At 40.1% G+C, this 144,179-nt stretch overlaps 5 protein-coding genes across 6 annotated transcripts in view; 3 read left to right on the top strand and 2 right to left on the bottom strand.

Annotated features, from left to right (window-relative positions):
- Positions 1-7,316, bottom strand: part of stc1 (stanniocalcin 1) — a 7,532-nt gene extending 216 nt beyond the window's left edge. The window contains exons 1-4 of the mRNA XM_034691269.1: positions 7,025-7,316; positions 5,125-5,267; positions 4,794-5,005; positions 1-4,159 (exon numbers count right to left, since the gene is read on the bottom strand). The exon at positions 1-4,159 is cut by the window's left edge and continues 216 nt beyond it. Of these exons, the coding sequence (XP_034547160.1) occupies positions 3,859-4,159; positions 4,794-5,005; positions 5,125-5,267; positions 7,025-7,205 (837 nt within the window). The 5' untranslated portion in view covers positions 7,206-7,316 and the 3' untranslated portion in view covers positions 1-3,858. The remainder of the gene's footprint in view (positions 4,160-4,793; positions 5,006-5,124; positions 5,268-7,024) is intronic.
- Positions 7,317-59,409: 52,093 nt separating this feature from the next.
- ido1 (indoleamine 2,3-dioxygenase 1) lies at positions 59,410-62,216 on the bottom strand. Its single transcript, XM_034693101.1, has 10 exons — positions 62,030-62,216; positions 61,408-61,503; positions 61,209-61,328; positions 60,956-61,074; positions 60,845-60,859; positions 60,650-60,749; positions 60,396-60,513; positions 60,264-60,315; positions 60,013-60,161; positions 59,410-59,922 (listed from the first exon to the last, which is right to left on the bottom strand). Exons 1-10 carry the CDS (start codon positions 62,138-62,140, stop codon positions 59,525-59,527), a joined length of 1,278 nt encoding a protein of 425 aa, XP_034548992.1. The 5' UTR covers positions 62,141-62,216; the 3' UTR covers positions 59,410-59,524.
- A 2,581-nt stretch (positions 62,217-64,797) lies between these two features.
- On the top strand, positions 64,798-73,314 carry LOC117819635 (rho-related BTB domain-containing protein 2-like). Its single transcript, XM_034693100.1, has 10 exons — positions 64,798-65,493; positions 67,354-67,555; positions 67,742-67,845; positions 67,934-68,119; positions 68,232-69,172; positions 69,266-69,384; positions 70,072-70,222; positions 70,336-70,424; positions 70,895-71,000; positions 71,360-73,314. Exons 1-10 carry the CDS (start codon positions 65,432-65,434, stop codon positions 71,563-71,565), a joined length of 2,166 nt encoding a protein of 721 aa, XP_034548991.1. The 5' UTR covers positions 64,798-65,431; the 3' UTR covers positions 71,566-73,314.
- A 2,670-nt stretch (positions 73,315-75,984) lies between these two features.
- LOC117818392 (phosphatidylethanolamine-binding protein 4) lies at positions 75,985-131,820 on the top strand. Its single transcript, XM_034691253.1, has 7 exons — positions 75,985-76,096; positions 78,135-78,238; positions 78,502-78,628; positions 98,292-98,390; positions 124,949-124,994; positions 125,576-125,692; positions 131,619-131,820. The coding sequence occupies exons 1-7, from the start codon at positions 76,094-76,096 to the stop codon at positions 131,708-131,710; spliced, it is 588 nt and encodes a 195-aa protein (XP_034547144.1). The 5' UTR covers positions 75,985-76,093; the 3' UTR covers positions 131,711-131,820.
- Positions 131,821-136,749: 4,929 nt separating this feature from the next.
- egr3 (early growth response 3) lies at positions 136,750-142,437 on the top strand. Of its 2 annotated transcripts, none has more exons than XM_034691065.1 (2): positions 136,750-137,246; positions 139,929-142,437. In XM_034691065.1, the coding sequence occupies exons 1-2, from the start codon at positions 137,093-137,095 to the stop codon at positions 141,005-141,007; spliced, it is 1,233 nt and encodes a 410-aa protein (XP_034546956.1). In that variant the 5' UTR covers positions 136,750-137,092; the 3' UTR covers positions 141,008-142,437. The 2 variants fall into 2 exon arrangements, with proteins under 2 accessions (XP_034546956.1, XP_034546957.1); XM_034691066.1 differs by lacking the exon at positions 136,750-137,246 and adding an exon at positions 139,683-139,788.
- Positions 142,438-144,179: the final 1,742 nt, after the last annotated feature.

Here is a 144,179-nt window from a genome sequence, read left to right as displayed (position 1 = left end):
TATATTTGACACAAGGAATGTTCATAGAAAATAAATACGACGACATGGAAAGACATTAAAATGTAAAATATGGACTGATGCTGAGCTCTCTGTATGCTGACTGATCAGAGCGGCCACAGCAGAGAGGCATCTGGACCAGCATCACACAGGGAAGTAACAGTTTAGCAGCAGCTGTTGGGTTTTGGATTTACCCATGGACAACAAAGATACAGACATATGTATCAATAGTACATGAAGAAGCCCTGACCCTTCAGGATGCAAAGTATTTCAGGCTGATTTCCATTCACCGGGTAAATTAAACGTGTCATGATTGCACATGTGCTGAATGTTTCAATGCCCTTTATAGTGGTTAAGATGCAAAGTGCATATTGAACATAAAATAGTAAGCTAGGATATTTTACAGTGTGACTATAGCTCTTAACCTCCCGAGTGATTCCTTAAGAACTGCTGCCCTTTTGCACCAAATGACACTAAATAAAAGATCATCTTCACAGAGCAAAATGAAACACCAGTTTACAAAAAACAAAAGAGATGAGCGTCGCCTTCACACTGTGAGTGCAGTGTGAAAGCAAACATGCTGCTGCTTTATTAACACAGCATTAGCTGGCACTGAATGAAAGAAAGGTCAATTTCTGTGAGTTGCTGTGAATCCTTTGTATGTGAGATTATTGCATAGTTTGGAATTCTTAGCTTTTAAATTGACACTGACATCTCTTTCTCTGGTCTCTGCTTCGCTCTCATCAGTACAGGACAATTCATATTTCGTCAAACAGGACTGGGTTCAATGCCTTTCAAAAACTGTAAGTAGAAACTGCAAGGCTAATCAAAATAAGGTCAGCATAACCTTTTTTGATTTGTCATAATATCCTCAGAGGATAACAAAAAACAAGGTTTCTGTTCTAGAGAAATGGTGTTATCTGTCATACTGTTGAATAGTTAACTGAACCCAGCCTCGTTTCCAAGTTAATCTCTGTATTGCATTTAAAATGCGCACAAATATTTGCATATTGCACCCAAACAGAAACTTACTTAACCCGCTGATTATCTAGCTGAGCACCAGCATCTATCCAACAGGTATGTATAAATCAAACACCAGCATGAAGCCCCACCTCAGTGAATGCTGCTCTCCACTAACATACTGATTACAAATGATTGTCTTAATCTTCAAAGACCATGTTGCAAAAATGTTCAGATTTCATGCGTTTTAGTTTCTAGAGAGCAGCACACAAGTCTACTTAGATGTATTTGTGACATTGATGTACAGCTGCAATTCAGGGTGCATCTATTCATCCAAAACGGACCCAAACATGCATTATGTCAAGAAGTCTGACCATGGCCTGATCTATACAATTCAGCTGAGTACAAAGTCATGTGTCAGCAGTATGCCAGGCTGCCATTTTGCTCAGCAGAAAGAGGGGGGAGCTTTTATATCAGCTGTTCGGAGGTATTACAGGATCTCTCCACCTCTAAGTTTTACAGTTACTTGCAATATCTGCTCAGATAATGTTACAATAAGTGGCAGTAGCGTTGTGAAATGAGACATCACCAACTGTAAATTAAACACGGTTGGTTTGGTACTATAAGGGGGAAATATGACCAATAAGTTGTTTTGATGTCCCTCAATATATACAGAGTAACATGAGCTTTTACCTACTGAGAAATCCTGAGTGTCACTGTCAAAGAACTCTCCCAATGTATCAACGAAATGCGAAATAACTGAAATCCCTGATGTTACATTAAGAGTCTGGTCAATCACAGCTGTCTGTAGATAACTTCACACACATTCAACACTTTTTCACTCTGGTTTGTGCTGTTTGTCTGTAGCTAAATAACAGTGCAAAAATCTGGACCTGAGATACTGGGTTCTATAGTGAAAATATATATAAAGATATTCTCCACATTTTATGTGTTTGTATCCTTCTGACTGCCTCCTAATGGAGCAATACATGGGTGGGGCTTGCAAAGGTTGACACACTTTCAGACACCTATCAGCTTGAGTAACAGTTGAATGTGAAGCCATTATCAGTTACATCTTAAAAACGTATAGTTATGATTAGGCAGACAGATGTGGAGTAAAATACAACTATGGTTGTGTATGTGATGTTATCTAGGTTTAATGTCACAATATGTAGAAAGCCAAGTTTTAAAAGGGCCAAAGTCGATATAGATACCATATCATGGGGTGTCTTTATGCAATCAGGGCAATCAGGACTGACGGAAAAAAAGCAAAGACATAAAAAGGATGAAGATAACTGGCTTTAAAGGTGCTTAATGCTGGTGTTTGTTTACCTGTGGTGATACCTGGTAAATCTTCAATAATGTGCACAACCCCGCCCAGCACCAAATAAGCTAGCAGCTGCAATGAAGACCTTTATCAACCAGAAATTGTGTCAAAATGAAGCTATTGTTTTGTTGTGGTCCCTTGTAACACCCAGAAAGTAGATCACCTGACTTGAATGACCAACCTTGTTCCCCTATGGCCAGCACAGAGTCATGACATGGGTCCCATTCAGTCACCAGAGTGTCAGCTCACTTTTTTTGGCATAGAGCTCATGTTCAAATAGGAGCCATGTCTGGACTTGTTTTTAAACCTGTAAACTAATTAAAACTACAATAATGCATTAAAATAAAAAAAACATTAAATAATATAGTAGGAAAATAAATATCATTCCAACAAGGCTTTTTTTTTTAAATAGTCAGTCTCAATCTCGACACTGGAAGCCAGTGTGTATGTCACGTTATTCACCTCAGAGAGCAGTGATCATCAGTCCAAGAAGACAGCTGCTCTCAGTCTCATCGGTGAACGTGCTAATCAGCTACTGCACATACACTACTGCTTCACGCTCAGTTCAAAACTCGGATACAGATTCCACTAAACATGGTCCCACATACACTCCAGAGCTCAACAGTCATATGCTTTTACAAGTAGCTGGATACAAGATATGTAAAATGGGCTTTTTCTGATAGTTAGACTTGGCCATGACCTGGACGATCCTTATGTGCTGGACAATGCTTTGAATCACGCAACCATGGCTACATCTGCCATCAGAAAACAAAACAAAAACAACTATAAGTGCTATAGCTATACACTATTTTGGTTTTCATGAATAGCATTCAGGGCAGTTTGTAGTTTTTTTGGTCAGTTTTAAGGTAACCTCTCAAAGGTTATCATGAAACCTCTACAGACCTCCCTCCGTTTGAGCTGTCTCTCTTTTAGAGGGCTAGCTATGGCTGTCTCAGATAACTTAGTATACAGTACATTTAACTGTTATGTTAGTGTTAGAAAATAGAAAATTATTTCCACATCTCATGCTCACAATTTCACAGGTCTCATTGCGGAAATATTAGACACATCTACCAATAAATTCTCATTCCTATCAGTGAACTAATAATAATAATCCAACTACTAATTTCTAGTCATGAAGAAATGTCAAGAATATGAGTTTTTGTCTTTTAACGTACATACTTGTGCTCGAGAGGCACTAACCACTATGGCTGTTTTTTTCTTTTCTTTTTTTTTTCTTGGCATCAAAAGACTTGTTAAGGATTCAGCTCTGTCGGAGGAGGTGAAGAGGAGTTAACAGGACCATGTTGCAACGTTGCAACAGCCACATGTTCAACACTAACTGTGAGCAGACACGTTTGAAAACAGTCGATGGAAGGGCCTAAGTGTGGGATATACAATGAAACAACAATCAAATTCTGATATCGACTCTATGGGCGTTCCGGCATTCCCTAGAGGTGCATGTTTCTGTAACTTCCAGTCTCGCAGAGGAATGCATTCTGTCACCCCTAGGGAATAGAGGAACTTTCATGATGTTTTGAGGAGTGTGTGGAGTTTCTGAATCTGAATGGAAGTTAGGAGCTGTCAGTGGCCGAGCGTTTTTTGCCAAAATGACTGGCGGAGTCTCTGTTTCGCAGATTAGGCTGGATCTTATACATATGGGGACCCATGGACCAGCGCCAGCTCCCACGGCCCTCCACTCCAGTTGGGATGGCGGCAGCTGCAGCCACAGCAGTGGATGGGCAGGGCTTGCTCTGCAGCAGCTGAATAAGCATGGTCATCTCTGGGCCCAGCCGCGACACCATGCTGGCCCGAACGCGATCCACCGTGTCTTCGTCGCAGTCCATCAGGCTCTGTAGCAGCTTACCATAAAACCTGGGAGGATGAAACAAAGCATCACAAACTGTCTTTTTTTAAGAGGACGAACATTTACAATGATATACTCTCATATCTTATACAAGACTTCATAGGTGTTTTTGTGTATTTGCACACTAATCAGTAGTCTGATGTCATCCATATGGGAGTAACCGTCCCTTCTCCAGTCACTACTAAGCCATGTGCTCCACCCTCCCGGCCCCCTTTTGTATCCACTCCCAAACTGCAATCCTACATGTCTTACAAGAACAATAGGAACAAAAACATGCAAACTTGATATTCCTGTTTCATTTTCTCTCATTGTAGGGAAGAATGTATGAAGCAGATGGTAACTAAAACATGGAAATCAATACAAATTCAGCCATCTGCTATGCTGCATAAGTTGGAGAGGGGTTTATTCAACATTCAAGCCATGTTTATTTGTAATTTTGGGCATGCTTTAAACACATTGCCAAGTGTTGTCTGCACTTGTAATGAGCCAATGTTATAAACCCTTATTTAATGGTTCAAATGGCCTGTCAAACATCTCAAGCTTTAAACTCTTATATTAAAGTTATTTGTACAATGTGAACTACAGCTTATAACTTTGATCAGTCCGTCTTTGTAAAGTAAACACAGAAAAGGAACAACTCACCTATTTGGGAAGTGACTTGGAAGCTGTGCCACTTCACCAATAGCATCTGGATTCGATCGAGCCACGGTGCAGATATCCAGCTTGCTGTAACACTCCTCTTGGACCTCGGATATCATTCTTTGAAAGGTGGAGCAGCGGCGGATGCTGGGGAATGCCTTCGAGGTGATGCCATTGGCAATACACTTAAGGCTCTCCTTCACAAATGCTTTACCCTATAAAAAAAAAGGAAAAAAAGTGCTTCACACATTCATGCCCTGACAGTTACACCCATTTAATGTGCATGTTGAAACAGAGAGAATACAGTCTTTGTGGAGTGAATTGAAGTGTGTACCTGAGTGTCAAATTTAGCAGCACTGTATAGGAAGGACTTGCAGATGTCATGCATGCCATCTGTGTCACAAGTTGAGTTTTCCAGGCAGGCGAAGGCTCCACAGCCAACTTGGAGGGCACTGTTGAGACAGCGTGCCACATCTGCTGTGGGCACAGAGAATGGACCATCAGCGGGGGAGCCAACAGTGGCTTCACTGGGAATCACTGCACACTCACTGAGCTCATTACACAAGATGTTGCCAGGGTTTCGGCTCAAAAAATGCAGCGAACAAAAGAGAATTTTCATACTTTGGTGATTCACAAAAGACATACAGTCACTTGGGGCAAACTTGACTGAAGATTGGACACCTTACAACTGGGAGAGTCTCAGACACTATTTGGCACAAGTGCTCTTTTCTCTTGGCAGGGACCTGTAGTCCACTGTTTGATTCTTTTCAGCAGAGTTTGGATGAGGAGCACCAGAAATACCAAAGAGTTCCTGAAAATTGTTGGCATGCCTCTCGACACACACTACAATACACTTGTACTGCTGACACACAAACACACACACATAGAAACGCATGTTGCAACTGGAGTCTGTCTTCAATTCTTTTACAAGCTGGTGCAGAAAAGCTAAACTGAGAACATCCAAACCACTTAAATATTCATAAGTAATAACTCATGTACATGTCGCACATGTCAGAGTCAAGTTCAATATCCAGAATTGATCCCACAAAGATCTAGATGATGAAATACACATTCAGAAAATACTGCCATGTTTGTTAAAATATCACATAACTAGAATAGTTATCAGGCTTTAGACCCACATAACCCTCATCTGAATTTTTGCAAAATCTTTGATACATGCACCCTGCAACACAAGTTATCTCTTCAGTCTGTTTTTCAAAAACTGGCCATGACCAGGAGGAGCTTAAAGAACATGCAATGCTCTTAAAGGGTTACAAGACATAGCTATAAAACATAATCTGTAAATCAGTTCATCCAGATAGTTGTCCCTTTTTTATTTGTCATCCAAGCATCCACTGAGATGGCAAGCAGCCTGACTTCAAATCCTTTGTAATAACCATTAAGAAATGTCACCACATAGCCTAAGCCTACTTGGCAGACTCCTGAATCTGGGGCCCCACGTTGACCTGCACAGTCAGATAAAGTCTGCCTGCCATCAGGGACCAGAGATTGTTCCCAAAATACAGAGAGTGAGCTGCAATTCTTATGATGATGAAGCAATTCCTGCAGAAAGGAATCAGCAACCCTGTTACCCCCTGCCTTTGCCGCTGCACTGTACCTTTGTATTGAAAAAAACATTTGAATAAGGCCATGCAGATTAGTGGTTTGCTGTTTCATTCATTGCAGATGATACTTAGGGATTATGACTGTCATTTCTTCTTTCAAGCATGATAAACTATAAGGGTTGCATTAAGCAGCCCAGGTGACAAACTGTATCTTTATCTGTGGCATACTGGGAGAAAATAGTGATGTATCCTACTTTTTTTCTGACTTGAAGGCAACACAGGAAGGCTGTTTTATGCACTAAAACCCCCGCTCCAAGTCCACTATAATTCCGAACAGAGGGACCTATGCAGCAGGCAAAGCCATGAGAGAGAGACTATCAGCATGACACAGCCTGCGCTCTCAGGTGTCAGCACCAAGCTCCATGCTCATCTGTTGCCGGCAGGACACCGGCAGAACCACAGCGTTAATCCTGCAGCCTTCTCTGTGAATCAACGCGCTCGTTTACACACAAAAGGCTGCATAGGCCAAGAAAATAAACATACACGAGGGAAAAAAAATGCACACACATTAAGCGAGCAAAGGTAATTAAATACATTGTTGAAATGGTCTGTATGGGAGCAAGCAGTGCACTCTGTGAAATCTGCAAATGGAAGCAGCATGTTACTTACAAGGGCTATTGGCGGAAAAGCGTGTTCTTCTAGGCGAATAAGACTCGTTCTGATCCAGTTCATATGCAGATGCGTTCAGCACCATCAGGAGAAAAAGTCCGGTCCTCAAAGGCATCGTCCTCTCAACACAGATAATACAACTAAATGCAAAGAGACGGCTCCTGCTCTGTGTGTAATTCATAAGAATAACGCTCCAAAAGCTTCTGCAGCTCCGGACACAGAATAAATGTAGGATATTACAAGTACGCTGCCAGCTATTTCTTTACACCGGACTCCTCACTATCCTTTTGACTTGCATGACAGATAGAACCGATGTTAAGTCTGCATGGGTTTATATGGGAGCGCTGAACATTACGAGTTCTGCGTTTGGACCAATCAGAGCGCAGGATTCAAGCCCGTGGTCCCCGTCTTTCCACTACTAATTGATAAAATGATTCAACAGCGGCCAACACTGAAACAGTTACTGCTCAACATGAAGAATGTTGACATTATGGTCTTATAATGTTCAAACGGAGGAGAACAAATATATTTATTTTTATCACTGATATGTATATATGTATATGTTTTACCCTGCCACTTTGCAACAGCCTCACTTTCCTGCATTTCTCAAGTAAGCCTGAGTCATTTCACCAATTACAGCTATGATCACTCAATATAAAGTGTCTTCTGACTTACAGGCACATAACATCACACCAGTTATATATGTAACTATACTGGTATATGTGCTCAAAAGAATATGCATAGAATGGAAGTTGTTTTTGTTTTATTCTCTGTCAAGCCCTTCTATCTTTTATAATCATTCTACATCCTATGTGCAGAAGATAATAAAATCACATTCAACTGGTTGCTAGAGGGGTGGATAAGTCATGAAAAGAATGTGTGTGGATCTATGCAGTCCATTATTTAAAGCTTGGTATGAAAACATGACTAACATGTTTTTTTCCCCCTTTTTTTGCAAGAACTGTTGCATGATCAGTTTGGAGCTCATGGTTTGGACTGGTATGACTGAGTATTATTTTTTTTCACTCCAAACGCATGCATGCTATTTTATGTCCATCCAGTAACTTTTTAATTACTTGTCATTTCTGTGACAAACTGCAACCCTTTCACAGCTAAACGTAGTAATGAAAATTTTTTGTGGAGTTAAAGTGATCTCCAACTCATTGATATATGCAAAACTATAATCCCTTTTTTCCTACACACGATGACACCCCATGATGCCAGAAACTTGACAGATGAAAAACAATTAAATCTGAGTAGTTTTAGTGCTAGCAGTTACTATAAGAATTCAACAATTTGTTGAAATGCAATATATAAGTTATTTAGTAAGTAGCCTACAGCTTAATCATGGAAGCTAATTATGGACCAAAATACATTTTTCATCACCAAGACTCATGTAAAATGTGGATTAAACTGGTGGTCACTTCACAGCCTTTAGGATATCTTAATACTACACTCTAGTGTTTAGCCGCTAATTTAGGGGGTGAAAGGTATTACCAGCAGTTGGCATTAAAGCTGCGGTTGGTAGGAATGGTGTAAAAACTATTACTTTTTTTTGCTGGGTTTGGAGAAAAGTCAAGTCAAGTCAAGTCAAGTCAAGTCAAGTCAAGTCAAGTCAAGTCAAGTCAAGTCAAGTCAAACTTTATTTATATAGCACATTTTAAAACAACCGCAGTTAACCAAAGTGCTGTACAAGCTTAGAAACACAATCAATAAAAGCAAATAGTTAAAATAATTTAAAAGAGTAAAAGGTCATAATACCCAAAGGTACTCATCGGTACGTGGAGTAATTTGAGACTATTGCGAAATCTCTGCGTTTTCCAATGCCTTTGTATCAAGCAATGTTACTATTCCCCTCGTTCCCGTTATGAGGGACCAATCATAGCTAATCTCCAATCCTCCGTCCTCCGATTATGAGTCCGGCAAGAAATATCATCAAGGATGGGCAGGGTCTTGCTTTGTTATAATTTACTTCTTCTCCAAACCCTCAATAATTTTTTTTCGTCTTTAATGTCAACAAATGAAAAGCCTGTGCTAACAAAGCAAAGTGTTCATTTAACCAGCCTGTATTTATTCAAATGTGGTGTCCAAATATCAACCCTGAATATTCAAATGACATGTCTTTTTTATCACTCTGGCATTTTCCCTGAACCAAGCGTAAAGATGACACTTTTGTTCCTTTAACTTAAGCGAATCCTCTTAACATGGAAATAAAATACCTGTATTGTTGACATAAGAGTGGGTAATTATTGCTGTTGACCTAATTCTCCATAGTCCACCAACTTGCAGCTGCTTGTGGTGGCATAGAGAGGATGATGTGTGGGACTCTAAGCTATCATTAATCAAGAATGCCTCACGCCTCTTCAACCAGTGCTGATGCCACTGGTATGGACCGAATCAAACCCCAGGAAGTCGAGCTGTCCTAATGATAAGAATTTGAGTCACACATACTGTAAGTTTATTAACTGACTCAAAAAAAAAAATACACCACTAATATCAATATGTGTGAAGCCTTTATCCCCTATGAAAAGAATTTTAAATGTTTACCTTGCAGGATGGGCAGAAAAGGTCCTTTGTCGTCCTTATGATTTCTATCTGTTCATTGTGCATTTACCCAAATTACTACAAGGACCTCGTCTTGTTGGCATGATGTCATGCTGTTAGCACCTTATCTTTTCCTTGGAGCCAGCCTTTGTAATTTAATAAATGTATGAATGGTACATCCTGATTAAGAAGCAAAAATCTCCTGTCATAATCATTCATTTTCAACGTCCTCGTTCTTGGCGGACATAATCAGCCAATGGAAAAAGGGACGTTTTTAGTATCATGACATGTCAAACTCAAACTCTAATTCAATTTTATTAGGGTTTGTACTTTGGCGGCACTATTGTATTTTTTTTTCATCTTTGAAAAAGATGTGTCAATAGTTTTAATATTAAGATCAACTGTCAAACACAATTATTACTTTTAGCATAACTTTCTGTTGCAGTGAAAGAGCTTCCCGAATGATGACTGACTGGCTCTCCATCCTGTAAATTATGTGTGGAAAGCAATATGTCAAAGACCAGCCTGCTTGCTTATTGGTTATGTCAGCACTCTTAAAAAAACAAGACAAAAATAGTTTAAGCATTCTAAGATTTGAGTCAGATGTTGAGCAGATAGTCATGCTTGCCATGAATACGTTTCTGCTCTTGCATTTATTGCTTCCCTTTGCTTTTTCCCTCAAGTGGACAGGGGTTTCAGGGTGTCTCAGCTGAAACTGAAGACATGAATCGAGAGTTTATTCATGAGTTTTTGAAGTCGATCTCGTCCTTGTTAGACTCTTCCTTTTTGGAGCATTGCCATACCACAGACACATTTGAGAAGACCATTTGTGCGTCCTTTAGGGGTAAGGATAATGAATTCCTTTGTCAGGTAGAAGAAGGTGCTTCACCTTGTTTTCAGAAATATAACAGACAACACTCGCATGGTGCTGGAGATAGAGGGTAGAGTTCACTTAAAGGACAGATGGGTTACAGAGAGTGAACACACAGTAGACACATCCGGCTGCAGCGTGAGAGTTTTGAATGTATTTACATTTGGGTGGACGGACTGATGCACTGATTAAAGGTCACTTTGCATCTAAGTTTAACGTTACCCCAAGCTCATTGCTGACAGCAACTTCCTCATTAGTTACAGGATTAGGAGATTGCTCATTATGAGCAAGAAATTAAAAGATACCTTAATAAATTGCAGATTCAACTTGCTTCAAGCATGATATATAAATTGTAAATATTGCTAATGTCTGCATAACAGCTTATTAAGTTTACATAATAATGTATATAAAAGCACTTACAAGATGTAATTAGAATTGACAGTGCTGGTCTACTTGTTTCCACTAGAGGGACTTCTGTTTTCCACATAATACTGTCTCACGTGAGCGATTACTGTAAAGCAGCCCTTTCAAACACTGCTGTTTCTAGTGTAGCAGTGGACTGGTGGTGGTGGTGGGGCCCCTGTGATTTGTCAGATTTGAGAGGAGGACGCAATACACCCTGCCTGAATATAATTACAGCCAAGTTACCTCGCAAAACTAGTCTATGGTGAATGTTCTTCGTGTTTTGATGTGTGATGTTGGGTCAGGAGGGTAATGCATTTTGCTTGTGGTGTCCTCTTGAGAATAACACTTAATTTCCTGTTGTGGGCAGCAGCTCTGCCCAGGAAAATAAATGACAGACAGAACAAGCATGTATCCATTTTACTCAGCACCCAGTGGTGCCACCAGCCATCAGAAAGTTGTGAGACCCCCAACCGTTGAAACAGAGATAATGTCACTTTTAACGATGAAGGAAAGATTGTATATAAATATGAACAACCTCACCGTATAGGGAGAAATATGATTGATTTCGAAAATAATTTCAAAAACCCTTTTTAAAATTGAATCCATAAATCAAACACATTTGTATATGTAGTTAAAACCACAGTTATAATCTGTATTGCTAGAATAAAATCTATGAACACCAGAAGTGGAGCAACCAAAGAAAGATTTGGTTTCTGTGGTCACAGTGACTGAACAGCACCACTGTGAGAGGCATTCGACACTCAGAAAAGGCTGAAATTAGCCAACACCGCTGTGTGTAGAGCTTATTTTATTGTGGCCCTGCGGAATTCACAATTCTTAGAAAAAGTATGATTCTAACTGACAATATACTCATTGTCACTTCCCCAGAACGGAGGGTAGTGTTTCAGTTTATTTTCCTAACAGCATTAAACTGGTTTCTTGCACTGTAGTATCTGAATACATGGTGTTTTTCCTCAAACAGATGTCTGCATGACTTGAACATAACGCAAAATCTCGGGGGACCTGCATTCCTGAAAGGGTATCCAATACGAGTAGCAAAGCTGGCTATACATCTGGAGGCTGGAATGAAAACACTGCTGCTCTGCTGCATGAAACCTTATAGCACCAAAACATTACACTCAAACTGTTAATTGCTACAACTGTTTTCACATTTTCCAAGAGCTGGTATAAGACACATGACAAATTGTACTCAAGTCACTGTCGTTCAAATGGAGTAATACCCCAAAAATGCTTATTGATAATGATTTTAAAATGTAGGAATTTTCTTTTTAATATTTCAGTAAGAAACAACTGTAGACCCATTATTGCCGTTTTTTTAATCACAGTTTCTTAACATCTTTCTGAACCACCATATTTAACCTTTTCAGTACTATCTACACCAACCTTAATGAAAGTTATTCCCCATCAATATTACATAAAAAGGAAAGATTTCAATACTTAAAATACAAACAAAAACTATTCTATACAGGCCTGCTTTGGTTAAATGATGGACAAAAATGTATATGTTTTTACCAAAGTACAAAATACAACATTCATACAAACATGTTTTAAGTATTAAATACCATCAATTCTTATGTTTGAGTTTGAACCAAGCAGCAACCTCCAGAGTCCAATGCGGAAGTGCTAAAAACTGCAGTTCATCGAGGATCCGCTTGAGGCTCGCTCCGGAAGTACCAGAAGTCATATACACATGAATGGGAAAAAGACGATCTTTACAGCAGAAATAAACATGTCAATCAGTCAATCAATCAATCTTTATTTGTATAGCGCCAAATCACAACAAACGTTATCTCAAGACACTTGAGTCAAATTATGAACAGAGACCCAACTTCAAGACAGGGTAAGACTCAGTCTGACCCCACCTTTATCCGTCATGAGCATTGCACATCGCAATATTTAGCTAGTTACAGTGGCAAGGAAAAACTTCCTTTTAACAGGCAGAAACCTCAGGCAGAACCAGACTCATGTTAGACAGCCATCATGCCTCGACTGAGTTGGGTCTGGAAAGACAGATAGAGGGGAGTAAGAGAGAGAAGTGATAGTGATGAGACGAATAGTAGAAGCTGTTGCCACTGGAGTCCAGATCGTCCGTAGCAGGAGGAGTCCAGATCGTCCACAGCAGGAGGACGTCTATGGCAGCTCAGAGGAATCTACGAGACATTGGAGCTGAGGGACTCCAGAAAGGTCTATGGTTAGTAACTTTAATGGGACAGGCAGAGTTAAAGTAAGTGATGAAGGGGTAGGGGGGAAGGGGGTGAGCTAGGATCCCAGTGTGTCAGTGCGCCAGTTCCCCCAGCAGTCTAGGCCTATAGCAGCATGACAAAAGCTGGTCCAAGCCTGAGCCAGCTCTAACTATAAGCTTTATCAAAAAGGAAAGTTTTAAGCCTACTCTTAAAAGTGGAGAGGGTGTCTGCCTCCCGGACCCTGACTGGTAGATGATTCCAAAGGAGAGGGACCTGATAACTGAAGGTTCTACCTCCCATACTACTTTTAGAGATTTTAGGTACAACTAGCAAGCCTGCATGTTGGGAGCGTAGAGTTCTAGAGGGGTAATAGGGCACTATGAGCTCTTTAAGACACGAGGGTGCCTGATTTTTAAGGGCTTTATAGGTTAAAAGAAGGATTTTAAATTCTATTCTACATTTTATTGGGAGCCAGTGTAGAGAAGCTAACACTGGAGAAATGTGCTCCCTCTTCCTAGTTCTAGTCAATACTCGATCTGCGGCATTTTGAACTAGCTGAAGAATCTTTATAGACTTATTGGGGCAGCCTGATAAGAGGGAGTTACGGTAATCTAACCTGGAGGTAACAAATGCATGGACATGTTCACATCTGTGTAATGTTAATGCAACCTGGAAAAAAGTAGGCACAGCTGCCTGCGGGAACGCTACAGCTGTTGGCTAGGAGGCTCAAACTCTGCCTCTTTACGTCACACTGGCTCAACAGAAGCAATATGGCTGCAGCCGATGATTGATCTCAAAACAGCTCTTCAGAAACAGATGGGGGACGTCACGGATACTACGTCCATATTTCATACAGTCTATGGTTTGAACCAAGCAGGAACCTCCAGCAGCGAGAATTGAAGCCAATGCGGAAGCGTTAAAAACTGCAGTTTCTTGATCGTCCGCTTGAGGATGGCTCTGGAAGTTCCAGACACCACGTACACGGCAATTAAAAAAAGACGATATTTACAGGAGAAATAAACACGTTTACAGCCTGGTACAAAAAATTAGCTTAGTCTGGATATTGCAGGGAATTTTTTTCATAATGTGGCAGTTTCAAAGATATTAATATTACGTGTTTTCCATTATGAGAGGCACAACTGACTTGATTGATAGGTGGGAACACTGTAGCTGTTGGCTAGGAGGCTCAAAGCCCGCCTCTTTACCTCAAACTAGCTCGACAGACGTTAGTTTGAGTTCAGCATTTCCAATATGGCTCCCGCCGACAATTGCCTTCAAAACAGCGCTTCAGAAACAGATGGGTGACGTCACAGATACTACGTCCATTATTTATACAGTCTATGGTTTGAACATGAGTTTTCTTCACCTACCTCACCTTAACCAACTTCGGTAATAAAAAAGTTTGAAATGGGCAGCTGAAGAAAACCATGTGATACTTTGATCATAAACAGAAACATACAGATGAATCAACCCAAAACTACACACAGGTAAATAAATAAAAGTTAACAATAACATGTTCTTGTCTCATCTCTCACGAGTGATTACAAAAACTTGTTTAAGTGAATATATAAAACTATTTAACCTACACATGTCTTACAACATCATGGAGTACTTTGTGATTCTTTAAAACTCCTGAGTTGTGCTTGAATAGGTTTTTGGTCCTCTTGGGTTTCCTTCTCCAGAGCTCTTGGTTGGTTTCATTGTGTCTGCTTCACCACATAGTTTTGGCAGCAGCGGATATTTTGGACCTCACTCAGCTTGACAACCAGCGGAGAAAGTTCTTCAGTAGTGGTGAGTTTGACATTTCATTAAACTGTGTATATGAGATTGAACCATGGACTGTATATTAAAACGGACATTGTCAGTTTGGATCGGGTTGAATCCAAGAGATTTACAACACCCCCTGCCTCCTCCATTATTCCAGAGGGAACATTTAAAATTAAAGTACAAGTCAAATACATATCAGTCATGATAGTTAGTTCTTATCATTTTGATTTATGATCAAGGGCTCAGTTTACTTTTAATTAGTTATTAGATTTTAAAAAGGAGAGATTGTGACAACATGATTGACAGCCTTGTAGTGCAGGCGTTCTGTACCAAATTGGCAGAGTAGAGTAGAAACAGCGAGAGAAAATGTAGCAAACACAAACACGAGAGTCATTGAACTTTCCAAAGCGTTGAATTTCTTCTTCCTTGGACTGTACCCACCGAAGGGGTCTTCAATGTTTGATCTGTGAGTTTAATGTGTGTTTTGATTATTGTTAGCGGGTGTGACGTCAGTTCTGCAATGCATCCAGCCAATTCACTTGTGCGCATACTTTGGCCCCAGCAGTAGGAATGTCCATGCCCGTGGAGGTGATCTCTTGGCTTCAAAGCTCACAATGGGCGGAAATGAAGTGACGCTGTCCATTCTATATACAGTCAATGGATTTAATTGGGGGGGACTTGGGGGGCTTATGTGACGCAAGCTAAGTTAACCAGCTAGCTACCTGCTGCTGTCAACAGGAACAGCACTATGTGATGCAAGGGTGTGAATAGCTGTTGACGCAAACAGGAAATCCTCTGTAGACCAGACCAACTACTTTCAGTTCAGCCTGAGCACTATGCAGGCTACAAAGGCTGGATCCTTCAAGGTCTTGGTCCTTCAAAAGAGCCTGCCTTTAAATTAGTGTTTTGCGGTCACATACATTCAAGAACTAGTCCTCCTGCAGTAGTCTTTTGCAAGATGCTAACCCTTAACTCCAAGCTTGTTCTGTAACATTTCCTGCACTTTTACCTCTATGTAAGACAACTGAGATGACACATTTCTCCACAGGGAGTTAAAAGTATGTTGCTCACCCAGATCAGGAGCCTAGAGACCCTGTACAAGGACAAAAAAGTGAAGTTTTGGTATTGTGCATTTGTGTTGTGTGTGCCTTTGCTCCAGTTTTCTCGTGCAAGCAGTTAATTTTGATTGGAAACATTTTTTTAATAGGAATGCTTTTGAAGTATGATGGTGGAAAAAATAATTGTGTACTTGCGTGACCCATGCTGTTAAAGATACATTTGACATGTGTTAATATATCAGAGCCACACTATCACCCAGAGGGCAGTCATTCACAGAACTCCGGGAATGTCAGACTGCTCAATATCATTCCCAGAGATCCATCGCTCCTGATCATTCAGTGTTGCTTTTGCATTCCCTGTGTGACACCTGCCTTTTGGGTTTTTAGGGTAAAGGTCTGTGGTGCACAGGTGTGTTTTTAGTAGCTGCTCCCACTATGCCATAAGTGATGACTGGCTGCACTTGCTTCTTCCACTTCATCATCAGAAAATCAAAAGAAACTTTAAGTACAATCAAAATGAAAGACATATGTGACAAGCAAGTGACCCTGAAAAGCTGTCCTACAAGAACTCAACGTAATATAAAAAGCTAATTTTGAGATGTTCAACTTTTTTAATGATTCATTTCAAATCCCATGTCATGGCCCCTCAACTCAACACAAAATACTCAGATCAGTCCAAATGCCAGAGTGTTGCAGCCAAAAGGATCTGGCTAAGAACCGTTTAGTATGATATTCATGCATCAGACTTGCATGATCAGCTATATTGCTTTTACTTGGCATCATACATCTTTCTAAGAAAGTCACACTAGAACTTAGTCACTTCACTTGTTCTTTCAGCACTAGGACAAGCTGAGTAATGCCATAGATGTCTTGTCAAATTAAACTTTCCCCCACACGCATTTTAAAGATTTCTGCAATTTCTCTTCTCCCACCCATGCATCCTCTTGCATTTGTGCATTAAAGCTCCAAACATGTATTTTTATGCACACACACACACACACACACACACACACACACACACACACACACACACACACACACACACACACACACACACACAAGGCAAACTCTCAGCGCCTGTGCTTTAGAAAGAGTTTGTCTGTATGTATCACGCAGTAGTACCTAGGCTGTGTTCCCTTCACCCAGCCATCTGGTTTCAGTTCAGACCCATCTGGATCTGTCTCCAGCCCAGGCATCTCAGGAATACATTTTGGAGGGGTGCCCACATCCGTTCACACAGACAAGTGTTTTCAATTACTCAATTTTAGATGTCTCAAAAACTCAAATGATCAAGATTTTTTCTGTAAGGATGTAGTGGTGGTGAACACTACTAAAAAAAGGGCCACTTCACAGGGGTGTGGCTGACCAGTACATAAGTCTTAGATTAAATTACACCTTGATACACACACCATTACTTGCAGGAGCAAGCTGAAGCATCACCACAGCTCACAGACTCCATGATCACAACACATACTTGTTGCTGATTTTGGAGCTACCGCAAACATCCTTTCTGCAAACATGAAGCAACCAGAGAAGCAAGAAGTGATGAGAGTCATGCAGAGAGCTCATCTTGTATTGTAACTGACAGGACAATTCCACAAGCTCCCACAACATGAGGACTGAATTAGCTTTATGTGTAGCTGAGGTTTGTATCATGAAAAACAGACGATATGTTAAGTTTCAAACCATTTATCAAACTTATATTGTCACATTAATTGGTATTGAATTTCTGATGTCTGATGATAATTTATGTACTTTGCTTATTTCAATCTGCTGCATTAATACAAATCAGAAATTTGGATTCTTCTCGTTGTTCAAGTTTGTTGCACAATTTTTCTGATGTAGGCTCCAATATTGTCTGACACTTTTGTTTCGGCAATGTACAAAAAACATGCATCAAATGCAAAAGTCTGATTGTGTGCATACTTGTCAGCTGTATTTTTCTGTCACTGACAAAGCTTCAAACTTCTGTATGAGATGTGTGTGTGGCTAAGTGTGTGTGTGCTGAACATCCTCACACAGGAATCAATCCTGATAAATTCTGCTGTGTCAGAGTGACGCTTGTACCTGAATCTATTTTAAATTGTGACCAACAGCACTTTTTAATGACTTCTATGACTAAACCAGTGAGGACCTTGCTCAAGTTGCCCGTGGGCATGTACTCATGCAGCTAGTGTTTCACAGGGCTGTATGATAAGGTCTACAATGTAGCACTTATACATTGTCACAGGCAGTGACAGTTAATCCAGAGGAAATACTGCCCCTTTTTTCAATTTGCATGCTAATACCATTGCAGATTTAATCTGATATGAGCTGCACAGTGGTAGTCCTCATATAAGTTCCCCACCAGGCATCCAGCCCCTGTCGTTCACATCTATCTTGTCTTAGTCCAGCAGCAGCGCCCTGCGTCCTTTTCTTTGTCAGATGTTTTAAGGCCTCCTTCAGACTGACAATTACACTGCATTAAGAAGTGTGGTCTTTTCATTAGTTTCCATTAGATTACTATCTTGTATAAAAGAGAGCCTGCTTAAAAAGACTTGAAGAGAAGGGAATCAAAAAAGTTGATTATCCTCCCAATTTTAGAGCACAGTGCAACTTAGCATGTTATTCCTGACTGCTTGTGTCTGGTCCAAGCGGCAACCTCCGGTCTAAAATATGAGTCCGATGCGGAAGTGCTGAAAAGCTGCAGATCATCAAGAATCCGCTTGAGGCTGGCTCCGGAAGTACCAGAATTCACGTACACATGAATGGGAAAAATACGATCTTTACAGTAGAAATAAACATATTTACAGCCTGGTACAAAAGACGAGTGTTGTCTGGATAGATCATTTCTCGATCGGCTCACTCTGTACGGGGTTGAATTTTTTTCTAACAATTTCGAAGATATTGAGATTACAGATCTTCCAATGAGAGGCACAGCTGACTGCGGTAACACTGTAGCTGTTGGCCAGGAGGCTCAAACTCCGCCTCTTTACGTCAGACTGGCTCCACAGCAGCAATTTGGCTGTTGCCGACGATTGGCCTCAAAACAGCTCTTCAGAAACAGATGGGTGACGTCACGGATACTACTTCCATATTTTATACAGTCTATGGTCTGGTCACATTGTTTGGTTTATCATCAAACACTCATGAGCAAAGGTGAGTGCTGGAACAAAGATCTTTGAAATCTTCATTTTAAATGCAGCTTCCGTTACATCACAACAATTATATATTTATATACAAAGTAGGCCTTTAAACAGTATATATATACTCCTTCAACTACAACAACTATACAAATATCATCGACCTGCATTATCATAGTTATTACTAAGCATACTAACCATCATGAGGGTGCCAAACAAGGTTGTATCAAGTGGCATGTCAGTAGTTGTGAAGACTTGTCATTTGGAATTTGCAAATGTCAACCTCCTGCTAGCTCTGGAGGAAAAGCCAGAGGATCACTGTCATTCCTATTTATCATGTGGGCAAAATGAATGTCTTTGCAAACTTTCATAGCAATGAATTTAATTAGTTCAGAGTAGACAAAAAAGTATACGCTCTCTAGTATCGCAACAAAGATACAGGATGCCAAGCAGACAAATCCCTCCCACTTTTCATGTCGAATACAGTTAAGGCTTTGGAAACAGGTTAAAAATGTTCTATATTCTTCATCACATTTTCATCCAGATGGTTAGAGAAGTATTTAAGGCTTTTGGAAAACCTTCAGAACAGTGGCGAGGGCTGTTTAACCGGGTGTTTGGTGTTTCAGCTTACAGTCTCTGTTGTGTGGTTACACAATTTCCATTAAGAACCAGTGGTTAAGTGTGTAAAAAGATAAGATAAAGTTAATTCAGTGGTTTAAAAGCCAAATAAATCCGCTGTGGAGCTCTGGTGTGGGCTAGAGTTTGATTATTTGTGTGTGTAAAAGTAAATTGAATCTTAGAAATCCCCACATACACCAACAAGCCATAATTCTCACCATCACACTAATTCCCATGTTGTTAAATGTCTTTTACAAACGGCTCTGACTCTAATGACCAGAGCTGAACTGAGCTTGAAATCTGAAGGATGGTTGCGGTGTTGATTTACTATGCTGGAGTGTTTCTCAATGGTCTTGTGGTATTCATCTCATCTATGCATAATCCCTAATCAGGGTTATGTACATAGCTCTCCATCAAGAGCCCTTCAACATCTCTCAGAGAATGTTGACATGGTAATTGAATTTGACCAGAGCTTATGACGAGAACACAAGCCAGATGCCAGGATGTTTATGGCACTGTTGCTTTGTGGGCAGCAGTGTACACAACTCCCGTCTCTCCCTGAAGCCAGTGGATCATTATTTTCAGATACAATCTCAAGAAATGTATAGTATGCAGTTTGGTTTTAGCAGGGATATGCATCATGTACATTAATTACTGCACTTTGTCTAGTTGACTTATTGTTCTAGCTCAAAGTATGCAACAAATAAAGAATCTGAATAAATGAATTGGTGCAGATGACTGAATACAGGGCATGAGTCTTACTGACTGACTGTCACCAGGTCTCAATCAAATGTGTATTGGCCAATAGGGTCTGATAAGCTTTTGTTTGTGCAGGCAAACAGTCTATTTGAAGAGCTAAAGAAGGGGACCATCTGGCCATGTTTCTATCAAGCGGCAACCTCTGGTCTCAAAATATGAAGTCCATGCAGAAGTGTTATACACTGCAGTTAATTGAGTGTCCACTTGAGGCTGGCTGCAGAAACACCGGAAACACACGCAACAATACAGAAGATATTAAGATTAGGAGTTTGGCCAAAATAAGGAAATAATGACTGACTTGACTGACAGACGGGAACACAGTAGCTGTCGGCTAGGAGGCTCAAAGCCCGCCCCTTTACCTCACACTAGCTCGACAGCAGTTTGGTTGCGTTCAGCATTTCCAAAATGGCTCCCTCCAACAATTGGCTTCAAAACAGCGCTTCAGAACAGATGGGTGACGGATACTATGTCCATTATTTATACAGTCTATGTTTTCAATACATATGTAAATGCAGATAGAAATAGAAACATCTCTTAACTCCAAATCCATTCTTGGTTCTGCAGTTGCAATTGGACTTTAAACAATGACAAGTTAAAAGGGAAGTCTTAGCCTGCTGTGTCATCAAGTATCGGAATATCTACTGGCTACACTGGAAGCCTCTCAATACTGGCTGTTGTCCCTTCAAGCAAATTGACATTAGATGGTAGCTGATATGATCAGAGATTGTTTAACAACTTTTGTCGAGCCCATTACTCATACGTACATCTTGTCTAGGGTTGGGCAATGATTTTCAAATATTCTAATATTTGTTCCCTCTGTAAAGATCAGAGGTGTGGACTCGAGTCACAATTTGATGACTTTGGACTCGACGTGACAATATCATCATAGACTTGGAACTCGACTTGGACTTTGGCATCAATGACTTGGGACTTGACTTGGACTTCTCGGACTAGTCTGACGACTTGAAAATACTTGAGATTTTGAGCATTAGATGAGTTAGAATGACTGTAGAACGTCTTCAGAAGTTCCTTTTTTGTTGCACCACTTAGCACTGATCATATCCTGAATGCTATGTCAGCACTCTTTTTCTGTGCGGTTAAGTTCTGTTCTTCAAAATGCATTCATTGCATTTTGTAGAATTTAATCGGTTGTTACATTGTTAAAATGGCATTTAATTTGGTAAAACAGTGCTTATGACTTGTAAGGACTCGAAAATTTCAAGCCTATGACTTTGGAATTGACTCAACTTGTCTTGTCTTCACTTGAGACTTGACTCGAGACTTGGGATTAAAGACTTAAGACTTACAAAACAATGACTTTCTCCCACCTCTGGTCAAAATCAAAGAGTTGCTTTGAATATTTTCTCATTTTAAAAGTAAAATTTTTCATCGAGGGTTGATTATTCAAATAATAATGATTGAGTTTTCCTGAATCCAACCCATGCTGTGGTTGCCTTGTGCAAATTTTGTAGAAAGGAAGTACTGTAAAAATGTTACCCGTGAACTAAAGTTTAAATTTTTTTCTGGACATCTGGACATTCATATTCACATTAGTTACCTCGATAGCTTTGTTATTGAAGTATCGACTAAGATGAAAGATGGAAAGTTGTGACTTATTAAGCAATGAAACAGAGAAAATACAGCGTATGAGGATGCAATTCCAAGAAATAAAGTATATGGAGTTGTTCCAGTACCTTTAAAAGTAAAGGGTTTAGACCCCAACACAACGGGTATGGAAATGAACACCGGTCAGTGCACAATCTGAGACCATAATCATAATCCCTCATAAAATTACCTTCTGAGGCTAAGTTTATTGCAGCTTTATCAAACACAGACAATGTAGTGCTAACAGAGAGTGCAATAGTTTGATGAAAATAAGCATCCCGAAGGTTGGGACTCTGCCCCAAGAGATGTAAATTCTTCACAATCACATATCAAGCCCAGATATTACAGTCAAATTAGAAAACCCTGAAGGAAGTTAGACTGTAACTAATGCACAATACAGCTCAATCTTTTTAGCATAATCAAATAAGTAAATAGAATTGTCACTACCAAACTTGTATGATGGGTACAAATGACCCAGATAAGGAATACATTGAATACAGTATATATGCATCTGCGTCTAGTTTTTGGCATTGACTTAAGTCTTGATCTGTTCCTCTCCATATATCTCTGTTTATTTGGCTTACTGTGTGGCTTTCCTTTCCCAAAGTTCAATTAGGACTGATTACATAATCTTTTTGACATAACAACAAGCTTTCAACAGTTTTAAAGTAATGCTGGTTTATGACAAAGGGACAATTATTTACTCAGTGGTAATATAAACAGTGTTAAGAAACTGCTGCTGGGCCCAAACACCAAAGCCTTGGCCTGCCTTTGCAAAGTTGAGCTAAAAAAAAAAACAAGAAGCATTTTACTTAGCCACAGCCTACTTGATTCATGGCAGTCCCCCCAACCACACAACCATTGCTGTGGATAATGGAGGAAAGCAATGGGATTTGTAGTAAAAGCACTGTGCATCCTCTCTGAAATACAGCATCCATGTCTTCCAGAGCAGCTTGGCCAATCTCTTTGAGTGAACGCAGATGGGAGAGATGCCCAGCAGTGGAAAACAGGGAATAAACTAGCTTAATGAAAGCATCATGGCACAGTGAAAAGCTAGTCTAAGCCGTCAGTGAGAATGTCCTGCGGGTAGGAAGATGGGCTGGTGTGCGTGCTGGGGGCTGGAAGCTTGCCTAGATCCAGGAGCTCTGTTGGCCCTCTGTGGGCTCATGGCAGGCCACTCCCTCACTACACATTACCTCCTGGGACCAGCCAGAAAGCTGGTATGCCATGTTTACAGGTAAGGCCACGATGTACTTAGTACCATATCAGAAAAATTAGATGCTTCGTCTGGAATGGCCGGGGCCCAAGTTTGTCTTTTGTGTATAGAGTTACATCTGTATTCAATGTCCTTGACAGTGTCAAGAGGGAAAAAGCTCCAAAGATTCATGTTCTAGTTATTTTACAGAAAGACATAAGAGTTGTGTATTTCCATGATTGAATGTCTTATGATCTGCATAAGCTGGGATGAGGAAATATTTTAGACATTGTAGCTATTTAAGGTTTTCAATTGTTTGCTGATGTATAATTTTTATGTATCTCAAAAATGAGACCTCCGGGCATTCACTGTTATTCATACTTAAGTGATGGATTTGTAGCACACTTTTGCTATGTTTGTTAGCCTCATTTCAAAAGCAACATGAAAGCTCCAACTTCTGATTTGTCTTATTTTTATGTTTGTAGCTGTAGTTATAAATATTTGCATAATAACAACGGGTGAAACGGCTTCATGTGAAATAGACTGGTCACAGTAATAAATCCATCGTTGCCATCTCTGAAGTTCCCTCTTAAAACTGAGGTGCTGTTTGGAATTTTTAGCTCTCTGTTTTGGTTCTACGACCTGAAGCGTAACTGTTTTTGTTTAGTGTCAGCACTCTCACCAACCTTGTTTAAATGTTTTCCGTGGAAAAAGCTCTAAAATCAACTTCATCAACAGCAGACAAACCAGCAACTGGCAGGTGAACCATGTCAAGCGCTTAGCTGCTAAAAATCAAGATGAAGTTGGTGGAAAACAACTGAGTTGAAAGGAAAGTGATCACTGGGCCCATGTTTGTTAGAAACACAGCTGAGATGGATGCTCACATTTCTACCCTGTCAGCTGGATTTATCTCCCTCATATTTCCTTTTTACATGTTGTGACTTCTATGCAGCATTAAAATTGTGTTGATTTAAAACTTAAAACTTGCTTACGGACCAGGAAACACTCATTCTAGTCTTTCCAAGTAATGATGAATCTTATTTTTCCTACAATCATTCAGGTGATTAAAAAACTGCAATTTCTATAAATGTAATAGAACTTCATGATTTTTTAAACATAGGCTTACACTTGCAGGAGTACAGCTTTGTCTTGTCCAAACAGTCAACCACTATCTCCCTCATGTACTTGTTTAAAGGCCCATATAAAGGTAATTGTTTATAACATGTCCTAATTTGACACGTTTGTATTCAATTGGAAAAAAACATCACAAATTAACCCTCCTGTTATGTTGCGGGTCAATTTGACCCATTTTAAAGTTCAAAAATCTTAAGAAAAATGTTAAAAGAAACTTATTCTGCTTGGCTTTATAAGCGTAATCAACATATAGAATAATTTATCAACATCACTTCAGAAAAAAAAATAAAATAAAAAATGCTAAATAAATCAACAAAATTGAAGTCATGTAAAACTATTGTATTTAATATTTAGGTCTTTCCAATGTACATTAAAACAAGTTTTAACATGAATTTTCATTTAAAAAAGTGAATTATCCTCATTGAATCATGATCTGTGAAAAGTAAAGAACACCATTGCACTAAATATTGATTTAAATGGTTAGTAATATGCCCCGAGTCAAATTGACCCAGGAACATTATTGCTGTCCCTAAGAAACGAACATAACAGGAGGGTTAAGCTGCTGTTGAGTTTCTGCAGCCTCTCAGTTTCTACCCTCATTATCCATGCAGTAATCTGAGCGCATGGGGATGCAATGATAATTGGGCACTGGACTGATTGAGCAGGGATTGTGCAGACAGATGCAGAGGCAGAAAAACACTGTCCCAAAAAAACATGGGGAAAACTCATGCCAGTGCCAAACCAAGTATTTCTAAACTATACATTTGATCACAATGTGGCTTCACTTATGAATGACAAGGCTGCTGTTGTTGTGTCACAAACTGTTGGTAAAGATCCTTTTATGAGGGTCAGCAAACCGAGCTTTGTCCTGACCCTTGTTACTGAAGCAGTCCGAAGTGAAGTGGTTGGAACAAACAAACAAATTAGCACAAACTGTAGCTGGCACATAGTTGTTGAAAATAAAAAGCAACCACTGTTTCCTTTGGTCCGCTGGTGCGAGGACAGAATAGACATTTGTGTTGTTTTTCTCAACCAACACCAGAGCAGTTGGTGTGATGGCTCTCACCTTTGACATCTTGTCTGCGCAACACTGAAGCAACCACAGTAGCTTGGAGGGAGCAGAATCGCCCGAGGAGTGGGCGTAGGAGTGGTTTTGCATGCATGCCTTTACAAATTACTCCTGTTATTTCATCACTACAGGAGCCAATTTAAACTGCCTTGTTGAAGCCATTTTTTCCGGGTTGCTAGGCTGGAGGATGACTAAAGTTTATATGTATAGCATTGATTCTGCGTAAAATTCGTCCTGCGTCTCTGAGGCATTAAAATAGAAAGGGACACAGTATACTCACTATCATTGCATCCAGGGGACACCTCATTATACGAGAAAATATTGTACAAATTGACTTTATCAAAATGTTCCCATAGTGTCACACAGTCAACTTATGGTTCTGTACAGGACAGATGGCCGGAGTAGCTGCATCAGGACAGATCACTTGCCGTCCAGCTTGTTCTCTCTTCCTCTGCCCAACACACATTTGGGCAGGCGTGCAATGAACAGGGTAAGCTACTGTCTGGCAACACAACACTGTACCTAACTTTAGAGCAGATTAGCTTTCATTAACATAAAGTATGTTAGGTCAAAACAACAGAAAGACTACTCATGTCTAATTGAGGGTTCTGGTGCACTGGGTGCAGTATTTCAATAAATGTGAGAATACCAGTGTCCGCTCGTTATTGAGACGACAGTAATGCAAGCTTACGTAACCATACTTTTGCTAGCATAACTCAATGCTCAAGTACAGCAACAAAGCATCTAGTTAGCCTGAAACTTGGCGATAGGAGAGCGCTTTTAACCCCCCTGTTATGTTCGTATCTCTGGAACAGCAATCATGTTCCTGGGTCAATGTGACCCGGGGCATATTGAATTATCCAAAAGTGTCAAAACCCCCAAAAAATCCCGATACACCTTTTTTTTTTATCTCATTATTAACTCCATTAATAACCATTTAAATTCATATTTAATTTATCGGTGTTCTTTAATCCTCACAGATCATGGTTCAATGAGGATAACGCACTAATTTTTCATTAAAATTAATGTTAAAACTTGTATTAAAGCACATTGGAAAGCCTGAGATATAAATACAATAGTTTTACATGACATAGATTTTAGTTTATTTTATTTTACATTTTGAATTTAATTTTTTTCATGGAGTGGTGTTGATAAATTAATACGACACTTCTTCTGTCAAATGCAGATTTTTATGCTGCATTTAGCTGGTTTGGAAGGCATATATTGCCTAAAATAGACTTTAAAAAGGGTCAATTTGACCCGCAGCATAACAGGAGGATTAACTGAAGCACAAGCTTTAGTGGAATTTGTTCTCCACCTATGTAGATGAATAACGTACGGTAGCCATTTCATCTGATAGTTGCAAAACTGGAAGTCCCCATCATAAAATATAAAGAATGAATTACATTTTCTCCTCTTGGTTGAAGGTTTTTTTTAAAAGAAAAACAGGGGACAAGTGATCACAGAGCAGGTTTATATGTGATAGCTAAAGTTGCTCTTTAATTTCAGATAGTTGAGGTTAATATAATTTTCATTCATAGTCTTTGATAAAGGTCATGTTCAATGGAAATTGACTAACACCTGCAAGTCCCAGCCACCAGTCATTGACTTTAGTGTGCTTGAGTTTTGAGTTGGTTTTAACCTCCAGTCATCGCCTTTATTCCTGTGACTAAAAATAAGTCTTTCATTGGAAGCTGTTTTTCTCTGTGCACAGGGTGACGGCCACCTTCATGATGGAGTTATCTTCTGTAAGGCTCCAGTGCACAATAACACCTATTCACTGCTTACGGCTGTCTCTCTTTCACAAGTTTCTAGCTCCCCAACTTGCGTCATTGCCCATATATATTTAGTTTTCCACAAAGCACACTTGTTGTTTTATTTCCTAAGCTGTAAATAGTATGTTCTTAGAGCTGTGAACAGTCTTTAAAATGTCTTAGCCTCCACATCACCAACAAATTCAAAACATTAACAATCACTTTGTTTTATACTACAAATCCACCCTTTTTCTGTCATCTGGGCATATCAGCCATTTTGTGGGGCAGATTTATAATCTGTTTCTGCACTTGAGGCTTAAAGTTGAGGCAATGTTGGCAATATTCATGAACTAACGTCTGTTGATTGTTTAAGTCAGATGGAGGAATGTGCATTTGGAATATTTCCCCCCTTTATATGGTTGAAGTTGAGAGGCTAAATCCAAAAATGTGCAGGTTTAATCCCCAAAGCCAACATTGTGTCTATCAACAGCCATATGTCCGCAATGTTCAGCTAAGTCAGCTATAAGCCCTTAAATATAATGGCTGCTGTCTGTGGACAGTGTGGGGAGTTTCTTCAGTCTATTCAGTGTCATGTCAACTCTTTTAAACTTCCTAATACCCTCCTGCGTCTCTGTACAACTGGCAAAGACAGTGAGGTTGCCACGCATTTTCCACTGATCCATCAAGAACTGAATCAAACTGTGAGAGCTATGGAAGTGCAAACAAGCCAAGGCTGGGTCAGTGTCTGTCTTCTGTCTCTATTTACAGGAGGGCGGATATTAACCCTCAAACAGAAGATAAATCTGATAAATTAAAAGGTGACACATAGAAAGGAAGATCTACTCAGGAAAGTCACGCTCAGTTTTTTCCTCTTATCACTCATCTCTGCCAAATCATTTACTCTTGGATGAGATTAATAACCATTGTTGAAGCAGTGTAATATTTTCCAGGCTGTCAAAATGACTCATCCTCTTCTCATTCTTTTCCACGATGCTGAAGTTGTTTAAGCACAGTTTTATCTTTGGAGTTGTTTTAGAGTTGAGTGTGCAGCACTGATAGATTATTTGGACGCTTTTTACAACGGGACAGCTGGGATACTGTCATAAGTTCATGTAGAAATCATATTGCACACTGAGGCCTTTTAGGAGGAGCATTTGCATCAATTTGGTCTCATTTCATGTTGACTTAAGAACTTAACTACCAGATTAACTTTTCTTTAGCTTTGTTTGGTCCTCAACTAACTTTAGAAGATTATTTTGAACTTCAGTAGCTAATTGCTTATTTCGGTTCTCCTACAGTGGCTTACTTTGTCTGATGTGTTGGGCAGATAAAGAATAGTGGTTATTTTGCTGCATCTGAAAACATGGTATAGAAGATTCTTGAGGCTGAACCATCAAGTTAAAATTATGGGAATCTGTAGAACTCAACACATTTGGTGTCTTTCAGATAAAGAGGGATTTCAACTTATTCAAATGCAAACACATTTACAGCAGTTTTAGGTGCTTGTAGCAGCTTCTTTGTCTGAACAGCACATGAGAAGCCAAAAGTCAATGTTGACCAAAACCGTGCTTTTATTGAGACCGCAACAAAGTTATTTTCTTTCACAAGTTCACCCTGTGTTGCTAAGTCTTTCTTCCAGATTGGGGGGTGAGGTGGTGGTGAGAAAAACAAAAGATATGGGTGAGAAAAATCTTTTGTATTTTACAACTTGGGAAATCTGAATGTTTCTCTGGTTTTGTTCATCTCTGTTTCAAGCCCTTCCTTTATTTAACCAATCAGCATGCTTTATGTGCAATTCAAGCTTTATCTCTTTGAAATTTGGGGAATGCATCTTTTGTTACTATTTCTACCTTTACCCCAACTTCTTTTGTGTGTACATTTCTAGAAATATATTTATAATCTTTGCTGAAAAGTTTTTCTCGCATCAAAATTTGTTTTCACCATGGTCATCGTCATAAGTAAGGATGGTATTAAGTTAGCATTTGCTAATGAGCACTAAACACAGTTTGAGCAGACATTTGTTGATAAATCCCTCCTGTTCTTAGGGAAAGCAATAATGTTCCTGGGTCAACTTGACCCGGGACATTTTTAATGATCCAAAAATGTCAGAACCCAAAAAAATCCCAATAAACCTTTTTTAAATCTCCTTATTGACTCTATAACTAACCATTTACATCAATATTTAGTGCAATGGTGTTCTTCAACTCTCACAGATCATGGTTCAATGAGGGTAACTCACTTGTTTTTCATGAGAATTCATGTTAAAACTTTTTTAATGTACCTTGAAAAGCCCTAAATAAAAATACAATAGTTTTACATGACATAGATTTTTGTGTATTTTATTTTACATTTTGAATTTTTTTTTTTTTTTATGAAGTGATGTTGATAAATTATAACACGAGAAACCTCTTCTGTCACATGCTGCCCAGATTTTTATGCTGTAAATAGCTGGTTTGGATGGCATATATTACTTAGGATGAAACCTCTGAATACCACTCACCTTTCATCCACTGTGACATTAGAAATGCGAATTATTCATTTTAATTTTCTTTTCTTGGAATTTTAAAATGGGTCTACTTCTCACAACATTTCGTTACCACTCCAACAGCTGTTTATACATTTCAACCAGGAAAAGTTCAAATTCATGAGCTGAATTGACGTCCATTGCCATTCTTAGAGCTTTTGATATATTGATTAATGCACAAGCTTGAGTGAAGACGCATCAAAGCATTCAGTATCTTTTATTGAATAGTGGAAGGTATAGGGAGTTTAATGGAAATAAAGCACACACAACTATAATTAATGAATGGCTCATTGTTTAGAGACTGATCATCTTTCAGTTGGATGCACCATGTCCAGCGGTATGTGCCTGATCAGAGAGTTAGAACCAGTCCAGGGGATTTGGCACATATTCACAGCATCTTTCAGTCTTTTCATTAGACCTGTTTTGGAAAGTTTGAAACTGGTTTGCTCTTTACTGTCCACAATCGTTAGACTTCGCAGAAGAGGAACACCAAAGTCCTGCTAAAGGTATTTCCTTGCGTGGCTGGTGTGTATATGTCTGAGTCAAAAAAAAGTAAATTAAAGCTATTTATGTGACTCCCTTTTTGTTGCCTTGGGTCCCATGGGTTACATAACTTTTGAGCATAAACCACATCGAACACTCACAGTGAGTGGGACGAATAACAAAACAAGAGGGGTCCTTGTAACCTTTCATGTGAGCATTCTTGGCAAATCCTTGTTCACTTCCCTGAGACATTTTAAGTTCAGCCGCCCAGTTGGAGAGCTCTTAAAAGTGCTGGAGCTGTGATGCACACATAGTGCTCAGTGACGAGTGGTTAGCGCTAACTTCAGTGTATTTTATAGTCATTATCTTAGAATTAGTGGAACAAGGTGTGCCTCAAGCAAGAGAAAGGAAGTGTGTATACTGTATGTCCTGAAGTAGATTAAAAAAGTGGATTCAACCTCATGAAATGACCAAACTCCCCATACGTTTAGTATCATTGGTTAATTACTAAGAGTTCATCAGCAGACTCGGACAATAATTACTACTAATCAAGTGTCCTGTGTGAGTGTCCTCTTGTGTGATGGATAACCAGCTTTGTTTGCATGGAAAGTAGCACTGACAAATGGCTTTATGCACAGTGGGGGAGCATGTGTCTGCAAATGTCCTCACTGGACCTCAGCGAGGTCCCTGCGGTTTCAAGATGTAATGGTTTTCACACATAGCTGGCAATCACTCATAGTTGTATTTGATTTGAAGCAAGTGGATTTCTCCATTTTATTACATGGATGTGCTTTTGTGGAGGCTTTCGTTTTATGCTGTAAAGACAGGAGGTTTTTTTCATTATTGCAGCCTTACTACCAAGATTTTCAAACTTTTTTTCCGGACACTTATGGTGTCTGAAGAAGTTATTCATCATGTTCTATTTTTGTTGGTCCCATTTAAAACACGGCTTTGTATCACTGTTGAAAATGACCTTGTTCAGGTTAATGCGAAAGTAATTCATAAAGCTTGTGATTTTATTAAGCAGGCGTTACAATGTTGAAGTTGTTCTCGCTCAGATTTCTCTGAAGTAGCTGCAATTCTGATAAAACTGATTCAGATGAGGAATGGAGAGTTTTAAGTTCCCCTCACAAATATTCAGCTCTCTCTTTATGTTAAAGCCAACACAGAGAGATCAACATGTATACATTAAGGACATGCAAAATGGGAAGTGATCTAATTTGTATTTCTTTTTGAGAATTTAAAAGAGGAACACTCGCATATTCCTCTGTTTTTCTTGTCTTTCTTTCTTCTCTCTACTTCCCAAAGCGCACTGACTTGGAAGAAATAATATTTTCAAAGGAGGTTTTATTGAAACGTGTGCAATTTAGAGACAGCGGTTTTATGTGGAAAAGGAGAGGCGTGCGCTTAGTAACACATCCAACAACTCTGGCGGTGACTTTGTACGGGTGAATATTTTCCATTAAGAAATTCATGAGCTTGTAAACAGCTCAGGTCCTGGGAAGCTTGGTTACATCTGGGTTGATTACTAGCCTGTTTGGAGAAATACCACTCACTTTGTTTTCATTGACATACCCTGTTCTGTTCTCCTGCACAAGAATAGCTCCAGGCTTACTTTGCAGTAAGGCCACACTAATCCTGTAGGAAACTCTGTGGAGGATCCTGGTCTTGTGCTTACCCCCCTTCCAACATTTTTGCTCTGTCTTCAGTAGGTTATAGATTAGCTAAGTGTTTCTATGTGTTTGCATGTTCTCAGCTGTCTTTCTCTCAGTGCTTGGCAGCCTCTGCCTGCGTGTGAGCATGCAGGTGCACAGAGCGGTGTTCTGGTGAAGATGAGTCAGTGCAAAGTCACTTAGCAGCTTTATAGAGGATGTTTGTAAACTTTAAAGGGCCACCTGTGAGCGGCCATAAAGCGGCCATTGTGCCAACTGTGTGAGCTGAGTCACATCATTTTGCCGTGCAAGCCTTGCATTTCTCATGTGTTCTTCTTCAGCCGAAGCTGTTTGAGGTGACACTCTTCACTAGTCTGATGCTGACTTAACAGAAAAAAAAATCTCCACATCTGCACCCAATAGACTTTAAGTCTGAAACATCAAAAAAAGTACAAGAGGATTTACATTCAGGTGGAGAAGCTATTTAAAATCAAAAGTAAGCGAAGGGAACTGGCACAGAGAAACAAAAACAATGTGGACTGGTAACGTTTTAATGCTACAGGTCTTCTAATGTGCTCATACTCAAAAGGATAAGTAAAAATGTTGTTAGTTCATTACACTATATCTCTATAAAGCATGTTAGCATAAGACCATACTCCAAATCCAAAACAAGTCAGCATTGCAGAGTAATTACTTATTATTGTGGCTATTTTTATACCATATTTTATTTCTCTTGTAATACCTTTAATTAGGTGCAAAAGTCTGGCATTCATTTTGTGTTCCCTCATCGCCTTGTGAGGTTTTTCAAATTAACCTTCCTGGAAAGTATTGGTTATTTTGCTAAATATGAGGCCTGCCGTTCCTCACTTTAGTGCTTCTTCTACACTTTATTTGTGTTATGTGGAAAGTCTGGCTTTCATGACCCACAACAAAGAGAATTCTTAAGAAAAAAAAAAAGTAAAAAATCCAAAAAGCAAAAGAAGAAGAAAAGGAAATATCTGCTGCTGAGAAAATATAAAGTTGCAGCGTTTCTTATGAAACAGTGAACAAGCTAATTAAATGAAAAAGTTTTGCATTGTTGGGTTTGATTAAAGTGAACAAATACCAGAGATCTACGAATGATTGCCTGCTCAACATGCAGAATCATTAACACCAATTATTCACAACTTGAATGGGAAGTAGCACAGCTTCCTCTTCACTTGACTTCATTTCCTCCTGTTGCTGTTACAGCATTGTTTACCCGCTGCTTCTTCCTCTGCGAGTCTATCCATCACGAACACTTCAAACGACTTGCCCTTCAGTCTACACTCAATACTCTTTCCCTTTCACACTAAAAGTTGGTTCCCATGTGTTTGGAAAGCCGTTCAATCCTCACTTGCTCATACTGGAACTCATCAGCAGTCCCAGAGACTTGATCTCTCCAGCCTTCTCAGGATGCACAGCTGCTTTTCCTGCGCTCCACTTGCTGGAACGTCTATTTTTGTGCAGATAATATTAGCTACATCCCCTGTTTACTCAATGCTGAAAACTGAACCATTGTATTTGGAGCAGTCAGGGTCCCTGGTGGCTCGGAGTCACGGTTACAGGCAGACAGTGAAAAGGGCGTAGGATTCCCTCAAAGATGAAGGATAACACTGTCCTACCTGAACAGGGACTTGGTGGGTGGAGAGAGAAACTGCAGGGAGGGAATGAATCCGTGAGAAATATAAAGTGACAGTGTTATGTCCTCTGCAATCCTTAAAACTGACAAATAGGGCCTTTGACCATGTTTTTGCCCAAAGTATGAAGTTTGTTAGCAAATGGGATCTGTTGCATAATTGAACAATTCTAACAAAATAATTGGAATATGAGTTTGTTGTAATCGTTTTGAAATGTTTAATAAGCATTTCAGCAGGTTTGTATTTTAAAAAGTTTGTTATGTCATGTCAAACCTACAAATCAGATTACACAGTGCTTCATTAATTACTAATTCTCTGGTATCCGCACAGAAGCAAGAAGTCTTGTAAATGTTGAATTTAGCTTAAAAAGCTAAAACAATACATTTAATTGATCTGTCTGCCTCTTGTAGGGAATGTACAGGGCGCTGGTTTCGCTCAGAGGCTAGAGCCGCAGAATTGAACCCCAATGCAGCAGCTGCTTGTTGACTCCTGGCCATAGACTGTATAAAACATGGGCAGGAGCCTCAGTGACGTTACACAAGCAGAGTTTTGAAGCCTACCGACGGCAGTCGCCATATTTGAATGCCGGCTCAATCAAACTTTTGGTCGACCTAACAAGAGGCAACGAGGTGAAGTTGAGGCAGGCCGTCTGTCTCCTGGCTTACAGCTTCAGTGTGTTGCCAGTCAGTAAAGTCTGCCCCTAATTATGCAAAACATGTAACCTTGATATAATGAGTAATTTAGAAATGAACCTCTCATCCAGTGAGGGCAGATAGAGAAGTGAGCTATTCAGACCAAAATTGTTTTGCTGTAAAGGTGTTTTTTTTAAATGGGTGTGTATGTGGCTTCTACAGTGTTTCTGGAGAAAGCCTCAAGTGGAACTGCAGTTTTAGCACTTCTGCACTGGCTTCTTATTTTAAGGCCAGGGGTTGCCAATTGCTCCCGCCCTTAACCCCTATATTTCATGTAATCAATGGCTGAGAGGACGACTTCGCTATTTGCTTTTGTAGTTTCTGTCTTAGCTTGTTTGGTTGAAACTACACAGAACAAAAAGCAAAAACAGAGTCCCAAAATGTAAGTGTGTGGATGACATACAAAAAGTAAGTTCAAGGCTACATCAGTATAGGTAAATATATAACAGACCAAGGAGTCAATTACTGTAATTGACAGCATTCACTGTAAATACTGATTGGACATAAGGATGAAATTCGGCAGACCTCTTAAGTCAACTTTAAATCCTAACTTTGGAGGGCCAGCTGGTAGAAAAACAGACAGACCGCAGAAAAACAAAAAATCCTCACTTATGGTCGCTTGAAAGTCTGTGAGGGGGATACAAACAACAGCAATTTACAAAATTTGAGTCACCCAGACCCACTGCCATACTAAGGCATAGTGTAAAATGTTGTTTCAACAAAGTTAATTTAATAGGGATGTGCATCTCTCCTTTTCAAGATGTTCTGAGTTAAACATAGTTTGTTATTATCTCATTCATTAAAAAGTAGAATAATTGTGTGTGATCTGATTCAATGCAGTACAAATCAATCAGTTCAGTCTGAAGCACATTAATAATTGAATATCAGGTACTTTTTAAACTTAGAAGAAATGAAAGACAATGTGACTTTTAAACTAACATGTCCTTGAATGTATCACTTTTCCAAATAACAAACAACTAATTTAACTATACAAACTGAAATTAAAAAATAAATTAACTGAAGTCTTAATCACACATACATGTCCAGGTGCCTCACTATGACAGGTAGTTGGGTGGAGAAGTACAAAAATGTGTAATAACTAACACAGACGTATAATTGTGATATAACTAACATAAATCTGGGCTTTTCTGCAATTGTACCATCATTGGCTTTGCAAAAACCCTGCTGGCACTTAAAATGAAGTATTTATTTCCCTGAAGTTCAAAAAGCAAAGCCAATTAAACAATAAAAGTAAATGGAAACAAACACTGTCTGTCGGAGCTTATTGTGTCATGTTAGACAGATGGGCAGTGCTGTTGTTTTAAAATTGTAATGATGAAAACAGTTCAAGACATTGTCTTCATTCCTCATAACGTCTCTGATTCTCACATATGAACTTCGAATGACATTGGTTGTCTAGCCATTTGTGCTTCATTTAAAAGTTCTTGTTTCGTCTTAATTAAAAGGCATTTCTGTCACACTTTGTGAACTTGGATTTAACGTCTAAACCATGTCACAAAGCCATCACTCCAAACCACACAGTGAAGTAGTTAGTCTTAGAACAAAACAGGCTGTAGCTGTTGTGATGACCACAGACTTTGCCATGTGAAAGCTGGAGTAGCATGTTTGCGAATGCGTGGCATCACAGATTATCTCATGAGGTCTTATAAGGTGAAATTTGTCTTGTCGCCAATGTACATAACCTCTATTCAACAGGCAGACATCTTGAAAGTTTTCCCCTTCTTTACATTATGTCCCCATGATGTGATTTCTGAGGTGGAGACTGTAAATCGCTTGGTCGATCTCTGAAAATGTTGTTTTCTCGCTGTGAGCTAACCGATGCTACCTGACCACCAGGGGTGGGTCAAAAAAATCCTCAATGCATTGCAACATATTTCCCCCCAATTCCATATGGATTCAGACAATCGTGGATCAATTATTTCCACAATGATGAAGCCCCAGTCCTGCAGGGGCACTACAGGTGCCAACATACTGTCAAATGGGTTGTACAGAGACCCCTCTTGACTTATCAACTGTTGTTTAGACAAAAAATAGTGACAGCAATGGGCAGTCATGTAAAGTCAGTAACTACAACATTTCAGGAGAGACACAGTTTGAAGATCAAAGGTTATTTATCCCAACTTAATGAATAAAGAAACTTGACAGAAATCTTTTGCCTAAGGACTTTGTGGGGTAATTATGTGAGCGTAGGATGTGTGAATTTGGTAGCAGAAGAAATCCCCCTAGAGTCCAGACACTGATGGTGGTGGTTGATGAATCCTAGGAATCGAAGACTTGCAGAGACCAGGTGGAGATGGGAGGTGGAGGGGTGTGCACCATCAATTCAAGATGGAACTAGCAGCAGAGAGACACATTTAAAAAGACAGCAGAACGTTGATAGGCTGACGATAAGGGCGTGCCACTGAGCTATTGGATGACAGCCCCCGCTGATTAACCAATGACAGCTCCAGAGCATGCAGCTGGAAGCGGGTGAGCTATTGAATAAGGGAGAGGAGAGTTAAACGACTGCTGTGATTGCTTTTATACTCTTCCTGTCTGAACTTTCACTAGAGCTACAATAAAAGCTGATGTTTGAATTGCATTTTGGATTTAGACGTAAAACTGACCAATACAGCGAACCTATGCAACCACTTTAGCTGACAACATGTGGCTAAAGCTAAACCCCAGATTGCAAACAAATGTAGCTTCACATCTCACAGCAACAAACTACAGCAGCATTATGTCAGCGGGTCAGCTCTCCATCAAACGTGTTCTGTTGTAGTGTTTCTTTGTGTGAAGATTCTCAGGAAATGTATACATATTTTTAAAAAGTTGTTTACAATGGTGATGTGGCAACATGAAGTTGCTTACCCAAACATCTAACAGGTAATAATTGGCAGCCGATTTAAGGAAAGTGTGGAAGGGATCAAGCTTAGCGCTTACTTTGTCTTTGGTCAAACACGACTTCCAAGAAAACCACAATGATTTATTTGTAAAGTGGGAAATATCCTTCCTTTTTCTGCTTTGTGACTCAACATGAATACAGTGGAAGTGGTACAAGACAGCAGGGAACGGTGATTTCCCCCATCTTGTGAGCGTAAAAGTTTGAGTCACAGATCCTCTTCCAAACCAAACTGGACTGAGGCCCATAAACTACATCTTACAGCTGCCTACAAATGAGATTCAAGGCTTTATTCTGGCCCACCATGCATCTAGGATGTCCAAATAAAGTGCTTCCATTTTTAATGATAAAGAATTCAAAGCAGCATACTTCATTAAACTGTCTGACATAAACTGGAGGTGTTTTCGCTCTTCTACCTTCAGCTCACTCAAGATAAACAACATCCTTTGTGGTGGTCGAGGAACTGACTGCTTTTCTTGGCATCTTGTCATAGATGAGGATATTTTTAGGCCGTCCTGTATGAATTAGACAGTGTTCAGTGCTCTCTCTGTGGGGCAGTACAGATCTACCTGATTCCAGAGTTGCTATTAGCCTCCTAATAAAGGCCAGATTGTGGGAAAACTGGTAGTTAATGTGACCCGGCTGTGGCTTGTTGACAGACGTTCCCACCAGCGGTGTAGGACAGAGGCTGCTCCATTTTCCTATCCACAGGAAAAATGCTATCAGCTCCCTCACTGCTGCAGACTCTTTGCTTGCATTATTTTCCCCTGAGAGATTTAATAGCTTTCTATCTTACTCTTGACATCAGCTGTGAGATTCAGTGACTCCATTTTCAATATGAGTCAATTCACTGCTTCTGTGGCAGAACTCAACTCTCCAGGCCTGAATACAAAAGCCTAGTCATGTGTCTCGATACTGCCAAGTGAGTGTGACAAATGTGAACTGTGTTTAATAATGTACACCATTACAGGATGTTTTAAGAAACCTCTACGCTGGATGACCCCAACTAAACATGTTCATGTTCAACTAGCTATTATGTTGCATTCAGATCAATCACGAACACTCGCTTAATACGCGCTAATAACTCACTCCATTCGCGATTACCAAAAGATGCAAATCTTGCGAGAGGGGAAAGGTTCCCTTCAAATGCCACTCCAGTCTGTTGTCATCAAACAAGGTTTGAATAGGGAAGCCTACATGAGGCAGTGCTAACTTTCTAGTACAACCAATAGCTAAAGGTTTTCACAGCTTACCAGATAATGCCATCTCCATACTAACTTTGCTCAATATGTCCTCTATTTTTCAGATGAATTAACCTCCTTTGGTCACTGGACGATCTGCACATTGATTGGCTATTGCAGCTCAAATGATTTGCTGATTTTTCAACTCTCAAGATGTTCCTTTTATTCACACAAATGGCCCGATTCACCCCGCCCATTTTGCGTCATTCATTCTACTCGACAAGAACTTGCATACACTTTGACTGTATGTGTGAATCACTTGCGCAAATGATTTTATTCACATTTGGTGTGAACGCAACATTAGCCCAATGGTATACTAGTGGTTGCATGTTCATGATCATTCATAGTCCTAGTTTTGTTTTATATTCATTACTGTTGTGGCACCTGTTGGCCTTAAGGCTGATTTATACTTCTGCACCACCCCTACGCAGCAGGTGCTGACACGGACATGAGCACCACAGACTTGTGCGTCCATGTGTCCGTGTCGAGCAGCAATTCTCCGCCAAAACCATTGAGGGCAGCGTGGTCTCTCTGATAGCTGGTCGCCTGCTTCCGGCCCCGCAACGATCTCTGTTTATTTTTCCACAGCGATTCAGAGCGTGTTATGTTAATCTACAGCTGATATATGTTGCTGTTGATCATGCAGCCATGATTACATGAAGAATAGAGAGGAGGTTATGAAATACACGGCCAATGTGTGGCCGTTGAGCAGGAATCCCGTAAGTGCTGTAAATGTGGGAAACACAATGCCGCCGAGTCGCCCAATCACAGGGCTTGCGGTCTGCGTCAATTCTACGGGTTGTTACATTTTGGAGGAGGTATACGCTAGCTATGTGCGTTGGCCTCTGCGTAGGTACAGGAGCTACGCGGACCTACGGCGTAGGCTACGTCGTCGTCGATTCGATGCAGAAGTAAAAATCAGGCTTTAGTGAGCACCCCTTGCACAGGTATATACATTGGGGCAAAAAAGTATTTAGTCAGCCACTGATTTTGCAAGTTCTCCCACTTAGAAAGATGAGAGAGGTCTGTAATTTTCATCAGAGGTACACTTCAACTATGAGAGACAAAATGAGAAAAGAAAATCCAGGAATTCACATTGTAGGATTTTTAAAGAATTTATTCGCATGTACGTCGCTTTGGATAAAAGCGTCTGCTAAATTACATTGTAACATTATAACATTGTAACATAAATTATGGTGGAAAATAAGTATTTGGTCACCCACAAACAAGCAAGATTTCTGGCTCTCACAGACCTGTAACTTCTTCTTTAAGAAGCTCTTCTGTCCTCCACTCGTTACCTGTATTAATGGCACCTGTTTGAACTTGTTATCTGTATAAAAGACACCCGTCCACAGCCTCAAACAGTCAGACTCCAAACTCAACCATGGCCAAGACCAAAGAGCTGTCAAAGGACACCAGGAAGAAAATTGTGGACCTGCACCAGGCTGGGAAGAGTGAATCTACAATAGGCAAGCAGGTTGGTGTGAATAAATCAACTGTGGGAGCAATTGTAAGAAAATGGAAGACATACAAGACCATTGATAATCTCCCTCAATCTGGGGCCCCACGCAAGATCTCATCCCGTGGGGTCAAAATGATCATGAGAATGGTGAGCAAAAATCCCAGAACTACACGGAGGGACCTGATGAATGACCTGCAGAGAGCTGGGACCAAAGTAACAAAGGCTACAATCAGTAACACACTACACCGAGAGGGACCCAAATCCTGCAGCGCCAGGCGTGTCCCCCTGCTTAAGCCAGTACATGTCCAGGCCCGTCTGAAGTTTGCCAGAGAGCATATGGATGATCCAGAAGAGGATTGGGAGAATATCATGTGGTCAGATGAAACCAAAATAGAACTTTTTGGTAAAAACTCAGCTTGTCGTGTTTGGAGGAAGAAGAATGCTGAGTTGCATCCCAAGAACACCATACCTACTGTGAAGCATGGGAGTGGAAACCTCATGCTTTGGGGCTGTTTTTCTACAAAGGGGACAGGACGACTGATCCGTGTTAAGGGAAGAATGAATGGGGCCATGTATCGTGAGATTTTAAGCCATAACCTCCTTCCATCAGTGAAAGCATTGAAGACGGAACGTGGCTGGGTCTTCCAGCATGACAATGATCCTAAACACACCGCTTGGGCAACGAAGGAGTGGCTCCGTAAAAAGCATTTCAAGGTCCTGGAGTGGCCTAGCCAGTCTCCAGACCTCCACCCCATAGAAAATTTGTGGAGGGAGTTGAAAGTCCGTGTTGCCCAGCGACAGCCCCGAAACATCACTGCTCTAGAGGAGATCTGCATGGAGGAATGGGCCAAAATACCAGCTACAGTGTGTGCAAACCTGGTGAAGACTTACAGGAAACATTTGACCTCTGTCATTGCCAACAAAGGTTATGTTACAAAGTATTGAGTTGAACTTTTGTTATTGACCAAATACTTATATTCCACCATAATTTACAAATAAATTATTTAAAAATCCTACAATGTGATTTCCTGGATTTTTTTCTCATTTTGTCTCTCATAGTTGAAGTGTACCTCTGATGAAAATTACAGACCTCTCTCATCTTTCTAAGTAGGAGAACTTGCAAAATCAGTGTCTGACTAAATACTTTTTTGCCCCACTGTATGCAGAGGCTTAGTCTTCATCGCAGCAGTCGCTGGTTCGACACCCGGCCATGACTCTTTGCTGCATGACTTCCCCCACTCTCTACTCCCCATATTTCCTGACAATTGACGTTGAACATTTTTTCAATTGGTGGCCTAGCCTGGCATCACAGCCATTTACTAAACTGAATAGTCTGGAACCTCTCAGGTCTTTTTTGATTTGCTAGGGCCAGAAGACAATAGGTTTCTGTTTTAGTACATAACCACCTATAATCTGTAAAATATATAAAACTTATTTAAACTATGATTTTGAATACTGTTTTATAGTATCCATTACTTTTGGTACTCTAAGCCTCTAATTTGCAACCAGCCTTGCACCTAAACTTTCAGACACAACAGGAGCACAATGGAACATACCTGTCTACCTACCTCGCTGTTAATGGAACAGGCATGTCTGCATGAGATCTTTTGATTCAAGCTACTGCATGGTAATGTCTTTTGGGTCTCCTTGGTGCCGGGCCAGCAGGTGAGGACTTCACAGCTAGAGCATCCTGCCCTATTATCCAGAGAGGACAACTTTGGCACCAATTACAGGGTTTTTTTTAGAGTTTGGCACATTTCTCAGAGCTGGCTTTAAACAGAAATCAACCACATTTTCCATTCGTATTCACTTTTATAAAGACAATATGCTGCAATTAAATCTATAAAAATTGCAGTGATTTTAATTGGAAGCTCTGCAAAGCTGGGGGCTCAGAAAGTTAATTTAAAATGTCTGTTTTTTGTTTATTTTTCAGTTAACTGAAAGGAATAAAATTGTTGCATTTTTGTCTTTTAGTTTAAACAGTCTTTAAAGCCTTGCACTTTTTAAAGATACATTTTGCAGCATTACATAGAGAAGAAAAAAGATGTATTAAAGTTCTGGGCTAGAATAAAAACCCTAATCCAAAAGTACACAAGACAGTATGTGCTGAACTAAGAGAGAGACAAAAAGTCAGTGAACCTCATAAACATCACTCAGCAACTCTGCTACAGTGCTGACACTCTTTAGTGGAGCTGAGGCACAAGCATCGCTCACAGCGGGACAATGTGCTCGAGGATAATCAGCTCAATAAAAGTACATCTGCCTTTCACGCTGCTCTATACTGGGACTGCACAGGGACACAATGTCCTGTTGTTTTTTTTATGTTTCGCCCCTCTTGACAAATAATTTCATGCTGCAGGATGAACATTAATCTATGCTGTTCATTGCTGGGTTTATTGAAGGGACATGCCAAGTAAATTTCAGAGTTTTGGAAGAAGTTATTTTCCTGTTCCTGGGCAGCAAGGCAAAGCTATTTCATTTATAAAGAACATTTCATTAAATAATATGCTTTGCATTAAAAAGCACAAGCCAAAGAATAAAATAGATACAACACAAGGAAATGTATAAATAGCAGAGAGGAGAGAGAAGCCTTAGTGTGAGCTCAAATGTACTTTGTGTCTCTCATTACGAGATGGAGACGAGAGACTGAAGGTTACAGTCCTCCATCCAATATATGCCAACATGAGGTTGAAATTTCATACATCATAGTATAATAATTGAACCATCCCCATGACAACTGAACACATTTCATTCATAAAGAACAATCTCATCGGTAAAGGCCACAAAATGCAGTCACGTCACAGAAACTCCTAAGTGAATCTTTGTGAAAATGATTGGTTTATCTGCTGCTCCTGAGACCGAAAAAGAAACTCAAAGGTCAGAAACAAGACGAGTTTCCTGCTGATGATCTCAAATTTCTTTTTATTTTGTATATGAACCGCCATTTGACTGACTACAAAACATCTGCATGATGTACATTATTGGCCAGACAGTCAATGGTGTTCAATACTTTTAAAATGTTTGTAATATATGTGTTAACCAAATATCAAATGTAAGTACTCTGCAGTAATTTTGAGTATTTTGTTGTGTTGAACAGGTCACAGTGCCCTGCAGTGTTACAACAGTCTGTTCAGGATAATTACTTTTTATGGACCACTCTTGCTTGGAGCCTGGTGTTAAAAAGTGAAGATTCGGACTCTGCTGTGGGAGATTCACATCCTGTGTCTGCATATATAGTGTTTTCCAAAAAAGCACTCTTTCGTCTCATGTCTGTTGCTGCTTGAACGACTGACTTCAATACACCGTATGTCCCTGAAAGAGACAATACCAAACTGTACTTTGCCATGTTATTTTCTCAACCAAGCTTATTAGGAATAGTTGATTAATCTCTGACCAGATGCACCATCATGACAGAACAAAATCATGTCCCTGAGTTATGTTTGGAGAGCTCTTTTGTTTTGTGGTAATCAGTGTGTGATATTGCAGGCATTGAGGAGAAGAAGAAAAATAGTGTACATCGACACGATACACACGAGTATGAATGGATCTCCTGGAAGTTAATGCATGAATAAGAGTGAATAATAATGAAAATAAATGTTTTTGACAAGCGTACGCTGTTTTTTTGGAGTAGATAAAATGCTATGTGACCAGTCAGGCAGTGGAGGTTAAATTATTTGTTCTCTGCAGTCCCAGACCTCACTGTGGTCCTGTGTGTTAGCTGGACAGTATTAATATGTGAGCATAGAGGCCCTCTCAGTCTTTAAAATAAGCTCTGTTATTTGATTATACAGCAGCAGACTAGATTATATAATTACACAACAGAAGCAGAAAGAACTTTTCACTCTTTGTGTGTATATTTGCTCTCACCACCAGTAATCCAAAAGACACCACATAAGAGGTTTCCAGGTTTTCCAATAGCTTTTTGGAACAATGGTTTTGGAGTTCCTGATTTTAGCTATAAAAAAATTTTAGTTCTAAGGAACTAATTTTATCCATGAAAACACAGAGAAGTGCATTTGGCAAGCATCTGTTTGTGTGATTTGCATTAAGCCCACTGCGGAAGCTAACAATATTGGCTTCCCCAATTTTGTAAATTACATGGCAGAAAGTACAAGGCCTTAAATCTAAAATGGGTTGTTGTTGGCGTAGGTGAACATGTTCTGGCAGAACAAATTGTAATAGTTTGTTTTATGAATACAGTTTTTCTGGACACAGTGCCTTGGGAGCGGAGACGAGCAAAGTAAGCTCATACTGTGTGGGCAGCACAGGGCTGACCTCAGGATGGGATAAAAGTTCTGACTGTGCTCTAACATTAACCAGTCAAACCAGTGCAACAAGCTTTTTACCATCAGTTCAAATGAAACTCTGTGTATCAATTGTAATGTTTCTCAATGTTTCTGTTGTTTTGAGATGATAATCCTCAAACTATCAGCAGATTCAGTCATGTTTGAAGTGATGTTAGTTTCCAAGACAACCATCCTAAATCACTGCTTTTTAGTCCTCCAGTAATTATTACAGCAACAACTGGGGAACTGGAATTTGAACATTTACCTCTTAGTATGAACTATTGCAACTTTGTAACTTTTTGATACCTCAGCTCTAACTTGTGTTTAGTTCTCATTGTGAAATGTTAACATGCAAACATGCTTAACTAAAATGGTGAACATACAGTAGTATCCTGATAATGGTTACGATAGAAAGCAGTGAACGATGGGCAAAAATACTATTTTGTAGTCGCTGGAAACTATTCAACAATTATTCGATCAGGCACCAGTCTCTGAAACAACTGGCTATTGTCTTAGAAGAATGTAAGACTTTGAGGACAGTAACAACTGCTTGGTATTTACTTTGTTGACAGCAGTTGGCGATAAATAGTTTCCAGCAAACACTTCCTTTTCTATGCTCTGCATTGTTCACAGTCTTGTCAGCAACTTGATAAGTGACCTTGTGTTGTGTGCAGCTAAAAACAAGGGGACATTTTCTCTCCAGGTATGTCTTCAAAATAAGCAGAAACATTTCCTCTTTTTTTTTCCTTTTTTTTTTCTGAGGTTTTTTTTCCGGAACATACAGTACATGTTTACATACATACGTACACACTTACAATGTTACAATGTTACAATGTCATTTAGCAGACGTTTTTATCCAAAGCAACGTACATACAAGAACAAGAACAACACAAGCAAAGATCTAGACAAGAGGAAACAAGATCAGTACGAGTAACAAAGTGCTTCAAGTCCATTTGGGTGCAGGTATTGCCAAGCAGTGTAAAGGCAATGCACAAAAATAAATAAGGATTTTTTTCTTTTTTTTTTTCTTGTAAAATAAGGAACATCTACAATGAAGCAACCAAACCATTTAAGACTTTCAGTTATCATCATCATCAACAATTATCATCACCACAATAATGACCAAAGTACCAAGTGCTGGGTCACTCAAGAGCTGAACACAGGTTCTCAGAGTAGAGCAGGAAAGTGCGAGTCAATTGTAGCTGGACGACATGGTCTGCCACTGGGGACAACAGTGGAGAACAGTCTAGCTAAGTGCATAGTGCTTCCTAAAGAGCTGGGTCTTTAGCTGTCTTTTGAAAGTAGAGAGGGACTCTGCAGATCGAATGGAGTTGACCAATACATTCCACCATTTAGGGGCAACAGAACAGAAGAGTCGAGCTAGTGATTTTGAGACCTTGTGTGCTGGAAGCATTAGGCGCTTTTCAGAGGCTGAGCGTAGCGGGCGAGAAGGGCAGTAGACCTGGATGAGGGGTTCCAGGTAAACTGGAGTGGTTTTGGTGACTGCTTTATAAATCATGATTAGAGTTTTGCATCTGATGCACTTACACATATACTTACACACACAAGAACACAAAAACATGAGGTCATGGCTTGTTCTGTACAAGAAACCATACATTTGGGGTGCTGGTGGCTTAGCGGTCTAAGTGCCCCATGTATAGAGGCTATAGTCCTCGTCACAGAGGTTGCTGGTTCAACTCCTGGCCGGTTGACCGTTTACTGCATGTCTTCCCCCACTTTTTACTCCCCACATTTCCTGTCTCTCTTCAGCTGTCCTATCAATAAAGGCAAAAAAAAGCCAAAAAATATAACTTAAAAAAAAAGAAGCATACATTTAGATGAGATACAACACAAAAAGCATACTTGGTCACACATATTTACAATGAATTATCTTCCCTGGCTAAATAAATACATAATTTCTCCCATCGTTTTTCTCCCAGTTCTTTTTGGAGCCGTATAAAATAGGTCATTTGCTATAAAAGATGTAGTTGTTTTACAATATTAATAAAGATACCAGCAGTAGGGCACTTCCTCTGAAGCAGAAACATTTCTTGAATGGCTACACCCCATGGAGAGGAGTCTATCAATCTGTCTGGTGAGTCTCAGTTTCACAGTAAATCGCTGTAATACATAGCCTTCACTCTGGACTATTTCAGTGGTAAGAGCCAGAGAAAGAAACCAGTGATTTACTTATTTACTTGCAATTAACAGATCATAAGTGAGCTTTAGAGAAGACTTGTAAACAAGTTAATTTAAGCTTTGTCAGATCTCACCACAAGAGGAGAAAGAGTGAGGAAAAAGAAAGTGACCACATGTATAAGACAGGGTGGATGTAATTTCTACGTCTATTCCCAGGTACGCTGGTCCCAGTGGGTTGTGTCTTATTAAACGCACTAAAACACAACTTAAGCATACACTTCATAGTCAGTAACTCTCAATAGGCCCTTATGGAAGAAACATAGTTTGGAATTTGGGGTAATTTCTCAGGTTGTTCCATACAATCTAATCTCTCTACAAAGGAGTAGCCACCTGCTGGCCTTTCAAAACGAATGCAGGTTTCAGGAAGTTTCCCATGTCCTTCACTTTTGAAACCCAATACTTTGTTACAGTCAAGGCACAATAAGATCATGTCCTCCTTTTGACCCAATTGAAAACATACCTCATACCAGTGACAGAAGCAGAACAAATCTGTTCCTATTTGTTCCTGTTCCTGGTGGACTAGTGCAAGGCCTCAAGCCAGCGATCTCCCCAGGCCTCTACGTTGCACCTGACCGCTCCTCCCATCTGCCTGACCCCATCTGTCTCCACCTTGTCCCCCGTTCGGAGCAGCCCACCCTCTGCCTGCCATAGCTCTGCATGCGAACAAGCCCGGATCTCGCCTGGGAGGAAGTGGAATGTTTTTACTGGGAAGTTTGGGATTAGACAACCATTGCAGGATTTTCATTCCATCTCTCGGTAGCTGCGCTGCAAAGGAAGCCCCCCCTTTTTTTCTTACATAAGTGAGCCATCGCCAGTGTGGATTAATGAGCTTAACCCATGCACAGAAAACAAACTAGACTGCTGTCCAAATATTGCAGAACAGAGTGTCCATGAGCGAACTACAGCAGGGTCTGATCAGGAAGACTCTCTCTCTGCTGCCTATTGATTCACTGCCATGGAACAATTTTGAAGTGAGTTACTGCACTGATCTTTTCTCTGGCTTTATTAATCTGATCTGCCAAATGATGTCCTATTTGGTCAGTATAACTGGGGTTCATTCATCTCACAGATTTGGCATGTCATTAAACTTGTTGCAAAGCTGCAGTCTATGTTTATGTATGTATTTTATATGAAAATATGAATATCCCATTGTAGGTAATTTCAACATTTTCTGAGCTCTTCGAACACCCCACAACCCCCCTTTTCATCAAAATGCTTCTCTTTGCATTTTGTGTGACGGAATAATTGTGAGAGATTATGACAGGGAGAGATGGACATTTCTTTTCCACGCAGGAGACCTTGGGGAACTTCCTGTATTTTCGTAACCCGGATGAGAAGCTGTTGATAACGCGAGTGTGTGGGCGCCAGCAGGGAAGGTGACATTAGCGACAACTCAGAGGAAGAGGAAGTCAATCAGCAAAGCGGAGGGAGGAGGACAATAGCTATGTGGCATGAGAGTAAAGCCAAGTGTGGAAAGTGGGTGTAAACACACACAAACACAAGGTATCTCTGTCTGCAGGTCAGAGGGAATGAGGTGGTGTGCGCACACGTGCATGCGTGTGTGCTCATATGGGCGTGTGCATGCACATTTGCATTTCTGTGTGTAGGAGTGTGGGATCACACAGTGGTCTGTTTCGCACCTGGCTGGACCAGTAGTGAGTCAGCAGTGGTGAGTGGATGTGCTGTATTCCCCGTCACACAGCTCAAAGTTGTGTTAACCTTTAAGACAAAAGTGTGTGACGTGTGTGGGCTTCTGCTAATCCTGTGAGGGAAGCCAACTGAATGTCATGTATTCTTCAAGCAACCATCAAAATCTGATTTAAAGTGTGTGGTCCAGGTCTCTCAGGAAACAGCAAGGGAACTGAATTGTAAGGGCATTTGGTCACTGAGTCCTGCAGCTAACTTTTTCCCCCTCATATTTACTTAGACTTCAGTTCAATTAGAGAGACCCACAGCACACAGGGAATTATTTACTACAAGCATGTACTGCCGTATTATCTGCTGTTTGATCGCCCTCTGTTTGTCTTTTACTATATTTACTATTAGTAATTGTAATAATAATAGAAATACTAATCATATTAATCCATCAGTTTTCTTCTGCTTACCCTCGACGGTTTGCAGTGACAGCAGGCTAAGCAAGTTGACCCAGACCTCTCTCCAGCAATGCTTTCCAGCTTCTTCTGGGGGATTCCAAGGCATTCCCAGGCCAGATGGGATATCTAATCCCTCCAGTTCTGTGCTCTGTGTCTACCAGGGGTCCCCTCTTATTTTGACATGTCTGGAAAACCTCCAAATGAAGGCACTGAGGATGCAACTTTATCAGATGCCTAAACCTCCTCAGTTGGCTCCTTTGGATGCAACAGAGTGTTTGCTTTTTTCCAGGCTCTCTGAATGTCTGAGCTCCTCACATTGGCTGTCATTTATTAAGCCTGCGTACGACCAAAATCAGGGTGTGCGACCATTTCCATGCAGGTTGGCATTTATCAATCTGAACGTGGGCGGAGGATATGCTCAAATCCCACGCCAGGTCTCAGCTCGTGTACGCAAGTTTTCATGTCAGTGTGGAGCGCGGTGCAGCGAAGTAAATCTGTCTGTGGAGGAGATTAGCATGTATTAGTACAGTGTATTTTACAGACATATAGAGGTTCAAAGATTAATATTTAGATAGTTAAAGCTGGGGTTGGTAGTCAGATTTAGATACACTTTTTGTTATACTGGTTAAAATGATCTTTATATCCCGATGGTAATCAATATATAATGTGTTCCCAAAAAAGAGTGAAAGTCCAGATCAGAGTCTAAAAAGCTCTCACCACGGGGGCTCTGACATGAAAAAACTTTTTACTTTCACCGCTGTTTACCGCTGAGTGAGACATGAGTTGACGTAGTGCAAAACACAAACGATGTGCTGAGGACCGATTTTGAATCATTCACGATCATATGGTCGGTAATCATGCTCGTGCATGTGAGCGGGGCGTCGTCTTGGAGGAGCTCTGAGCGGCTGCGAGTGGAGTGGGAGGGGTTAGACGGAGTATTGAGGAAATGCTTCATTCAAATTCATGCTAGTTTTCCTTGACTATCAACCCTAGCTTTAAATTACATATGACACCTAAAATGTATTTTACATTTCGCTCTCTATCGAGCCCTGCAAAATGCTTTTGAAATGACGTTGAGCAGTGCGAGCTGTCAGCAGATTTCTTTCTTTAACAAATGTGTTTTCTTTATCGATTTAATTTAAAAATCTACGAAGCTTACTTATCAACACTCCCATGTGCACACTTAGCTCTCTATAGAAAATATTGTTGGTGATTTAAACAGAAAACACAAATATGTAAATTCCCCGGAAGAAACTGAATTAAACTTTCAGCGTTTGAAATAGGTTTGGGCTTTTTTTTAGAAAGATGTGATTGATCACAGGACTTACTATGAAGACGATTGTTTTACTCCTGACTATTTTATTGATTGAATGGCCTGTGTGTGGCAGCCGACCATTTAAGAATGAAGAACATCCATTTACATGAGACCAAAACCTGTCGGCACGTCTGGAGTTAATTAATAATTAATAATTAATGTAACACTCCGGTTTGCCCCGTGGGTAATTGCGTACATGCCATTTCTTGTCCAGGCTCCTTGTTACAAAATGACCACAGTTGGAGTTGATTGAAAACAATTGGTAGGTTAACCAGTGTGCGGTCTACGATATTGAATATTTGCCATCAACTGCATTGGACACTGGCACGACCAGGTTGGTCTATGCCCCCTGAGCCCCGACAGACCCAGTGAGTGCTGCCAGAGCCCTCCTTACAGTATACTGTGACAGCTTCAGGCTGGGGTCTCCAGCGCAGCTTGTTTTGAGAGCAGCCACGTTTTTTTTTTTGTAGCTATCTTAAGGTCTGACATTTTTTCCCCCTGAATGTAAAGAATTAGTAATATTAAGGCCTCTAAAAGTTTCATATCACGGATGAATATCTTAGTTTTTTATCGAAGGATTTAAAATCAAATGTTTAAACTTCAGCTGGAGTTCAGATCTTAAACCCACGCTGTGGACTGCTGCATTGATTTTCATCCAGACGTGGTTTTAACTGACTCCTGTAATGCCTCTTTTCAGGCTGCCAAACAACACAGTTATATTTCTCTACCTCCGTTGCTATGGTGTCGATCTCCAGCTCAGACAAGTATCCTGTTTTTTTTAGCCGTAGAGCGTCTCGCCATGTTGAAATTCTGTGGGTGATCCCAGCTGAACCATGAATAATTAGAGGCGTGATATTTAAACGACGATTGTTTTCAGCCACCACATTTATCAACACTTGATCAGGCGTACGCCCTCGTGGACCCAGATACGCACGTTTCATAAATGACTCGTGAACGTTGTCATAAGCTGATATCTGCACCCAAATCTGCGCTGGTTTCTACACCAGATTGATAAATGAGGCAGACTGCCTGTAAAACTCAGCCCAGCTTTACTCATCAACTCACTCCTGCAGATTGAATTGTGGCTGATGCTGCACCAACATGTCTGCCAGTCTTGTGATCCAGTTTACCTTCAGCTATGAACAAGACCTCGAGTTACTTGAACTTTCTAGCTTGAGGCAGGAACTCACCCCCTACTTAAGGCTGAGGGAGCAATCCATCCTTTCTAGCAGAGAACCAGACTTGGTGGGGATAACTCTCATCCCAACAACTTCATCTCAAACAGAATCAGTGACAAGGGTACTCTTTCTTAGTTATATTGTTTAGCTTGTTTGCATTTAATTGGAGAGGATAGCCCAGTGGAAAGAGCAGGAAACCAGGAGAGAGTGGGGACTGACATGCGAGAAAGAGCCGGAAGGTTGGAGTCCAACATGGACCGCCCACTTGTGGACCGCAGCCTCTGTACGTAGGACCTGCAACTTAACCACTTGGCCTAACCATCGCCCCATGACAAGAATGCTCTGATGAAGGCTAACATTGCAGCTCTCACTTTGGTTATGCAGAGACTGAATGGCTCATAGCGATGGCCTTGGTTTTCAACATTATTAGAGAGACATGACCAAGACCCTCTTCAAGTCCAGAAAGCACCATGCAGGCTGGATGAGCAAGCTAGCCATGCCCTCCCCAGCAATCCTGCAAGCGTGGAGAGTCACTGATCCATTGTTCAACGGCCAGTAGAGAATCTAGATTATTCTTCCTGATTCAGCAATAGGGTTAATCTTTATGAATACTTATCCCCATATAAATGCAGTGTCCATCTAAAGGGGCAAGAATGGGGTATCTAAGTCATTCTGGTTTCTGTTTGTTGACAGTATGAAGTGCAAGTAGCACTGACCAATCTTGTTTGAGCTGGCTATGACTGAATCCAGGACAACAGTCTGTGGGGGGAAAGCGAAAATTGGAGAACCGTATTTACTGAAGCCAGTATACTTTTGTTTATTAAGGTTAGCTGACATTTTCTTTCAATTCCAAATTTAGTTAGTGCAGTCTTGAATCTTGCTGTCAGTTAAACTTTTAGGAATAAACAGCACAAGAGGAAGTTTTCGCCCAGATTTATTATTGTATTATTTAGGTATCAGCTTGCTACACCCACTCTTGAGGGCCAAATCATCATCAGACAATTACCAATAGACAACAATTGACACAGGTAGATGTTGCAACATATTTATACACACATTTTAATTCCATAAAAGTTGTGTTGCAGTGTAAACTGTTAAATAAGACATAATTTGATGGTTTGTAAATCAGTGAAGCCTATTTAGTTGAACATAGTGCAAAGACAACTTATCAAATGTTGAAACTTTATGATGAATACATGGTCATTTTAAATGTGATGCCAGCAACACATTTCAAAGCAGTTGGGGAAGGGACTACAAAACCTGTTTCATTAATTTGCAACAGGTTAGTAACATGACTGGGTATAGAAAGGAAACTCTGAAGAGGCTAAGTCTCTCAGGAGGAAAGATGGGAAGAGGGTCATAACTCTATTATAGACTAGTTGAGGAAATATTTCAGGAATTCCTGATTGATGCTCCTCCGTGTAAAATTACAAGGAATTTGAGGGTTTCATCATCTGCATGACAGTATATCATTAGACGATATAGAGAATCTGGAGAAAGTTCTGCACAATAGGGACAAGGCTGAGAAGTGATACAACAAAATCAGGCATGTTTTTGCGATGGAAATAATTGTATAGGCTCAAAATCACATGTAGAAATGATTGTCTTTGAACACAGTGTGTTGCTACATACACATGCAGGTTCAAACTGAACCATGCAAAGAGAAAACCATATCCTCCGCCCCGGAAAGGGGAGGGACCACCCGGCATCTTATCTGTGTTATCTCAGTTCAGAGTAAGCATCCCTGGTGGTATGGGAATGCATATGTTCTCATGACATGGCTAGTTTACACATCTGGGAAGGCATTATTAATGTAGAACGATATATACAGGTTTTGGAGACCTTGTATACGACAGCAAAACGATGCCAAACCACATACAGGTACTACAACAGCATGGCTCCGTAGTAGAAGAGTCTAGGTCCCTGCAGTCCTGACTTGTCACCTGTTGAAAACATTTGGTGGATCATGACTCAAAAAAATACAGCAAATGAGACCCCAAACTGTGAGCAGCTGTCAAGTATGGGACAAATTTACTTATTAATCTCCAAAAACTGGAACTACTACAACTAAGTGTTGTAAAAGGAAAAGTGATGCCACACAGTGGTAAACATGCCCCTCTCTCGCCTGCAACTGTTTTAAAACATGTTGCTGGCATCAAATTTAAAACTCTTGTGGAATTAGGGTTGTATGAGTATAAATGCATAAACTACTAAAGGACTGAAAGAATGACAGCCAGCTCATGAACAGCCATTCTGTTAAAATGCAATTAATTCAAGTTGTCCTTATAGGAACAAAGTTAGGATATGAATACGTATGAGTGAGAGTCAAACTCGTGTGTACTTTTAACATCTCTCCTAACTTCTTTTTTAACTTCTCTGTTAATTATTTTCCTCTAGTCGCCATGTAGAGGAGATAAGACTGACTGTAAAAAATCTGGATTTTGATAACGTGTTTAAATATCTATTGCCCCTCAGTTCACTGTCTGGCCAGCAGCCACTACAAAGCAGGAAGACAATGAAAGCATGAACCAGATCACTGGGGTTACAGTTTGTAGTGGCCACATTTCTTTGTTTCATTAACCTTGTCAGAGCATATTTCACAGTATATATGAGAGAAAGTATAAGAGAGAAAGAGTTTTTAAAGTTCTATTGCATTAATGCATTTACTTTAAAGAGGCCAAATATGAGGGAAATGGGGATAGGTCAACAGGCTGTCTGTGCTGGAGGCCAGTGCAAAACTAGTGTCTGTTATATCAAGCCTGCAAAGTTTCTGTATAGAGAACAGGGATGTAGAGGGCTACTCACAAGTATTCGAGACAGAAAGAAGCACAAAAAAACTAAGAATTACATTTCCTGTAGGGAGAAGTTTATTTTAGCCAATTAATTCGATTTTTTTCATAGCAAATCCAGTGTCATGGCTCTTTAAACAACAATGTTTATTTATCACTGGGATAAATAAAGTGTTTCTGATTCTAATGTTGATCAGTCATTTGATTCCACTTGGTCCAAAATATTTCTAATATTAATAAATGGAGCACTTTAACATATTAAATGAAAAACTCACAGTTCCCTCACATCATCTCTTGACATGACTCTCAATCATGAGGTTAACATTTTTGGTTTGGAAAGTTCGGGAATTTGGTGGAACATCCTTAGACACTCAAAATTTCAAGGCAACTGTCTGCACTAGATTTTTTAGTTTTGAGGCTAAACAGAAATCTTACATTTAAGCCAACTGATTAGTTTTTGTTGAGATAACTTATCATTCATATGCAATGGAACTTTAAGTTTTGAGTTATACATACTAAGAAGTGAAAGTTGTGCCAACTTATTATTTTTGTTCAGAAAATGTACCTTTGTAACTACACATTACTGCACAGTTTTCCTACTTGCAAGGTAGCTAGCTAATGTTCAAGGCGGCTAACTATTGGTAATGACTATGCCTTATTAAACTAACTAACTAAACAAATTAAAGTTACATTAACCGGTGATCAACTCACCATCAATTGACCAACTGTAAAGCTAGAGTTTCAATACAATACTCAAACAAAATACTCATCTTTAGGGTGATAAAATCCACACAGGACAGGAGAGATGGCACCTCATGTGGGAAATTGAAAGTGTGGAAGACCCCTGCAGATTTGAGTTGAAGACCCCGTTCTTTGCCTGAAGCATACTCAAATAATATAGCCTAGCCTCAAAGCCATAGTTTCAAGTTTTACCCACCGAGCTTATGAAATGAGACCAACTTTACACAACAAACTTAATACAGGTAGTTGAGATAACTACTTTGATGTACTAGTTTGCAACAAAATGGAACGTTTTTTATTTACTTAACCAAAAAATAATTTTCAGGCCAACAATTTTAAATTTTCATTTTTACAGTATAGTTAAAATTTCAATTTGTTGAATGATACAGTTTATTAGCTAACACCTGCAAAGCCTCCCCAATATTTTGTGCTTAATGGCAAATGTAACCATGCTAACACATTTCTCTAAGATGGTGAACACTAAACACATGATACACATTTGACTCTAAACGTTTCTAAGCTACAAGAAGGGCTTTAAGCTCCAACACTTCTTGAGTGAGTCACCCAGAACATTAGCAATTTCAACATTGATCCAATTCAATGCAAAGCCGGAAGGATATGTAGCAGCACAATGCAGAATGAATCAGTGTTTTGATCATTGGGGCCAAAATGCCACCAGTTTTTTTTCCCTGGAAGAACAAAGACTGCAGTGTGACGTGCGCTTTCCTGTGACGTCGTCTGAGCTGGATGTTCAACACCGGCAACAGCAGTAACTCTACACCTGAATAAACGACCCTTCACACCCGCTGCGAGCATGACAGCTGCTTTCTTTTCTTCTTTTTTCATTTAGGCATATCGTTTCAGTCGAGTCAGCGGGGAGGAAGTGATAAAGTTGCTGTAAGATGACTACATCAAAAGCTTCTAACCTGCTCCAACAGACCGCATGAGTGATGCATAAAAACACACTGGGGTTAGTGAAAATGATCTGAAAGAAGAGGTGGGTGACAGATGGGCTTGATGTCTTGTTCAGTGGTGAGTAATCTGCAAAAAAGTGAAGTCTAAAAACCCACAACTTAGTGAATGATGGCTTCCTTTACTTTTTATTTTCTAAAGGGGCTTCAATGGAAACCGTTAACATGGTGGTATTCCAGGGGTCATGGCTCACCAGCCTGGGGCTGATTATGACATTAACAGGACTGTCAGGTAAGGTAGAGAAACCAACGACTACTGTGATCCCCAACTTATGAGAATCCCTTATAAACATTTCGTCCTAAGTAAGTTTTAGTTATACATCAAGAAATCAGAAATAAAGAATATTAAAGAACAAATGAAAGTTACCAATATAAGTTATAGTCAGCCCATTCAGCTGCATCCTGTTACACAAACAATGTGAGTAATCTGTCTCATAACCTCCTTTTATTTGTTTGACTAGTAGAAGTCATAACAAAATGGTGATACTTGATTTATTTTAGTTACAATTCAAAAACATCTCTGTTTCTGCACAGTTGTTTTAATATTAACAAACCACATTATTTACTAGTGTGTAATTTTTGATAGACAACTAGTTCCTCTTGACACATCCACCCTTTTTAATCTTAAATATGACCAGATATTTTCATGTATTACAGATGAAGAATCTTGCATCAGTATATGCTGTAATTCTTCCATCAAATAAGAAATCAATCAACATAATGCATATGAAATCATTTCTGTTTTTTCAGGCTTTCTATTCAGACATAATGTAAAATATTTGGGTATTATGGAAGTTGAACGACAAAGTATGACTGAACTCAATCGTTTCAATGTCAAACACCAGTTACATGTGAAAACGTTGCTGAATTCGGCTGAACTGTTAACTCCAGAAGTTCTACGAAGTCAAGCTCTTTTTCCTCGAGGCTAAATGATGTGGATCACCGAAAGTAACCACAGCTCCCACACAAACCTTTTTAATGATTGGTACAGTGGTGATGACAGATGGATATTAGGATATAAAGCTCCAATGTAACTGAGGGTGTGTCTGAACTGTCCAGTTGGTGAATAATGAAAACGTGCCTGACCTGTGGGCGTGTAGACAAAGATGTTTAACAAAGATACTGAGGTCAAGATGAGCGTAGCGAGTTGAGCCCAGAGTCACCTACTGAACTGCACATGCAGTCAATAATTCCCAGCTACGCCCGTCGTGTGCACGCCAAAGACAATCAGTCCTGAGCTGCTGCCATCGTGGCTGCTCATTCACGGGGTGAGAAAAGGTCCCCGCTTTGCTTGGCTTGAGGTAAGCGGCAGCATCATAAATTCAATTTTGAAATAACAGAATCCAGGATATCCTGTGGTTAACCACCGAGGCACAGATATCCGATTGTCCGACCAAAAATGAACCAACGCCTGTGCTCCTGTCGGCTCTGATAGATGAAATATAGATGTTTGAAAAAGGTTTATGAAAACACCAGTGACTCCAGATGCCCCTTGCCATGAGGAAAATCACTCATTTGATTTGATGAGTTCATTGACTCAAATACTAAACAACATTTGTAGTTCATTTCTTTAGAACATTTAAGGCAAAATATTTCTAAATTATGATAAATACTGAGATCTTTCATTAGATTTCCCATTTCAAAACATTGTAAGTACATTAGCAATGATTCATAAGCAGATGTGTGCATGCATTTGTTTAGTTGGTGGTGATACAAGGTGTAACTTAAGCCCCAACCACACAATGAAGACATCCTTAGAGATGGCCTGTGTTTACAGCCGAGTTGTCAGGGAGTCCCCCACAGTCAGGCAATAAGGAAGGGGATTATTTGCTTTGGCTGTGGGAGAAGGCTCTAATCAGATCACTGTGACTTGTGAACACAGTATTTGTCGTCATTGCCACCCAACTCCTCATCCTTGCGTAGTTTCTGTTCACCTTTCACCTCCTCTTCCTGTCATGTTTTTCAAACAGTTTCTCAGGGTGTGAAACATGTCTGACTGAACCATTTACAGTAATTGACACATAAAACAACTACCAAACCCACAGCTGCTCTTTAAAACAAATTTTCAACAGTACACTTTAAGAAATGTTTTATTCTCCTTAGCTCCCCCACTGCATTTTGCAGTGTAATAATCTAAAAATTGAACACAATTATTTAGGCTTTTACTGTTTCGTTCAGTGACAGAGTTCTTCACCCGCGGTGTCTCACGGAGAGATATCGCAGGTCTTTCCTTCCTGCAGGGGTCAGACTCTATAACCAATAACAATTACATCACCAAAACGGACTCAAGTGCAATATTTCCCCAATCCAGTTCATCCTTCTCTTCTTACATGTCTTCTTCCCAGTTCTGTTCTGTACATTGTTTATACCTAGGCTACAAGTCTGTGCACATTTTCACTGCGTCATTGGTTTTGTAAATATTTGTAAATTTACTTATTTAGTTGTGTATATACGTTGTAAGATATGCTTATTTTTACCTCTTTAATTCTAATTGCTAATAACGTTTTAATAATTTCTATTTTATAGGCTCTTGTTTGCTTTATACTCTTTTGCACTGTCTACTTTGCTGCTGTGACACTTAAATTTCCCCGTTGTGGGACGAATAAAGGAATCTTATCATAACAAACAAAAGCAGACCAAAAAATCTGATATCAGCAGGGTACAAGTTAACCCGAAGGATTGGTTGCACCTAGTCTCAGCATGTGTTTTCACATCAAAGCACACAATTCCTTTTACTTTTGTATTTGTAAAGAAAACAAATATATTTTTTTTATTTTTCATCCCTTTCTTTAAAATTATGAACAATTTTGTGTTGGTCTGTGGCATACAACCCCAATTAAATCTGTTTTGATTTGAAGTTGTATCACAACAGTTTATGGGAAAATTGAAAGGGGGAATACTTGTACAAAGCACTGTGTTTACTTGTCGTTATTCAGACTAAAATAGCAAACAAAAAAATGATCCTGAACGATTAAATCTTGATAAGCTGCATTTGTGAATGTTCACTCTTACTTTTTTCTCCATTGTTTTTCCTGCTGCCCGTCATAAGAGAAGAAAAGAGGGCAAGATGAGGTAAATTGTGCAGGTCAGGGAGGAATTGTCATGTCTAATTGCCATACTGTCTGTCTTATCTGATCCTGCCAGGCTGCTATTGTAATGAAACACCAGCGCAGACGAGCTGGGCAAGGTGAAGATTACACAGCATGAGCCATTCATGGCACAATCCCTTCCTTCATCGCTCTGGGTTTTCCACACTCTCAGTCCAGGAAGTGAACATCATGGGGCATGTGAGGGCTGGATGTGGGCTGGAGGAGGACGGCAGGACTGCTGAGGTAACAGCTCTGATAAGTGATGTATCTCTGCTCTGCTTTGTGCATTGTGCTTTGACATGACAACCCCATTGTGAGGACACACTGTGGAGAAAAGACACACCAGAGGATGATTATTTTGTAGGAGGGAAAGGTCAGGTTGCAGCCTGTTAGTGTGTCTGGAAGATTTTGCAGGTGTGGATTTCGCACCTTTTCAAATAACTACTATTAATGTAGACAGCTTGCCTTTGGTATTGGCTTTTTTTTCTTCACTTTTTGGAAGGCAAACCCTGTGCAATCTCCTTATAGCATGAACTTTAATTCTTCTCTTTTTGGTACAGTATTAAATGTGTTCATACGATCATATTTTGACATCTGAAAACTTCTATTTATTTCACTTTAAACCATTTCTAACAAATTAAATGAGTGAAGAAAAACTGGAGAGATAGTCTCTGCCGCATTTTCAAATAACACAAAACAAACCAGCTGTTTTAAGTTTAAACTGCATTAAAATTAATCTCAAATCATTTCCCCAAAAAGTAAAGTGGTTAAGGAACAATTTAATGTCCAAACGTCCTCAAGATTGGTTGGTCTGGAGCAGATGTCTGATGCATTTTTTGGGTACCAGTTGGATTAAAAATGAAGTTAGTGGTTGAATTAAATGGAGAGTTCGAGGAATGGTTTGAGTTTTGGTTTGGACTAACTGATGTGTATCACTTATGCCTATTAGGCTGAGGTTTGTTTTCAGACACAACAAAGCTACATGGAAGACAAGCAATGGTAGCTGCTCACTTTCTGCCAAAGTGATTTTTTAATGACAAGTTAAATAGTATTCAGAGAAATCAATGATTTCTGATTTATGTGTTATAATTGACACTTTGCTATATGTCCCACATCCAGATCAGCTGTTCTGCTCTGTTTCATTGCTAGAATCAGGCAGAAAGGCATCTCTTGTTTGGTCCCTCACAGTCTTTAAGAAGGTCATGATGCCGGAGCCCCCGGTGCCCCTCTCTTCTAAAGCTGTGGGTGCTCTGCTGATCATCTCTGCCTCTGAGTTCTGGCTCTTGTTGCGAAGTTGTCGTGCTCGGGCTGCGGGTACAGTGATGAAGCGGCTGACCACGTTGATGTGGTAGTTGCGTAAAGCCAGTAGTTTAGTGACACAGTTCTGAAAGGTCTGGTTGAGTCTCTCGTTGTCCTGCTGCTGGACAAAACTCTTGAGCGAGGGCTGCAGCGAGATGTCATGGATAAGCTGCTTGTGTGCAGGGGGCATGTAGTTCCTCATGCGGGTTAGAAAGGCACCTGCATAAAGGCGTCATCATGACATTAGGTTATTCTCTTTCCATTCTGCCACCTTTTTGATACATTACGTGGAAAAACCAGTCATCCTACCACTTTTTTCTTCATGCCTGATTCCCAGAAGTTCATCAAAGCAGTGCAGCAGGCTGCTTTGTGCAGCACTCCCACCTGAATACTCCATCGGTTCTGTGTTTACACCTTCATAAATCAGCCCCTTTAGCATACAGGGGTTGTCCTTCCACCTATTAATACGAGCACAGACACAAACCAACACATTTCTGAAATATGTGACACTTAAGAAATGAAGGAATAATAAGTCAAATGAAAAAAAGGGACTTCTGTACCCTGACAGGTAGATCCTCATGATGCCATAGAACACTGAAGGCTCCACGTAGACTTAAGATAAAAAAAATCAATTAAACTGTTTGGTTATCAGGATTATTATGAGTGCTTCTAAGTTATGTTTGATTGATTACCGTGCATCAGTTTGAGTTTGTCCGTCATGTCTTGTATGGACTGTCCAATGTTCTCTAGAGCTTGGGCCAAAGCTTCAGTGTCACCACACTTGACAGCATTGATCACTACAGGAATGTTCTGCAAAAAAAGTTCATTTACAGTTTCCTTTATTAAATCTCAACTTCAAGGTGATTCTTACATCAGTGAATAACTTAAACACTATTGAGCCTCAGATTGATTTTGCACAAAGACATATATAAATATATCTGTTCACCCTCAGTGCAGGGACTGCGGCCAGCTCCACCAGCACAGTAACCAAAAAGAAACCTTGCACACTGTCTCCACCAGGAAGGCTGACAAGCAGCTCCAGGTTCCTACATCACATTATTGAAAAATTACCTTTTCTAGTATCAGAATATCATGATACAGCATGTGTTAAAGATGAGAAATAAAGTGAAAATGGACTCACTCCATGTTAAAGGGACTGGTACCGCAGACATAAAGGACATGAAAAGAAAGAGAACACATTTGAACCACACATCGGTTTATGAGGCAGCACTCAGAAGAAAACCAGCCTTACCCCTCTGGATCTTTCTTCTTCCAGTTAGCCAGAGCTGCGTCTGCATGGGTGAGAATTGGTGGGAGTCCTAAGCGCTGCGACACCTCCCAGTATGGGGCAGCCAGGTTCTTTGGGAGAATCTTAGAGGAAGGTTGTTGGAGACGAAGCGTCATTAATATAAAATGTACACTGGGGAGGAACTGACAGCTCTCAAGGAGATAAGGAAGGTGATAGGCAGTATGAGGAAAAGAAATACTTGAAGACGCAGAAATACCTCAACTGTGTCGTTCTCTCCCTCCTGCCACACGTAGCCCATCGTCATCGTGCTGAGGGCTAGGTGGGCCAGACGTAACTCTCTGTGTTTCTGCAGAAACTGGCTGCTCAGCAAGGGCATCTGCACAAACAGAGTGTCAGCACTGAACCATGGCTCCATAAAAATATGGAACTGTTCTCAGTTTATTGTTCCCACATACCCTGTTAATGAGGGAGCGCAACTCGTGAGAGTGCACCAGTTCTGGGACTCTGAAAGCAATATCCATCCATGGCTGGTAGTAGGGTGGGAGTTCTTCCTTTAAACAGAAGTGGGCTTGATAAGAAAGTGTCAGTCACCAGAGACAATGGAAATGGAACAAAACAGTGCATAGGTGTGAGGCTTAAATGATGCAAAAAAAGACATTGTTCATTTATAATTAAAAGGCATCATCTAAATATGCATTGAATTGATTTATGTATTGCTTTATTAAGTGAGGCTCGGCGGTAGGATTTCAACATGATGAGATTTTGTAAACACATTGTTGTAAGAATAGAGTCAATCACACAAAGCAAACAGGAACAATGCCAGCTTTCAACCTCTTTCAATCAACTGATCTCAGTCAATTCCTCTATCCATTTGTGGTTGTATCACCGCTTCAGCCAGAGAAAAAGTTTCACTGCATTTAAAAAGTTAGATTTAATTCAGTTTCAGTCAATTAAACTCTCTAAACCGAGGCTTAGGACTCCTGACTGTCAGATATTTCAGTGCAGGTTTTCAGAAGATAAAATATAAAAACTGTACAAAGAGAGAAAAGAAATTATCCATTGGGGTTTTCCACCTACCAGAGGATCAGGGAGGATGAAGCCGAGCTCCTCTGAGACATGGTAGGAGTCCAGAGAGAGAAAAGATTTGGAGCCTGAATCCGCCATATAGAAGGAAAGAGAAACCCACATACAGCAACAATCATCAGACTATCTGAATAGTTCAAGAGACCCCGACCTGTCTGGACTCTGACCGTAGGCGCACTGAGTTCACTCTAACGCTGCTGTCAACAATCTCCATTGCTTACACAACATTTATCCCTCGTGTGGCGTTGCACAACATAAAGTGGAGTGTGGTGAATCAGTGCTTAAGCTTTGCTTTGTGAATCATTAAGTACAGAGACATTTACAGTCTCCATGATCTAACTTCCTGAAAAATAAGGACGTGATCCGCAGACCACACATTGTATTGAATTTGACCAGTTCCTCTTGATTAATGTCTGTCTAGATATATCTTCCACTTTTTATTTAACTAGGAAACATAAGTATGAATCACATGAATGCACATTTTGAAACTTTTATGGCAGATAAGAAAACTTTTGTGTCATGAAGTTGAAAACTAGCACTGTGAAGTTACTGCTTTTTGTTTTTTTATTATCAGGCATGTATGAGCGTGTGGCAACACTGCTTTCATAAAAACTGTATTACAACTATTCAGAGAACTTCGTCAATCTTCTTCTGATGCTGCAGTTGGAAACTTCAGCCCACTGCTTCATGTGTATACAGAACTGAATACTATCCAGCTCTGTATAAAGTGTATTAAAGTCCAAAGCACTGGAAAAAAACTTGATTTCTCGGAAGTGAAAGAGGATTACCTCCGGTTATCTCAGCCTCCAACTCCAGTCCTGTGTTATCCTTTCTGTCAGAGTATAAACGCCAAATTTAGGATTCCATCTATACCTTTTCCTATTTTTATCATTCATTCCTGTTTGTTTAAGTCGTGCTTAATATTTATTTACTCATATTTTTTGAATGTAGCTTGCACTGTGCAGCTTTCATAGCTTCCTGAAACCAAAGCTTTTGCTTCTTTTCCCTATCTATTAGAGGCTTGGTAGTTAGTAGGGGGCATTAGATTCAAACATAATTACATGTGTTATCTTCTCATGATATATTTGATGTGTTACATATGAATTTAAGACTTTTCCACACTTGTTGTTCCCTCTATCTGCCCATGGTGTGGCTCAAAGTTAAGAGTGGACTAAAGAAATGTAGACTGTCAGCCTCACCTGGTGGAAAAGACTGAACATTGCAGTTACAATAAAACATTCTATACATGTGGAGGAAAAGGAGAAGTTAATCACTAACTCCATCAGAAATAACCTGAAGTACTTCCAAACATGTGACCTGGTTGATATCATTTAAATGAGCTGTCATGCTTCATCAGCCTACTTCTCTACTATTAAAGTGAACAGCAAAACAGTAAAAACACAAGTCAGCTTAACAAGTTGAGAAATCCTTTCAAAACAAGTGCAGTGTAGCTTTGGCATTAATGCTTTTAAAATGTAAATGTATAAAGGATGACTGTAATTTGACTCCCCTGGTCCTAGAGTCAAGATGAACAAACACTGAGCTGCATTGTTTGGCTGAGTGATCTGAGCAGAGGTCAAAGATAAAACAGCTAATGAAATGTCAGTAAATGAAGGATGTAAAGACATCAACTAAACCTCGTAGGATAGAGTTGCCTAATCAAACTGGATTGGTAATAAACAAAAAACTTCCAACCATCTGTGACCCATGGCCTCCAGTACCTGTGAGTGGTGAGTAACATTTCATTTGTCACAGACCAACAAATTAGTTTCTTTTCTTTGCACAGGAGTGATTGCATTGCCTCAAAGTTGTCAACAAAAACTTAGAGGAGTGCTAATAACAGCCTTTGCTGCATGGCTGATGTGTGATTAGCATGCTAAAGGTTTCTCCTATGCACATTTAGTAGATTTAGATTGATTAAAAAAGCTTCTCTGATGTTAAGAGCGAGTGTATTATCATAAAAAACTGATTCATAGCACAAGGTTTAGTCTGTTTTAGCTTGTTGGTCCTGAATATGCGGTTCAGTCTAGCTTCATTACCCTAAACAATCATGATATTCAATAAAACTTCTGCATTCAAGAGAAAGATGGTACAGCAATGTGGTGCCAACATGTTCAGAAACAAAGTTTTTCATATCTCATATTGAAATACTTAATGTAATCCTTTAGTTGTAAATGTATACAGATCATACATAATCACCCTATCAAAGGAAAAATAAACCCTTAATAAATCATCAGTTATTACACCCTGAGAACATCAACTTTTTTTAGAAAAGGAGCACAACCAACCGGAGTATGAGACAAGACAGGGAGGGACTTACAAAGAGTGGTTGCATTATGGGAAATGTAGGCTTCAGTGGCTGGAGTATTAGATAAGGACTGGAGATATCTGGCCTGTTTTTAGATGACTATATTTTTCTAAATTAATCAAATATCCAAAATCAATGCTCATCATGTTTTCATTTATTAGTCATACGTATGTGTGCAAATTATTCATCATAAATCAAGTTTCAGTAACATTTCCTATCAACTTATTTATGACCTTTCTACATACACAATCTGTGTGTGAAGAGATCAAATTGATCAGTATGGTGACTGATAAGAGGAACTAATACAGAACCATTAAACCCAGATTGAAAGAGAGAAAAGAGTTAATTGAGTTCAGGGAAACAGCTGATATCTTATGTAAAAAAAAAAAAAAAAAAACTCAGCTGCGATGATGACTCATGCATCTTTTTTCTATCATTGCTGCTGGATGATCCAAAAACACAGTTTTGTTGTGTCTGTCATACACGTAACCAACGTGTGGTTGCACATGGGCTGTATGCACACCACATTCCTCAGTTAATCACTACAGACAGTCCCTGTACTGGATTAACAGACAGTGCACACTTTATCTAACCTAGCCTGAATATGTGAGGGATTAGTGATGTGTTTTTATCACACTCACCACTCAAACATACTGTAAACTGTGCAAAGTGCAATCTAAATTCTGCTGATAGAAAGGTTTAAGGAACAAGTGAAGGTCTGCAGGTCGGTCAGTCCAGGCTGCTTTTGGAGCTGTGGAATGAGATTTGTGCGACTTGAAAGTGGATCAGTGTTTTGTAATGAATGGGTTTTTTCTTTTTTTCGTCGGAGCGCCAGCCTATTATTAGCTACGGAGGCCTTACAGTAAGTGGAGGTGGTTCCATGACGGTCAGAGCTGCAGCTCTGCAGCGCGCAGACAGACCTCAGATCAGCGGCCGTGTTTTTGGCATTGCTCGCGGAAAATCGCCCCGATCCAGAGGACGTTTTCTCAAACACCTGCGGTCCGCTGCCGTCTTATTTCCACGTCTGGTTCAGCTTGCTTTGAAGATGAAGTTAAAAACAAGCCGGCGTCAGGTGCCAGCCGCATCCGATGGAGCCCTGCTTTCTGTCTCGATCATCGACCAACCCCATGCAGCACTTCCTTATGTTGCGGTAAGATCACGGACATTCCTCACAAGGATTTAAAAATAGTTTTATTTTGTATTCGCTGTTTTAATGTTTAACACGAAGGCAGATAAACAGGCTCAAGAGTCAGTGACGGAGTGTTACATAACGTGTAATGCAGCAGAGCCTCATGACTAGTGTCTCGGTGGAGGAGGGACTCATCGGTCCTTCTGGTAGGAAATGCACTATTTTACCTTCTTTGTTTGGATTATAACCCAGGATGCACGTTTATTTATTCTTCATATCTCCAGGATGGTAATCTGTGGGCGTTTTGTTGGTTATTTATAATATTTGGCCGTATCAAAAGGATGAATGAAGTCGGGAGTTGCGCAGTGTAGACAGTAACAGGAAAGGACATGTGAATGAGTAATATTAGAGGCGTTGTATCCCTATAGTGTCATACAGGCCCAGCCTAAGGTCAGACTGTCACATGCTTGTGTCTTAACAGAGGTAAGACGGAGCCTATAGGAATGCAGATCGCGCAGTCAATGAAAGGCTGATTTTATGAATGGCAAGTGACCATTTGGAAAAAAAAAAAGAAATCATAGTAACCCTTAATAGTAATCTCTGGGGCTCTGTGCAGAAGCATGCATGAGAACATGACATACCTCCTATTCAACGTAAATACTGATTAAAGATTGTAGGTCGTCATATCATGCTTGAGAAACATAAATGTGGTTGTAATTCAGGTCAAGCAAAGGTGATGCTGTAGAAAGAGGGGCGGTTGTCTTTTTGAAACGGGTTCATGAGGTCCAAGCAGGCACAGGGACACCACAGAGTCTATGAGCTAATTCATAAAGAGGTTGTTTCATCTGAGTATATAAATATGAATGTTTTTCCTCATCAAAGATTGCTGTAGCAGTAAACTATTTGAAGGGACACTGGGGGAAGATGAGGTTGGGACAAAACTCAGATGGTGGCTGGGTGTCTTAGCCTTCTGCAAAAGAGATTTGGACCCCTTGACATTAATGAGTTTGATGACCTTTGTTCTTTGCACAAACTGGAACAACATTAAGGCTGGACAATATTGTCAAGACAGCACAGGACCTGTTATTTTATTTTGATTTTAATTTAGTGCTGGTGTTTTCTCAGTAGGTAGAGATACATTATTAGAGGATCAGAGGAATTGAGGATGGTCTGATGGTTATGACACACAAAGACACAAGCTACAGTTCCCTTGGAAACCAGTCAGGATACCTCGTCACCAGATCCCATATTCAGTAGACAAAAGAGTCTTTTTTTATCTGTTACCTCCACTTAAACAAGTGTAGGCGTATTTGTGAATGTCACATTTCTAGTACTCATTTTTGTGAATTATGGCTCTGATTATTGAAGGCAAGCTATACAAGTTTTTCAGACTTGTGATATAAGAGAGGTTATTTTGGGCTTGCATATGTTTGGAGGGATTACAACAGTATCAGGGAAGTATTAATCAGCCTTTATTAGCCCGTAGCAGGAAAACTAGACCGTTTATTTCTAAAATTGGAACTTCACTGTCCCGTACAATTCACTAGATGTTTTGAAAAGTGCCCGATTATTTTTAAGTAGAAGGGCCAGACTAAAACTCTAAAAATCCTTAAGAAGACCAAGCCCTTTCTGTCTGCTTGTCCCTTTAAATTTCTCCTGTATCAGGAGCAGGATAGAGAACTTGTGAATGGGTACAGGGAAGTCACGAGACTCTCCATTGATAGCTCTGCAGGCAGAACGAGCAGTGCAGATGAGGAGTAGTCACAGCGTCTCATATCCATTTTGATCCTCCTTCATTTACCGCCCATGACAGTAGATAAAGATTTCAGGTGCTGGTGCTGGTGCTGATGCATCTCTTCCTGCATCCTCTTCTATCGGCAGGTCCCAGCTGACAGATTCTGATATGGACTATGAGAGGCCAAACGTTGAAACTATCAAGTGTGTGGTGGTGGGAGACAATGCCGTCGGAAAGACCCGCCTTATCTGTGCTCGGGCCTGCAATGCCACACTGACTCAGTACCAGTTACTCGCCACACATGTGCCCACAGTCTGGGCAATTGACCAGTATAGAGTGTGCCAAGAGGTGAGTGAGCAAGCTTGCTGCCTTTCAAGATTACCTGCTTGTTTTTGAAATGTAAGATATTTTGGAAAGTATTGAAAAGTTTAGGCTGTGGCTCACATGCACATTTAGCTGTTAACATGTATTTGTTAATGACTTTCAGGAACAAATGGTAAACCGTCCCTGACTATGTATTCTTTGGTGTATTAGGTGTTAGAGCGATCCAGAGATGTAGTGGATGATGTCAGTGTGTCTCTCCGCCTCTGGGATACTTTTGGAGACCATCATAAGGACCGGCGATTTGCATACGGCAGGTGAGACTTTGTGAGTTTCAATATTGGTCACCCATAACTTGCTCTTGCGCCCCCTAAGATAAGAGATTTTTTTTTCTATTCCCTTCAGGTCCGATGTGGTGGTTCTGTGCTTTTCGATAGCCAACCCAAACTCTCTCTACCATGTGAAGACCATGTGGTACCCTGAGATCAAGCACTTCTGCCCGCGTGCTCCAGTCATCTTGGTGGGCTGTCAGCTGGACCTGCGCTATGCAGACCTGGAGGCAGTGAACAGGGCACGAAGGCCCTTGGCTAGGTAGATAGACTTTTATTTCAATGCACAAAGTAGATAAGAGATTGTTTGATTTCTTTTGATGTCCTATTTTCTTGTGCCAGAACCTTCTTTAATATATTCCCTTGCTCTTTAGGCCAATTAAATCCAATGAGATTCTTCCTCCAGAGAGAGGCCGGGAGGTGGCCAAAGAGTTGGGAGTGCCATATTATGAAACCAGTGTTGTGGCTCAATTTGGAGTCAAGGACGTCTTTGATAATGCTATCAGGGCTGCGCTCATCTCAAGACGACACCTACAGTTTTGGAAATCTCACCTCAGAAATGTTCAGCGGCCTCTCCTTCAGGCGCCCTTCCTGCCACCGAAACCCCCTCCACCCATAATCACTGTGCCTCCTCCCCCAACCACCACGGAGGAGCATCCAGTTGGTCTTCTGGAGGACCCACACTGTGCTGACGTCATCCTGGTCCTGCAGGAGCGGCAGAAAATCTTTGCACACAAGATATACTTGGCGACATCCTCCTCAAAGTTTTATGACCTCTTTAGTATGGACACACAAAATGAGGAGACTGAAAGGCCCCCTCGTGGTCCTCTCTCCGGCCGAGAGCTGCTGATGCGTGCTGCTAGCTTTGATGTTTGCGAAAGCAGTGACGATGGAGACAGGGCCAACCTGAGGGCTTGCACTAGTGACGGAACTTTGAAAGACTCTCAGGGGGGCCGACGGGGCAGACTGCTCTCCTCATGGAGCCGGGCCTTTGTCAGTATCCAGGAGGAGCTGGTGGATGACCCTGTTACATACAGCCCCAGGCCAATGACTGTAGTGCATATGGACCAGTCCATGCAGCTGGGCCCTTTCAGAGCAGTGCTGCGCTACCTGTACACAGGCCAGCTGGATGAGAATGAGAAAGAGCTAATGCACATTGCACACATTGCTGAGCTGCTGGAGGTATTTGACCTGCGGATGATGGTGGCAAACATACTCAACAACGAAGCCTTCATGAACCAAGAAATCACCAAAGCCTTCCATGTACGGCGCACAAACAGAGTCAAAGAGTGCTTGGCCAAAGGCACCTTTTCTGGTAAGAAGGAATCATTTACCTATATTTGGTCATGTGTTGATGGATATACGTGTAAGGGAGGTGTTGTACAAGTCCTATCTGTCTGTGTTGCAGATGTAATATTCAAGCTAGATGATGGAACCATCATGGCCCACAAGCCTTTACTTATCTCTAGTTGCGACTGGATGGCAGCTATGTTTGGTGGGCCTTTTGTGGAGAGCTGCACCAAAGAGGTAAGCCAACAAACTGGACTTCAGCTTTTTGTTGGTCTGGGAAATGACACCATTAGCACCAAAGTATAAAACAAAGTCAGTACTGTGTAAAATACTTATTCCCATTTGTTCGGAATTTCCACTGGCATTCTTATTGCCTGTTGATTTATAAAGCAGTTGCAATTAAACTTGAATTACTTAAAAAGCACACCAGTTCAGCTAAGATCAATACATAAACTGACCTAGAACAATGAACTGTGAGCTTAGTATGTGAAGTATAATTTAATTAGAGGATCGCAAATCTGTTGTAATGCAATTACTTGTGCCTTTGTGGTCTTAGCGAGCTGAATCTCTTTGAGGTCAGTATATTGTTTTTCTACCTCAACAGAAAAATAAAACTATTAAGCAAATACTGAAAAACAAAGAAGAAAAACAATCAAAACAAGGCATGAACCCTTAGAGATATTTTTAGATGCACTGCCATATTATCAGCTTTGAAAAGTGCACAGTAATCTGTTTTTGTTTCCACTTGTCTCTCACACAAAAAGCAGAGCAATCTGTAAAAACTTTGTTTTTCATAGTCATATCACAATTTTTTTGTTGTTGTTGGTTTCTTTCTTTGTCAACATTTAGATTTCAGCTAAATGTAAACCACAGTGAAGTCCTCAGTCCTTAATAATGACTGTGTCACATGTTCCTGTTTCTAAGGTGCTGTTTCCAAACACAACTCGCAGCTGTATGAGGGCCGTGCTAGAATATCTCTATACAGGCCGGTTTTGTTCTCGGCCTGACTTGGACGCAATGGAGCTTATTGTTCTTGCCAATCGTCTTTGCCTCCCCCACCTGGTTGCCCTTACAGGTATTACATCTGGTATTTGTATTACCTTCTAACGACAGGATTGTATTACAAAAAGTCATTGGGAGTGTTTGGGAATTGATGCCTGCAGTGACCCGCTTTTATGTCTCTTTCAGAGCTCTACACAGTAACTGTGTTGACGGAGGCAGCAATGATGGGGGCCGACATTGATGGAGATGTGTTGGTGTACTTGGACATGGCCCAGGTATGTGTCAGTCATCACTAAATAGAGGTGGCACGTAAGGCTCTTACATAATGCTTTGGCAAATTGGATTTTTATTAATGAGGGCATTTGTAAGGGAGAACTGCTGTGAAGGCTGAGATAATCTTAAATACACTTTACCAGAGTGCAAGCCAGCTATTTTGAAAAATACAAAGGAAAGTCTCTGGGGTCAGGGTCAGCACTTAATGCAATCTCATCATCAAACTTAGATATACTACAGGTTCAGCTGTATTTTTCTTTACTTCAGCTTTAGTTAATCTGTATCAAATGTAAGACTGTGTAAAGACCAGCAACTTCATGCTAATGCTAATATGCTAATGTTAGAAGTTCCTGACTGCAGCTGATCAGTATCAGAAATCAGAGTCAGAAATAAAAAATCCCTTAAACAACAATTCTTTCTTGCAAGAAAACAGTTCAAACATACAAAAGTGATGTTTTTTTTATGTCTACAGTTTCACGGTGCCCAACAGCTCACTGGCTGGTGTCTTCACCACATCTGTACCAACTACAACAGTGTCTGCCGCAAGTTTCCCCGAGACATGAAGGCCAAGTCTACAGGTAACATACGTAACATAATCCAGAAAATTTGACAGTTTAAAGGAAAACTGCAAAAGCAGATAAAACTCAGTGGATCCATTTCACCTGAGCAAGAGTTTAATGTTTTTAATACTTCAAAATGTAATACTAGTAATTTTATTATACAAGACAATACTGTTATTCATGACTGGAATTAAGCCTTTCTTTTTTTAAGTTAATCGTAATTTTTAAAAATTGTCATATACATGTGGTTCATTCTGTGATACCATTAAGAACAAGTGTTGGAAATAAAACATTTGGTTTGATTAGAATCATATGCTCTAAATTGACAGTGATGATAATGCATTTTCAAATCCCTGATTGGTTTTATTCTAATGCAGATAACCAAGAATACTTTGAGAAACATCGCTGGCCCCCTGTGTGGTACCTAAAAGAGGATGACCACTACCAAAGAGCGCGCAAAGAGCGCGACAAAGAGGACTACCTGTACCAGAGACGACAATGCAAACGCAAGTGGCTCTTCTGGAACCTTCCTTCCTCCCCTAATTCAAACTCTCCCTCCTCTGGCTCGTCCGCTGTCATCTGACCAAGCGGTAAGGCTGGCTCCACTGAAGTGCGTCAGGGTGGATGAGAGCTGATGGAAAAAAATAGAAGACAAGCACTGCTGGATAGATACGCCCCAATTATTCAGGCACACAGTTTCCTCCCCTGTTTGTTCGCCTCTGCTGTCAAACGGCACTCCTCCAGGTTTGCAAGGTCACTTCAATCTGGCAGTTAAAGTAATTTGTCTGTTCCTTAGATTTTTAGCTTGATGTAAATGAGACTCAAATCTCAGTGAGTTGAACCTCACTGAAAAAAATGGCACAGTGCAACTGGCGCAAGTAACAACTCCTGTTGATTGTCATATATTCCACTCTGATTTTTAAGTCACAAAAAAGAAACTCTGCTGGCACAGAACTCTCCACCTATGATCATAACAACCATCAACTAACCTGAACTGATAACCAAGTGCTGCTTCTCAGCTGCAACAACCAGCAACTCAACAGAACTTCTCAGTCTCAGAGTTAAAACACTTTGTCCTTAAGTGTTTGTACAATCTACCAAATTGTGTGTACAGTATGATCTCATTAACAGGATGTAACAGTAAAACAGCCTGCCAGGTCTCATATAATGCAGTTATTCACTCTAACCATGCTGACTATGAAAGTGTATGCATAAATGAAAATACGGGCAAGTCATTCTGCTTTTGAATGTTTGTGTCACGACTTGCACAGCTAAAAGTTTAGTGGGTATGAACACTCAGCATTTTCGTATTGTGATCGTGTTATTTGTGGCATCTTGTCACAAAAGGGCTTTAGTTTACATGAATGAATTCAGTGTCCTGAGACACAAGAGGGAAATGTCTGTGTTTTTTCTTTAAAGCGCCAGCAAAAAAACAAAGCCAGAACATCATTATTATTTCTGATGTAATGCTCAATGAGACTTGGAAGCACACATGTTTTACCCTAACAGTTTCAAGTAAATGGTTCCATCAGCTTGGTCACCGTCAACATGAAAAGTAGCACATGTTGCATCTCAAAGCAAGTTTAACACATCCATACAACTGCTATTCACCCCTACATCTCTCAAGGTTGGAAGTTAAAAGGCTGCCCTGTGTTCCATTGTATAAGTTTATAGGACAACCGACAAATCATTATCAATAAACATCTCCTAGATTGATTGAAAAGACAGTTGAGAGTGAAAATCCTGCAGCGTGTGCAATGACAAGGAAAACTAACATTAGCTGTCCTTCTGTGGCAAACTATTGTTAGCAATCACCTCCTTTCTAGTGTTATCATTGGCTGAGGAGTGGAAAATGGCAAACACTCCTAAAGTAAAGCTCTGATAATAACTCAGCCACTTGCAAATAATATTACTGCCAGCTAGGGTGTGGCTGAGAGCAAATAGTAGTTGAGCTACTGAGGACAGCATAAGTAAGCATTCAGCCACTTCCATCTTATTTTAACATTTACTGGGGTGGTTTGCATTTAGCCAGTCTCTAGCTATTATCACCATGATGGCTGGTAGCTGGATGCTATACCAAAGTATTGCATGATATAATAGGAAAGACATAAATGCTTAGCTAATGGTACTATTAGCAAGGAAGTGACCCAATATTATCTGTAGTCTTTTCACTTGCTGATTAGTCTGGAAGATGTTAAATGATATCAAGTTGTCAAATTCCCTATGCTTTTACAAGTGGAAACCTGTAATACACCAGTTCATCTCATTACACTGTTTGAGCCTCCCACCCTGTGGATTACATCAGATGTGAATACAATGAATAGAAAAACTTCCTTGTGGTAAAACGACTACATGTATACCACCATCTTTCTGGTAGTGTGTTTGAAGTTAGTGGTAGTGATTTGGTCCTCATGGATTGATCTGATCTGATGACAGGATGCCCACTAATAATTTACATTTGGCCATATAAGACTTGTACATGCACGCACGAGGCTTCCTCATGCCGGGGTGAGGTCATCCATACTCTTCTACACACCTCAGACACTTCTGGACTCTTCTCCACAGAGACAAACACAAGACCCTCCTGTAGCAGCATCCTGGTGGACAACACTATAGACAGAATGGTGTCACTGCAGCAAATGTAAATGAAGCCACTGAAAAGTAGACAAGGTGATGTTTAAAATGTTTTAAGAATTGTTGTGAGGATGTTCGATGAAATCATTGTCATGATTTGTTTTGCACACTTCACAGTATATTTAAGATTGTCATCTACTGTTGTACTTGATTGTAGGGTGGACATGTAAGCATGGTGCTTGGTGAGAATGGGTAGTATTGTAAATTGTACAAAATAGCAGATGAATTGCAAGTAACTTGCATCACTATGTTGTGCAGTTACATAATATTGTGCACTGCAGGCAGTGAGCAGAATCATACAGTATTACTGAGTAATACATAAACTGATTATAGACTTGACTTATCCGACTTGCATTTAGTTACTGTGCAGCTACAAACAGTTGTTGAAAATAGTCATTGTGCTGACCTCCAGTTACATCAATTATATACTGTAGTATCCCTGCACATAACAGGCAGACAGTAGAGTAGGATAACAGTGCAGTGTAAAGTAGACACATGTTTATATAGACATTTAAAGACGTATGGTACCTCCATTAAACATACCATTGTTTTTTGAAAATAGTCAATTCTAATTGCAGACCTTGCTTTTGCAGCATATGTTAAAGAAATCCTGCATATGATTGGTAATGCAGTCCTTTTATTTGACAGATATTTCGAGCCCAACAAAGAGCTTAAAACTCAAAAGTAGTATGAACCAATCAATCAGTGACAAAAACCAGTCTCTTGCTTGTTGTAATCCTGACCCAACAACAACAACAACACTGCATGACCAAAAAAGATTAAGTATGGCAATGGTGATTTAAAGTGAAAGATATAGATCGGCAGGGTGCTGGTGCTCTAGGCAGTAGCTTTATTCTCAATTAGCAATACTTTTTGCTATGTAGGAATAAATAATGTCATTTTGAATACCTTTATCGATGACATAGTTTTGCACTCATGGTCAGACAATAGGCTGACCTTTTAGCCTCCAAAAGAACTGAATATGTATTAAGTCTGGTTTAATCCTAATTCTCAAATTAATTTGACAATTTATCAAATAATGCCCAGCTTTAAAATAAAATGCAGTTTAATGTAACAGCAGGAGGGTCTTTATTGTTATAATTTGCCTTGGCAATGTTATTGATACATTTCAAAGACTTGCATTTCATTCCTCAGTGCATTGCATTTCTCAGTGAATATTTTGCTGACATCTTGCATCAACAACACCTCATGCCTTAATGTACAGTGTTGTGTAAGGTATTGAATGTAACGTAGTGTTACTGTGGTTATTAGTTTGTTTGCTATATGTTCAGTTACCATGGTGCTCTCTAGATTGTGTCTGTAGTAGTAAATGTACATAATCCATTATTTGGATGTAAAGCAATCGGTGTAAGATTCGAGGGAATTCAAGAAGTGTGTTAGTTATACACTACGATACACTGCAATGACTTATGCCATTACAAAGCCGTAAACGCATAACTTATGAAAGACCATCAAGGCCATACTAGAATAACTTAATAACAAACCATCAATTTGTGACATTAACCATGAAATGAATGCAGGGATTTCAAATTTGTTCCATTATTTCAAAGTTGCTTGATTCTAATGGAGTCCAATTTGGGGGTCTGTGTCCAAAAAAAGTGCTGAGACAGTGTGACTATTGGAAGTAAGATTTTAACAAAAAAAAATGTAAATAAAAATTGTTTGATGACTTGCGATTCAAACTTGGCATAGCAGTTGATACAAGCTATTGCATAGTTTAACACAGATACTGTTTTTGTACTATGCATTCTGACATGTCTGACTTTGAAACTACAAACTTGCACTGCTTTGTAGCACCAGGTTCTATTCAAATTGCATTAGACGTTACAGCAACATTATTAGACCTGTAGACAACATCAGGTAAAAAAGAAAAAAGGAAAAAAAGAAACATCATAAATTACTAAGAGGTTGTCACTGGGGCCCTTTTTCATATGTTTGGGTGCTAATATCACCGCTGCAGAGAAGCACAAACCAAAGGGAGCTTTAGCAGCACCAGGAATATATTATATATGCTGCACAATCACTACTGCATAGTTTAAGAGGCCTTGTTCAAAAATGGTTGAAAATTGAATTAAAAAAAATTGAAACGAAAAGAAAAAAAACTTGAATGTTTTCTCAGTGTTCAAAGCCTAGATGACATTTTCCTTAGTCATCAGGTGTTTTTGTTCTCAAGAGCTGTTTTTATTGTTTGGGAGCTGTACATTTGAATTTCTGTAGCATGTGTTCTTGAAAATGTGTAAATAATATTTACTAAATAAAAAAGGAGCAACGTGCACTTAAGGTGTCACGTCATTCTTTATTTAAAAGCACTGTCGTCATGTTGTCATGTGAAACTTTTGGAGCCTCATAGAGAGAGTGGCTCACTGCGCAGACTCAGGCGGCAGTGACAGCGACCTGAACCAGGCGAAGAAACCTGCAGCAGCTCAACACAAGTGGACAAATATATAGACTGGGAAATGGTAATGTTAAAACAGAGTACTATAACTACAATAATAGGACTGCTGTTAGTATGCAGCAGTATCTAAAGCATGTTTTCTGTCTCGACAGACCGTGTAAACTACCGTCGTTGCTGACACTTAAGGTGCAAATAGAAGCACCCCCGAAATGTTTAAAGAAGCCATGTCATTTCTTACATGTATTGATATGTTCTATGCATAAACATCATAGTTATGAATTGTTGTGCCCGTCTCTTGTGGCAAGAGATAGCTATATGTTAACATTTAGTCAGGCATTAGCAGACCCTGGAATAACACGCGTGACAGGTTTTAACAGGTTTTAATCATATTTATACAGTCTATGGTTTTAATACCGTATTTCTGTAAAGATACCGACTGCCAGTTTGACGAGTAACCATTTTTCTCTATATACTTCCAATCGTGGGTAGTGTGCTGTTGCTGATGTCTCAGACTTGTTCAACAGGTGTAGGCGGAGTCAGATGTCTGAATATGCTCTGATTGGCCAAGACTACACAGGTGTAATAGGATTTATACTCAAGAACTGACATACAGACACAAAGGCACGAAGAGTTAGTCCAAAGAATAACAGGATTTTCTCAGGAAAATATAAAATCAACTAGGTTCTTTTTTTTTTTACACAAAATAATTACTATTACTAGGGTTTGACTTTTGTTCAGATAAAACACTTGGATCTTTTGTATTGGGAAGTAAAGTAGGCAAGGCAAGTTTATTTATAAAGCACCATTCATACAAAGAGCAATTCAAAGTGCTTTACAGAGTTAAAAACAAAAAATCAGAACAGTAACAATCACCAAAAACACACAGCAAACACTTCAAAAATTCAAATTTTATATAATAATAATAATACATTTTATTTGGGGGCGCCTTTCAAGTCACCCAAGTTTACCTTATAGAGAGTAAAAACATTCATCATTAAGACATTTTTAAAACAAACAAGAAATAAAAAATAAAAACTATTGTCTGACCATGATATGCGGCCAGTTATGTTTGATCTACTCTCTCTCTCTCTGTACTTATGTAACTTAACGTACATAGTAAATAGTGTTGGGCCTTATTATTTATTTGAATTAGGAGGGATTATTCTAAATGATCAGCCCCCTTCACTGCTCTGAAGTCTGTAACTTGCAGAGTCTTACTGTCCCGCTGGACACAGAATCACAACTGATCTTGTCTTAACCAAAATGAACCTTTAATCATTGATTCATCTGAGAACTTCTTCTCAAGGATTAAGACTCACACATTGAATCTTTTCTGTGTCGAGTCGCAGCCCGAAGCTGGCTCAGACCTCTTGACACCCTCCAGGGTGCCCGTATGCTCAACATTTAATTGTAGATCCAATATCAGGTTCATTCCATGTCGCCATACCTTGTCAGAAAATATCCAATTTAAAAATATGACATTAAGCAAACATAAGCATGAAAACATATCATATTTTAAAATCTAAGATCAAGAAAGAAAGAAAGTAAATTTAGTTGAAAAATGTCATTAAAACTCAGTTTGTTAAATGAAATTAAAAGTTTGTCGTTACAGAAATAAAAACTAAGGTTTAAAATTGGGTTTTCATCCATTATTGAGCAGTGTGAGCAGCTAAAAAGAGGAACGTTTTTTCGTCTGTTGGGTCTGTTTTTTAATTGGGAAGGATTATTTTAAATACCCGTTAATTATGAATTCGTCTCAGAAAGTAAAAAACACCGAGGAGTTAAAGTCACTGTAAGGCAATTGTGCACAAGTTTTTCTTTACTGTCCAGGAGCTGTGCTGCTTGAAAAATGAGTGACATGTAACTTAAGCTGCTCTGAAACTGTATTTCTGTAGAAATGACAAGATGAAGCTCTATGACATTTCTGCTCAGCTTTCATCGTGGACAAGGCTCTTCTAACCAGGACTGTAACAACATAATTGGATATGTTTCATTGAGACTTAATGCTTGGCAAAGCACCGTTTGAACCTAACAAATATATTTTAAAAAATCATTTTCTAAATAACACTTATTTGTCTGCTGAAAATCATTCTGTTCTGCAGGCTGTGCTGGCACCGTTCCTGGTGTTATGTACTTGTGTTTTGGGGTTTCATCAAGTGGAAGCAACAGCAGACACCCTGTGCCCTCCGGAGTCTTCTTTCTGTCAGTAAGTTGCCTATAATGCCTCAAAGCTCTACTGTGATCATGGTGAAAATGAAGATGGTGAAGACAGAGGAATCTTAGCAGGAGCTTCATCTGCTCACTCACTGTTATGCTAGAGCTTCTTTTTTTTTTGCTTAAGGCAATCAGAGCCCTTTTCAATAAGTTGACTTTGTTTATTTTAGGAGCTTGTTCACTTTCACCTTAATACAGAATACACTTCAAATTTGTGTTGAGTGAGTTTCCTCCCTTTATATCACCTCAATAAAGTGGTGGACTACAGGTGATCTATCCAGGACTGGAGATTGACCAATGCCTCGTGGTTCAAGAGGGTCTCAGGAAGAAGGTCACCGCAGATTGGAAAGCCCCAAAGATTCTCTTCCCTGGAGCATACAAGGTAAGGGTTGTGTGTGTTTGTATCTGTCTCAGGAGGGCTGCAATTTATCAGTCATTTTTATTATGGGAAAATATCTGAGTTTTTTCATGATCAATATATAAATCTGGCCAAAGAAAAAAAATAACATTGTTAAAATAACTAAACTAACTAACTAAAAGCATAATGTCGGAAGAACCATCCTTTACCATCATTAGTGACATAAGAAGCATTCAAAAATATATTATTGATTATATAATAGATAGATAAAGGATTTTAAAACTATGTTTTCCTGTTATCATACAGTCTGTCACAGAACACTTAAAAATGTAAAGCTACATTCTGCAGATTTTTACTCATTTCCATATGAAACTCTCACCACTGTATGAAGCAGAGCCGTTTTTAATTAAGTTCATACAAAGATTGTGAATTATTCTTATTTCAGATCCCTTTTTTTCCAATATTTGCCTGTGTGTGTGAAATGCCATCTTTGTGTTCTGTTACGTGGAAAACATGTAGGTGCTTCTTTTCAACACTAGAGTGCAGTAATAGATAAGACAAGCTGCAGCTTCACCTCAACAAAACAGGTGTCTTAGTCTTAGTCACTGGAAAAGAGACAAAAGGTATTAGACATTTAAAAAAAAACTGCAACATTAAAAAATATTTCAGTAATTTTCTAAATAGTGTGCTGTTGTCCGGATTTTTAGCCACTTCCACCATCCACCATCCACCATCCACGTCCTTCATACTTATTACTAACACTCCTGATGCAATTACTGTTCTCACCAGAGGGTGGTGCAAGCACATCACACTCATAAGACCCCAACATCAACCTATGTTTCACTAAGATAATGTCCTATCTACACTTTACACTATTCAGAACATCAGATACCATACATTAAACTGGCCCTTACTTTCATTCTTAATTTAGTTTGACAGCTTATCATCCAACACTGTTACATGATGACGAGAGATCTCTGTCCTCAGTTTGGTCATCACCGATTTTTTTTTACAGAGTTTCAGAACATAAATCTGTGTATGCCAATAGGACCAGTATATGAATCTGTAGTATATAGTGGTGTCATATAATTAAAAATAATACATGAATAAGAAAAACTCAAACAATTAGTCTAAAACTAAGATGGACAGCAAAATGTTGGACATAAAGCAAACCATACAGTTTGGATTATTCTGTGTTAAAATAAATCTGATGAACAAAATACTCCTATTTGATATTTTAAAGGCTTTAAAACACAGTGCTGATGATAGCAGATGGGTTGATGGTATATCAGGTTTGTCTAACAAGAGCTGTAATATCTCTTACATGGCAGAAAAAATACTATAACAGAATCATTCAAATATTCTATATGATGCTCATACATTTATATATATATATATATATATGTTTGATTGAATGTGTAGTTTTATAAAGTGACAAATTGAGAGAGCTACAGTTCCCAATCCACAGAACCCCCGCTGAAGACGACAGTGAAATCACATCAAGCGCACAACAAATCCTATATCTGTAAATTGAAAACTTAAATTGAAAGCCACCTCGATTTAGGAGCTAGTTTATGAATTCCAGAGCTAAGCAGTCTAGCTGAACATGATCTATTGCCCTTCTCTTGGCCAAACTCCATTTGATCTATGGCCGTATTATCTATAATGCTGTCTTACATGATTCCCTTTTATTGCCAGAATCAGTGTCAGACAGCAAAACAGATTACATGTTGGATTAAATCAATACAAACTTTATTTACTGGGCTTTGAAATGTAATTCTCCATTTCTCCTGACACGTAAGTAAACGCGTGCTATTGAAGGATCAGATTGTGTCCTGTGGTTTCTCTGCTGGTCCACCACGCTTTCTGTCACTTTGCCATGCTGCCAGAGCTGCTGCTATTCTCTGCCACTCAGTCCGTGTACCCAGTAGTAGGAATACAGAGTAGTGGCTGCTCATGCTCAAATCCACCCACTGTAACACCCACTTCATTACTGGGACGGGATGGGTGCCTGCTGAGTAATTGTAATGGAGCACAATGGGCAGTAGGCCCATAAACCCGCCTCTAAATAGGTGCTCATAAGCAAAAACAAAAGCAAAGGGCCACATAAACTGCAGATTTCTGTGTTCAAACTTCAGAGCAGGGATTCAACACTTGAACTAATGCTTAGTGAAGCCTGGCATGTGAGTGTATGGGACATTTTTAGAACATTCAGAAGCCTCAGAAGCATCTAGAGTTTGAAAGAAGAGGGATATTTATCAGCTAAGGAGAATAAACTTTAATGAACATGGCTTAAAAGAGTTGGCCCTTTGCCCCATGTCATTCCTCTCTCTCTCCCAGTTTCCTACACTATGCACTGTCCAATCCTGTCTCTGAATAAAAACAAAAAAAGCTCCAAAATATATGTACATTTATTTTGCCTAGTTTTCTGTATAGATTATCCTCTGAGCTTCACAAAAACCAACAGCAGAGGACGAATCGATCAGCTGTTCCTTGCCCTCTTCAAGGATTTGATACACATTGATTTTGCAATGTGCACTAATGTTAATTTCGCATTAACAGATAAACCAACTTCATCAACTTGAATACCTTTTAAAAGTCTGATTAGTATTTAACCAAAAAAAATAGTTGTTTGGAACAGAGATCAATCAGCTCATACCCAAAACAGAAAAGAAAGGACAGTCATTTGTTGAGATGAGACCTATAACTTCTCTTGACTGTAGTTTTAACATTTTAAAATATATACCAAAAGAAAAAAATGCTTTAACTCCAGTCTTGTGAATCAATGCATTTTCTTATAGGTATCAGATATACCTCTCGATGAAAGTAAAACTAAAACACAATCTTAATCACAGACAGAAAATACTCTCATGGTTGCTGATTTAAAAATGGTGTGTTTGCCTTATTTCATATGGACTGTACATTGTTTAAATGAATCCTGACAAAGCAATGTAATTGTGATCCTGGTTAATATATAACCTCTCTGAGCAAAACTTGGGAAAAGTAGCTGTCACCTTTGTAAATGACACGCTCAGCAGGTACAACATAAGAGCCAAAGATGCAGGGCTGTCACTTCATCATTCCTGGTTTTACAAACACGCTCTTATATTTGATCTGCAGGGAGACTTTGCTGTATGAAGTGTCTTTGAAAACTCTTGTAGGAGCGAGGAGCCTACCTGTAATTGGGACCAACTTGTTCTAGATTCACAAGATAAATATCATGAGTTTCCAACCAGATGTAAAAAATATGTTATTTTGTGTGTAGATTGGGTCTAAGAGGGCAGAAATTCAGCTCAATCATCTGTCAAATTAACAGAAATTTGAATCCTGTAAAATCTCAATATTTGTGCCAGATCTCCTTTTTGCATTGGACTTACTGGTGTCATTGAGTGCTTAACTAAGATGGAGATACGTTGCTGAGTGTAAAAAGTTTACGTCAGCATCAGGAATCAGCACTGTAACTTCTTGAATGTATTATCTTGGGGTCTGTGTTCAACATTTATCTCTTCAGTTAACACCAAGATGCTTTGAGAATTATTTTTACAGGAAGGAGGAACATCAAGAGTTTTCACGTTGATATAGGCTCTTTGGAAAATCTGCAAACTTGGCTATAAGGACATAAAAACCTAAGATAAAGCTTAGCCTGAAGAAAAGAAGAAAAGAATATTGAAAATTAAGGCTCCAAAATTAACCAAAGACCTTTAAAGTAAAAAGGATTAAAAAGCTCTATATTTATCTGGTTACGCTGCAGCTCATCCAGGTGAGCTTCTGGCACAAATGAGAAATGTTCAAATGAGTTTCTACCTTAAACCATCACTGTATTTCATAGAGCATTTAACATAATAGCTAAAAGCTTCATTACAGCTATTAAATGAGTTTGAATTGCAATATATATTCTTCTAATAATGCAGGTATTGTACCTTTGCAGTGCTTTTATTTATCCCTCTGATGCATACATTTCCCTAAATAGCAATACAGCAGCTTAAAAGCAAACAGAAATTCCAACAAACTAAAGAAAACAATCAACTAATTAATCAAATATCTGTGAATGTTAGCTGTCATGTGCATCCTTAAAAACACTCCGATTTGATTTTAGAGCCAGGAGCTCTGACGTTAATGCAGGCTACATATTTAAGATAATCTGTATTTTGGTACAAGCCTGCTGTATTTTTCTTGCTGTACTCGCTGTAAACAACACAGGCCACAAGAGCTATCTTTACCTCATAGTTGTTCCAAAAGTGGAGACAGTTTTGGAGTTGTTGTTTTTCTTTTTTTTTTTTCGGTAAGGACCGTAGCCACAGGGCACATTCTTAGACATGGGGGATTTTAAAGCCTTGTTTTTGGGTAGACATTTCTTGCATCTGGTGGATGGAATGAGGGTTTAAACCATTACTGCGATTAGAGCTGCCTCACTATGATCTCTTGAGCTTGCTTACTGCTGCTAATAGCTGTTTCCTCTCTTTTTCCCTCTATCTTTTTCTCTTTCGCTTTCTCTCTCTCTGTGAATGATTTTTATGCTTTGCTAAAACATGTGGGGGCGTTGAGAGAGGATTTAAATGCAACGATCCCCCTCCTCTTTTTTTTTGGTGAATCTCAGCGTTCTTTTCTGCAAGCCTCTGATGACGACAGGGCAGCTTTAAGCCTGGCAGTGCCCACGGCAGGCTGCCGTCTCAGCGCTGCCCACTCTCCTCTGTGTTGGCATGCCGAAGAAAGCGAGGGTGGGGTTCCTCTTTAGCAGACCCTGTCATTCCTAGGAAAGCCTACATGTCCACCCATGCAGGATTCCTGATAAGTCTTCATGTTCGGGATGGGAGTGCAGAGATGGGGATTTTATTTGCCGTAAGTGATGGTCTTCAGTCAAGGAGGAGTCGACGATGTATACTTAGATAAAGAGATGAGGCACTTCCTTGAGCCCCCAAATGACAGCGGGGGTCAACAAGTGAAACATGTGCAGTAATATCCATCTAATTGCATATTCAGAGTCATCAGGTGGGTGTTTTTGGCTCTCCTGGATTAAATCAGGGTGTTTGGCCGAGATTCAGGAAGTGTATTTCCTTAGCTAATGTTCCCCTTTGTCATTATAACACCCTGTTAAGCTGACCCATGTCCCGCTCCATTCAGTCATTGCCCATTACTACAATAACATGTATGATTCATGCAGGCTCCTGAAGAGGAAAGAATTACAACCTGCTTCTGGTAGAAGCACCAGATTGATTGTGCATATTCAGAGGAATGAAGAGAGGCAATAAGCCTCCGTACAGGCCACCTCTCCATACAGAGGAAGAATAATCTGCACCTTCTGGATCTTGTCCGAGGCATAGGACACTACAGGAACATGTGGTAGAGCACTGCAAGGCTTCAGTTTCGACCTCTGGCAACAGCACACAAGGCGGAAAGATTTGTGCAAATATCTCTGATGCATAATTGCTACTAAACTAGACACAATAACACCCTTCAACAGAGTATTTTACAAGTTTTCTTATTTCTCCCCACCACTTCTTTTTCCTGTTTTCATCTTTGCTCATTTCATCAATGCATTCACATGGTGTCAGTCTGTTTTGGGTTTTTATGTTACCGTGTTGAACACTGTCGTTGCACCAGCACTATTCTTTCACCTGATGTTTGGTCAAAGGCGTATGCAGCGTTACCTTTTCTTTTTCATAGAGAATAAAACGCTTTGTGTTATCAAAAGGAGGATAAGAGCAGATTAGGGAAGCTTTGGGATGCTCTTACTGGTGACAATGGTCAGTTGTTGTTTTTTTATTATTTATAAAAAATCAGTTTTTATTTGCACAAGCAGACCAAACTGGTTAAATGAGGTGGTGAAACATATAGCCATCTCAAACCCTGATCTGTTTAGGATAATGTTTTTTGTCTTTGATTCATAGAAATAGTTTTTTTGTTTTACCTTTTAACCCTAGAAAACTGCCCGTGTAATAAAAATGAAACATCCCTTGTTGGAATAAAAAGTGCACAAGCTCATTTCCACACGTTAGAATAGTGGCACTGTTCATCATAAAATTAATCAGTTGCATCCAAATCTGCAAACGCTTTACAACAGAGGCAAAAGCAGAGTTTTCGAGAAGCAGCAGGTCTTTAATAAAATGGACTACCTGAACCTGAGCCTCCTCATTATTATTCAATATTCACACAGAAACTCTATCTTGTCGGTTCATATACATTGACGGCAAGCTCTGTTTAAACAGAGATTCATAATCTGCATGGGAAGTGCATCGGCTGGCATGTGGATACCTAGACAAACATACAAGATTAAATTTCTATTTATAAGATCCTCACATTTACCTGGGAAACAGTGTAAGATCTTGAGTTGACTCTGTCGCACTTTGGCACTGTCAGAAACTTGTAGGTTTTATTAATGCGATCTGTCCAGCTGGTTGATATCTGAGCCTTATGATCCAAAATATGTTGCCTGTGAAATGCGAAACTGCTCTGTACAGTTTTCATTTTGTCTTAGTATCTTGTTCGTTGTATTACTTGAAGATTCAGGTCTCCCATCTTCAAAGTCAGGTGCTCCTCTCTTTTGTGGAAGTTATGGAGAGTTTTTGAATCCTAACTTTCCTTAGTTTCTTAGTGTAGTTGTCGGGACAGGATTACTGAGATGCTTATGTTTGAAACTGACTTTTTTCTTTCTTTCGACAGCCTCTTTTCTCTAAGAACTAAGTAATCGCAAAGTTAAAAGTGATCACGTGAAGTTTGACTTAAGACCCAGATGCTTGGCTTTAGTGGCATTTTGCCCGAAATGTTTTGTGCTTCTCATTTGTGGTCCGGCACAGGGTTTAGTTCCAGTTGTGTCCCAATCCTCTGATTCACCTTCTTTAGGAACAGCTTCAGGGCTGCTCACAATGCTTAACTCTCCATAATGCCATCCCCTTCATCTCCCCAGTGGTCTTATTGTCTTAACTGTGGATGGAGAGACAGAGTGTTAAGAAGAAAAACAGGTTAATACACGTTGGCAGAGTGAAAGTAAAGTATCTTTGCAAAGATGCACTCTATTCAAGTTTGCCTTCAAAGAACGTTTTCATCAGATGATTCCTGCTTCCCCAAACTTGTTTTGTTACCTCGTCTGGCTGTTTTTGCTGTTTTTTAAAGATATATTACCAGTGATTCATTTTGTTTTTGACATGAAAAGGCTGCTGCTAATGTTAGCAGCAATCAGGTCCATTGATGCTTTGATTGATCTAGGAACAGCGGATGATAAAACTGCCTTCCTTGTCATATTCCTGATCCTGTAGTTTGGAAGCAGAGAAATGTTATGCAAATGATTTGTTAATCCCTTTACATTATTTGTTCCATTTCTCCCGTTCATTTTCACACTTAATTTCTAGCACAGCGAGCTGACAGGCGGACACCCTCAGATTTCTAATTCTTAAGATATAAAAAAAAAAAAAGTCAGCTATCCATTTTGTATTTCTGAGATACTCGTTTCAATTAATTACTTTGACTTGACTAGTACACTTGAGTAATGAACAAAAGATCGCGAAAGCACTTCAAGTTCTTCACTTTAGAGACCTTCAACTTCACCTCTTCTTCTTCTTTGTCTAAGAGTCTTGAGTCTAAGCCGATACAGCAGTGGCACATGCGACCAGTGTTTTTCTTTTTTTGTAGTTTTGTTGTCCCAAAGGTTGGTGTTAAAATAATAAGAAAGAGGTGGGATGGTCTTAGATTCAAGAAGCTTAAATGCAAATCTCAAATAAGCCCAATTTTCCTTAGCCAATCCCGTTTCATTTTGGTGGGTTTGTGTTGATCGTCTCAACTGACTCACATCCCGCCCCTCCCCAAATAAAAACACTACAGATTTACGTGGCTTTTCAAAAAATGTATCTAGACATTTATCCAGCTTAATCTTCTTAGCATATTAAGGTGATTTGCTTTACCATGAAGTGGCTGAAGCTGCGAGCTCACCGCCCCTCATGGCACTAAGACCTGAGAGGCATTGTGGACATCTTTCCTCTCTTGAATAAAAGAGAGGTGGGCAGAAGTCAACCTGCTTCTCAGCTGTGTCTGTCCCCGCTGTGCGTCCATTTTATTTATTTTTTTTGTTCGGTTTATTAGTCCACTGTTGCACTCAGTCAGTGTTCTTAGGCACACGACTGTGCCAGCACTGCCCACACTGTGGTGTGGAGGTTTGGAGCTCTCAGCTTTTGAGCTGAACTGAAAGAGCTCTCTCACGGAAGTAGGTGTTTGGCAGGAGGCTTTGTTTCTTTCTGTGAATGTCATGAGAGGTATGTATAATGAGAAAACTGAAGCACAGTGATGGCATGATTTATCCAAGTGCCAACTTAATGCCTGACTTCAGATCTGGGCATTTTCAGATAGACGATGTGCTTAACCTTTTCTTCAGACTCGACACAAATCTGAAAATCAGTAGTGACGGTTACAATGTGTTCTTCCTTAAACACCACTTCACAGGCCGGGCAGCTAAAAGGTCTCAGTCAAACTCAAGTACTGCTAATGTCCTTATTTGTCACAATGCTCTATAGATGTGCTTCAGGGCATTGGTTTTCCCAGAATGCGTCAGGAAACTGTTGGTTTGAATTTGGAGACATTCACTGTAGCTGAAGCCTGAGTCCATTTATTGTCTTCGTGGTATTTAGTTTAATGTCCGTCAAAGTTAAATCAGACATGATGGGGTCAAAGTAGATACAGCCGTGCTACATGAACAACTTGTGTTAATTGGACAAGAGTTTAAAGAGTTGCCTGAAAGGCATGTTATGACAATATGTAAATAAGTTTCCTTTTATTCCATGGATAAATGTATTTTATGTACAATAAATGGATAATAGTTGATGGTGAAGGAGTGCTATGTTATGTACTTCAGAAAGATAGCAATCATTTTGACAAACCAGAACTAAATCAGCATCCAGATTTGGTGATTTAGTGATGGATAAATGTTACTCAGTTCAACAAAATTGTTACAACGTCTGTTCTGTTTGGAGAATATTCAAGCTTATCCTCAGTGTGCAAAGTTCCTTGGTTTGGTTTGGATGTCATATTTGTTCTCATTACTTACTCGACACCTAGCTCTTTATAGCAGGTTTTCTCACTTTTCACAATCATTGGCTCGACCGTGACGGAAATACTTTTTGCATTGTGAGAGGAGGCGTGTTTGTCCAGTGTGTTCCCATCAATGGCTATAAAAGCTACTTATTATTCGTTCTCCATGATATCAATCCAGACAACACAAAAAAGTTGATAGTAAGTTATATATATATTATGTTTAAGTGTAATATAAGGATCTGATATAACAACGCTGAGAATAAGATGTATGTACTGCGGATATGAATCCAGAGATTGAATTGAATACTGTGAGTCCTAACATTAGCATCATTATTTTGGCTTGAAAATGAACTTTGAAGAATAACTGGGCATGAGTTGGATTTGTCAGACAGTTTTAAACATCAGATGTCAATCAGTGCAGTTCAGGAGTCATCTGACATATCAACAGTTTTTGTTTTTGAAAGATTGAATGATACCATTCACTGAAACATAATGCTTTAGCATAATCTTCATGCACAGAAAGAAGAGGCTGTTTTGACCTATTGTACACTACTAAGTTGTCACGGACAATGCCCCAAATCTTGGAATAAAGTAAGTTAATATGTCACATGCGGCAAACTCTATAGAACCTTCAAACTTATTTTCAATCTACAACAAACTCCATACTTTTTTTCAAATGAAACCCTATATTTGTATATTTTTCCACCTGCTTGAATCTGGAGGCTCATTCTTGTATATTCTCTATATATATTGCTTTACTATAATGATTTAACCATGATGTTTTTATAAGCATGTCCTCTCATTGTGTGGAAGCAAATGTAGTGTTTTGCTCTGTCCTGTCCTTTATTTAGACTGGCAGGTACTTGACCTCTTGTGCTCGGGCTGAATGCATGACAGTGTTAAAATCGTACACAGAGGCTGTCCATACAAATGTTGCGTGGCTCTACACAGACGAGCACTTCAAACAAACTATGAGTGGTTGCTTCTCCTCATATCACAGAGAAGAGGAGAAATTGATTGGAACTGGGAGGCTTAGGACTGGATTTTCCTCAACCATAATATTTTTTCTTTAACAACTGCAGCTTAAATTTAGATTTTTCCTGGCTTTGTTTTTTATTTCTTTGTCCAAATCCTATCGAGTGGTGCTTCAGGTTTTTCCTTGAGTAAAAAGTTGATATTGTTGTGGGGAGGGAGAAAGGACTTTTTCATGTGTGCAGGAATGTAGATTTCTTCCCCCCGTGAAATCCTAATTGTGCCTTGGAGGGCTGGTAGGGTATCTCTGCTCGGCTCAGCTCAACAGGATTGTGTCTGTGTATGTTAGAGTATGTCTCTTAGCTTGAATGCGGATATAACCCTTTCATTGCACAAGCTGCTGATTTTTCATTTTTGCCTATAGGCTGATCCTGTGCATCTGCAGCTGTTTTGTAGAAGACATTGAAAGTTTTTGTTTTGAAAGCTTCAGAATTTAAATTTTTCACTTAAATATTTGATTTTTGTCGAGAGCTATCAAAGATAAAACGTGCATCCTGTTCTGTGGATCAGCCGTGTTTGAAAATTAAGCTCCTGAGAGCTTGTCAATAGTGAATGGTCAGATTGAGAATATATCTCAGGTCAAAACTACATCCCTACATCCGTCCCATGTGCTTCTTGAATTATTGCAGTGCATTTATCTATGCAAATCCAGGCTAAGATCCTATCTGCCTGCAGCGACATATCCCCCTGGATTTGGTCTATATGAGTTAGGCAGGTTATGGTTGACAGTCTGAAAGGAATTGCAACAACATATGTGCGAAGATTATTGCTGTAGTCATTAATTGTTGCTTGAAAGGGGATTAGGATTAGCAGTCCTATAGAACACTTTAACACCTGTCCTTCCTCATATCTAACAATGTGACTTCAGTTTTCCTTATTTCAGTATCAGTTCAAGTTGGCAAAATAAAAAAGGCTGATTTATTCAAATGAATCATCAGTGCTGGAAATGATTCAATACGTGCCACATTCAGATGGGTGATATATTATTCCCTTGGGGAGAGGCAAAGATGGAGCTGCGGAGCTGTTTTATTTGTGCTGTCTTTATCAGTGTGTCAGGCAGAGAGGCTGAGCTTGTTCTCAATGAATGGACGAGCCCTTGAACCATAAACCTGTACCTCCTCTGATAACAGTTTTTGCATTGTGATATAAGTGCCATTCTCTGTGATGTCCTCTCTGACAGCGCTAAATATATCAACATACACAAAATGATCTGTCAGACAAATTATTTTATTCAGCCAGTTCTCTAAACTAAGGATTTTCAGTGCGGCGTGCACAGTGTGTGATTTTGAAGACATATTGGGATTTTGTCTGAAGCAAAGCACCGCATTGTGATTGCATATCACCGAGCTTTGCATTCATGCGCTTGACGTTTTGCCTGTAGGTGAACATTTACTGTACTGTTATGTCTGTGCTATGTATCATTTAATGCTATTTCTGCTGCTGAGACCTCAGACTGCTCTGACGTCTGAATTTGCCACATCTTCTAAGGTGATAAGAGTGCTCCCTGAATTACTCAGAGCCCGTGTGATGACATGGCCCTGATTGTCAGACGGGTGGGCTGGTGACACTGGAACACAGACGGTGCTTGTCTGTTTGAAATATTCTGTTTCAAGCTTCCAAGCCCTGGGCAGTCCTTTCTCCCAGTCTCCCAACACCCAGCGTCGCCCACTGAAACAAGGACTCTTCCATACTGGAAAATCTGGCCCCGTCAACTGGCAGTCCTGTCTAGGTTCAGCCCACACGCCAAGCACCCCCCACCACCACTTCCACCCCTTAATAGGCACTAGAGTTTGCCACCCCATGTAGATGCCTTTTGGTCGCCATCCATGGATGGCGTCAATAGCATCTTCCTACACAACAGTGACTGAACGGAGGGCACAAGAAATGTGGGAATAATTTACACTTTCTCACTGTACTACCATCAGAAACCATAATTAATCATGATAGAAAAAATGTGGAAGCCATCTTGGCTGGTGAAACACACAGTGCCTGTGAACAGGCCTGACACCTTTAACAGCTCTGATGGCCAAATAGGAATGGGTGTCCAGAGAGCTTACAACTAAAGCTCCCTTCATGGCAGCATGAATCCCACTGCTTTCAGATTGTGTTTGTGCAGGATGGTTGTTGAAGTGTTATAAGCTTTTAATTTATTTCATTTAAACAAAGTGCAATAATGGACCGTCTTGAGTCATAAAATGTGGCAAAAAGATCTAACAATAGCAGTTATTCTACTGTTAGAATAAATAACACTGATAATTTGCTCAGGCTTTCATTCTTCTTCTTTAAAGTAGAAAAAAAGGACAATCCATGAGAACAGCTTCCCAAATTATACGTGATGACCCAGATGAAGCAATCATAACACATGATAAATCTGACCTTAGGTGTTTGCAGCTTTCAAATCTCATGTCATGCACTGTGTGAACTTGCTGTTTTTAGTCGCACATGCAGTGCAATATCCAAAAAATCCTATAATCCCAAAAGATCTTTACTATCTCTCTCTCTCTCTGTTTTTACCCAAATTCCCCCGAGTACTTTAGAATCAAAATAGTTGATTTAGATTCCCAAATCCTGGTGAAGTAATCAGAATGTGCTCACCATTAACTTTTATAGGCTGCACTTGGCGGTAAAATAGCAGATCTATGTTTTTCAGTGTGAGACACGCTTGACAGACTAATTATGGATATGAGTCCAGTGCTGTAATTTGCCCTGTTTGACTGTGTTTTGCTCTCAGCAGCCAAAGTACATGACAAAAATATTTCCCTCTTGCCTCATTTAGCACGGGCTGGATCAGAGACTCACATCCCAGCGCCTGGCTGCATGTTACTTCAGAATACCTGTTAGTGGTAGTTACTGTGTTTGAGCATGTGCATTTGCAGAAATGCTTCCATGGCAGTGAGTAGGTGTATGTGTGTAAAGCCACAACTAGAAAGTGTTGAAAGCCTCAGCTAGCAAGATCGCATCCAGGGTGACTAATAAGCTTAACATGAGCACGGCTGTGTTGCAAGCATGGTGCGCTGAAAGAAGACTTCGACGTTGAGAGAAATGCAGAAAAGGTTCCCTAGGCTGCTACTAATTCCCTCACCCCCCTCAAGCTTCAATCAGACTGTGAACCATCTTACTGTTAGCTATGGCTTCATAGCATTTTCAGCCGACACCGCAAAAGTACAAGGCTTTACAAACAGTTTCGGACTGGCTGCATTCAAACATTCTATCAGTTTATCAGGAACATGTTTGTTTGTGGTTTAAAGGGGAAAATAATAGATGTTACAGTTATTAGCTTTTGACGCAGAGAACATATTAATTTTAAATATGCTGTATTTTCAGGCTGTAAACGATAATTCCTGGCCTCGTCTTACCTTCTGTCATGTGTTAATTTGATTAAATGTAGCATTGTAATACATTCTTTTATGTTCAAACAAAAAAATTGTTAATGTGATTATGTAATTATGTAAACTTATGCTTCATATTCTGCTTTGATTCCTCTTGAACCTCTGCCTCCTCATGCTCTAGCTAACTCCTCTGTTTGACTACCCAGCGGGGATCTAGGATCTGTGTTGTCTTTAGGCCTAGAATATGCGTTTGTATCCACATGTGACTTTCCTTTGACCATGTGGCTCCTCCAAGTGTGGATTTATAAGCCACTTCACACTCCACTCTTGTGTGGGAGGGAGGCTGAGTTAAAAATAGGCAGGTTTGGAGGTAGTGAGCAGCCCGCACTGTGTGAGGTGCTTAAGAACACACTGAGGAGTATTGGCATCCTGTTTGCATATCATTTATTAGTGTCAATAATATTTATCTGAATGTTAATCCAGTAGCTGTTGCTGTCGTTGGCTGTGATGAAATTCCCCAAATCATCCTGGATAATATTTCCAAATGCATCTTTAGTAAGCCCTTTTGCTCCAAAGCTGCACGGTGCATTGACCTCTCTGCACACTAATGACACTGAATGCAAAACACCTCAATGTGCATGTATTAGTGAGTTAATAGTTTATTTTTCCTTTAAAAACACTTTAAACATACCTTTTAAAGCTCCTGTAAGGCATTTTGGACTGGTAGTGAAACAGACTGAATAAACACTGATGCCTCTATGGCCACAAAGACAATCACATCAGCAAGAAGACTTACTGTATCTTTGAGGTCATTTTTTACAGCCTCTTAAGGCTGATTTATACTTCTGCGTTGAATCAACGGTTGTACCCTACGCCGGGGGTCCGCGTAGCTCCCGTACCTATGGCGAGGCCAACGCACGTAGCTGACGTGCACCTCCTCCAAAATGTAATTCCCCGTAGAGCCGACGCAGACCTGTGATTGGTCCGCTCGGCAGCTTGTCTTCCCCGCATTTACAGCACTTCCGGGATTCCGGACATCGGCCGCACATCTGCCGTGTATTTCACCTCCTCCTCTCTATTCTTCATGTAATCATGTCTGTATGATAAACAGCAACATGTATCAGCTGTAGATTAACATAACACGCTCTGAATCGCTGTGGAAAAGTAAACAGAGATCGTAGCGGGACCGGAAGCAGGCGGCCGGCTATCAGAGAGACTGCGCTTGCCCTCATGCGTTTCGGCGGAGAATTGCTTCGCGACACGGACACACCGACGCACAAGTATGTGGTGCTCATGTCCGCGTCAGCCCCTGCTGCGTAGGGGAGACGCAGACGTATAAATCAGCCTTTAGTGTACTCATCTGGTCAGTCTCAGACAGCGTGATTTCAAGCTTACAAAGGCGAAGTGCCATTCCTTATTTGTCTTTTTCACAGAACAGATTGACAGTGAGTGATCCCATCTGTAAAATAATCAGGATGAGAGTATTGTTAGTAAAGGCTACTTTCAAATGGTAAAGATCAGCAAAGAGATAAGATGTACCACTTTGTCCACAGGGGGCGCCCAAAATTGCCAAAATAATAAAAGTTAGTCACAGTGGCTTTAAACGGGGCTCCCAGTGATTTATTATAAATGTGTGAGACTTTTCACTTTTTTGAGGGACCTGTGAATGACTGATCTTCAACATATCTACATAGGCCCAGGGAGAGGCAGAGCCCCTTCTCTTAAAGTCCAAAGTCAAAATCTAATCAAATGCTAATAATTAATTTGAAACATGGATGTAAACAGTGGACAGTTACAAATAAGAATTCCTAAAAGATGCAAGTTCAGAGAATAAACATTACTTTTGTTTGTTTTATAAAAGATTTTAAAGAGCCCTTCACAGAGAAATTAATCAAGCTGGTGAATGTTGTAATGTAGGAGCAGTGATTGCATGAATACAATATCTTTGACGTGCACACAACTTCTCAAACTCCATTGTCTCTTTCTCTTAATTTTACCCTAAAACCCCCACTTTTAAAACTCAGTGGTGATTGGCTTGAAAGCTTTCCTACCCTAAACCTGGATTTCTCGTGTGTCATCCCAGAGTAATAACACAACGTTATTTAAATAATACGATATTTCTGAAAAAAGTAACCTGTATTTTTACCATCTATTACTCTGTGGCAAGATAACTGATCTACCCTTTATGGCTGCCTATAAAGCAGGTTTGATGATGCTGCCGCTCATCTGTGGAACACAGGTGGAGGGTTGGCCTGTAATTAATGTCAATGAGGACCCCCTCACCTGTAAGGTCAGTGACCTAGGTGAATGCCACAGCCCCCTTCTATCTCCATCTCATCTTTGGGTCTCTGGCCGGCACCCTCTGGTCCGGATTCAATTACTGCTGCCTGGTTGACCTTTGACCTCCCCTCCACCAGAATGAACCACCTTTTCCAACCGTGCCAGTTGTACCTCTGATACCTTCCCCATCACTTGCTGATTTACTGTCTTTCTGCTAACCCCTCCCCCCAGCCCCCAAAATGAGACTGCATTACTTTGTCCTTTGTGTAAAAGTCCATACTTGTTTGATCTGGGAATTCACTTGATACTACTTTGTAAATTCAGTTCATTTGAAAAGATTTTGGAATAATGTTTGGTTGCATAAACAACGTAATTGTTGCATCATTGCATCATTATTTTGAAAAATGAGCTGTTGCAGTTCTACTTTTGTGTTGTATTTTTCTGTATTTGCAGATCGATCTTTCAACCTTGCTCTAAGCTGCAGTCGATTGTTGTTAAGCCATCACTGTCTCTTAATCACAACACAGATACCTGTTAATTACCAAACGAGTTCAAGTGTTTTTGCTACTTAAACAGGGCTTTGAGATCGATGCAGTGCTTTGCCCCGGGTCGAGCGATGAGCACTGTCGACCATTTAATGAATCATTGGGGGTTCTGTGCGCAGAAGGAGATGAAGAACCGGGGGATTAAAGCGATGGGTGTATTAATAGGCAGCTGCGCGGACGACACTGTTTGGTATTGGGTCAGGGATAAAGTGTGAACTTGTAAACTCACAGAGGGGCCTCTCCTCCCTCCCTACCTCTCCCTAACTCGCTCTCGCCCTTCGTGGTGTCATCAGCTAGCAGAGCAGGGCTCGATAGCCTAGGCAGCTCTATGAAAGCAGCGATTAGACGTCTCTCTGATTCTCATCCCCTGCAGAGTTCACACAAAGGTAAGCCAGTAGTTTTCATCCTCAGAGACACTGGCCTTCCACAGCCTATCTTCTTCCTCATCTCCTTTTTGCAAATACTGTACCCATACCGTGGTATTGACATAGACATGCAGTTGAAGTTTCATTGAAATACAACAATATCTAACAAAAAGCAGAGTTTCTGTGACATAAAATCAAAAAGAAAACTCATGTGTCCCCCCCCCCCCCCCCCCCTTTCTTTTTGCTACTGTCCAGTAGCTGCCACTGAGACCCCCAGTCGTCAGCAGGGTTTATTGCAGCCGGGTGGTGTTGAGGTGTGGTCCCTGTGGGCCATTTTGCTGTGATCACAGCAGGGAGTGGGAGGTTAATCCCAAGAGAACGCAGGCTCAATCTCCCCCCACCTCCAGTCTGCTCCCAGGAGCCTCACATCCCCTCCTTTATAATGACCCAACATAGCTCTGTGGTCTGCAACCTACACCTACCCAGGTTTTACTTCTGCTCTGGGCCTCCATGGGGTTTTTGAAGTCCTTAAAATACCATCATAACCAATATAACAGACGAGCAGATGAAATCACACAATTTTCAAAATAATCAAAATTTACTGCATAAACGGATTAAACATAAAGATACACAAAAGCGTTGGTTGCCCTCCAACATATCATAAAGGAGAAACATATGATTCATTCCAGCATAAAGGAAACCTGAGTTTTTAAAATGATCATCAAGACTTTCATGTTACTTTTTCTCAATAGAGTTAATTATTACACTAATCAGATATTTTTGGAAACAGTGTGCCTTCCGGTAACCAGGAATGAGAGTTAGCCCTGTTGAAACATGTTTGATATATGTTTAGTTATTAGAGCCCTGATAAATCATTTCCGATGGCAGAATATGCATCTGTTTTTTCCCTGGAGTCTTTCACACATATCTGTGCGTAATTAATGTGGATTTTGACAGATGGAGCAAAAAAAAATATGTCCGTGTAAGAGAGAAGGGTAACATGCACATGTGTGAAGTGCAAGCATGGAGGGAGCCTCTGTGTTATTTGCCCTCCCGGTGCCAGCTGGACCAGCCCAAGTTCTACAGGTAGAAATTCAAGCAGTAAATGTGTGCGGAAATCATTGAAATTCAGTGCCCACCACAAATAGGCCATGTTTTTGTTGATACAGTTGGATCTGAATGTGAATGTTCTTATGTTGTTCTAAATTTGGCGTTTGGAGAACTAAGCCTGTCCCATACAGCATATTTCCATCCATGGTAACTCACGTGAAATATCCTATAAAGTGCTATTCCATTCAGTGATAATTGTGACTGCAGGTCATTGTTAATTTCAGTGCTTAAATTACCTTTTAGTCTGTGTGTGTGTGTGTGCGTGTGTTTGTGTTTGTGTGTGCGTGTGTATGTGTGTGTGTGTGTGTGTGTGTGTGTGTGTGTATGTGTGTGTGTGTGTGTGTGTGTGTGTGTGTGTGTGTGTGTGTGGTGTGTGTGTGTGTGTGTGTCTGTGTGTGTGCTGTTATGTTATTTCTGAATACATCAGGGTCTGACTTAAATATTAGTGTAACTACATTATCACAGTGTCTTTGCCTGGTAGCAAACATGTACAAATGAGGATTACAACTCTTCAGAAGGCAACAGGTCATGGTTGGTAAGCTGCCCCGGGGGGGTCACTGATATAGAGTCACTTTTGACAGGCTGTGGAGGAGGCTCTATTGTGCTGGTGTGTCTGGATGTTACCTGCAGGCACTATCGCTGAGACTACAGTATTATCCTATTATTAGGCTTAGTTGTTTACGCTTATTACTGCTTGTCAGGTAGGCAGAGAATCCTTCTGGAAATGAGCATCTGCAGAAAAAATACATGACTACTTCTTTATCTCATTCAAGTACATCGGCTACGATAATTTTTCAGAGCCCCTTTAAGAAGAATGTCTCGGATAGGACACAACAAACAGAAATTTAAGGTTCATGTTAACACAAGCATTTGAGTCTCTGAAACGTTTGGCAGTCAGTATAAGGGTGTAAGGAAAGGCTGCATCTGTTTGTTCCTATTGAAGCTGATAGCATTTACGTTCAGTTGAAATGCATATACAGTAAAAGAGGACATCGTGGATCGAAACAGCCCTGATTAATGTCTCTGTTTGTAGAGGAAGTGAACAAAATAAAAAAAGCCCATCTATGGTCTGGCAGATTTGGCACACGACCAGGGATGACAAATGTAGCTCTCGCAATAATTCAATCTGCTCTCATAATTCTCTAACTTTTAGGACAGACAGAATGAAGATTTTCCGGCAGTTGAGCCGCCAAGTCAACGTCCAATAACTGTGATCAAGTGTTAGTTAAGATGCTTTTTCTCTCACTCTTTATCTATGACAGATTGAGGGGTACAAAGATACTGTGTAAGTGGCAGGAAGTTACTGTGAATAGTTAACGAGAGGATTCGATTTTGGATCCAAAATCTTGTCATTTTGATGTCACAGTAACGATGTTAAATTTGAGGATAACAGAGAAGAGACAGAGCTGTGCTTTAGCTTTAAAGAGAGTGCAACTCTGTAGTTGTTAAGCTTGTTTGCAGAATGTATTTGCATGTGTGTCATTGCCTTTTTCTAACAGTTTCATTTCATTCTTTTATAACAATATTGTCTCATGTAATCTTTTTCTTCTAAGCAACATTTTGGCCTTGACAGCTGAAAGTAAGACTGTTGAGATTACGTGTCAAGCAAACAAAAGGCAAACCCAACCTTCTGGTATGAGCTGGTTTTTTGTCAGCTTTGTGCACCCACTTGACAAAATCAAGTGACAGCGTTAGAAAACAGACCACAAATCTTTTGAAAAGAATCAATTCACACTTGCAGCATTTTTTTTAGGTACAATAAGTCAAAGCTATGAAAGTAAGAAAGGCATGTTTTGAAGTATTTAAACAAAGTGTTGTTAGTCTGCAGACTTGGCTGTCAAGCCTTGGGCTATGTGATGCACAAACAGCACATGGCTGCATTTAGAAAGCAAAAGGATCAGGTGCCGCTGTTACTGGAGCTGCCATCTGGGCCAATCACTGTGTGTGGCACTGTAGGAAAGCACATTGTATCAGAAGTAATAAAATGTGCATTTCTTTCTGTGTGCAGGCGGAGATATATGTTCTGGTGATGGTGACCCTGATGCCCAGAGCAGAAAAAAAAACAACATCTGCTTACTGGAGGCACTGGCTGGTTGTGGACATACAGGTACAGTAGTCTGAAACAACGTCTTCTCTCACTTAAAAAAAAACAGCCTCATGTTTTGGTGTTTGTGACCGGACAGCGTTTTTTATTGGATTAGGAACTCATGAGGTATAAATTTCAGAGGAAGTGTTTGGATATTTTTTCTTGAAAATTGTGCATTTTCATAATCTCGAGGTCTCACTTGGCATGTCTCATGTTTACATCTGCACCGGGGCCGATCCACAAGGCTGAAAATTATGAATGGTTTTTAAGCCTAACTTGGTGAAAAAAGGATGCCAAGTTCAAAAATGTTAATTTCTCATATCATGATCTTGTGCAATAAATGCCTGTGACAAAAGTGTGGGTGTAAGTCTTTCTAAATGGCTGTGAAAGTTTGCAAGGCCCTGTCAGCAGCAATTTCCTCTGCAGCAGAGCGCCCGGGACGTGTCAATGCAGGCGTGTGAGACTGAGATTGAGGAGAGCAGCATGCGAGGCGCACACTCTTTCTCCCATAGAGCTCAAGTCCCTCAGCTCCCCCTCCAGTGGAGAGATCTTGGCAGAGTGTCCTCCCTCATCTGTTCCCCCAGGCAGAGCAGCTCCCCCCATGATCCACACTTCTCCATATTTTACACCCCGAAATGGGCACGGCTCCGATCCCCTTATTTTCTCTTCATATTTCACTCCTTTTTTATCCGTCGTTTGTGTGTTTTCACAGTCTTGCATTCTACGCCAAATGCGTGTTGAGTTGTTGATTGCCTCAAATATTTGGAGGTTTTCAGACATTTTTAATCCCGCGGGAACCGAGAGATCACCCAGTAGATTAAGACGAGTGGTCTTAAAACAAGCACACAAAGCAATGTATCGCTGCTCCCGTTTTAATTTATAAGGCAACGTTGTACTCTAAGTAAATACACATTGATTCAAAGATCCAAATGTGATATCTCTTAGTAAACCTCTAAATGGGTCTAAATTTTGTGAGTGCATCTGTGCTTGCGCTTTAGAGATGATTTACGCAACCACATTCCTAATTCTGAGCATATTTACCTCATATCACTCTCATACATCAATAATACATAAAGAACTGTAATTACCACTTGAAAAATTGCATTAGGCATCACCTTTGCTTCTTATTTGAAGCTCATGAAGTCTGTCTGGCCATGTGAACAGCCTGAATAAACAAATGTCTTTCATGTGATCAGACACACCACGTTCTCTCCAGCAATTCAATTTCCTGTCACTCGTGTGGGCGTTGACCTGCGTTGTCCATGTAGGGATTGGCCAATGTGACGCGATGTTTTTTTGATTGTGACTGGTGGTTGGTCAGAAGGGTTAATGAGCCTTTTGAGTGATGCCAACCCCTGGTGGGAGGTGTTTAATTGACCAGGGTGACTAGGTGACTTCACACAACCTCACTTTGTTTTTTTTTCAAGAGTCCATGTGAAAGAGTTGCATTTCGTTTCAGTGCAGTCGTGAATTAGACATACATGCAGGGATACAAAAGGAAAACTAGTTAACAAATATAATTGAGAAGGTTTCATTTGTTCTGCGTGATTTTACATAATTTGTTTATCAGTACTCTACAATAACCTTTTTCTCTTTTCACTCTCTATTCCTGGCAGTATGTTTAATGGCAGATTGTTTCGTGAAGCTAAAGTCGGGGGTCATGTTTTCATAAGTCAAATGGATCAGTGTTTTGATCCTCACTCATCAAACAATGTGAGCTGCAGCCGCCATACTGTTTTCAAATATATTCATTAGTCCAAGGTCAGCAGTCTTGCCCAGTTTGTAGATGCTTCTATAATTAGAGTGTATTTTTCATCCATATCCATAATGGTAGAAGATTCCTCAATTCAGCTGTGAGTGGAAGTGAGGTCAGGCTGGAGACCGAGCGATGCAGCACCACAGATTTACACAGATTCTTCAGCAGAGGTCTCGTTAGAGATGTGAAGGTACACAACAAGGACACACTGGCCTGTCTGTTATTGAAGGATTATATTAAAGATTCGACTTGCTTTGAGCTGTATTATAATGCTAGCTTAGCAAAATGTGCTGAGGATCTCCTACCTGTGAACCACAGAGAGAGTTGTTTGAGAGCCTGATGCTGTACTCATCAATAACTCTGGTGTGGAGCTTTGCATATTTACATTAGCTATAGAAACAAGCAGATTTAGTAGTCTTCATGAAAATTAAAGGCTATTTTTGCTTTTGGAGATTTCTGGTGGTTTGGTGATTTTAAAAATCTTCTCTATAAAGGCGCAGAGTTGTTAATAGGAAATGTCAAGGGTTAAAGTCACTGTGGTTAGTTTCTAGGCAGTGATTAAACAGACTGAAATTCATATCAATGTCTCTTTATGACTAACAAAAGCAAACCAGAGCACCCAGCGACAAGACTGTGTGTTTCCTTCCAGTAATTTGTAAATCTTGTGAACACTGTGAGGGGGTAGGTGTCAGACAAGACAATATACAGGATGCTGTAGAAGTGAGTGATATATGTAAAGGTTCAAAGACAAAAGGGTAACATTATATGTCAAAGAACACCACCTTAACATGAACAGGACAATATCAGCAAGGAATAAGACGTACTGCTTTGTCCACAGAGGGTGCTTTAAGGCTGAACGTGTACCAGTTGAATTGGTTCTAAGATATTCATGTTATGTCTTTTTGGCCAGATAACAAGTTAAAAATCTATACCCCAGGCCTATATATATATATATGTGTGTGTGTGTGTGTGTGTGTGTGTTGGGTTGTGTGTGTGTGTGTGTGTGTGTGCGTGTGCGTGTGCGTGTGTGTGTGTGTGTGTGTGTGTGGTGTGTGTGTGTGTGTATATATTATCTCTCTCTCCTCTCTCTCTCTCTCTCTCTCTCTCTCTCTCTCTCTCTCTCTCTCTCTCTCTCTCTCTCTCTCTCTCTCTCTGGGCGTACAGTATTTAGAACAAAATGTTGTATAATAAACATAAATACCAACTTGTTATTAATCTAAATTAGAACATGTACATCACTGTCAGGTGACTTTTGTGAGTTTATCTTTAGACATGCTAGCATTGATTTTCTCACCAGCAAGCTCTAAACGTATGACCTTCTTGATTTGATATGTTTTCTCTGTGTGTGTGTGTGTGTGTGTGTGTGTGTGTGTGTGTGTGTGTGTGTGTGTGTGTGTGTGTGTGTGTGTGTGTGTGTGTGTGTGTGTGTGTGTGTGAGTGTGTGTGTATGTGTGTGTGTGTGTGTGTGTGTGCGTGCTAGGGTTTGGGTTGAAAGATGTGTACTTAAAAAAGAGGTTGAATGGTCAGACCCCTTGCTTAACTACCTCTTAGTCTAAAGTACAAATATTCAGCACTGCATTATTTGTTGCTGTTTATACAAAAATAAGCAACTACGCATCCGTCTAGTTCATAATCAATGCAAACAATGATAAATCTGCAATGAAACCCCCCCACTAAACATGTAAAAGACAGTCATGTTTATGTTTAATGTCAGGTGTCAAATCTTTTGTCTAGCCCACCGTATCATTTATCCCATCTTTACTTTTGACTGCCAGGAGCAGTTACTCCAGCAGTTAAGTGTACACCGTGTGGCTGAGTGTCTCGTCTTCTCTCACCAGCTGTCCAGTTTTCTTTCAGAGCTCACATTATTAGATTGTGTTTGTGCATTTTCAGCTCTGAGGCCATTCTTAAATGACCCAGCCAGCTAGAGAAACTGTAATTTAGCATCTTCTGCAACACACTCAGTGTTTTACATCAATTATGGACAATTACCAAAATAACCATCAACAGATTGTTGTCTAGCTCTCGAAGTGGAATTCCAGATTGTGAGCCTCTCCCTCCCGCTCTCTGCGCTCTCTGAGTCTAAATCAATGCAGATGTTCCGGTATGGTCTCGCAGCGATAATTACTGTAACAAGCAAATCATTAGTATGTGAATAGAGGCAGCTTATACAAATACACCACCGGGTGTTACTTTCACTTCTTAATACTTATTCTCTCATTATACTTTCGGCGGTTTGTGAGTCAACATGATGCAATGTGAACTTGCGAAAGAGTTAAAGCTCTTTTCCTGCTCTGAGAAAAGCCAAGGTGTTCATTATCACTGTGAAATCCCATTTAAACAGTGATGTGTAGCCTAAGGTTTTTATGGATTTTTTTCTCACTTTTTATAATGTATGAAGTTTGTCTGCTGAGGGTTTGTCTCCATGAAAGATGTTTGCTGTCTGAAATAACTTTTCCATACTAGGCCTGTGCAGGAACGTTAACATAAGGATAATTATTAGATGTATGGTGCCTCAAGTAATTTGTTTGTAAAATTAAAATAATTCAGTTTAAAATAGAAATAAATCAATTGCGGAAATATGTCAACTGAATGCATACATACACCAGAGGCATACAGGCATCAAGGCATTCAACTTTGTTGTTGTTTGAGTGGATGAATTGTATTTGTTAATTAGCAAAAATCAAATGATCTATGTAAAATTAAGACAGAACAAGGTTTTAAGATGTGTTCAGATCACATTTAGTTCTTCATTTCAAGCCGTACTTGAACAAGGTCTTTGAATTTTAAGCCATCATCTCTTTGTAACTCCCTCTCTGCAGCAAACTGAAGGCTGGCTGAACAGTTCAGCACACAGTGTTCTTTGCTCATTATTATTATGGTGCATGAGGGATATGCATGCTTTAACATCCATCTCTGTTGTAGAAGCTCCCACAGGGGGACAGAGCCTGTGTTCTGCTGCTGGTCAGAAAAATACAAACAGTGAAGTATTGTGACTGTATCAGACCAGCTGGCTTTGTGTTTGTGAATCTTGCGGCCTGCAGAGATCGTCTGCTCCACACCTCAAGATGTCCTTTAACGGCAAGCTAATAGGCGTGTAACTCCTTACTGCATAACTGCACAACATTGACAACATTGGTGTTACTTTGTCTCTTTGTTATTATAAACCAACAGGCCAAAACTTGTCTTGGTTACAGTGGAGATATCAGTGGATGCTAATGTAAAGATATTGATTATTATTTTTATTGTTTATTATTATTTCTATTTTTTTGGAACAGCAAAAGCTAATTTCAAAGAGGAATAAACTCAAATATGGTAACACTGGTGATGCTTGCAGCTTTCATTAATGTGTCAAGTTTGGGTCCTTTCAAGTGATCCCTATCCTTAACAGTGAGAACAGCTTAAACTGGAATTCAGTCAACTATGGGACTCCCTCTTTGTCTTCAGAAAGCTTCTTAAACACACACTACATCACTAAATGTCTGTCTTTTTAGTTATAGCTGGTGTTAAGTTTTATGGAAACAGTCTAAGTCACAAACCATTAGTAATGTCAGCATCAGAAAATGATAGCACAGAGCGCTGAAATTATATTTTTTACTGCTACAATAGCCTCACAGTTTGTTTTAGCAAAAATACCTCACCAATATTGCAAATAAACATACATAATTGCATTGTTCTTTATCCTGTAATTATCCTACTGTGGCATGTTATGATTCAAGCATTTATTTTTTGACAGACAGCTGCCCCCATATGGAAGCCTAAAACAATTTCCCAAAGGCCAGGTGAACCATAGCTAGCTTCATTGTGAGAACAAAGAACCATTGGTATTATTCATAATTAAACTCTTATTGTGTACTCTGCTGAATATTTCCATTCTTCTGCCTCTCCTGCTCACTCTCGTTTCCCCTCTCGGTACTTTGCACCTCGTGCTGGGAACATCTGTCTGGCGTCAGAGAGGAGCCTGGCTGTGCAGATTGGAGCAGGTAGAGGAGCCACATTGTAGCCCAGCTAATGATGAGAGTGTCTGCCCTCTCTCTTGGAGGAGACGCAAGCTGCTGCTTCACGCTCGCTCACTCCACTCATACGCCCAGGGAAACAGATTTCCAAACATATGCAGTATGTTTTTAATCCAGTTGAGCACTTCATTTCCCAGCAAACACAAATAACCTTACGGGACATCCATATCTTATGACAAGGGGGTGGGCGCAAAGGAATTGAACAATTTTCCTTTTTAATGTGATTTTTTCCCTCCAAAGTTGCTAAACATGCTCATAACCCAGGTTAACAGTTTGCTTGTTTATGGTTTCAAAAACTTTTACATAGAAGTGCCTCCTGGCTCCGAGTCATATGAAGCAACTTTATCCAATCTAAACTCAACTTGGTGTACCTGTTGTCATCCTTTCTTTAAACTTTAACTGACAGCAGAAACACATGCTCATTGTGTGAAGTGACTTAAAGAATCTGAACAGATTGTTGTCAATAATATGTATTTATGTGAGAAGCAAACTAAGCACCTGTTTGCTGTGAGTGATTAAGAGTTATGCTGGAACTTTAAGACACACTTATGGTCTTAAGTTAGACACTGAATAACCAAGAAGTCAGAAAACAGCTTGTATTTTGTATCATAGTCACTTATAATACAACAATATAATATAATCCAGAGTTCTGTATGCATATTGCAGCTTGAATTAGTTTTAGCCTAATACAGATTACATGCAGGTCGTTTATCTTTTTTTCAAAACTATCCAAAATCTCCCTTGGTACAATTTTAACAATAGGCCATAACATGGAAGCCCAGCTGGAGGTGCTTAACATTTAGAGCAGTGCTCATCCTGCTGTCAGCTACAGCCAGACAAATGTCAGAGGTGCTCCTACATGGAGTTCAGCTGGTGGAAGTCATTCTTTCACAAAACCTCATCAGACTCTCCTAAACAGCCTCTCAGTCAGATTATGATCCTCGTGTGTGGCCTCTTCTAAGGTAGCACACTCATTGGTGTATGAATGTGGTTTCTGTCTGCATGCATGATTTCTGTGTATATGTGAAAGAGTTTAGAGGAGGTTTTTCGGTAGATACTTGCTAGTCACATGTTTAAATTGTTCCAGTACCAATATTGGTCCCAGTACTGCCAAATTGGGGTACTGAGCATCAGTAAGTATGCTCGTACTTAATGCTTGGGGCGGCAGTAGCTCAGTTCATAGGGACTTGGCACGGGAACCGGACGGTCGCCGGTTCTTCGTCCCAGCATGGACAAAGTTTGGCAAGTGGACTTTTGGCTGGAGAGGTGCTGGTTCACTTGCCTGGGCACCACCGATGTGCCCTTGAGCAAGGCACAGAACCCCCAACTCCTCGGGTTGTGCTGGTTGATGGTAGCATCCTCACTCGGACATCTCTCCTTAAGTGCACTGCATGACTGTGCATAAAATTTGTATGTGCACTGTTTACCAAACTGTGTGTGTAGCATGACCATCACGAGTGGAAAAATTGAGTTTCCCCCATGGGGATTAATAAAGTACGTTTCTTCTTCTTAATGCATCAAATCCAATACAAAAACAATTAGCCCCAAAGATCAACTGTGTGGTGCTAGCAAAGTGCAGCATTACCAAAAGCTAGCTAAAGTCAACAAATGTTGTTTGGATGCTAATATTGTGTGTATATGTTTATTGTACCCAGTGTCAGCCATACACAAGTCTTGATATTAGAACCAGAGGAGAACGGTCTGAGAGGATCTCTGGTTTGAATGAAGAATTTCTAGGAATCCGTGCCCACCTCATACCTGCTTAACCTGCTGATTCTGTGGTTGAGTTCTGATAGCTTTGCTACATCTGGATCCCCTGTTTTAGTGTACAAACAGCCTGTAATAACATTATCGATCTTATCGTACATGCAGCTTATTAACAAACAGGTTCTTCTTTAGTGTGGGCTGCTGCTCTCACTGTTCTCTGCCACCTAAAGGGAGAATTACATAAGAATCCTCCGCTCAATTGTCAGCTCCATCCCCCGTCCACATACAACAAACACACACTTAAACACACACACACACACACACACGCACACACACACACACACACACACACACACACACACACACACACACACACACACACACACACACACACACACACACACACACACACACACACACACACACACACACACACACACAGTGTACTGTAGCTGATAATCTACAGAGCCTCTTGCCATCTCTATAACAACTGACCTCCCTGCTGTGGTGAGATGATTGAGGAGGTTTCGGCGCATGAAGAACGTGAGCTGCCATGGTTTCCTGTCAGATGCTGTGATTACTGTTTGGACTGTGAGGGAATAATCATCCATAAATTATTATTTTCATGAGTTATCTAATGCTTATTGATTTAACCACATGAATTTAGGCTGGGGGGAGGAAGACATTCACATTGCATCTCTTATGAATTCACATTATTTAAGAAAGAAGGCCTGCTGTGTGTCAGTCAGTGAGCTGCATTCATTTCTACCCTGCACGTTGTCCTGGATATATCACGATTACTCTCCAAGAAAACAAGGACAACCTGGAAAGCCCTCTTTGATCCAGTCTGTCACACTATAGCCTAGTAAGGGAAAAAAAGAACAGATTGGACCTTCTCCATGCAAATGCAGTTTTAAAAACCAGTAGCTCTGCACGCATAAAGGCGCTTCTTTTAATATGTGCCCCCTTTCTTCACACCCACGACCATTGTGTATAAAATCCTGTTTTTCCTGAAAAGATTTCTAGTCGCAGCCGCAGACAATGTTCCCCCACACAAGCTGTCGTCTTTGTCATACCCCCCCTCCCCCCCACCCTTCCCTCCACTTCAGTCAGTAAAGCAGGATCTCTGGCAGCCGGCCCTGCGTGCAAATTCATGCGTTTCAGGGTACAGGTGGGGGTCTTGCTGGAGTCTGCCTACCTGTTCCCCTGTAAATTGGTCACTTTTGACTGACGGGGACGCAGGGGGTGGGGGGTGGGGGGGCTGGCCACGAAGCCAAAAGGGGAGAGAAATGGGCGGGTAAATGAACAAATGTCAGGGTTAGTGGGGGGTTGCTGGGGCCGCGGCTCTGGAAAATGCTTCCTCTCAGGGGTGTCTCTTGATAGGGTACGGTGAAGGGGAGTGAGGCATGCTGATAAAAACAACTCACTAACAATTACGCTCACCTAAAATAGGCCTTACTTAAGTATATAGCATGCTTGCCAGTTAATTGTACACAAAAACAAAGACTTCACAAAAGACCTCCTGCAGCCAATGTATTTTCTTGTATTTTGGCATGATAATTAAGTGTGACAGCTATGTATGCAAAGTTGGCACATATTAGTGGCCTGTCTAACTACTGATTATGATTGTATTTTAAAAGTTAGACTAAAGTATAAATTAGAGAACCACAACATAGTATAAGAAACTACAATACAATGTACAATAAAAAAAAAATATGGGTTTACATGACTGGTGTCAGATTGAGTATCGTGAGAATAAGTGCAGTGACACCAGAACAGTGCAGCTGTAATCTGCTGTGATTATATAAATAAACTGAGAAGTCTGGCAGTCGGACATACAGAGCTTGGTAAAGGTTGTTTGAAAATTGCCTGCAAATTGAATTTTTAGTATGGCTGTGTTTTATGAATATTAAATGATAATTGTCCCTATTTTTGTGAGCATTTTTAAGTAGTTGACAATTTAAAAAAATGCACATGAGCTGAGTCCATTCAGTGCAGATTAAAGCCCATTTCTGTTTCTGAAACAAGCATCTGACTGAATTGGGTTTAATGACAGCGTTCCTAATATTCTAAGAAGATAATTATTTTCATAATGGAGAGCGAAAAGCCACTATCAATACAATGCATTCAGCAGAAGCCAATATTTTATCCATCCATCCTTGAATAATTTGTGCACCATTGCTGCATTTCCTCTGAATTGTTCTCTGGATTTGTTCAAGTTGTGCTTATTGATATGCTGTAAGACTAACAACCATAAAATCTACTAAGACCTCTGATCTGTACTATTGACCATTATCATAGCCAAGAGGTCTGTTACAATGTGGTATTTTTATGCTACAGTTTGTGAGAAACCTGTTTACATTCCAGGGTGCTGTATAGTTCACTTCTCTGCGCTGCTCAGTCGGATTCCAAAGCACCGTATAGATTTCTTTCAGCTGATGAAATTAAAAAGACAGCAATGTGTGTGTGGTGTGCCTTCCAGCAACGCGATTTGCCTGTGAGTTCACGATACGGGTTGAGAGGGGAGTTCCTTTGGGGGGGATTAAATAGCTCCCTCTCTTCCTTCCCTCCTCCCCTGCCCTCCATACTTGCAGAACACAAACAGCTTGCAGGGCTGTACAGTACTTGTACAGCATGTTTGCCACAGCTCAGCTCACAGGTAACAATAAGCCAAGGTCAAAGGTTAAGAGGGATTGTGGAGCTCGGATTCTTGTGTGTTCCTCTGGCAAACATTGTGCATGCAGGCACAGGAAACAGTGCCCATGGTATCGCTGGGAGAAAGAAAGAGTGAGAAACAGAGCGAGCAAGTTGGCTCAGAAGAGATGGGGTATGAAAAAGACCAAGACCAGGGCCAGTTTCACAGAGATATTTTGGACTGGTCTATAAGGTTAGGATAGTGTTAGCTCTGTTTTCTTATACAAGTTTAATACCAGTTAGACAACTACCCAAAAAGAAAGACTGATGATAAGCTTTCCTTAAAGCTTTTCTCCAATTGTAACAACACCAATTGCTAAAGCTGTCCTCTTAAGAATAAAGACATTTTGGAGTGATTCAAGTGCTGCGTTCCCCTATCTCAAGGGACCCCTTATCCAGTCACCACCTCTTGAGAACCTATGTACCTTGGCCGCACCATGCACTCTGAAGTAAGAGAAAGCCTTACAGGGTAGATACCTACAGTATATCCTAAAGAAAAGGGACACTTTTGTTGTCAGGAGAAGCCAGCAATCGCCAGAGGGTGAGAAGACTGTAGACTGCAACCCTTATCCTTACAGGTCCACACCTATCTGCAACTCCCCACCCCCCTACTTGGAAGAGAAATACTTTTTGGCTAGAAGCAGTTGTGGACTCTGGAGCTGTGGGTAACTTTTAGATTAATCCTTTGCCAGAAAACTGTCTATTCCTATAACCAAGTGTTCCATGAAGCTGATAGTTTAGGATAGAAAACACGTTGGTTGTGCTGTAGTCCGGTTCCAAACTGTCGCCAAGCTGTCGGCCATGCAAGACTTTCACCAAGAATACATAACCCTTTTAATTCACGAGTTTCTCCTGAGACCTTTCATTCGCAGTTAATCATGTTTCTATCTTCAAAATTCTTGGTTCTTAGGGGTGTAAATATTTCCCTGACAAGACCATCTGATCTGATTTAATGCTTGATGGATTGGATTCAAAGATGGTTCATTACAATATAGTATGATTCAATTTAAATTGATAATTGAATCTAAAGTGATTTTTGACTCAAAAAAAAAAGAGTAGAAGACGGCTCACTGTAAAATCTGAAATAACAGTAAAAAAAACTGAAGTCTTTGTCACAGGTAATAAAGCAACTTGGGTGATAGAACTCACTAAGTCAGACAAAAGGGCAATGCTGTTGTTTCATTGTAATGATGGAAACATTTCAAGACTTTCTGTCTTTACACTACTACTAGTTATCTTGGTTGGCAGTCCCTCTTCTACTTGGATGTTTTGGTATCTGCTGTGTTCAACCTCCAATCACTAAATTGCCACAGCCTTGACCAGATCATTTTGGAGGATCTGTGCCAGTTCTTAATGTTACCTGGTGAAGGTCCTTATCAGTCAAAGACCTAAGCAGTTCAAAAAATTCCGTAAAAAAAAATCCTTAAATGATGGGCTTTGCTGAATGGATGAATGCAAGCTACATCATTTTTTACCCCAACTTGAGCTTGACTTTTTCAGCCCCTTGGTAAAATTTTCGCAGGAAGTCAGGGTGAGCTGATGTGTGAATGAAGCACAAATACTCTTGAAAATTCACCTCAAGCAAAGGATGGGGAAGATGACATTTGTATCTTGCAAATGGTGCGAACTTACAAGAACAACGTGCAAAAGGATTCTACACACAGCACTGATATGAATGCAAAAACTCATCCCAGCGTGTCTCTGTTGATTGGCCATCAGATCGTCAACATTACTCTGTGGTTTTTGTAGTGTGCTTTTGGTGTCATGTTGAGACTCAGCTACCAACGTCCCCAGTACATCCAACAGGGAGGAATTCGAGCTGCCAGAGACACGTGTGAACAAGCAACTTTGAAAGGTTTTGGAGTGGTAAAGACTTGGAGGATCGTTCTAATCATGCATCACAGGAGCGTCTTGTCCTTGAAGTCCACCATTGCTCCATCGACAGAAGGGGTGAGCAAGGGAGCACTTCAATCATCAAGAATGTGACCTCTACATATCGCTATATACTCCCATGTCTACACACTATACCTTTAACCTCCCCATTGAACCCTTTCACCTTAAGTTAAAGCTTTCTGCCTAAATACAGAAGAGTATAAGTTTAACAGAAGGATCTCCAGTATGGTTCTTTTTGTTGCCTGCTGGTGCTAGATCTTTTTACTTTAGGGGAAAAATCCAGGGACAACATTGCATTGATTATCTTTGTTTCGTCTGCATTTGAGTTGTTCCAGGACATCACAGTATTTACCCAGCTGGATTGCGCAATGTATACAAGTTGATAATAATCAGACTAGAGTAAGTATAGAGAAAGGCTTTAACAACCCAAATGGCCTTGATAAATGTCTGTTCATGCCTTTGGGGTTGGCAAACACTTCAGCTGTTGCATCAAGGCAGTCAGTGATATATCAAGGCATATACATTACAGATAACAGGTTCCTTTTTGTCTCTGCTTGACATCTTTTACTTTTTGATGAATCTTGAGGAACATGTTTATTGCTTTATGATGTTGCTATAGAGGCTAAACAATCATAATTGTGCAGCAAGGTTAAAGAGATGGTCTCATGTTCTCTCAGCATTCATATTGGCTAAGGGCAATCCAGGAGAGCTTCATTATCAACACTTAAACAGGTACATCAGTTTTTTTTCCTGTTTTTATCATGAATGCAATTTTTCTGTATTCACCACTCCCTCTGGCACTTTCACATCAGGTTCTCTCTGGCACCTACAGTGGACTCCAATAGCATAGAAATTATCTGATTAATAGGGATGTGTTCGTTTAGCACAAATTTGCACTCGTCACCACCAGAGTTACTAATCAGTTAAACAAATTATTTTATTATTGAAAGCTGTAGATTAGGAATTGTGACTAAGATTTCTGTGAAGGTTTTCAGTCATCCAGGTCGTGGTCATTCAGAGCTTGATCCGAAAAAGAAACTGAACTTGGTAGAAATTCTTAAAATTCAAGATCAAGATTTTATTTCCAGTAGCCTTTTCATATCAAGCTTTGAATTGTGACTACGATGTAGTGCAGCCACCCTTCACTAGACCAGGCTTTAGTTCTGGTTAATGGCTACTGCCATAATGCTGTTCGTCCGCTCTACCGAGATGTAAACAAGCACTAATGACCCAATATGGCATCATGTCACCCAGCGCAGTTTAGCAGTATTTTGATCTAGAGCAGGGGTGTCAAACTCAGTTCAGTTTAGGGGCCACTTACAGCCCAAGTTGATCTGTTTTAGTGCAAAAAAGTACAAGTACATTCTGAAAATGTTCACATTTAATGAACTATCTGACTGCAAAAACAGCTGTTGTAATTTTTGCCATGATGAGTCTCATAGTGGGCCGAATATTTTACTCTTTAAGCCTTGAAACTTGCCGCGAACACACCAAACACAAAGGTTACCCGTTCACCTGACACAGAGTGTGTAATGTTTACTGCAAAAGAACTGACAGATTATAATAATGAAGAAGGTAATCTTGACTATTTTGGACCCCTCAGCTCCAGCATGAACAGTTTGCTTGCTGGACAGTGTTGTATGCAGGGGTGTAATGCTAGTGCTAGTAGTGACAAGGCACACCTGTTAAGCACCCACATGTATGGTAAGCACGTATCCAATATGTGGCTCCTTTCTAAGATTGTGGATCCACCGTTCCTGCTGTGACAAGTTTACATATATGTAAACTTCAGTGCTGATTGGATCATCTTATAGTGCTTTGAGAAAAAAAGTCCCTGAGCACCATTCAGGTGCGCTCCGTCAGTACTATGATTTTGTGCGACCCCCAGAGGACAAATTTGTAATAGTAGTTACTTTTATTGGAAAATTGCAGTTAATGTCTTTGTAGTTTTTTAATTTTGAAAAGTCGTTCCCCGGGCTGGATTGGAACCTCTGGCAGGCCGGTTTTGGCCCACGGGCCGCATGTTTGACACTCCTGATCTAGAGAGTTGTGTGTATGCTGTGTCTGGTTAAACTAGTATATAAGCATTTGACCAAGGCAATGCGTCACCAGGCATGTGGACATAAACTTGCAAAAAGGACCAAAGGCTGGTGTTGATAGTTATGCTAACAGTAGCCACACAAGGCAAACCAATTGACATTGTTTACCCACAACTCCATGATCCTGTGTTTAGGTTTGTTAAATGAATTGAGCTCAATTTTGGTTGTTTTTGTTTTTCAGTGTTTTCTTACCTTTTGAGAGGTCAGTTAGTCAGTTTAGATTTCCGTTACAATAACCAGGAGGTTAGTCATTCCGGAACATCTGAGTACCTGAATACTGTGATATACTGTTGTGAAGTTTTGTATTGTTTTTAGTTGTTTAAATATTTTCTTTTTAGATTGTTTGTATTTCGTTTTTAGATCTGCCTGCCCAGAGACAACAGAAGTAAATTCCCTCTTTTAGCCTATTCTGTCTCGGCAGTTGTGCTGTGCATGGTCCCTGACAAATACACTAAACATTAAACTAAACTAAACTAACTAAACCTGAGTATATTTTTATCTGCTTTCAAACTGACCACTCCTAGGTTGTGAAGGTTGGTTGCATTTGCTATTTTATATGGACTGATCAACCTATTCTGATGTTCATACCTATATACATGTCAAAATGCAAGTAATAGTTAGGTGAGTTAAAGTTAAATAGTTATTGTGTAGCAAAATGGAGACTTCAAGTTATCTAAAGCTATTAATATGTTTTTGCAATGTGTGGAATACATTTGAACAATTGTATACACTGCAGGAGAAAAGATGTTTGGTTGTTGATGCCTTAAAATTATGAAGAGGGTATATTATATTTCTAAATGTTCTCTAAATTATTGAATTCTTCTTAAAAAAATGATTTTCTTTCCTTTTATATTGACAAAATCTGCTCTATTTTGAGTAACGGATGAACCTCGATGTCTATCTGAACTCTGTTGGTTTGATTTAAGCCATAGTAAAATCTTGCCTTTATAAAACCAGATCCCTTCCTCCGTCAGGCTCTTTGAACGGGAAGGAGATTATCCTTTTAATCTCTTAATCATGCACACTGTATACATAGTTGGTCCTGTGCCTAAAACCTCTGTCCTTAACACATGTATCAAAGCCACCTTTTGCAGTGAATCCCTCTAACCCCCAGACTAATTCAGGTTCGAGCTGACACTGTTACACACATTTCTCTTCAGCTGTCAGTTTATTGTACCCTTGGTGCCCTGTTAAAATGAAACCCAGACCAATGGTGCATAAAATGGAATGTTGAAATATGTAGATTTTAAAATACGGCTTTTTAAAAACACCTCATCCCTACAAATGTATTCATAATAAAGGCAGATGTTTCATAACATCAGGTTACTGTACATTTTGCACAGTATATGTTCCCCAAAAGTAGGAATTAATAATGAAGATGCTTTTTGGCCTGAAATTGCTATTCAAACAATTATGTACTTAGTTTCTTCCAACAAATGCATTCCACATTATTGTTTTGCCTCATAGCAAAGCACCCAAAAGACTAAAACCTTTCATTTCAGCAAAGGCCGCTATTGGTCACCGTCAATAAAAGCATAAAAGCATTTATTTCCCACGTTTGTCAAATTAACAGCATACTCCATCTCCCATAGGACTTGTAAGGTTCATTAACCTTTCTGTGAAGTGGGACAGGTTTCCAGCAGTTACCATAACCTCTGTCTCGCTCCTGCCTCAATTATAATAGAAGAATTAAACATCCAGTGATTCAAAACAGTAATGCTGCCTCTTAAATCCCTTTGTACCAGCTCTCAGTTGTTAATGACTAAAGACACTGAATGAACCGTAGAGTTATCAACAGATAAAGCTGTGGACAGAGGCTGATCAAATGGCTACTTTTAACAGCAGAGATTACTGACAATACGTGTGCTGTTTTTGTTTGATGGCCAGATTTCATTGTTTAAAATTACTGTTCAGTTTTAAATCCGTAGGTTGCCTTTGTTTTCCTGGAAATAAACAATGTTGGATTCATGGTAATTAAAATGATTTTGAAATAGGAACATGATGTCAGATATGTGGGAACACTCATGGCTTTTATTTTAGTGTATATTGTAAATTGCACGGACAACTTAAATGTTCCCATTTCTTACCAACCTTCCAAAGTCAAAAGAATAGACTGACCTTGAACTAATTAAGTGGTCAATTACACGCCTGTTGATCTTTTTTAATTTCTTTTAATTAGATTAATTGTGTGGGCAAAGAGTTCGTTTTCTTGTCAACCTACTCCTTTATCATCCTACACATCTATTCTTACTTGCTTTCCACCTCCACCTCCATGTAAAGACCTTCAGTGTTTCGATACTCATTTATGTTGTGTAACTGCTCACACCTCAAAAGAAAAAAAAAGTTAGAAGTCTTTGCTGTTGGCCGTTTTAATAAGCTCAGTCTTTGTTTTTCCTTTATATCTGGTCCATCACCACATATATCCATCAAAATCCAGCATGTTCCTTGATGTATTTGGATTGTTTAACAACCTTGTTGGATTTGTGGTCTCTCTGCCGGAAACTACTGTAACCACAGAGCAGCTAGGCCCTGCGGATGTGTGCGTGCCTACTGATGCTACTTGTAGGCAAGCTCCGGCTGGGATTTTCCAGTGCCACCCCCGTCAGTAGGAAGCCCTATATGGGGACATGTCAGCGCCTTGTTTGCTTGTTGTGCTGATGAAGCCGGGGGTGGGGCGAGTGGGCAGCCTTGTTCAGGTTCCAGGATTCCCTTAAAAAAAAAAATGAGTCAGCCATCCCCCACTCAAACTGACTGTTACCTTGGGAACTCAAGCTTGGGTTTCCCACAACAGTAGTTAAGTACAAGCTCATCAGCACCCATACTTGCTTACACACACAGATAACTGCAGAGGCTTGAGAGCAGCACCCAGGTTAGATGAAATTATCTTATTAAAATGCTCTCATTTTGGCCTTTACTCTGCCCCACTAGGCTCAATCTGCTCTATGTGAATGAGATGACCAACCCAGCACGGCTCTCTTTGTTAAATTTGTAATGTATGCAAATTAGACTTAATAGATGAGTCTCATAATGAGTTTGGGTGTCTAGTTTCTTAATCTAGTGGTTTCAGTTGTAATTTTCTTCCCTGCTAATGAGCCCGACCAGTGTAGTGTGCTTTCGGTACATCACAGTGTGTCGGGGATGTCAGTGATGGTTGGAGTTCACTTAATAACTGGACTGTTTATGTTTCCAACTCAGTTCATTACTAAAGCCAAATGAGTTCCTTTACTAAAGCCATTAGTCTAGCAGGCTATTGGTAAGTGGGTTAATTTGTCGATGCACTGAAGCATATCAAAGGTGACTCCTCCACTCGCTTTCACCCTGCTCTAACGAAGCCAATCCACCCGCTCAGCTGATCACCATTAGGTTGCTTCACCAACTAATCATCCAAGACTCAAGCCCATTCAACTGAAACAGTACACTTCAAATACTATATTTTGGAGGGCTTGGGGATATATAGTAAAGGTTATTATCATTATCTGCTTTACTGTTTTTAAAAACACTCAAATTACTTTTCTTTTTATTATTATTGTTTATTGTTTCATTTAACCATTTTCTGTTTGTAATTTAGGTTTAAAAGGGAAACTGGATCATTGTTTGTACAGGGATATAATTAAATGGTACGAAAAAATGAATGGAGAAAAACAAACATACCTTGCACATACTATAATTGCTAAACAATATACCATAGGATATAACATACCAGCTGCTCAACTGAGAACCAAAGGTTGCCTGCTACTAAATAAAGGCTGGCATTTCTCCCAGTTTATGCATCACTTGGTTGTGCCAAAGTTTGTTTTTGTGCCATCTTCATCTATCGGTGAAGAAGAACATGACCTGCAAAGGCCACACAGCAGCTTTTGAAGAATGCTGGAGAACATTCAGTGCTGGAATAAGGTGTTGCTTAAGTTCATAGCATAGTTTAAAAGGTGAAGCTATCTGTTAGCTTAGCTCTGATGCCATTTTCCAGCATGTGGTTCACTCTCTGCACATTTATTTTTGCCTCGGTTATAAAGCTTTATATAAGGGTGTGTGTGTATGTATATAGACATCAAACCCTAATATATATATATATAAATGGGTTTGATGTCCCTTTCCTTCATGAATTCTGATAAGATGAACTAAGGGTCATTGTCTTTGGTGTTAAAACCCATAATAAAAAAAATAAAAGATATGGCGTTTACTATCAGTTGTGATCTAAGGCTATGTTCCCACTGCAGGCAAAAGTGGCCCAAATCCAATTTTTGGGGAGGTCAAGTGACCAGGTCAGATTTTTTAGAGGCAGTGTGAACACTCAAATCTGGCCCAAATCTGATGTTTTCAAATCAGATTTAGACCACTTCCGTATGTGGTCCTGAATCAGATACATATCTGATTTTTTTCTTTGCAACCTCAGTGTGAACGGCCAAGGCGGATTTGATGCACATTTGATACTTTTATGTCACTTTATAGCGACACAAGTCACAATCCTCCGCGGCGGTAGCCTTGCAAAAAATTGAGGACAGCAACGATGGAGCAAGTCAGTGGAGGGACAGCGAGGTCCTGGACCTTGGCTCTCTTTTTCTTTATACTTGACCTCCTCCGCACCTGGTCATTCATTCTCTGGCTCCCACTGCACATAAAACTTTGTAACAAAGGTGAAAATGCTGACTTCCTCCATGTTTAAGTTAGTGAAACAGCTGCATGTGACGTCATTGTTACTGTTATTTTGCGCATGCGGGGCAGTGCAGAGCCACAAACAGTTCACACTGGAATCGGATACAGGTCACATTATAGATGGTAATGTGAACAGGCAAACAAAAAATCGGATCTGAGCAAAAAATCGGAATTGAGCATCAACTCTTGCAGTGTGAACGTAGCCTAAGTAGTCCCGGGTCCTGTTTGGTGGAAAGTGGGTTCCCCTGATGGCCTCCACCTGTTTATACCACCAGAACCATTTTGAAAACATCACAATTATGTGTTATTTGTTATTCTTGGCCAAAATGTTGGTTGTCTGCAGTTGCTATCGCAGACTCACAGTGCAAGAAAGATTATACCCTAAATATCGTAAATAGACAATGACTTGCACTTATATAGCATTTTTCTAGTCTACAGTCAGTTTTCACTCTCTCGTTACACACAACTTCATACACTGATGGGTGATGCTGCTGTTCAAAGTGCTATACAGCCCATCAGTACTGTTCTAATAAAATTCAGGCACATTCATACACAAATGGGGTATGCCTTTGGGAACAGTTCAGGTTTCAGTGTCTTGAAAAGGCCAAACTATCACTTTGAAGACAACCCGCTCTACCCCAGAGCCAAAGCTAGGCTTCTTAGAGAGCCTCCTGGCACAATTTAGACTCAAAGGTGAGAAGTTACACTGGAGTGGATGCATCTGCCGGGTGAAGAAGCCCCATGACCAGTGAACAGTCTGTACCCTTTATGTAATGCGGCTAAATGATCACAGGAACTACTGAGTGAGTGTGGCAAAGTTCTTCACCTCTTCCAACAAATCCAGGGCAATGCAAAAAACTTGCTTAACTACTAAGTCTGCTTTCAGAATGTTCAAGTGACCAGCAGCAACCTTTACCGTTTTAGGAGCTGCATCCTTCATAATGCTGTTGTTGGGTAACAAAGCTTATTTAAGGCTTCAGGAAGGACTGATGCTCGAAGGCTGAGTGTCTTTTGTTAGTAAAGTGTTTGATAGCATGCACAGTACACTCAGAAGTCAAATGATTTCACTGTTCTCTGTTCACTCATTATAATGGAAAATCTTGGCCCCTAATCATGTTCAATCCAGAAGAGGCAGATTACATTGAAATCCTGCTTCCTTAAGATAACTCACTTCCCTGTTTGAGCAGTCATGTGTTTCCTTTTTCCACTCGAGAGAAGAAAAACTGTCTTTAACCTGTAAACGGTGAGATCCTTATGAGACATAGACTTTTGATTCACAATAACCCTGCAAATGAATGGGCTGATTACCGAGGCGAAGATGAAGAGGCAGTCATAAGCACTTGGCTTGAGTGGAATAGGGGAGGGGGGGAGGGGGGGTGGTGGCTGTGGCGGTACAAGTCCAGCCTCAGAAATAGAGCTGTGAACACCATCTGTCATGCTCTCTCTCCCCGTCTGTTAGCCTGACTGCAAGTAAAAGGGAGAATGATGCTCTCAGAACTGCATTAGAAGGACGTGGGTGCTGATTGTCGTAGGTGTGGGTTTACAGGGTGTGCAGCAGAGGGGGAGGGAGGCAGTGGATATACAAGGAGGTGCATGAGTAACCGACAAAGGGAAGCACTCACCCACACAGAGAAAGAAAAGGGTTCTTGGGCAAGTGGGTATTCCTGGTGAAACCGCACCCCTGCACCCACCCACCACCTCCTCTCGGACTCCTACCTATTGGCTTTTTCCGAGGATTCCTAGCGGAAGTTATGTAGACACATTATACAAACACATGGCTCATGCTCTACTTTAAGGCCTGGAGGAGTTTACAAATCACATATTGTGTTGTTAAACATGGTGATACCTGTAGGACCTACTTATGGAAGCCACTTTTAGACCAACAGGAAGTGCATCCAAGCAATTATCATTCTCAAGAGTTTCACAAAGGATAATACTGCTCTCAAATCTGAACTAATTCAAGTTCTCAGTTCTGATTATGATAAATGAGCTGGTCTGTACTATCAGCCTCTGCATGGAACAGAGAGCCAGAGTTTTTTCGCTGTGAATATTGGTGGTTGAAGTGTCAGGCTATTACGTGACCCACAGAAAAAGCTCTGCTGCAGTGCTTTTTCCAGATTTTCAGAATTATTCATTGCTCATATCATGTAGGTTGTTCGGGATCCTTTTTGCTTTTGACTGAGTCAGAGTGTGAAATAGAGTTAGTAAAACATGAAGGCAAGCTGGGCCACGATGAACAACAGAAAGAGGCAGGATGGAGTGTACAGAATATCACAGCTGGACGGTTTAAAAAGAGGTTACAAGCTCCTACATTTGAACAGAGCAAATGAAGTAACCTACAGTAACAACATTTCTTAAATATATTCAATCCAGTCCTCATAGAGTATTTTTCTATTAATTGTTATACTGTTTATTCAGATCAGAGGTCAGCTTGCAGAGATTTTTTTAAGGGCCACTTACTAGGGCACATTTCCTGTTGCAGTCTTGAACTCAGGCCCTTCATCTGCAAAGTGGCGTCTCTACTCACTACACCCCCTGCTGCCACAAACACATCAGTTGACGGTCCAGACCACCTCCAGCAATTTCATCCTAGTACAAACAATGTTTAGAGCCTGAACTAGATTACAAGCCTTTGGGCTCTTTTCAAGACTCGTGGTTGCATTGAGTTTGAAATTAAATAAATTAATAATAACACAACACAAACTAATGCAATGCAATGAATCAGAAGGATTGATTCATAATGTTGTTCTGATTTACTTTTTCATCTGATATTCTGGAACGTATTAACTCAGACGTAGCATCACACCAAATCTTGGCCTCTGCTGATTCAGGTGTCAAGATTTGTCCTGTTCTTAATGATTTCTCACTGTCTCTTAGTCTTTAGATCAAATGAGTCCTCATATTTTGAAAGAATGACAAGCTCCCATGCTGTAGAGTATGATGATGCCTCTGTTCGGTATGTTAAGTAACAAACAGCCATTTTGACACTTTCAGTTTTTATCTTGGTCAGTTCCTGCGTCTCCCACACTGCTCAGTGTGTGATTCACTATCACAGCTACAGGAATGGGTATTCCCCTTGTAAGAGGATGCATAGTCACATTTGGTTCCGTTTATAAGCTCCGGAATCTCTCTATAACAAGATTCTATGATTGCCGTTGCTCTTCAGGGGCTGTCTGATGATCACCTGATGTCAAATCTATAATGATGAATTACAGGGTTTAAGATTTGATGATTTGATATATCTACTATTCTGATCAATACTTTGTAAAATGATCATACTGTCAGTAAAGTATTCTTGGCATTGCAGCCATGTTAAACTATTCAGCTTCTTTCTGCTGTTTTGTCAAAGTATGCCCATTGTGATTTAAATGATGGGTTCATTCAGTAGGAATTTATGACAAAATCACGGTGAGGTCATGCTTACAAAGCATGCACTCCACAACACAGGTATAACACATTGATGTACAGAAGAAATAAAGCAATGTACAAAGCTGCAAACAACTAAACATGATGCCCTGGCCTGTTTGGTGTTTGTTCTATGTGGTGTTGCTATTGGTCATTACAGCTTTGTATTGAAAAGCATACAAGGGTTGCATCTTGAGCGATAGGTTGAATATGTTTTATATTTAAGTGAATTGTAGAATCATTTTCAGGATAATCAAAATAAAATAGTTATAAGTGTGAAACATGTGAAAATGTTCTAGCTTCTTTCTGAGAGCACTACAGAGACTGAGGTTTAGAATCTTCACATTTTTGACTTTCTAAATTCTGTGTTTTGTCCTGGTTGAAAATATCATTGATCCAAGATCAAATTCATCTCTTCACTTTGTGGCTTTTGATTCCCCCTAACAAAGCTTTATTTATTTTATGAAAAACTTGCTTCAGTGAAAGCAGCAGCACATCCCTTAACTGTGGTTTAAATAACTTCAATAAAGCCTCTTTAACACATGCATAATGTTCCCGAAAACTTCCTGAAATTACAGTAAGCAGCATATGTGAACACAAACGGCTGACATTTTCACCTCAAAATTAACAACCAGTTCCCTGGTATAATTCCTGGTTAAAGTCAGGGTTAGCTCAAAATAATAATAATAATAATAATAATAATAATAATAATAATAATAATAATAATAATAATAACGATAATAATAATAATGATAATAATAATAATAATAATAATACATTTATTAAAGGTGCCATTGTCAGCAATTAAGGTCACCGAACAGGGCAGAGTTTAAAAAAGAACAATCTAATAATTATGAGAATGTAGCTGGAAATCTCAGGAACTCACATTCGAGTAAGTAGGCGGGAGTGATGACGATTGTGTCGTGCTGCTGGTGTTCTGTCTAGTTTTTCTGCTGGGTTGAAAAATGCTACTGTGGCGTGAATCAATAGCAGAGATGGTCAGTTTGTGCTGTCCAATGTTTTCAGGTTACAAACAGGGGTTGGTGTTCTTTAAGAATAAGTGGAACATGTTATGATACTCTTATATCAAAGTTTATCAAGATTTCAGGAGAAGTGTATCTCAGTACATACACCAATAGGCCATCCCCTAATGAATACATACTCCTAGTACAGAATCCCTTTATAACACACCACTACTCTCTCCATTTGCATTGCAAAAGTAATAGGAGTATGTTTTGTTACTCTATTACAAAACCCTTCATTAAGAGTTCAGGCGATGCAAAGCTCAATAGACTAATATCCTTTTTCAAATAATGCTCCGAGTGGTGAAAGCACCCAGGATTCTGGCTCTTCACATGCGCAGAACTGCTTAGTAGCACATCTTGATTGGAGCAGTGTGAAGAGCGACACATAACAGAAGAAAACATCAGTATGTAGTAAAATGGCCTTTTACTCACTTCCAGTGTGTTCCCTTTTCAATCATTTACTGATAATGTTGATACTTTCATTTACTTGTAGCACTGACAATAAGGACAGAAAACAATTGTCAGAGCTTACTCTGTTGCTTTGTCTGCCCACTTTTTAAAAAATAACTTTACTGACAATAACACAGCAGTCAATTTATAGATAGACTCAACTCCAGGGGTTGAAAGGGAAACAGAAATAAAGGACATGAGTAAACTAAACATTGAAGGACCAGAAGTTTAAATCTTGGATGAGATCGTAAAACTTTAGGCTAGATCATGACTACCGCAGTGTCTATTTGACATCATGTCCAGCTCGACAAATTCCTGGGCAGAGTTTCTGAAATGTCCCTCAGTTAAATAAATATCTTAGATATCTTAAGATAAGTTTATGACTGTTCAGTCAGTTCAAGTTCAAGAGACCTTTACATGGGCTTGTTCGCCAGCTCAGTTGTGGGGCTACCAGGAGTCTTGTAATCACATTATATCCCTACATTTTTTATCACTCTCATTCTCAGATTTTGTACGGGTTGAGTTTATGAGAAATCATCCAACAGGGTCAAGTGACATTAAATGAATATAATAAGATGAGACTGACTTCCAGCCTGTCAAATAACAAGTGAATATTTGGAGTCATGGTTTCAATTTGAATACTTTTAAATGTTATTGTTGCATTTTTAGCCTGATATAAACTTACCATTGATCGAAACTTTTCAAGTGTATCTCAAGTGTAAAAAACACTGCAAGTATGAAATCATACATAAACCTTTAAACTGGATCTCTCTTAGGAAACATAATTAACACAGTGAGCAGCTGTCAGTCATTTAGCAGTCAGAACTTTTCAAGCTTTGCGCCCCGCCTCCACAGCGGGGTCCCTGAGGAAGGACGCCCACCATGTGAGAATGTCCTGTAGATTAGTGTGAGGGGCTCCGTCATTCCCCAGTGAGCACCACGAGTCAGTGACCCCAACACTGCCCTGCCCTGGCACAACATATATGAAGCATTATATAAACCATATAAGCCAGACCATGACCTGCCAATTACTATTCAACAATGGATATTTTATCATATGTGATTTCTGCATGTTATTGACTCAGGTCTTATTGTTTGGCTGAATTTCAATATCACATTCATTTGCTGTTGTTTTCACTCTATGTATTATAATGAAATTAAAAGGGCAGGGGGTGCCGTGGAGAGTGAGCGAGAGCCGAGCATTAAGATGTGAGAAAATGTTGCACGCTCAAATGTTGACTACCTGTTGCTATGGCAATGGGTTTGGATCCTGCAGGCTGCAGGACTCTTGCTATTTCTAAATAAAGATTTTTTTTTTCCCACTGATCAGCCGATGAAGATCCTCACAGTTGAAACTAATCTTCAGAATTTTTACCAGTCTGTGTAAACACTGGTGCTCTGCTCTCTCATACTTACTGCTAAACCTCCTGAACAGCAGCTCCAGGATTAAAGATGGGCCGATGCACAATAGAGGACATATGCTCTGATACTGCTGCTACATTTTCTTGATGAAAGAGTCGAATATAAATAATTATTAATATTTGTAAATGAATCATTACAAAGTGTATCTCAGTCATTCTGGCATACTCACCAAGTGCTTATGACTTTAGAGTTGTAAATTTTCTTTTGGCACTACGTACCATGACAGCATTTCATCAGCTGCCAGGTGAAGAATTAAAAAAATATCTACTTCAATTAATCAATCACATTTTGAATGTGTGTTTTCCATATAGTATATTTACCTGTACTTGTCAAGATTATAAACCCAACTATATAATTAATTAAAATGTTGGGATCAAATAGTCTTTAAAACAGTGTCATATCCTATCTCTTAGAAAAGATCATAATAGCTTAGAGCAAAATGTGTTTTCAACATTCCCAAGATGTCCTAACAAATACACTTGACTAAATATCATTGTACAGTGTGAACTCACTTTACATCCTAAAAGTGAAATGCAGCCCAGTGTTGCAACACTACCATAAACTGTAATGTGTTTGTGTCTGTCATCAAGCACACTTAACTGCTGCTCCAGGATCACAGGAGATGAGGAGAGAGCTGCTTGTTCTACCCGTCTTTTGTCCTCACATGCTGTCTAGTAACACAGTACCTTTGTCACCCTGTGGGGGGAGCCTGTGTGCAGAAAAGAGGACAGAAATAGGTGGTGAGACCAGATATTTGATGCCTGTGATGGGGACTTCCATGCTTACCTCAAGTGGGTTTTGGGCTGTTTCTCAGACAACATATTTAGTCCTTTTTCCTCCCACTCGAGGATGCAGCCCAAGCAGCCAAGTCTGTTAAACAAACAACCCTGTGTGCTTTCTGGGACTACGGCAGTTTAACCTGACAAATATACCGTAGAACATTCTTATGAAAAATATCCACGCTTCACATCAGGTAACATGATATCTGTCTCCAGGCAACAGGGAGTAATATACAATTAATAACATGGGAAATTGGCACCTGGAAATCCTCTCAGTGTTTTAATTTGCTCTGGAACTGTATTTTGTCTGGGAATGTCTTCAGATATAATTATCGCAGATCTTTTTTACTTGTACCCTTGATATATTCTTTTCATATATTATCTGGTTATCTTCTCTCAATCATCACCTGTGTTTCTGTGTCTTTTTATACCCCTTGAATCCTGTGTTAGAACAATATATGTCTAAATGAGTCAGAATTTACCAGATTGGGCTATAAAAATGGCTTGATATTGAATAGCATCTCCTTCTAGTTGGAAGAGAGTAATCCAAGGACCGACAAGAGAGCCAAGCATTTAATAACTGTGCTTGCTTCTTAACAAATCGTAAATTTCAAGTGGACCTAATCCTTTGTAACTTTTTAAAGTGTATTATCTGACTCACTCTGTATCTGAATTACCAGGGGGATGCACTTCAGAGTGGACAGTTAACCGGGACGACCCTCACAGGTAAGCAAAGTTTTTTAATGACCCTTTAATTTGTTCACACAACATAATTATATAATATGCAGCGAGTTGTCATGTATTAAAAGTTGGTAGAAATCCACATTATTATTATGGAAACTTGAACCCACTTTGCTCTATGTTTGTTAATGTGTAACACTGAAGTTGCTCCTTGACACCTTCTTGCACTCAGCCCATTTTAGTTCCCATCTGCTGTTATTCTGAAGCAGGCGGCTCCATGTGCAACTGTTCTTAAGAGTGCAACAATGGACTAAAGAGTCAGATGTGGACTCAAAGACATAGAAAGAGTAGAGTTCACCATCCAACAGTTTTTCTTTTTCACTTAAAGTACATTTGTCCAAAGGAAAACCATACCTGCTTAGGGGTGACTGAAGAACGCTGCAAGTTCAGGGTTAATGGAAACAAAATGACCACTGGTTTACACAACTACAAATCCAGATGCATGAAGAGGATGAAATATCAAAGATGCAGTGAACTGTTTGATTTGAGCCACTCATGTGCAGTTTAATTATGTTGTTTCCTGACCTCAGCTCTCTTGATCCTGATTTGTTGTATTTATCTTGCAGACTATCAGCCTCCATCCCCACCATCTAGAACTGGTTTTCACCGCTACCAGTTCTTGTTGTATGAGCAGCCTCCAGACACACGGTTGTCGCTCACTGAGGAGGAGAGTTCATCCCGTGGTAATGACCCAACTCACCCGCACCTTCAGTTCATAATACTGCTGTCCAACATACATATACACACATCATATACCAACACTGACAACAGTTAGACAGTAAAAAAGTTTACACTAAGGCATCAAAACTCAAACATTTCCTCTTGATAACCCACATAATTATCTTTTACAGTTGTTGTTGTTGTTGTTTTTTGTTCTTTTACAGTCTTTGGCAGGTACTTTTTTTAGGCAAGTGTACATTTCTATTTTTTGACACTAAGCAGGAAGTTGTGTCATCTTACAACATTAAAATGATTAAGGTATTGCCTCATGTGTTTGAGTGGGCTTAATCCTTTATTAAGAGTGACATGTTTCCATATTAGGTTTTAACGAATGTCCCCCTGATTTTGCTAAAGCTGCTATTATTAGTAATTTGATTTATTATGCAATATGTCAAGAGGACATTCCAGCCATGCAAAACCCTCTGTAACTCCAGTTTTTTGTTTGTGGGCGTCTTTCATAAAGACATTTAGAGTAAACCACAAAACCGTTTGGAGTTGCTTTAAGAAAGATCATTTTCTTCAAGTGTTTCAAGTTAACAAGAGAAATGTTAATGAGGTTAGTGAGTAAGTCTGCTGCAGTGTCAATGCCTACAGGATCTAGACAAGTATTACCGGCTCCCACGCACACCTGCACGTGTCTGTCCGACCACGTCTTGTTAACCTCTACCAAACCTAGAATACGTATCAGCCATGTCAGCACACATGAACCCTGTGTATTTACTTATAATCTTGTTTACTGTTGACAGCATCAGCACATCAATCTCTTAGCTTGTCTCTCAAAGGACAGTCATGTTTGTCTCACAGAGTTTAGTTTATTGTTTCCGTTTTCTGACTTTTCCTCCCCTTGTTGAAAAGTCTCTTGAAGGTGGGAAACATCACCTGTGTACAGTACAGCACCTCACAGGAGGCGTGCCCAACTGTCTGCTCTACTCGGGTCACAGCCGGTGATTTGAGGGGAGATTGGGGCGGTTTGAGACTTCAAGCTCTGCGGCCGTGAATGAGCGGAGCTGCCAGTCTCTGCTGTTTGAAGTTTTGACAGCCATGTCAGCAAACAATCCAGGCACATTAGACTGACGTCTGTTTGATGTTGAAACCTCTGGAAAAGGGAATGTCAAAAGAGATGTTCTTTGGAGTATTTTACATATCCAAAACTTACTTTTAGAGAGAGATAAGTTTTTACCACATTGTTAGAGGATTCAGTGTGTCAGAACTGGTTACGCTTAGAAAAACAATAGCATGAATAACAGACTGCTGTTTAGAATATTTTAATATATTTTTGGGCTGAATGAAAAACTGGAGCTCTTTCATTTTCTGCTCTGATACAGCAGTTGCCCCCACATTATGGAGCGATTGAACTGAGTTGATCCACCCATCCTTAATCTGCTGGATGAGTTTAACTCCCGCTGCTGCACTTCCTCTCTTCTGCACGCTGTTCTTTCTATTCAAAGGAAATTCAATTAAAATATTCAATCTCAGATAATCAAATGTTTCATTTGAAGGGTCAACTCTGGAGAAGATAACTGCCCTTTTAAAGAAGGTAGTGAAAATAAACTGAGACACAGTAAGAATGAAAGTCTGGGTGTAGTTTATGAATACAGGAAGAATCTGTTTTGCGGTTAATATTCGTTTGTTAGGAATCAGTGGGTTACCTGCTGCATTATTTCTGGGCTCCACTTGGCCATGATGCACACGGTATTCCTGCTCAGACAAGAGGAATGGAGGGAATCCCATGTCTCCCCACCTCCTCCGTTAAGTATGTTCACTTATTAGCGTCTGTCCTCCCTCCATGTGGTATGACACAGAGAGCATTTTTCATAGCCCATGACATTAATTGATGTGATTTGCAAAGGGGAGAGCATTTAGCCGTGGGTGGGAGACTCCTAATGATCGTTTTCCACTTCCAGTCGCACAGTCATTGACTCAATTTTATCGCAAATTCGTCGTCTTTTTTCTTTCATCTCTGACCATCACTTGAGTAGTGAAGTGTGTGAACAATGAGAGGTGGAGCAGGGCTGCTGTGAGGGAACCGTGGGATTGTGCTGAGCCTCCTGTGTTAAGGTTATGAATGCAGGTCAGTGAACTGATGGAGGCAGCTGGTTTGTTACAAAAGGAACTACAGGGGGGCTTCGCTGTTGGCACTGGGCACAAGGGGCGTGATCGTGGGGGAATCCCTTTTGCTCTGGCTCAGGAAGGCTGTCCCTGACTGAAGGCTGCCCCAGTGCCAGGGTGGGGGGCAGCTGGGGGCATACAGGCCCTCGTGATACTTGTTAGCCACTTGGCAAGCCCTCAATATGTCCTGCTACTGTTTGGTGCCGACGAGTCAGTTTGTCAAGGGAAACAGTGTTACAAAGCCAGAGAGGGAACGATGAGGCCTTGAGAGAGGCTAACCAGTGTTGTTTCAGCCTACACATAAGTCTTCACATACACAGCTTACACATCCAGCACTTTGTCTCCTCACTGGAACCTTCAAAGTACTGATCAGAAACAAAAGAAAGACAGATGTGTTTGAAAAGTCTGGGCTGAAAATAAAAAAATATATCAGTTTTGATCATTTTTCCTCCACTTTCCTCAGTAAATAACAAGCAAGAGGATGTACGTGACTCTAATGTTATGTGAATGAACGGATCACAGTGGAGTTAGCTGCTGGATGCTGCACGTTGCTCATCTTGCCTCCGAGAGCCCCTACTGCCAGCTCAGCACACTCCACAGTAATTGAAGCCATTTGCAATGTTGCAGTGTGGTAATGGGCAGATCCATGTCTACCACCCACCCACAGCCTCTACCATTAATCAGAGCTGCGTGGAGTCAAGAGAGCCAGGATTTGGTTGCTACAGCAGGCCTGAGCTTCAGCCAGGAGTCGGCTGCCTTAAAGGAACACTTTGACGTGTTAAATTTTGGCTGGTTCGGGGTTTTTTTTTGGTTGTTGTTGTTGTTCTTATCTGAAAAACTGCTTGTGAGATTTGAGGTTAAAAGTTTCTAACATTTTTCTAAACTTTCCTCATTCATGGATAGTGTCAGAGTAACATTACAATTCACTGCTGAAATAAATAAAGTATCAGTTGATCCACAGAAAATAAGCAGTTCATTATTTGTCATTTTTAAATCCAAAATGCCAGATATATCTTGTTCCAGAGATATTTTGCAATGTTGGATGGATAAAAATTGAAATTCATTTAAAGCGGCTTGTAACAATTTGTGATTGTAAACAAGTATTTTCACAATTTTCTCACAATGTATTGATCTAATGGTAAATTTGCTGTCATAAAAATGACCATAGATCAATTTATAATGAAAAAAACATGAACTGCATCAATGGTTAACCAATCTATTTGGTAAAGATACAATGTTAATAAGCAACTGTCATGATCATGTAACGTGAAAAATGGAAATTACAGGATGATTAGAAAAAAATCTCCCGCAATATGTCAGTAGAAAATTAGGATTCAATAGGTGACTTATCTCTTTGAGATTAAATATAGAGTCCCCAGGAAAGTGACAGTGTCTGCTAACAATGTATGGTGCTGTAGTGTTGACAGCAGGCTTGGAGCAGAAATACACAGCCAATTGCTGTGACACCTTCCTCAACCCTGGTCTCTCTATAGCAGTCATTCTCCCTACTGAAGCGTCTGTGAGCGTCTTCAGGCCAGAGGCAATGACCTCTGACCCCTGACAGCCACAAAGAACTTCCCCCTTCATGATAATAGGATTGCATTATTATGACTCTGGATATTTTTTTGATAAAGCTCACAGAAGCTCTCACACCTGATCTGACTCCTCTCAGTCTCTTGTGATGAACAGGATCACTTGGTTTGGAGTATTTTTGAGAGACTATAAGAGGTTTAACAGGGACACCGCCCACACCACTAAATGTAGCAGCTCTGTGTCACCTCACAGCAGTCTCGATCTTGCCTGCCATACCCAGACGGAGCAGCAAGGTGGAAACAAAAGGGGAGTCAGGAAGACTTAAACATCGCCCTCAGGTCCCACACTATCTGTCCTTTCCATGAGCAGGCAGATGGGAGAGGTGGAAACACGTCTCCGCACTACAAACACACACCAGCCTATTTTAAGGTCACTTGTAAGTCGAGACATTTGCAGGGTGGCAGCCAGCGTGATAGCACCAGATATTGTGAATTTGTCTCATTTTGGATTGCGCCCAATGATTGCACAGCTTTAGACAGGATTATGTGTGTAAAGCCTTACAAGCAGTGCCTGGTTTTGACTCTCAGAGGATCGTTACAATAAAATGATCTTCGGTGTGACAGCGTCTGTAAGAGGAAATGTTGCTCTACACTGTAAGATAGGTTCTCCCTGTAAAAAGGCAAAGACGAAGTTTTACTATCAGTGTTTGACTGCTTTTAGAGTGAAATCTTTCATGAACTTTATCCTTATATTCAGAGTAAAGTTTGTCACCCAGCTGCCTCACCCCTCAGCTTTCGAGGGGAATTTGAGGATCTGCAGAGGCGGTGCATTATCTCCCACTGGAACACAGGCCAGAGGGGCCACCGGGGCCATGCCCTACAATACGGACAGGTCTCCTGACTCCATTGCCCTCACTTGATTATCAGAGCCCTTTCTGCTAGCAGCCCTCATTCACAGAGAGGAGCTGGCAGCATTCAGGTACTCATCTGATCATGTCCCAGTAATTATTCATCATTCTTCCCAGCTGAGCTCAAAGCCTGACCTGACCTCATGGCACAGGCAGACACACCGAGGTGTCAGGCTCAGAAGCTTAACATGTAGGGAGGATGAGGAGGCCAGCAAAAGCCACAAAACAGTTGAGTAATAATTTAGTAATGATGTCAATCTACATTCAAAACTGAAACTGTAATATACTCTTCAAGAAGCCTGAAATATTGCAGATATTTTGTCAAAAATGTAAAGAATCTGCCTGATTAGTCTCTGCAATGATATGCATGGCTCGGCAAAGTGCATTTCTTCTCCCAGATCTTTCCCTTGATGCTGGAGGATACAAAAGTTACTCCTTGATGGCAAAAACAGCCGCAGTGAAGGCCTGTAGAGCAGCTGCACGGAGAGGTGAAGCAGTAATGTTTATATCCAGGCAAAATAACGCTGGAGCCCTGACTACAAGACCATCCTCTTTTTGGATTTGGAGCATTTCAATAGTTGGCTTTCTTTTCAAAAGATTAACTTTCTTTCTCTTGAGCATCTGTTAATGTAATTCCTGCACATACGGAAATACCAGAATGTCAGCGATTTCCCTGGATTACGCCGCACTGCATTGTCTTCTGTACACCCAAACATACACTCATTCCCTCTAGAATCTGTTGGAGTTTGCAAGTTTAAAGCACACAGGGTTTTGTTGCCTTGGAAAGATAATTGTGAAATTGTCTTTTTTTTCCTTAAGGGAGGGGAAGCTGCAGGGAATCAGTGGTTGTCAAAATCTAAGAAGTGATATTGTCATACCAGCCGGATGGCCGTCTGGTGTTTGTTTAAAAAGGGGAGGGAAGAAAAAAAGAAACAGTCCAGGCGATTGAATCATATCTTCTTGCCAATACGTCCTTGCATTCCCACCTCCATCATTACAGCAACATGTTTTATTTTCAGCAGTGCTGTTCTCAGTGACTCACATCCCAGAGCCATGTGCTGCTCTGTTAGGCCTCAGATCCCTTAAACACGGGCCGAGCGGTCAGGAAAAATTATGCTCCTGCAATGCACCAGAGATTATGCTTAGATAGTGCTAAATTTATGTGGTATATTGTAAGGATAAAATATGTTGTCTCATAAACTTGTAGGGTTTAACTGCTTGAAGCTGTTTGATCTGCATTTAATCATTGTATCAGGCTGAAAACAAACCAACCTCATATCTCTAAATACCTATAAATAATACTAATAATGTTCTGTGTTTGTGTTGTTCTGCTCTCACAGGTAAATGGGATCTCCTAACCTTTACTGCTAGGTTCAATCTTGGAGAGCCTGTTGCCACTCTGGTGTTCTTCACCAAAAACTACAACGACTGAAGGATCCTCAGTGTCTGAAATATGATGGTGGAGAATAATCTTCAAGAACAACAAATATTTTTTTTCCTTTATTCTCTCTCTGAATTAAACAGCATCTTCAAAGCATGCAACAGGCCAGCCCTCTTGTATCTATCTTATCAGTCAGTGAGATAGAGACTTCCTCTTTGTGTTGCACCAGCTGCTGTGTTTTTGATGTTGCCCTGTATCTCTGTCTTGTGGTCTGGAGCAGAGGATTGGGGAGATAGATTTTTGACCTCACTGGGGATTTCTTATTAGTTTCCGATCGCTGTCGGCAAGAGGAGGAAGACGGCCTGATATCACAACTTTGTGTGGAAAAAAAGTTGACTCTAATTCAGGGGCGGAAACACGTCAGGGCCAAAAAAAGGAAGTGGGAGGTGAAACCAAGACCGCAACACAGCCGGATGCCGCAGTGGAACTTGAACCAAAATACTCAGAGTGACAGGGCAGGGGGAGGGGCTGAAGGTCCTGTGGTGTATTGGGTGAAGGGAACTTGCTGTTTGTGTAATTGTTTATCATATTTCCATTGACCACTCTCACCTCAGGTGGAAACACTGAGCTAATTCAGGTTCTTCATTGACTTTTTTAAAAAGTGAAATCAGCTCTTTTACATGTTCAAGTGTCCTTGAGTGTAACTTTGTGATGCTGAACCGATTCTGAACTGTGGAAGGTTACATAAGAGGCCCACCTGGCATGTCTGCAGAGGATGCTGTAGATAAACTTTTCAACCCTTTCACGAGGAGCTACTTTTTAGACTTCACTGGTCTTTGTAGAGGGTGGGTCAGAGTACCCCCCATGAGGAATATTGGTTTCTAACCAGCAACTCTCCTGAGGGAGGGGTTTGTATCAATACCCTAGATGTCTGAAAAAGGCTGGATTTACATGAGCCACTTTGATGTTCTAATGATCAATCTTTAGTTGGTGGTTTCATTGACCCTAATTTGGTGTCTCATCAGTGGGCTCGGCAGGAGTAGGTAATGGAGGTTTTAGTTCCTTTGGTGATTAAGCCAGCCTTGGTAAACCCCTATGTGCCCCTTCCATGAACTCTGGAAGATCATTGATCAAAATGTCCTGCATCTGCTTTGTTTGCCTTCTCGACTTAGTAGTCTAAGCAGCTGCGTCCACAAACAACACAGCCAAACAATGCACACAAACAAACACTGAGACAGACAGCTCGCTGCTTTTTGAACAAATGTGAAGTATCCGTCGGCTTGAATATCACTCTTGACCTTGATTTACCCATCTTATATGACTTATGAAATCACATCTTGAATAATTGGCAAGGGGAGTATAATTCCACACTCATTGTGAGGCATGCCAAGTGGGAGAGCATTCTTCCAAAAACCACCTACTTGAATCCATCAGTACACCATTGAAATGCCAGGATTCATACTTCCAAATACACTGTGCATTTTTTTCTCCTTCATATCGTGGAGATATCCTGCCAAAACAGCTGGGTTTTGCCACTCAGCTTCCTTCAATGTGTTTATTTTTACTCCAAATGTCAGGAGAGTTGAAATATTCTGATTAAGAAAAACTGACAGCTGTAGTTCACCAGTGCACGCTATATTGTCTTCTCTGTGTAAAAAAAAAACCTCTCACATCCCCTGATGATATGAAAAAGGCAGTTCATATGTTCTTAATTTATTCAAGTTTACATTAATTAAAAGGAATTTGTTTAATCAATTCAATAGCCTAACAGGCACTAAGTGATCTAATATGCATGATGATTTTAGTCTCGTTCTTTTTTCTATCTGCTGCTGAAGAGGAGATGGATTTCACTGGAGACTTTCTGCTCCACACTTGTTGTGTGCTGTAGTGAAATGCATTTAAGTGTCAAAACTGTTAGATCCATGTCAACCGTATAGTCTGCAGTCAGCTTTGCACAGTCTTTTTTACGTACGGCCCCAACACAAGGTGTAGTCACGTAAAATCCAACTGCAGAGAGTAAGTGCTGTAATATCTACCTGGATGTTTGAGTCCAACCTCTGGAAAAAATCACACGAATATCCTTTCATCAGGCTCCATTAGATGCTTCAAACATTCACCAATAGGCACACAGAACTGTAAAATGCACCTTTTAAAAGGTGAAGTTTTCTGCCCTGGCCTTGTGTTTTAAATGCATGTTTGTCTCTCTTCTTCACTCTGAAAAATGACACTGGACATTTCCCTACAAATAGCAATTGTAATGATGTACAATTTAAGCCATTGCAAATTACTTGATAAGGTAATGACACAAAAAGCCTCTGCGGATTTCTTTTTCTTCACTTCAGAAAATGCTCACGTGTAGCCATAACACTCAGACTTGAACTCCAAAGCATGGTGCACTGTGAACTCAAAATATGATCAGCTTGAATGAAAGGCTGTGAGGGCTTCAAGAGCCGTTATTAGAGATATAGGCACATTTGTCAGCCAATTTTGTAAACATATCCATGTCATGCCGCAGGTATAGTAATATAAATGCTCATACTTGCAACAGAGGAATTTGGTCTAACAATGATGTTAAATAAAGGAAGTAGAGTTACATTTGGTATGATTGGCAACATTTCCACTTCTTTCAGCAACAGCAGGGAACAAATTTAGTGATCTCCATGAAGCATGGAAAAAAACCAACTAATTTGACTATACATCCAGAGTGCCTGGTGAGTTTTCCACTGTGCTATACAAGCCTATGCTTCCATGGAATCCCTGTATGCAAAAGAGCCAGGACACCACAACCCATCCAGGCCTCCCCTGTGTGACCCAGATCACAGTCGAGGAAATAAAATCTACAACAGGTAAATGTTCCAGATGTGCAAGCCAATGTTCCAACCACAGAGCCACAAATGAAGCCTTCCCTGAGAAGGGACACCGCTGTACAGTAAGTCACAGTCGGACCAGAGGGAATGCTCCATCTAATTTGCATCCATAAACATTTAGGCATCCTTTTTCCACAGATCTCATACTGAATAGATCAATGCAGGCAGCCTCCTCAGGTGGACTAAAGAACACACACGACCTGATTTGATAAGATTGCAATAAACTATACCTTTCATATATTTATAAGAGTCTGTTTAAACTGTATCATCTAAGAGGTCAAAGGTCATGGCATTTCTATGCATTAACTCATACCAAGTGTGCATACCTAAGCTCATTTAATCATACATAGTAATAGAATAAAAGATAAATTCAGAACTAAACAAATTCACTGTTTAATGATGTGGTGCATGCTGTATTAGTCAGTACAGTCAGTATAATAGTACTAGTTATAGCAGTTTTCTCTGAGGAAATCAGTGTTTTCTTAGCTGTTCAGCCCTTATATTTTCCATCAAGATGATGTTCGGCTTTTTACACCAATGTGTATCACACATAGATGCAGTATTTCACATTATCAGTCTTTAAACATATGTAAAATTGAATTTTATACAGGCCTGACAGTGATGATACAACAAGTTGAAGATAGGGACAGCAAGAAGGGTTAAAATCACTCAGTGTTTAAGTAAGGTCTGGTAATAGCTTCATGCAGATCACATGTTTTAATACTAGTCTGCAACTTTGAACATCTTGTTTTTGGCAAATCTGACATGCCTTTTGACCTGTTCTAACATGGTGAGTCAGATGATGAAGTCAACACAGAAATAGTCAGCATGAAAAGTGATTAATTTAGATCTTAGTTCATCAGGATAATTTTTTGACTCATTTACTGATTGTTGGTCCATGACGCCCTGAGAGGACTCTGCTTATGCCCACTGGTGGGTCTGTTTCTCATAAAACACAGACACACACACAGTATACACTGAGGACTTGCCTGTGGTAATGAGACACACAAGATCACTGGCTGCTCTGTTTGTGTAAGCCCCCTAAACACAGAGCATGATTCAGACTAATTCTCCCACACACTCTGTTTACACTTCTGGTTCATTGAGGTACTATTAATTTCTCAGGTCTGAATATTCAGGCACTGACATTTCATTCAATATTTCCTGTGATTTATTTTTTTTGCAGAGGCCTGTGTGTTATCAGTCGTTGCAGCTACAGCAGAAAATGGGTAAAGTTCACACCCAAACTAAGCAAATCTTTACTAAACTGTTATGTGAAAGTGATACACGTGAATAATCCCACACTGTGTGTAACTGTTTTTGTGTAACAAACCGAATCATAAGGGGATATTTTTGAAGCGTTATGAGGCAAACAGAGGTGCTATTTTTTCACAAGTTGGCAAATTGGTAAGAAAGTGATCCATGACGCGCCGTCCACTGTCATCTCTGAGCGTCTGTGGCTTCCGATCACTTTTCCACTACTACTTCACCCGGAACTCACATGTCCAAATACAGACACGAAGGGGCGGGGCCGGACACTGCCTTATTTGGAGTTTCCACTTAAGCGGTCACTTGGGCTCCAAGTCAAAGCTCGCCTTTTGGATTTACAATGCGCTCGCAATATTTACAAGCGATTAACTCCGTCAATTACTGTCTTTGTGAGAGCTGCTGCATGAGAAGAGGGATTTGAGTCAGTGTACTGCAGTAGAAAGTGTGTTCATGCTCACAGAAGCAGTCAAACTAGTCAAAGTCACTTTTTTTGCCCAAAAAGTAGTTTGAAAGTTAGGGCATCAAAGAAACACCCGTCAATACTTGTTCAGCATTAGAATAATATTAATACATGGTATGAATAATGTGTTTATACACTTTAACCCCCTTCCTTTCTATCTCATAAAACTCACTGTTGCATAAATAGCTCCCAGTTTGCCTGATAGTCCACAAAAGCACTGACAACAATAAAGATAATGCGCTGTCGTGTTTTCCACTAACAGGAATAGAAGGGGACCACCGGCTCTTCCCGAAGAAGGACTCGGATGGGGTTGACATGTAGATTTAACAAACTTTATCTATCCGTCGGAGCCTTTTGCCTCCACTGTAGTTTCCACCGCCTGACTGACGCGCGGAGAGCCTGGTGCTGGGCGCTCTGTCCATATATGGTCATCTACGTCACGAAAAAGTTCCATCCCCCTATTTAATACAGGCAAACTGGAGTCCCCTATCCAGCTCCAATAGAGCAAGTAGAGCTGCTCTTGTGCAACCAACACCACCACCACCTCCTCCATTGATTCACAGACTTCAAATTCCCCCACAAGAAGCCCATCAGCTTCTACTGTGATCACATTAATAACAACAATAGCCCGTGATCACACAGGAGGAGAAAACCGGCGCTGCTCGTCCTCCGCGGGATACTTGGATAGCTACAGCAACAGGATCCATCCCTGCTCCTCTGTCTTTTTTCTCCACGCCTGATCCACACCTGTGTTTTCCACTTTGAGAAGACCCACTTTTTGGCTCCTTGGATACCTGCGCGTTGTCCTCTATAAATGTCGGACTGAATCTAACTGCTATGACAGGGAAACTAGCGGAGAAGCTCCCTCTTACCATGAGCAGTTTAATAAACACGATCCCTGACAGTCTGTACCCAGAAGAGGACATCCCGACGTCAATGAATATTTTCACCAGTACGGAATCTATAAACCACTACTCACAGATGAACACAGGTAAGATTTGACTTTACTTTTTTTTTCTTGCGAATGTGAGAGTGTGTCTTTTCATTAAAGTCGCTCAAACTATGGTGTGCGTGAAGGCAACAGTTGTCTTGGGGCATGGAGCACCTGTTTGCGCTCTGGCTGTTGCGCACAAAGGCAGATTCATGTGCTGTATACTTTTTCGGGGTCAGGTGTAACACTACCTGGTATGAATTAGATTTACCTTTGAGCGGACTCTCTTTCGGTACAAATGTGTAGACTATTTCTTTTTTATTTTCGTCACCCTCGTCCATTACCCGAAATGTCAGAATGTTTAAACGCTATGTCAAGAGGAGAAACTGGACTCCAATCAAAACTTTAAAAAACTATGTTTAGATTATTTTATACTTGGGAAAAATCCACCGTACTTTTAACTGCTTTAAATGTTAAAATCTGACCCGTGCTTGAGGAAATACGAACGGCTGTGAAAAGACAGGCAGTTTTACGCACTAAAAACGCACTCGGCTCGGACTGAAACCGAAATCTGTGGGATCTGAGAAAATGTGTGTAATTAAAGTGGCCAAACCGCAAATGCCACAGATTTATTCTTCTGTTATCCACCCGCAAAGATGGGTCAACTACTTTAGACAATGACTTTCATTCACAACTCTTTAACATGTCACAGATTGGATTTCAGTAGGCGTGTGCGGCTGCTTTTCCCTATATGATACATATTTAGACGCCAGGCCCCTGAAACATCCTTAATGGCGAGGCCGATATATGGTTTGTAATGTTCCCATATTTTCGTACATTTCTGACCAATCCAGGCGCCTGCAGAAAGATGACTTTTGTTGTTTCGGCTCAGTGTTGGCATTAAATCAATCACTAATTGTCCGGGCTCACCTTCTGAGGTGATGGGTCAATGATGCGCGAGATATTCTAAATCTTCAGTTTCCCGGGGTGGCTAAGGACATCAACATGTGATGCTTGGGCAACACTTAAAATTCACCTCGTAGGGATTCAATTTTTTTCCCCAAATTGAAATAACACTTCAGCAGAAATATAACTCGAAATATATCATTTTTTTAACAGACGAGTGCGTGGATAAATTTTCCCAACGCCAGGTTTTATAAATACTCTGCTTTATTTGTCATAACTGGATTAAAAACAAGTCCGTGACACAAATGACATATATTACATTTTTCTATAGCACGGCCTTAAATTGTATTTTAGATTACCTCTTTCGGGAGATATTTGATCAAATTGAATCATGCTTAAAAGAAAAGAGATGTTGCAAAGTGCATGTGTGTATTGCTGTTTGAATTATGTCTGATCATGTTGAAATTCAAATTATTAACACAGAAAAGTAGATAAATGTAACCCTGGCATGTGTGCTATTTTTAGTTCAAATAACAAAATATTTTAAGCACCCTTCTGTGATATTACAGGTGGGGCAGGTGTGTGCTGTGCTTATCTGTACTGACCTGTAAAAAAAACAGTGTTGACTCTATTTCATGCCCTTCACTCCCTTTAAATGTCCAACAGCTCAAATTACCCCCAAAAGACTAAAACATTAGAGTTAAAAGCATTAAAGGCTCTCTTCTAAATGTCATGCATGCCTAAAAAATCATGCCACAAGTCTCATGGCTCCTATATACGTCATGTGTTGAAAGCTATTGTGCAATATATGTAATTTGCTTTTGTTTGTTTCATTACGATTTGCCCTTAGCCAAATTCCAGGAGGCTGTAATTACTGGGAGTGAGTATATAAGCACCCCTGTGTATGATTTCCTACAAATGAAAAGAGACGTCTGTTTAAACTCCTGTTTAAGAAAGAATTCTTTCTAACTGTCTCACATTAAGATCTCAGAGCAAGATCAGCATGTAAATGTATACCCATTAAGTATTTGATAGTTTTTATGGCATATTTGGAATATGTTAAAAGGTGTGTGTGTGTGTGTGTGTCTGTGTGTGTGTGTGTTTGTGTTTGTGTGTGTGAGTGTGTGGTTGTGTTTGAGAGATAGTGTGTGTATGAGAGAGAGTGTGTGTACGAGGGTGTGTGTATTCAGTGAGAAGTGTAACATTCTGTACAATTAAAATATCAAGGAAATATGTGCAAATGGCGTTAATCTCACTAATGCAGCAATTGGAGAGGAAACACACTGAAATTTTACCCCCATTATGTGCAGATGTTCTTTGCTGCAAATGTGCTTTGAATCCTTGAGCGTGATAGATGTGGCGTCTGCCTTATAATCCTCCCCGCTGTAAAGAAATCAGATCTTGCCATTCAGTTTGGCTGTCCTCCTGAGGGACACAATGACTGGATCAAAGGGGGTGTTTAGGTCTTGATTTATGAGGGCTTGTGGGATCTGAGAGAGAGAGAGACACCACTGTCTCACATGCAGCAGTCACTCACTTAACTTACAGGTCTGACAGCGCTCACATTTCTTTATGAACTCCACTGGACTTCTTTTATTTTTCATCTTTTGCTGGCAAACTATTGCAGAGGCATGCAGAAAAGCTGAATTTTGGGCAAACTAAGGACTGTCACTTCAAGTTCAAACAGCTTGACAAAGTGAATTTTCCAGACTTTCTATTTTCACGACTTGTGCAACATTTTCTGTTTTTATGATTCTCCTCCTAAATTTCTGCATTTAATTTTTTTGTTTAAAATGAGTTATTTATGACATCTGTTTTCTATTTGTTTCTGTGTAGATAATATCATGGATCTGGGCATGGGAGGTGAGAAGACATCAGGAGAGATTCAGTATGGATCCAGCTTCCAGTCCAACCGCAGCGGGCAGACTGTCACCTATCTGGGGAAGTTTGCCTTTGACACTCCTCCGTCAGGTGGCATCGGTGGCTCTGGCTGGTGCTCTGACAACAACATCATCAGTCTTGTCAGTGCGGGGATCCTCGGTGTTTCTCCATCACCAGGCACGGTAACAACGCAGACATCATCCTCCGCAGCCAGCATGGGCGGACAGACGTCAGACATGGAGCAGGTATACGGTCCTCCACTGCCTGCATACTCCACCTGCAGCGACCTGTACCAGGACCAGGTCTCCTTCCACCACAGCCCGGCCACCAGCACGGCACTCGCCTACCCTGGCAATGACTATCACTCCACATCCAAAGCCCCAATGGATGGCAGCCTTTTCTCCATGATCCCTGACTACAACCTTTTCCATCATCAGGGGGAGGTTGGTGTGATGGAGCACAAGCCTTTCCAGACAATGGACCCCATTCGAGTTAACCCTCCACCCATTACACCCCTGGAGACAATCAGGGCGTTCAAAGACAAGCAGCAGATTCACCCAGGTTTCATCGGCGGGCAGCAGCACCCTCCTCAGCATCACCCACCGCCACAGACTCTCACCCTGAAACCCATCAGACCGAGGAAGTACCCTAACCGTCCCAGCAAAACCCCCGTCCACGAACGTCCTCACGCCTGTCCTGCAGAGAACTGTGACAGACGCTTCTCACGCTCAGACGAGCTCACACGTCACCTCCGCATCCACACAGGTCACAAACCCTTCCAGTGCAGAATATGCATGCGCTCCTTCAGCAGGAGCGACCACCTGACCACACACATCCGCACACACACGGGGGAAAAACCCTTCTCCTGTGAGTTCTGTGGACGCAAGTTTGCCAGAAGTGACGAGAGAAAGAGACATGCAAAGGTTCACCTGAAACAGAAGGACAAGAAGCCGGCTGACAAGAGCAGTGGGGCTGCTGGGAGCCACAGCTCCCCGCCTAGCTCCTGTGGTGGGCCGACAGTGGGGACGTCATGACCGTCACTACATGCACATGGACTGGACTCTCACCATGCCCCACAGAGACAAAGGAAGACAGGACCACGTCCACTATGAGACAAATAGGTGACTCTTTTCCTCTCTTTTGCATCGCCTGCTCTTTTCAGTTCCTTCTATTTTGAGATGGATGCCTTTAGTTAAAGAAAGAGGGGAAAGTAACTCATAGCCTCAGCTACTGTAACACAGTGCCACCACAAAGAAGGGCACCATGGCACATTCTGTCCAAAAGGCCGCTGTGTGTCTGTAGGTTTTGGTGTGGAAACACTTTTGTAAATTTTACTGATAATTTCTAAATTGGAAGGAAGCCAGAATCCATCACAGGGGTCAAAAAAGACTAAATTAAAACAGAGCTTAGTTAAAGGGTGAGTTGTCTGAGAGGTATGCATTCATTTTATTAGGCTGTTTAAAAGTGCAATTGGTTATATTTGTGTACTGTCATGGATACCTTATTAGTGGCACTTGACTGTCTTTTTGTTGTTGTTTTTATTTTTGTTGAGGTGTTGTGTTTTTATTTTATATTTGAATGTTCTTTTTCTAAAGAATGTGCCAAATGTATTGTGGTAATACAGCCAACCTTGTTCTTATTATTGTGCCTGACATTTGCCAAACATAGCAGTGATTTCAGCTTAGCACATGTGTTGAGTTCAAGCAAACATCAGATCTCGGATCTTATATTTTTCTGCACAATTTGGTTGAACCTACACGATGACTGAATGGGTTACACAAAGCACACCGATGTCTTGTCCTGTAACCTGTACTGATAAAACAAACATGCCTGCAGCAATCAATGCCTTTGCCAATACTTATTTATTTGTAGTCACTGAGAGACACTGTGTATTTTTGTTGCCTTTTTATATGGTGGCTTTATGTGGTGTTACCAGATATAATTTCTGTTGCTTTTTTTGAAAGCTCACCAATATTTTTCATTTCATATTTTCTTGAGTTCTGCAATTATATGCAATATATTCATGACACATGTCGACAACCTGTAAATCAAATGAACTAAAAGCACAGTTAGACAGGCTGAACTACTTCAATATATGTCACTGGGTTGCAAACCAGCAGAACATGAAAGCAAAGATAAATAAGGATTCAAAGTTTAGACTAAATTACTTGGTTCTAGCCACCAAAAGATACGCAGCATATTGTAAGAGGGAAAAGTGAAAAAGTCCAAATCCATGTTTACATCTTTTTTTAATATAGTAAGACTGAGACTGAGTTGTAAACTAAGAAGTTGTTGTTTTTGTACAGTATACAAACATGTATGCAGGTAGCTACAGTAGAAGTTTCACTTTTGTACTAAACTGTCAAATGCACCATAATTCAGTATTAAATTGTGCATATATGTGCATGCTTTCATGCACACTATGTAAATACAAATGTCTGCATAAACAAGAACTTTCAATTGACTGAATGCTTGTGCGGAATGTGTCCTAAAGCTTTTAGTAATGTAGTTATAAAACAGAATATTATGTTGTCACAGTTGTCATTGCAAAAAAAATTTTGGAGCACTACAAAAGATCCAGATGTATTATCTTCCATAAAAGAAAAAAGAAATTTGGCATTTGCGCCATGGGTATGCTTTAAAGTGGTTACTGGTTAAAGAAAGCCCTAATTTGTTCTCTGAATAAGCAACATGATTTTTGGCATGTCCTGTTCCTCCATTAGAGCCACAATCAAGTTATTTTTAATCAACACAAATTTCACAGAAAACACGGATTCATCTTGGATAGACAGGAGACTAAATGGTTTGATCCTTTTTTGAATTTTTGGAACAAAGTTTATGCAGAGCCAATACCTTTCACACATGGTTTCTTACTGATCTTTGTCCTGACACAAGAAAACCGCTCAATCTCTCTGGAATCATAACAATGCACAGCAATGTCGACATTTGATAAAACTACCCGATGTCTCCTTATTTTATCAGTCATGATTTATTTTAACTTAACTTTGTAAAGCCATTTTTTTCTGACTCTGTGAAGCAGTTGCAAAAAAGAGAGAGATAGGATTAAGGCATTTTCATATATAACAATTAATGTATTACACTTTTGGTCAAAGTGTAATAAAAAAATTGATTTTTGAAACTTAAGAATGAATGAAATGCTAAATTAAAAATATTTTCTTCTGTCAAGCCAAAAACATAAGCCATAAGTTGAAAATATTGGTGCTCCTTCAAGTTGAAAAATCAGTCCCTTTTTTCCATAAGTGTTTGTGCATTATTTGAGGTGAAGTAACCTTATCCACACGAGACAGCTTGTAATTTTATCCTTTATGTTTATTGTTAGAATAGCAGATACACTTATAATTTTAAAAGTAACATTCCCCCTCCATCTACTTTGACTGACAATGTTCTTGGTTAATGATTGTGCTCTCTGACTGTTAAGGAGTGTAGGCTGTGTGCCAAGCACAGAATTCATATCAACATTGTTATTAGTAGAAAAAAACACAGTTTTTAACTGGTCACTAGACACAGCAATCAGACTTAAAGAGAGTATCGACTGACAACTGCAGAGGCCAAAAGAAAGGTTGAGAAACATAGTGCCACAGAGAGCACAGTGCAAACAGAAGTGCGCTTCCAAGGCCATGCTTTCCCTTTCCTGTTACAACCAGTTTTCACTGCTCAGCTTCCTGGCAAGTGTCCACTTATTTTCCAATTAATGTGGCCTCAGAGAGGCTTCTCTCAGCTCATCTACATGCTTAAATGAATAGACCTTCTTGCACCTTTTCATATAGTTTGAAAGTTCACTCCCTCTAACATCCAGTTGTAAATCAATAGTATTATAAAAATGCATTACTGTATTGCAAGGATGGTCTTTCACTAATACAACTTTTTCTGAGCTTTTCACAATACAATGTATCTGAGTTGATACATTTGCCAATAAAAAAAACTAAAATTTTAGTCATTTAACTCTATGTTACATAGTTTTTTTCATGTCCTATTATTAGCATCACATAACTTAAAGAATCAGAGATATAATTGTAATTTGCCGGGTTAGATAATGCAGTAATCAACAGCCTCTAAAGTAAACATCATGTAGCAGACAGCCTTATGGAGTCAGCACCTAATATGTTTATAGTAAATGAGGTGATAGGAAATACATTTTTATCTGTAATGTTTACTTAGAATAATCTGATGTTAGTCCTTATATTT

Source organism: Notolabrus celidotus, chromosome 9 (assembly GCF_009762535.1).
Source record: "Notolabrus celidotus isolate fNotCel1 chromosome 9, fNotCel1.pri, whole genome shotgun sequence".
NCBI classification, from domain to species: domain Eukaryota; kingdom Metazoa; phylum Chordata; class Actinopteri; order Labriformes; family Labridae; genus Notolabrus; species Notolabrus celidotus.
Note: the sequence above shows the minus strand (reverse complement) of the source record. Positions and strands in the feature narration are given on the sequence as shown.

Bases quoted from the DNA above. Each gene is read 5' to 3' on its own strand.
- ido1 (XM_034693101.1), bottom strand. From the start codon at position 62,140: ATGTGGGTTTCTCTTTCCTTCTATATGGCGGATTCAGGCTCCAAATCT. The intron at 60,316-60,395 runs GTAATCAATCAA...TTTTATCTTAAG, and splicing joins CAAACTCAAACTGATGCACG to TCTACGTGGAGCCTTCAGTG. The intron at 60,162-60,263 runs GTACAGAAGTCC...TCGTATTAATAG, and splicing joins ATGAGGATCTACCTGTCAGG to GTGGAAGGACAACCCCTGTA.
- LOC117819635 (XM_034693100.1), top strand. From the start codon at position 65,432: ATGGAGCCCTGCTTTCTGTCTCGATCATCGACCAACCCCATGCAGCAC. The intron at 65,494-67,353 runs GTAAGATCACGG...TTCTATCGGCAG, and splicing joins CAGCACTTCCTTATGTTGCG to GTCCCAGCTGACAGATTCTG. The intron at 70,425-70,894 runs GTATGTGTCAGT...TTATGTCTACAG, and splicing joins TGTACTTGGACATGGCCCAG to TTTCACGGTGCCCAACAGCT.
- egr3 (XM_034691065.1), top strand. From the start codon at position 137,093: ATGACAGGGAAACTAGCGGAGAAGCTCCCTCTTACCATGAGCAGTTTA. The intron at 137,247-139,928 runs GTAAGATTTGAC...GTTTCTGTGTAG, and splicing joins CTACTCACAGATGAACACAG to ATAATATCATGGATCTGGGC.
- LOC117818392 (XM_034691253.1), top strand. The intron at 78,239-78,501 runs GTAAGTTGCCTA...ACCTCAATAAAG, and splicing joins CCGGAGTCTTCTTTCTGTCA to TGGTGGACTACAGGTGATCT. The intron at 78,629-98,291 runs GTAAGGGTTGTG...TTCTGTGTGCAG, and splicing joins TCTTCCCTGGAGCATACAAG to GCGGAGATATATGTTCTGGT.